We start from the raw sequence: 141,479 nt of genomic DNA, 5'->3' as shown, positions 1-141,479 counted from the left end.
TCACACTCGGGCATCCTGGTGGTGGCTCCCTCCTCCCCGGCCTCCTTCCCACACCTCTCTGACTCCAGCCAGGGCTGCAGTCGGGACAGGCTGGACCTCTGTCCCAGGGTCCTACCAGGAAGATGAGGAAGAAGTAGAGGAGAAGGGGAGAGGGGTGGACTGCTCCTCCCCCTGCCCTGAGTCAGCCTCCACTGCTGCCTCCAGGTCCTCTGGCCCAGCCCTGCACTTTAGCGGGACCCTAGGAGGCAGTCTGCATTCCTGGCCAGCTAGGTAGGGGTATTCAGTGACCTTTGTGTCCCCAGATGTCCAACCCACCTGGTCTTGCACCCCGAGGCTTGCTGCCCAGGAAGGGCATGATTCCGCCTTCAGAGGACTTTGGAGCCACAGAGCCCTTGGCAGTGGTGAGGAAACACAGGGGACCAATCCGGTGCAGAGCCATGGGTCTCGTGCACATCAGCCTCAGGTCTGGGTCATGGTACAGGTGCTGTGGGCAGGTCCCCTGTGCACACTGGGCCCTCTCAGGAGGGAGGCCTGTGTGCCTGGTGCACCTGTCCTCCACCTACCCCTGGAGGAGTTCAAGCATTTCCATGTCCAACCCTCAGGGACAGTTGGGAACTTGGAGTCAAGAGAGGCAGGGACTGGCCCAGGACAAATCATGGGTGCAGAGGCCAAGAAGCAGGGTTATTCTCCAGTCCTAGGCCAGCCCCAACCCTCCTATGAGGTTCGCTTTGAGGGTGAGAACCCCTCAGATCCTCAGGGATAGCTACATACCCCAACCCATGTGGGGACATGACCTTGGGCATTCCCAGAGAAGTAGGTGTGCCTACACACACACACCACTCTGACTGCCCAGCTCAGAACCAGAAAGGGCAGACACCCTGGGAGCAAGGTGGGTGACAAGGAGGAAAGAAGAGGTCGGAGACAGCTGGGCCATGGGGCAGGGGCATCAGGACCCCTGGCAAGAACCCAGATCCATAGCATGGGGATGGGAGACAGGCCAGGATGATGGTCAGGGGATTCCCAAAAGACCCAGGGGGGTTGCCAGGGCACTGGGAGATAACAGGGTCTGGGGTCTGGTATCCATCACCATCCTGGGCTTCTGGAAGTAGAAAGAGGTAGCCCCCCAAGTCCAGATGGGGTTACAGCACAAAAGGCCTCAGCTACTCTTCTGTCAATTGGGCCAGAGATGGGGTGTCCCTGGGGTCCCACAGGCTTGTAGAAGAGCCTGTTGGTCTCGGATCTCCATCCCTGACCCACTGTGCTCCCAGTCCTGGGAAAATGCTTTTTACTCCCTCAAGTTCCTTCTGAGCAGAGGACAGCCTGTGGGCTTGGAGGCCTGAGGACTTGGGTTTACAGAACATGGCAGAGCACTAGACCACTGGTCTGGGGACTAAAATCAGGACCCTCCTTGTTGCAGCCTCAGGGTCCCTATTTGGAAGAGGTTCAAGAGTCAGTGCTCTGGTAAGGACAGGAGGTCTTAGGAGGGAGCCAAGCCCCAGGACAGGAGAGGGAAATAGGGACAAGGGAGGCTTCTGAGGTTTCTCCCATAGCCCCAGAACCCCCAGGTCCTGCTCCTGTGAGACAGAGACACACCAAGAAGGAGACAGAGATTGAACACAGGAGAGGGGGACCCAGGAAGTCACAGACTTCCCTCAATCAAATTGGAAATGATACCTCATCATTTTGTTCCATTCTCTTCTTGAGAGCACAGTCACACAAGCCATCCACCCTGGAGGAGAGGAGAAATCCACACGGATTTGTGACCAGGATTTGGAGATGCCAGGAACCACTGTGGGGACTGGCCAGCACATGGGTGCAGATGAGCCCCTGGAAGTCTGTGTCACAAGGGACAAGGTCAGAATCCATTCACTGCAACCCTCCCACGGGGGCTGGGAGACAGGCAGGAGGAGAGTGGCTTTGCCTAGACCTCAGAGCAGGTCTAGGCCCCTCAGAGATGTGTTCCATGCCCTTCCAAGCCCCCCACTCATCCTTGCATTGCCACATGCATGTCCCAGCCTCCTGTGATAGCAGAGACCAAACGTACGTAGAGGTCCTACCCCTGATGGTGTCCCTAGAAGTAGAAGCCAGAAGACACCACTGTGCAGATGGGGAGCCTGGGGAGGCCCTGAGAGGCACAGGAGAGACCAGGGTCACAGTCTGAACCCAGCTCTGTGCCCTCACAGTGGGGACACTGTCTGCACCCAGGCCTCGCGGGGGCTGTGGGTAGGCTGTGTGGGTGTTGTTAGGGTCTGTGATCAAAGGAGCGAGGCTGATGCAAAGCGAAACGTCAAAGCTTTATTTCACACCAAGCGTCAGAAACCAAACCGGCCGGTAGGGGCCGTCTCTTAGGAAGAGGCGACGATGAGGACGACCCCGACGAGGCTGCTCCAGCGAGACCGCTCCCCGGACGAGGCCGCTACCGATGATGCCGCTCTGGCGAGGCCGCTGCCCAGATGACGCCGCTCCCATGACAAGGCCACTCTGGACACGGCCGCTCGCCGACGAGGCCACTCCCCAGATGAGGCCGCTCCGGACGAGGCCACATGCCGACGAGGCTGCTCCCCGGAATGACGCCGCTCTGGCGAGGCCACTCGTGGTGGCGCTGCTCCCGACAACTATTACTCCCACGACTACCCCAAGGGCTATCCCAATGGCTACTCAAGGGCTAACCCAGTGGCTACTACAACTCCTCCCACTACTCCCCCCCCCGCACCCCAGCCTCACAGACCAACCTTTATAGGGGTGGCTGAGCCCGGCCCACACACAGGTGGCCAATGGGATTTCAACACACCACAGTAAATACATGCGCGCCCCACTGATTGGATGTCTCCATCCGGCCTGGCCCGCCCCTATATCCAGGGTTTGCAATCATGTTCCTCTGGCTAAACAGGCCCTCATATAGGCCCTCACACTCCCCCCTTTTCCTTGAAGATTAGTCAAATCCTTGACTTTTCACCCAGTTCTATGTTCTCCTGTTGTAAAGAGTTCTATTGAGCACGTAAGACTGACATTTTTATCGCACTAATTTTCTTTGGTACAAATGACATTAGGGCGTATATAATGCAAGGGCCAGAAAGTAACATTAGTGCACAGTCGGCTGATAAGTTAGCCACTCAACACTTTGTATAACCTTTTCCATTTTTCCTAATTCCGTTCATCTAATTTCCCACCTATACATTATATAAAACAGGTAACAATAGGAGCAACAATAAACTCACAGTTTTTTTAGTCTTAGCTTTAGTCCATGGTCAGTGGGGTCCGTCGGCTGCAGCTTCCACCTCTGGGGGACGTCCTCATCCTTGGCTTGTTTGACGTGACCCGCGTGAATCCAGGCCCTGATGCCGTCTACTTTTACTGCCATGGGGGTGGTCAGGTAACAGTAAACGGTCCCTTCCAGTGAGGCTCCAGGTTCCCCACTCGATAGCGACGTATCCAAACCAAGTCCCCAGGTTGGTAAGGATGTGGTTCCACCTCTGTATTCCGTCCCAGTGTGGGCAGTCTGGGTCCCTGTGTGAGCTTTTTTTTAAGACAGACTGTAATGCCTGCAGTGACTGGAGTACAGACTGATCTGTCATTTCTACTAGGGCAACCTCTTGTAGCCGAGGACAGAGCGGTGGGGGGGAGGGGTATCCCAAAGATTATTTCAAATGGGATCACCTTGTTTAAACAGGGTGTACATCGTGCCCTGAGGAGGGCGAAGGAAGGAGATCCACCCATCCTCTGCCAGTCTCCAGAATTAGTTCTGTCAACGTCTCTTTAAGAGTCCGGTTCATTCTCTCTGCTTGTCCGGAACTCTGGGGCCGATAGGCACAATGTAGTTTCCAATCAGTGCCCACGGCCGTGGCCAGTGCCTGTGAGACTGAACTCACAAATGCAGGGCCGTTGTCTGACCCGATCGTGAGAGGCAGCCCAAACCTAGGAATTATTTCTTCTAGTAGCTTTTTGGCCACCACTCCTGCCGTCTCGTGCTTGGCAGAAAAAGCCTCTACCCAGCCTGAAAAGGTATCCACAAAAACTAACATATACTTGTGCCCATATTTTCCGGGTTTCATTTCTGTAAAATCTATTTCTCAATAAGTTCCTGGTTCCTTACCTCTTTCTCCTTTCCCTCTCCCCACTCTAGTTCCTCCCGCATTAACTGCCTGGCATTGAGCACATCTGTCAACTACATCCTGAACCATACGCCCTAATTTAGAAACCTGGAACTGCTTGCCGATAAGCTCGAGTTTGTGTATCCCCAAATGAGTACCCTGATGTATCTGGTGTACTAACTTCTTACCTAGACTTCGAGGAAGAATTATTTTTCCTGCTTTAGTCTTAGCCCAGTCCCCTTCATAGTCCAATTTAGCCCATTTCTGTAAATACTTTAAATCTTCCTCTGAATAGTCCGGTTTTTCTGGTAGGGCTGGAGCCGGAAGTGTCACTGTTTCTCGGGCTGCTTGCTTTGCGGCTTGATCTGCTTGATCTGCTAAGTGGTTTCCTTTTGAAATCAGATCAGTTTCCGTTGGGTGTCCCGGGCAATGCATAACGGCCACCTCTTTTGGGTCCCAAATAGCCTGGAGAAGAGCCAATATTTCTCCTCTGTTTTAATTCCTTTTCCTTCTGCTGTTAATAGGCCCCTTTCTTTATAAATAGCCCCATGTATATGGAGAGTAGCAAAGGCATACCTGCTGTCCGTATAGATGTTGATGGTTGTACCTTTGGCCATCTGCAGTGCCTTAGCGAGTGCAATAATTTCCGCTCTTTGTACCGAAGTTCCGTGTGGCAGGGCTGCCGTCCAGAATTTCTGCTCAGGAGAAACCAGCACAGCCCCCCGCATACCTCTTTCCATTGACCATGTAACTACTCCCATCTGTGAACAGAGTCATCTCGGCATCTGGGAAGGGAATGTCTCTGAGATCCGGCCTTATTCCTGCAACTTGGGTTAGGACCTCCCCACAGTCGTGTGGGTGGTCAGCCAGCTCCTCTGGCAGCAACATGGCTGGATTTAGCACCGCCAAGGGCCAGAAGGTCACTCTTGATTCATTGAGGAGGGCCTGATACCCTGTCTCTTGGGCATTCATCATCCATCGGTCTGGTGGAGTCCGGAGAAGGCCCTCAATAGCGTGTGTGGTGGTTATGATGAGATTTTGACCCAAAGTCAATTTACTTGCATCCTTGACCAGGAGGGCTATGACAGCCAATTATGCAGAAGCAAGAGGAGAACCCAACTACTACTGGATCTAGTTTCTTGCTAAGACAGGCTCCTGGCCCTCGCCAAGGCCCCAGATTCTGAGTCAAAACTCCTTTGGCCACCCCTGCTTTTTCATCCACATACAAGAGGAAGGGCTTGGTAACATCTGGGATGGCCAATGCTGGGGCACGCAGTAAGGCTGTTTGTAATTCCCAAAATGCTCCTTCTGCCTCATCTGTCCACTCTATCATAGTGAGCCCTCCTTTTGCCAGTTCGTAGAGAGGTCAGGCAATCTCCGCAAACCGCGGTATCCACAGCCTACAGTAGCCCATCATCCCAAGAAACTCCCTCACTTGTCGGGACGTGGTGGGGCGGGGGTATCAGGTGATCACCTGTTCCCTGGACTCAGACAGTGAATGCACTCCCTCATGGAGAACAAAGCCTAGGTAAGTAGCATGGCTCTGACAGAGCCGTGCTCTCTTCGGACACCCGATACCCTTTTTCCTGCAGAGTCTGTAAGAGAGCTCTCATCCCCGGCAAACATGACTCATAGTCCTCAGCGGCTACTAGCAAGTCATCAACGTACCGTAACAGAGTGACTTCTGGGTTGGAGGTTCTGTACTCACACAAATCCTCATGTAGGACCTCGTGGAAGATAGTGGGAGAATTCTTGAACCCTTGGGGAAGTCTTGCCTAGGTGAGCTGGACTTGGAAAACTTCCTGTGGGTTGGACCACTCAAAAGCAAAAAAGGGTTGAGATTCCCTTGCTAAAGATATGCAGAAAAATGCATCCTTGAGATCTAAGATGGTATACACAGTTTTGCTGAGGACCAGGAGGGAGAGGAGGGTATGGTAGCCCCGTTGGGTGGATATCTTCAATCCGTTTATTAACTTCCCTCAAGTCCTGAACAGGTCGGTACTCCCCAATCTTGGCCTTTTTGATGGGCAGCAAAGGTGTGTTCCATGGAGATTAGCAAGGAACTAGGATCCTGTCTCCTCGGAAGCGGTTCATGTGTTTTCTGATCCCTTCCTTTGCTTCCTGGGGAAGGGGTACTGCCAGGTGCAAACACCCATGGCCATCGCCTTTAACTGCACCACCACTGGAGGTTGTTCCCTGGCCAAGCCAGGGGGGGGTTCCCTTTTGCCCAGACCTGGGGAAACTAGTCCTGTAGGATTTGGAGAAGGCTCTCCCCCCAACTTTGTTTCCTCTGGTTTTGAGACCGGCTCATAAAGGAGGTATTCATCTACTGCTGCCATAAGCACCTGCACAGTGGGTTGTCTCAAGGTTACAGTCCTGTCTCCTTCTGACAACTGAATGCCAGCTCTTAACTTGAGAAGATCTCTTCCCATCAAGTCATATGGGGCATTAAGGAGGACCAAAAATCAATGTTTAACTACTCCCGAGGCCAAATTTAAAGTCCTTTCTGTTGTCCATTTATGTCTCTCTGTGCCATTTGCTCCTTATACCCAGACTTCCTCTCCAGATAGTTTTCCCATAGGTTTAAGTAATGATGAAAATTGGGCTCCCACGTCCACCAAAAAATCAACTGGTTTCCCTTCCACTTCAATTTTTACCCGAGGTCCGGGGAGGAGCTCCAAACCACGGCCCCTTTGGTCTCTGGTGGCCAGCATTGCCGTCTTCCTTTTGGGGCACTCCCTGGCCCAGTGTCCTTTTTCCTTACAGTAAGCGCACTGATCTGATCTAAGTCTTCCCGCCTGCCCTCTCTGTGCTTAGGCTTGTCCTTCCATTTACTATCCCCTACCTGTCTCACGTAATGCCAAAACCTTAACCAGCTTTTGTCTGTTTTTATATCCTCCTGTGCATCCCTGTTGTTAAACACCTTTTCTGGATTCCCACTAACTCAGATTCTTCCCTTCAAATCCTTCAATTTTCTGAAGTTTCCTCCCTATATCTGGAGCTGACTGACTGGCAAAAGCAAGATTCACTGCCCCCTGATTTTGGGGTGCCTCAGGGTCGATTGGGCTATGCATTTTGTAGGCCTGAATTAGCCTTTCTAGAAAGCTCCCGGAGACTCATGCTTACCTCGAGTCACTGCACTAATTCTGGTTTAGTCTGAGTCCAGCTTCCACTTCTGGAAATTCTTACCCATTTCAGCTCCAGGACTTCAACACCTTCAAGACATGTTTCTGTTCTGAAAGTCTCCCATATGAATTTCCTTTAAGACGAAATTCATCTTATGAGAGAATTTAAACAATTACAAATGACAAAAACTCAGAATAGATTTGGTTAAATATCAAATGATGACCCTTATCAAAACACTGAAACTTTAGGAAATGTATAGAACCTCTGAAGTAGTTACAGCATTTACCCAAATGTTAACCCAAGGTTTATCATTGATTTAGCAGTACTTCCTGAGTAACTTAGCATATCAAGGAAAAGCCTTATGAGTCAAAGAGATCTCATTTACAATTCTGGGTGGACAAAGAAAACCATTTACATTTTCTTAGAAACATCTCAATCTCTAGTGAAGACTAAATATTAACCAATTGTGAACTGTTGCAAGAGCAGCTAAGCACAGAACATGTTCACAAACCCAGTTCCAGCAACCCGCGCCCTAGCACTTCATCCCATTTGTCATCCAAGCAAAACTTCAAAGCTTCAGGTTACCGAAGACTCTGAAAGCTACTTTAACAATTACCCATTAAAACCCTGAGACAGACAGTTAACCATCAGCCGAGTCAACCCTCCGCCAACAGACCTCATGTTCCACCTGGGCCCATTCCACTTCAGATGCCATGCTTTCCCCGCCAGCAAGGGGGAGGGGCCAGGCAGTCCACGTCGGGCCAGAGAAGGCAAGGAATTCCCCGAAACAAAGGGAGTTTCGGCAGCTGCTTGGGAATATTCCTTAAAGTCTCTGTCTCCAGGTCGGTTCATCCTGCAGCGCCAGTTCTGCTTACCAAAAGTGGCCCACTTGGCACTCCTATTCCGCCCGGCTCCCATGAGCATCAGCATTGGGCACCTTACCCTGGCATTAGCCTAATCGCAGTTGGCTCCAGTTATAGCCCTTAACACACAAAATGAGTGAGGGAGAAGCCCCACATCTATTATGAGGAACGGAGAGACAAAGTCAGCGTCCCCTTACTCTCTGCTTGCCCATTCCTTCAATCATACAAACAACAGACAACAAAAAGACAACACAAAGACAACCGCAGACCCAGCTGTCCTGCTGCCAGTGGGCATTTTCTTGGTCCCCGGTGACTGCCTAGGGGGACTCTAACCCCCCGGCCACCCAGGGAGGACTCAAACCCCCCAGCCACCACCCAGGGGACCCCTGACCGCCCAGGGGTACTCAAACCCCCCGGCGACCACGTAAAGGGACTCGAACCCCCTGGCAATCTACCAGTGGAGGGAAGGGGCATCCACTCCAGCCCTGGGGAGCCGTTTGATCCTGGACGAGCCCCCAAGCATCCATGATCAAAGGAACAAGACTGATACAAAGTGAAAGTCAAGCAAAGCTTGATTTCACACCAAGCATCGAAAATCAAACCGACTAGTAGGGGCCGTCTCTTACAACGAGACAACAACGACGACCCCAACAAGGCCGCTCTGGATGAGGCCTCTCCCCGATGAGGCCACTCCCCAGAAGAGGCCACTCCCAGGATGAGGCCGCTCCCAGGACAAGGCCGCTCCCAGGACGAGGCCGCTCCAGATGAGGCCACTCGCCGAGGAGGCCGCTCCCCAGACAGGCCCCTCCCCAGACGAGGCCACTCTCAACATCAAAGAGATGATGATGACGAGGACGAGAGCCCTGATGACACAGTCTCTGCTCCCCATGACGCTGCTCCCAACGAGGCCGCTCTGGACGAGGCCACTCCCAAGACGAGGCCACTCCAGACGAGGCCGCTGCCAATGAGGCTGCTCCTCGGACAGGGCCGCTCCCTGGAATGAGGCTGCTCCAGTGAGGCCGCTCCCCAGATGGGGCCGCTCCCAAGAAAAGGCCACTCCGGATGAAGCCGCTCCCAGGACGAGGTTGCTGCTGATGAGGCCGCTCCCCGGACGGGGCTGCTCCCCAGAATGATGCCACTCCGGCGAGGCTACTCAGCAGCGAGGGTGCTGGCGGCAAGGCCGTTCACCGTGGCGCCACTGCCTAGAACTACGATGACCAGGACGACCACGACGCTCCCGAGGACCATGATGACCACGACGCTCCGACTCTCCCGAAGACTACCCTAACGGCTATCCCAAAGGCTATTCTAACTCCCCTACTACTGCTGTACTCCTCTCCAGCCTCACAGACTAACCTTTATCGAGGTGGTCGACCCGGCCCACACACAGGTAGCCAATGGGATTTCAACTCACCACAGTAAATATATGCGCGCCCCACTGATCCGATGTCTCCATCCGGCCTGGTCCACCCCTATATCCAGGACTTACAACTAAGTTCCTCTGACTAACCAGGCCCTCACACAGGCCCTCACAGGTGTCACTGTATGGACAGGGCATGGGGTAGAGGGTGAGCATTGAGCAACGGAGTGGGGGGACCCTCAGGGCTCTGGTGTGAGAAGGAAGTCAGGTAAGGAGCCCCCAGGCAGTGGTGACCTCCCTTCCCTGAAAACAGAGCCCAACTGAATTTAGAACCCAGGTAACCAGGCACCCACATTCTGGAGACAGCCCTCTGCCCAGCTCATTTCTTTGGAGATCCTCAAACAAACAAGATGTTCACGTGTTGCATCCCCAAGTCAGGAGACTGCAGGCAGAGGACAGCAAATACTTCCCCTCGCTCGGGAGATCATCTCAGGGCTGCCCAATGCCTCTGGCCATTTGGCTGGAAGGACAGAAAGGTGATGTAAGAGTGGGGCAGACTGAGTGGAGTCATCCAATCAGTAAGCCGTATGTATATCCACTGGGAAAATTGGAATTCAATTGGCCACCTGTGTAGGGGCGGGGCTTAACCACCCCCATAAAGGTTACTCTGCCAGGCTGTCAAAGGGGGGCTGCTGCAGGAGAGCGGCGGCTGCTGCAGGAGGGATAGAGTCTGCGGAGAGCGGTGACGTCGGCGGAGAGCGGTGAAGTCGGCAGAGAGCGGTGAAGCGGTGCGGAGAGCGGTGGAAGTCGGCGGAGAGCAGGGGAGTCAATGGCGAATAGAAGAGCTGTAACAGCTCTTGTAAGAGCTACAACCGCGTTTGCAGTCTCCAGCCTCCCGCCGGCCCCAAGCCACCACCTGCAGCCTCGAGCCGCCTGTAGCCTCCAGCCTCTGGCGGCCCCAAGCGCCGCCGCCTGCAGCCTCCAGCCTCCAGCGGCCTAGCAGTCCAGTTGTCAGCGGTCCCTCGACACCTGCGGTCCCGAGACGTCTGCGGTCCAGTTGTCAGCGGTCCCTCGATGCCTGCGGTCCTGAGACACCTGCAGCCCCTAGGTGCCAGCGGTCTCGAGGCGTAAGCAGCCCTGAGATGCCAACGGCCCCTAGACACCAGCAGCCTCGCTGCAAAATGCCTCGCCACCCCGAACCACAAGTGGCCTTGTCCGCAGTGGTGGCTTCCTCCGGGTGGAAGCCTGGTCAGAGTAGCATCGTGGGGAGCAGAGTCTGTGTCATCCGGGTTGTCCTCCTGGTCATTGTTGCTTCTTCGTCATTGGGAGTGGCCTCATCCAGGAAATGGTCTTGTCCAGAACAGCCTCTTCTTGGGAGCGGCCTTGTCCGGGGAGCAACTTCATTGAGCAGTGGCCTTGTCTTGGGAGTGGCCTCTTCTTGGGAGCGGCTCCAATCATGGAGCGGCCTCATCTGCGGAGCAGCGTCATCTAGAGCGGCCTCGTCCAGAGTGGCCTTCTTGGAAGTGACCTTGTTGGGTTCATCGTCACCGCCTTTTCGTAAGAGGTAGCTCTGACCGGTCGTTTGATTCCTGATGCTTGGCGCGAAATAAAGTTTTGCTTGACCTTCGCTTTGTATCAGTCTCGTTCCTTTGATCACGGACCCTAACAGGTGACACCATGAGTCCCAGGGCCAGCCACCAGTCCCATATGCTCTGATCAACCTGTGAAGCCCCAGGTCCCCTCCCCCACGCGTGTGTGTGCGTGTGTGTGTGTGTGTGTGTAAAGAAGGCTCACGCGGGGTACACCCACCCCATTCAAGAGCAGGTGGATGAGGGGTCAGATGACCAGTGGGCAGGTCATGTTCACACCCCAGGTCAAGGCTGGCTGGTGGAATGGGGTGTGGGGGGCTGTGAGCTTCTCCTCAGGGTTTATCCCAAGAGCCCCTCAGGTGTGGGTCCCTGTCCCAGGTGTGGGGCTCTATATGCACAGGCCTGTGTCTCATCTGGGAGCAGCAGGGGGACTGGGCAGGACAGTGAGGATGGCCAGACAGGGCTGTGATGCCTCCAGGCCGGCTACCAGTCCCTGTCTCTGCAGAAGGCCACAGATGACAAAAGCAGGCTGGCAGAGATGCCCTCCTCCTTGATGCAGGAGTCCCCAGTCCCGGGAAGGCCGCCTACAGCTCCCAGGCCACTGTCCCTGGTTGTAGAATGTCAGATAGCAAGCAGCCCAAAACCCAGAGCCCGCAGAGGCCGAGCCCAAGGGTGAGAAGGCTGGGGCTGGGTGCCTGAGGGTGTGTGGGGATGGGTTGGTACTGGGTCCCACAGGGAGGAGCCTGCAGAGGCTGCTGCTGGGCCAGGAGCAACGAATGGGCTCAGAGAACCCAGGGGGTGGACTGCAGTCAGGGAGACGTCCCAGTGAGGGTTCCTTCCTGGCTGCGGCTTCTCTGGGAGGCCCTAGGCTGTGCTCTGTCTCTGCAAATGCACAGGACTGTCTCTGCAGACACATGGGTGACCTCCTCTCCTCTCACAGCTGCTCCATCTGAGGAGCTTGGGCCAGCCCCAACTTTAGCAGCACCTAGAGACTGGGGGACGGTGCCTGCTGTGACCTCAGCAGGTGACCAGGAGCCAGCCAGGGACTCGGAACCAGGCTACAGGGAGACTAACACTGTCCTGGAAGAACTGGCCCCTGCTCCTGTCCCTTCCCCTGCCCCTGCCTGTGCTTGTTCCTGCCCCTGACCCCGCTCCTTCCCCTGCCAGAGCCACTGCCCTGTTCCTGCCCCTGACACAGACACTGCCCCTTACCCTTCCCCTGCTCCCGTTCTTGCCCCTGACCCAGATACTGCCCTTGCTCCTGCCCCTGCCTGTGCCCCTGTCCCTTCCCCTGCTCCTGCTCTTGCATCTGTCCCACTTCCTGTTCCTGCCCCTACCCCAACACTTGCCCTTACTGCTGCTGCTGCGGGGCTCCCAGAGCCCCATCCGGAGCCCACCACTCTGCGGGGAGAGCTCCCTGTACAATCACCCTCAGTTCCATCCCCCGACCCCGAGGCCCCGCCACGATGTTTCATCCCCTCCCCCTATGTTCTTTCTCTCTGGTCATAGTAACTCTTATCTTTCCATGTTCTGTGTACTGTTTGTTATTTGTTCTAAATAAAATTAATTGCTTTCACCTGAACATGTCACGAGCGCGAAGCACATTCCCAACGCTGTGCCACCACAGCACAGATCATCACCAAGGAGCATCTCCTTCCCCAAAGGAGACCCTGAGCCCAAGCCCTCCCTGCCCATTGCTCCTCCAGCCCGGCCCCTCACAACCCCTAAGCTGCTTTCTCTCTGTTCCTTCACTTGTTCTGGAGGTTTCTGTAAGTGGAGTCACCCAGTAGGTGCCTTGGTGTCTGCCCACCTGTTTTCAAAAGGGACTGGGTTTTTTTCTGTGTTTATGTGACACAGAATTTCCCTTATTCGATATTGAGACCCCCAATGGATTAGGGATGAGATGTAATCATAGAGGCCCCTTTAGTGAATATGGGCCCAATCTCAGGGCCGAGAACCCTGTTCCTGCTGGGACACCAAAACCTGACCCCAGACAGGACACCGCTGGTTCGTGCTGTGGCCCGCACACACACCAGGGACATGCAGAAAGCTGGAAGACACACCACAGAGGACAAAAGCATCACTCACAACCCAAAGCCAGAGAAAGGTTTCTCAGGTCTCTGTCCAAACCAGGCTCCAAGTCACTGGGTCCCCCAGGGACACATATGCAAGTCCAGGGGGAGGACAGGCACGCGGGGAGTGTCAGAGACCCAGGAGCTCCCGGGGAAGGACTCTGGCAAAGGAAACCCTATGGAGGCAGCACTGTCACCCTTAGAATGGCAGGTGTCGGGTCTGCGGACCGGCAGCCCTGGGGAGAATGTGAAGAGCCAGAGGGCTGACACAGGTCCCCAGAGAGAAGGAGGACGGGCGCCCCTGCCTGGGACAACAGTGAGCAGCGTCCATCCCAGGCTGCAGTGCTCGGCCTCCGACTCCGCCCCAGAAACTCGGGCGTGCGGTTTCACAGACGCACTGTCAGGAGTGTGCAGCACAGCGGCGGTGGAGAGCGCAGGGAATGGACCCACGCTCATGCCCAAGGAGCTGGATGGGATCCGTGGTCCCAGTCCTCGCGACAGAATGTCCCGTAGCTACTGTCCCAGTGTCTTCCGGGCACAGGATCCAGGAAGCCCCTCCTGAGACCCCCTCCTGCCATCCTGCTCCTGGGAACATTCAGAATTGTTTGAGGCGGCGGAGGGGACCCAGGGGACAGCGGTCCCAGGAGAAGGAAGGTCGGCACTGGGAGGACCGATCCATTTCTAGAGAAATCCCTTCAAATCAGCATAAGAAAAGTACAAACATCTCAGGAAAGCCTGTGCCGAGAGTATGGGAGGAGAAAAGTGCCAAGACCAAGAAAGAGTCATGAACCAGAAATGCACCTGGGGGCGCCTGGCTGGCTCAGTCGGAAGAGAGTGCACATCTCGACCCTGGGGTCATGGGTTTGAACCCCACACTGGGTGTGGAGAGTACTAAAAATGAACAAACTTGCCTGAAGCAGGTTACTGAAAGCTCCAGGTGACAGGATCCCCAGAGGGATCCAGGAAGACTGCATCCCAGGAGGCAGGACTGCCCTGAAGGTCAAGAGTCCCCGGCAGCTGGGAGGGGTGGGTCCCAGGAGGCCCCTCACACCATCTGCCCTGAGTCTCCCACCAGGTGCAGCCCCCCAGGACCTTCCCCCACACCAGAGAGGGTTCTGACTGGCTGACTTCTAGGACATCCTGCCCACGTGGTCATCATGCCTGGGCTCTTGGCAACACCCCTGATTTGTGGCCTCTGTGATCATCTGCAGCTCATGTCACTCGAAGAGTCTTATCTGTCCCCTCCCCTTGCCCTCCAGGACCACAGCCCAAGCCTCCCTGTCTTGGATGTGCTGACCAACGCCATCCTTGTCAAATGCCAAATCTAAGGGGGAGATGGTCTTTTACCATTAAATGTAAAAATGAAGGTGAAATATTCTCCAGCTAAATTAAAAATGATAATTTTTTGCCAGCAGACACCTATGACCACAAATAATAAGAGAGGATGCCAGTGTGGCTCAGTCGTGAAGCATCCAACTCCTGATCTCAGCTCAGGCCTTTTTTTTTTTTTTTTTTAAAGATTTTATTTATTTATTTGACAGAGAGAAATCACAAGTAGATGGAGAGGCAGGCAGAGAGAGAGAGGGAAGCAGGCTCCCTGCTGAGCAGAGAGCCCGATGCGGGACTCGATCCCAGGACCCTGAGATCATGACCTGAGCCGAAGGCAGCGGCTTAACCCACTGAGCCACCCAGGCGCCCCATCTCACAGTCTCTTTTGAGAGAGAACACACACACACACAAGCAGGGAGAGAGACAAGCAGGCTCCTCGCTGAGCAGAGAGCCCGATGCAGGGCTCCATCCCAGGACCCTGAGATCACGACCTGAGCCGAAGGCAGAGGCTTTAACCCACTGAGCCACCCAGGCGCCCTTCAGCTCAGGTCTTGATCTCACAGTTGTGCGTTCAAGACCGGTATCAGGGTCGATGCTGGGATCTTTAAAAAAGAGAGAAATAAAGAAGAAATTCTTCAATCTGAAATCAAGTGAGCCCAGATAATAAAATGAATATGCGTAAGAAGACAAAGAACACGAATAAGGGAAATTATATAAGATACTTTAAATGAATGTTTGTTCTCTTATCTTGATTTTATTTTTTTAAGGTCTTAGTTTTTAAATAACCTCTACACCCAAGGTGGGATTCAAACTTACAAGGCTGAGATCAAGAGCTGCACAGACCATCAACTGAGCCAGCCAGGCGCCCCCCGCAAATTGGCTTTTAAAGTAATTATAGAAATACCTATCAATAATTGTACCTTAGGGGACACAGAAATATAATGAAATCTGCAAATCAGCACCTGATGAATGACTAATGGGCCAGAGACCTGAACGGACACACACAACTACAAGCCATGTAGCAAGAGAACCCCGGGGAAGTGAGATCATCTGATCTCAAAAATTGCCATAATATGCAAAATATCCAATTTTCAACAAATTTAAAGCCTATGCAAATAAATACGAAAGTATGCTTCCTCTGTAAGACAAAGAAAAGGTAAAAGTTGCTTAAGCAGTCCAAGCTAGGCTTTAACATTTTTAAAGTAAGGGCCATCGACCTTCTCAAAAACCTAAAGGAAATCATTCCAGCGCACACCCACGGCGCTCTCCGAGGGAAAGGCAGGAGGGAAAGGCAGGCAGGCAGCTGGAGCAGAGGACGGCTGGAAACTGCGAATGTACGAAAGCCACGAACGGAAACATTCCAGAATCTCACGCACCCCAAGCAGGCTGCATCAGAGGGACGCACACCAAGACTGCCGAGATTAGGTCAGAGGTCAGGTCCTTCCCGTCAGAGGCCGTGCGGTCCGGGAGTCAGCAGGACTACAAAGCGAGGAAAGGAAGGAGCGGGCAAGCTGTCCGTCCGGACTAAGGAGGCAGTGCCGGCCCTAGAAACCTGGCGCGTCGGCCCCGTCCAGGGGCACCTGAGCTCCCCGCATCGCCATCGGGCTTCCTTCAGCTTAGAATGAAGGGACGCCAGACAGCAGCTCTCAGCCACATCACAAAATCACATCGGGAAAGAGAACTACGTGGAAAATATTTAAAAAGCAGCATTAAGGGCTTTCCGGTTTCTGGCTCTCTCTACTTTCCTTCCTAAGTTAAAACACGAGCGCACAGATCATGGTGGAGAGCTCGTGTGAGCAGGAAGCCGCCGAGGTCACCTTCCCCCACAGACACAGGGAGACGCGTGGAAGGACGCCCACTTCGGCAGGGACATCGAGCAGGAGGGACGTCCCAGACGCAGAGATCCTCTGTGCGGAGCAAGGCCATGAGGCCCCACATCGGATACCCCACTCCCGAGGACCTCCCCAGGAAGACGAGCCTGCACGATGCCTGGCTTGATCAGCCCGGCTTAGCACAGGGAGCACTGAGGGTTAGGGGGACAGCACCCTGGGAGAGCTGGAGGCTCCCCTCTTAGACGGCCGGCGTGGGGAGCTCAGCCCACCCGAGACCCAGCGTGGGGATCGTGGTTTGGAGATTTACTATCTAGCAGAGCGTCGGTGCTGGGGGGCCAGGATTGGTAGGACTTTCTCTGGGGACAGGACGCCTGGCCCTCAACACTCATCCCGCCCTCCTCAACAGCCACCCCAACGTTTGCAGGAGCCGATTCTCACGGCTCTCCACACCCTGCTGGTCCCGAGGACCCGCCTCCCCAGCACTCCCCGCCAGCAGGTGCCCCTACAGAGCGATCCTGCAGAGACTCCTGTCCAGTGAGGACAGGAGCCAATGCCACTGGAGCTGGGCCTCTCCGCTCACCGCGCTGGGAGGGCGTGCTCCTGTATCTGAGAAGGCCTCCCGGCCAGCAAACCTGCAGCAGCTATGGCCCGGCCTCCCTGCCAGCCGCACTCCTGCCTGCTGGCACCCCACTGTGCAGACCGGTCACTGCTGACAGCCTGAGGGCAAGCCCTGTCCCCCAGCACTCCTGCAAGGGACACGGGGGACACAAGGTATGGCGACGGGGGCAACGGTGCTGCTGAGCCCCACGGGACACCCTCTGTAGAAGGTCATGGCCTTCAAGACCAGGAGACACAGAATCAGATGCCGTCTCAGACAAAATGAGAAGACACAGAAAATGCAGGGGGTGTGAGGCTCAAAGCAGTAAGGGTCTGACTTGGTTTTGTCCAGGGGGTTAATGCCACGGCCCAGCAGAACTTACTGAACAACCCTTTCACCAGTAACTTCAAATCTAGTCTCAGAAAACACAGCTTTGTTGCTGGACTTGCTTCTCCGCATCGTGGTCTGTGCTCTCTGCTAAATCCCGTGGCTGTCCCTCTTCCAACCAGAGCCTCTAAACCCTAACGCACTCGGCACTGCCTTGGGGGTTCTGTTTACGGTCTTGTCTCCCACACTAGACTGTGGGTTCCTAAAGGGCAGGGGACCTTATTCTTGCTGGCATGTGGGCACACACGGGGCCAGGGGGAAGGAGGGGCACAGAAGCATCGAGGGACCCGAGCACGTTGGAGTTAGCAAAGGAAGGTAGTGGCCGCCCAGCCCCGTGAGAGTATCACAGAACAAGTCATGTTGTAGAAGCCTGTCCCGTGTAGTATCTGGAACATACCTACCCTAGAAAGTCGTTTGTTACCTGGCTGAGATTCTAAGCAGGGTCCTGTGTTCGAGGTGACAATCCTCCCCAGGCCAGCTGTCCAGAGGCCCGGCTCTAACACTGCTCCTGCCAGGGTCCCGCTGAGCCTCGGACAGGCCACGGGACCTCTGCAGACCCCAGAAGGCCACTGTGAAAGGGGGGGTGCTCCGTTCCAGACACATTCCAGACATGCGCCAGGCTAAGGCTGGGCTGCGGCAGAAGCTCAAGTCTGGGAGGCAGAACCTGGGGCTGGGATTCCAGGCCCCACCAGTAACAGGAGGCACGCGTCCACCCTGCACACCAGGACAGCCCCCGGGGGCACTCGCCCTCCTTGGGCCTCTGTGCTAGGGGCTCTGTGTGGGCAGAGAAGGAACTCGTGCTTTACAAGCCCCACCCCACACGGGCCAGGCAGGAACACTGCAGGTGGAGGTGGGGTGGGGACAGAGGCAGCTCCCAGGCCGGTGGGAGACCAGATCCCTGCTCGTCCTCCGAGTGGCCGCAGGGACCGTGACCTGAGCACAGCGAGGCCGACGTTGGGGGCTCCAGAGCAGACTGCCCTGTCCCCTGGACCCTTCCTTCAGGAGGGCAGGGAAAGCCGGCCTCCCCTCTCAGATGCCACCCAGCATCGCCAGCGGGCACTCGGCCACCCGGTCGGGCGCTCGGCCATCCGGTCGGGCGGTCTGTCTCCCCGCCGTTACTCTGCACGTGCTCCTTAAAGGAACCGTATTCGCACGTACACGAGCAAAAACCCACGGAGCCCACATGCTCGGCCCACTTGGCTCTAGTCCGCCAGCCGCAGGACCCCGCAGGACCCCGCAGGACCAGCCGCAGGGCTCGGATAACGAACAAAACGCAGCCTGGCCCTTGCCTCGTGGCACTCACCGTCCAGTGGGACAGATGGCCACGGGTCCCGGGATCGAGCCCAATTATTGGAAAAGCACAGGGAGGTACAAGAGCCAAAGCAGGGCACTGAACCCGGTGGGGTGGGCTCAGCCCCCCAACAAGGGGTATCGAGTTGAAAAGTCCACCTCTGAGTGGACCCACACCGTTCAGGCCTGAGTCCTTCAAGGCTCCAGCATAACTCGAGACAGAAACAAGACTGACTCAGAAAACGAAGCTCGCGTCTTGGGGAGGCAGCGGACACGGTTCTCACTCAGCAACCGACTCCAAAGGGTCTGTCGCTGGACTTCCTGGCGCACGGGCCACTTCCCCGGCGTGCACAGGCAGGATGGTCCGTCCCCACCGGGTCAGCGTGTGGAGTGGGAGCTCAGACAAGACAGACCCACGCCAACCCCACCCCCGTCCTTGGAATGCCGCTTCCACCGGCCTCTCCTGCTGCCAGTGAGGGGGACGTGGTGGTGAGAGCCAGGGCCGCAGACGCAGCAGGCCCAGGGCAGGTGCAAGACCCCCCCTCCCCGCCGCCTGCCGCCCTGGAAGACAAGCCCCAGGGGAAGCTCCCTCCACCGTGGGTAAACCTGAGGCCCACCGGGGCTCCTGGGGGCTTAGCCCCTGATGACTGCTGGTTTCAGTTCAGGCTGTGAGATGGAGCCCCGTGTTGGGCACCGCACTGGGTGTGGCGGCTGCTTGAGGCTCGCTCTCTCCCTCTGCCTCTGCACCTGCTCATGCACATGCCCCCTGCCTCCTGCTCCGAGGGGTTTCAGATCACACCTGGGAAGCTGGCAGAGAGAAACCAACCAGAGAGTGCGGACCCCTGAGCCGGGCTGTACTCACAGCTGTGCCGGGGGGAGCCCCCAGGGCCACCAGCTCCCACCTCCTGCATCCCGGTCACCCCGAAGCCACCCACACCAGTCCTCTGTGCTCCCAAGACCAGCCCTGCCATGACCTGACCATTTCAGTCCCCCGGATGTGACAGTGTGTCGCACTAGCCTGGTCAGGAAACCACAGGAAGGACAGCTTGGCTGGGCCTCAGGGATGCCTGGGCCGGGGGTCGTCCACACAGTCCGGGTCTCCGCCTCAGGCTGCGATTCAGCCTCATTCTCTCGGAGCCCACTCCTCCAACGGGGCTCGGGTATCTTCCTGGCTCTGCACCCCCAAGAAAGGACACGCCTCTCTCCATGAGTTCCTCTTCGGAGAAACGGGAGGTACGCTTTCGGGCCTGGGGGGTCCAGCTGGGGCTGCGTGGCCGGTCTGGCAGCGTGGCCAGCCCCCCAGGGTCGTACGGGTAGAGCGCAGGCGCATCGGCCCGCAGGGCTCCCACGGTTCTGGAGGCCAGCAAGGGAGGGTTCACACGAAGCCTCGCCCCGGGCTTACAGGCCACCCTACTGTGCGCTCACATCACCGCTGCGTCTCTGCGGGGCGGACAGGGGAGAGCGCGCACACGTGAGCCCTGCAGTCTCTTTATAAGGAGGCTAACCCGGGTCACCTGGGCGGCTCTGTCGGTTAAGCGTCTGACTCCTCATCCCAACTCTGATCTTCATCTCAGGGTCCTGAGTTCAAGCCCCATCTTGGGCTCCATGCTGGGGTGTGGGGTGTACCTTAAAAAAGAAAAAGAGAGTTATAAGGACACTGATCCTGACAAGGCCCCAAACTAATGACCTCCTTTCACCTCAATTCCTTCCTTAGAAGCCACACCTGCAGACACAGCCGTACTGGGGCTTAGAGCTTCCACTGGGCGGATTTGGGGAGGGACATGAACAGTCCGTAACAGGAAGCAAACGATGCACCCGCAGAAGGGGGTTCAGCCGCCAAGAAGGGGGCAGACAAAACTGAAGACGTGCCCACTGTCTCGAGGCCAGCCCCCAGCCCCACAGCCACACCGGCCGCTGAGCTGACCGCGGGGCTCTCTGAATGCTGACATGAACAGCTGCCCGGGCCGGCGTGCTGAGACCCCCCGGTGCCTGGCATCCCCCAGCACAGCCCAGCCCTGGATGAGCTCCCCGGTCGCACCGCTGTGTCCCCTCCCCGCAGGCCCTTCCCCCCGCCCCCAGCCACCTGTGAGGAGTCCAGGGCCTTGGTACCCCTGTCCTTGGAAGGAAAGGACGGGATTCCTCAGCAGCCATGAGCCGGCCTGTGGTCTCCCAGGATGAAGGACGTAGCTCTCCAGAGGAAAGGGCTCCACGAACTCCTCAGCCCCGTGAAGCAGACAGACTTAAAGCACGCCAGTGGGAAATCCCAGAAATTCGAGGATAGAAAATCCTGAAATGTTTCAGAAAGAAAAACAGGTCCCATATGAAGAACCAAGACCCAGTGTGACACAGCCTTCTCCAGGACAGCAATGAGTAAACATGGAGGTGGGGGGCAGTGGCCTCCGACGGTCACCGGGGGCGGCAACGGCATTCCCCAATGTCATGTCATTGGATTGACTGACCTTCCATGTGCTTTCCTGGGAAGTCACTGGAAGAGGAGTTCTAACCAAACGGGAGGATGACGCAGAGACAGAGGACCCAGGGTCCAGGGTGTAAGCGATCCACGGAGCAGGGCACGCCGGAAACTCAGGGCGGCAGCTCAGCCCAAGGCGGAGGGAGCAGCCAGTCCGGCCTGGAGCCAGAGGACGGAGGGGCGGAGGGAGGCTCTGAGAGACCCATGGGGCTGGGAGAGAACCCACCGCATCTCAGTGTTTGGACTCTTATGGGGACGACTATTATGATCTCTCACTTGAGCGATCGGTTGGAGCATTTGGAAAACATATGATAACATACAAGGAAAGCTAAGCACGCGAAGCGGGAGGAATCCAAGGAAATTTTTAGTTCTAGAGAGGAACCGACGACCATGCAGTGCTCGGGTAAGGAGGGAGCCCCGCAGCGGCTGCAAGACAAAAATGCCACGTTTCCCCAAGACTGGGATTCAGCAGGACCGGCAGGAGGGAAGCAAGAAAACTGATAAGAGCCTGTAAGGGAGTAAGTCCTGTCAAAGAAGTATCAAAAACAAAAACAAAAAAACTAGGCACCGGATGGTTTAGTTGGTGAACTGTCTGCCTTCAGCTCAGGTCAGGATCTCAGGGTCCTGGGATCGAGCCCCGCATCGGGCTCCCTGCTCAGCGGAGAGCCTGCTTCCCCGTCTGCCGCCCCTCCTCCTTGTGCTTCTCGCTCACACGCTCTCTCAAATAAACCAATAAAATATCTAAAAAAATTAAATATTGCAACAAACAGAAATTAGTTCTAATTTTTTAGAAATAAGCTCATGCATTCCAGAGCAAAGAGCAAGCTGAGTTAAAGGATGGCCTCTCGGGATTTGGAGAAGAACGGAGGAAAGGCTGTTTGATGTCAGCTTTGATTGTGCTGGATTTTTAAAAGTCTGCGAATGTGTTACCTTGATCAGACTTAAATATATTAAAGCAAAAAACAACTGCCAAACCTAAAGAAAATCACAAATCTATCCAGACCAGTCTTTTTCAGATGAGGTCACCAGCGATCAGAGAGGTAAATGGACTTGCCCAACCTCCACAGCAAATCCCTGGTGTAACTTGACCTAAAATCCAAAGCTAAGTGGTTTTCTAGGCCCTCCAGGCTCTCCAGGCAATCCCCCGCCCCCAGAACCCTGTCTTGGGAACTGGTACCGGCTGCAGAGACAACTTAAGAGGACATGCATGAGCACCCCACTTAGCCCGACACCCACAATCCCAGGAAGCTGGGAGAACCCGTCCTAGGTCTGAGAGTACCTGCCCGCCCCTGTTCCTTTCTCCTTCCGCATCCCGTCACCACCACCTCAGTGGAAGGTCTGGGAAGAGAAGGGAATCTGAGGTGCTTCTCACTAAGGTGCAAATGACTGATGTTCAACCCCAGTAAGATTTTTATTTGATCGAAACATAAATGCAAAAAGCTTGGTGGACCGGATGCCAGGGAGGAGGAGGAAGATAAGGGGAACCTACCCAGGGGGCAGGAAGGAAGTGGGGGCTGTGAGAAGGGTAGATTTTGCTCAGCAAACAAACTGCTTTCAAAGTCCTGCCGCATCCGTTTCCTGGGCGCTTCCCCGGGTCCGGAGTCCGTCCCTGCAGAGCCGAGCCCAGCCCTACGGAGATGCTGCTTGCGGCTCAGCCCCAGCGCGGAGCAGCGCGAGACGCCGGGCGCACACACAGCTCGGTCGACGCGCGAGGAGGGCACCGGGTCCTGGCTGGGGCCAAGAGCGCGCCCCTCGGGCCTGCGGCGCGACCACCCGCTTCCCCGCGCGCGCGAGGCTGGAGACGTGCGGAGCGGCCTCCGCGCCCGGCGCACGGTCGGAGCTTGGGGGCTTCCTTTCCCGTCCCTCCTCGCTCTCCCAAGGCTCTTGTCAGGGCAGGGGCGGGGAGCGGGGAGCGGGGAGTGGTGTGCGGAGGTCCCGCACCTGCTCCCTAGCCCCCCCCCAGCCCGCCCAGCCCCCCCCCAGCCCCCTCCCCCTTGAAGGGCGAGCGCGGCGGCCGGGGCCTGTTCCCCAGACGGCCGGCAGGTGGCAGCAGAGCCGCGCGGCCGCGGAGGGACCGGCGGAGCCTGCGCGGGCCGGGGCGGGGGTAGGGGCGGCCTCGGACGCCGCTCTGGGCCGGGTGGGGGTCCGGGGGGCCCGCGGCGCGTCCACACACACACACACACCGCGCCGCCCCACACGGCTGCTCGGGCCAGAGGCTTCTGGGCGGCGGGTGACCCCGAGACCCGGGGTGACGGGGCCCGGCTCCCCACGCCCCGCCCGCGAACCCGAAGTCCGTCCCGCGCGCGAGTCCGGCCTGCTGGTCCCGCCGCACCGCTTCAGCCGCGCAGAGCTCGGCCCGCACGACGGGGTCCAGCCCCCGGGCAGGGTCGCCGTCTCCCCGACAGCAGCGGCCTCCCCTCCCGCAGGCTGCGGTGCCTCCCGCCGCTGCCCCGGCGCGTCCTGGTTCACGGACCTGCGGGCAGGCGAGCCCCGTCCAGCGCCTTCCGACAGGTGCGAGCTCGTCCCGCTGCTCTGCTCCGCCCCGCACCGGCCCCGCACCAGCCCCGCACCAGCCGCTGACCCTGCCCCTGGCCTCGGAGACACTGACCCGCCGCCGAAAGGGCTCGGACTTTGCCCACGTGCAGTGTCGGTGCACCCGCCGGCGTCCAAGTGACGGGGGCCATCTGGGGCACTGCCAGTGACCATCGCGCCCCGAAACGCGTTCTCACGGTCGGGTTCTGCCAGTCAGTAACCGACGCGGCCGCACCCCTCACACCCGCCGCAAAGGCTATGAACTTCAGTCCTAATCTGAGACCTAACTGAGACGTTTGGGTTTATCTGAATGAAGCAGATGAGTGAGAAATAAAATTGCTCCCACTGGAACTTTTCTCACTAAGAGTCTCCTGGTCACAAATATCTGCGTTGCAAGAGGAAAGCCGGGCCTTGAACATACAAAATCCTAAACTGTCATTTCTAGTGACTAGTGACAAGACTGTCCACGCGACGTGTACCTGACGGGGAGGCACACGTGTCTCGAGTGTCCAACCTGGCGGCTTCTTCTGTGTGTGGACCCGTGCAGAGTCCACGCAGGTCACCATATGGAACGTTCCCATCACCCCGGAAGGCCCCTTCATGCCCCCTAACTAATATCCTGACCTCCAGCACCAGAGATTAGTTTTACCTTTTTTTTTTTTTTTTTTTTTTAGAGTGAGACAGTGTATGCCCTTGGGAAGGGCAGGGAGCTAGACCCCAGGACACTGGGATCATGACCTGAGCCGAAGGCAGACGCTTCGCTGACGGAGCCACGCAGGCACGGGGTTTTACCTGTTTGTGAAATACACAGGCACTTTTGGAAGGAAGGCCGGCAGAGTGATTATACATACCTCTGACCTGCCTGAAGACAGAGTTCCTTCTGGGGGCTTTTGGGGCCCCTGGGGTCCGGCTGACAAACACAGTACAAAGATTCAGGAGTGGAGGTCCGTGCTCCCATGCTGGCGCTACACCAAGTTGCTGTGTGACGACAGCCCACTCACTCAACCTCTCTGAACCTGTTTCCTCATCTGTAAACTGGGGAGAACGCCACCATCGCTCCTGGGCTTGGAGGAGGGGGATCCGAAAGTTCAACTTCACATAAGCCCTTGTCAGTGTTCCACTTACAGTCTCTCTGTCCCCCGCCTGCCAGGGAGCAACTGGGGCCCAGACAGCAAAATCACAGGGCAGGGACAAGAGCCAGGGTTCTCAGGGATAGAGAAGCAGAACAGGAAGGAGGGAACAAAGGAAGGGAGAAGGGCAGAGCCTATTCCTTCGGCTCTCCTGAACGGAGCATGCCCCAGGCTCCCCGAGTCCGATCCACTGGAAATAGGGCCCCCCAGGGTGCACACTGCAGCAATCGTGCCCAGGCTTGGGGCATGGTGGGCTCCCCAAGACCAGCCACCGGCTCGGTCATTTGCTAGCACGGTTCAGAGGACTCAAAAAAGCTGTTTCAGCCCAGGTTGTGATCTATTACAGTGTAAGGGTGCAGATGAAAACCAGCGAAGGGGAAAGCAGCATGGGACAAGTTCCAGTCGCCAGGGCCCCTTCCTCCCAGGGCCATTGCGAGGACAAGAACCACCCTCCCAGCAGCGACCACAGCCACACATGCTAAGCGTTGTCCACAGCAACGCTCGCCCAACCTTGGGGCCGGGGTCCAGGGTTCAGACACGCACGAAGCTGCTGGGTGACCAACTTTGGCTACTCCTGCTCCAGCCCCAAGACAAGTCACACGGAGCCAGCAAGGCCCAGGACCCGAGCCGTACAAACTCCTAACAAGCAGGTCTTCCAAGGGCGCAGACACACGTGCCGGAAGCTGGCCAAGGGCCAGTCCTTTCTTTGGAACGTGCACAGTGTGAGCGGCCCAGGCCTGCTGAGCTCTGTGTCCGAAGGCCCTAGAGGGCAGGCAGAACGCTCAGTGCTCGGGCTGTGCCCAGACCACTAACTCTTAGCTGTGACTGACTGCCACCGACAGTCCCGGGCACCGAAGGAGGGAATAAGCTTATGCCAGGGGTTGTGAGGAGAAACGGGAGACCAGAGGGCCAGGGGTGGTGGGCTGAGGGCTGTAGGCACAAAGGCTGACCCGGGAGGAGAAGCAGCTGGAGAGGCCTGGCATCTGCAGAGCCAACGGAGTCACACAGGGGGCCTGGCAAGGACCAGGCAGGCCCGGGGGAGGCAGCATGGCCCTAGGAGGGGCAGGAAGGTCCAGGGGCCTCACCATCCCCTCACCCACCCTTCAAGCTCAGTCCTGCCTTGAGACTTGTCCTACAGAATCCGAAGGGGGTCTGTGAGGTGGCCCGGATTGTCCAGACTGCACAGCTCTGGTGCAGGGGACGGGATTCCCTGTGCGGGACCTCCTGGCTCTGCCCGTCTGTGGGGCAGCAGCCGAGATGGAATCCCCCACACAAAATTTCAACCTTCGGCAGTCTAAGCTCTGAAGATATTACAGTGCTCCTCCCCAGGGGGAAATTCAAAATAAACAACACAGCCATAAGCCGCAGAACACAACGTTTACACACGTGCTGGCCGTACAGTGGCTTCCTTCTCAATGTTCCAGCCAGCCAAGCCTGAGGGAGATTTGGAAGCTAAGCCTCTCTGCCGTGCTCCAGAGGCTGTACTGGCTGCGTGAGTCTCAACCCGCCTGGGCTCACCCACACACTGGGTGGCCCAGCCCCATGCACACGCAGGCCCTGCACGTGCAGGGGTGGGCTGCTCTCCCTGGAACACCCCAGAACCCCCAGGTCACCCAGCACCTCCCCGCCCCCCGCGCCGAGGGCTCCGCAGGCTCTCCCTCCCGGAAGGACATCCACGCATCGCTGGGGGGTCGCCGGCCCTGCCCTCAGCGGAGCAGAAGGCACCCCGCCGAAGCCCCCAAGCCGGGACTGGAAGCAGGGAAGGGGAGGCCCTCCCTGACAGCAGTCTGGTGGCTGGCGAGCCCTGGGCTCTCGGACGCGTCCAGCAAACGTCCTGGCAGAGGAGGACTCGGGCTAAGAAAGCCAGAGCAGCCCGAGCCAAGGGCCCCAGACGCGGACCACAACATCTGGGGGTAGCGAGGGCCGTGAGGGGCATCCGGGGCAGGCCCGTACCTGGCACGCGGGAAGAGATGAGAACGAACAGTAGAACTGAGTTCTGACCAGCAGAGCCCGTCCCTGGTCCCTGAATCCTCCTGCTACGCGGAGACTAAAGACTGAATCCAACACACAGACAAGCCGCTAGCCACCCTCTCCAGCCTGCTCCCTCCTGCCACCTCCAGGAAGCCCTTGGGGGTCACGTCATGTGGGCAACTGTCCTGGGTAGACCCCAGCAGGCCCCAAAGGCCAGCTCGGCCGGGGAAGCCGCTTGCCTGGGTTCTGACCGTGGGTCTCAGGACAGCAATGCTACTCGATGACCACTTGGTCTTGGGCCCAGCTGCTTAATCCCGTGGAGCCAGGACTTCGTCATGCATCAGAGGGGGACTGAGCAAAGCACCTTCCGTTAGAGCACAGAGAGCCCCTTTGAGGTTCTGCCGAGCAGGGAAGTGCCTGGCCTATGTAGAGCACGAAGTAGGCACTGACTGGATGCTGAGGGGCCTTCCTATGCAGAGCCTTAGGCCTGTGGGGAACATCTCCTGCTTCCTCTCCAGAAGGCTCTGCTCCCTCCCCACCGCTCACCAGAGGAGCCGGAGGCCTTGGGGGCAGCGGGAGGCGAGGGGACCACCTCCAGGCCGGCTGGCACCAGGCAGGCGCAGAGCCAGCCGGAAGAGGGCGGCAGGCGGAGCAGGCCCAGCACGGAGTGAGTCCCTCGAGACGGAGCGCAGGCGCCCAGTGTTCATGGCTCCTTTCAGAAGGACTGGGAACATTTTTGGTGTCACCAGATGATTTAGCCACGAAGACACAGAGACAAGAATTAACGTGAGTCTCTGGTCGAGATGTGCCGCCCTCCGAATGGCCCCAGTCCCCGGGGGTGCAGGATGCTCTGCCTGGATCTCCCAGACCCCGCCCCGGAGGGTCCCCACCCCCCGCACCCCTTCCAAAAGCCGTGCTCCCAGGGCTCCGGGGGTACAAGCAGCTGGCTGGGGGACACTGGGGGATCTCACTCCCGCGGTGGGGCCCGGCACCTGTCTGCTTACAGGAGGACCAGGCAGAGGCCCAGGGGGTTGGCCCACGGGGTCGGCCCAGGGGCCGTTATTTGCCACCCCTGCCCGGTGGCTCCCAGTCCCTCAGCTGCAAGTCGGGGACGTTCACTGTCCCCCGAGAGGCTGACACCTAACAAGCAGCCAGCGTCGGCTCTCATCTGTGTCATGGCTGTGGAGAGAGGTGCTGACCGCGGGACAGCGGGCAGGACGTGGGCAGCTCTCGCACACAGCAGGGCAAGACACTGCTCTGTGACTTTCATTAGTTACTTAACAGAACTACCTCCTGCTGGCAGAGTCTGTGCCTTGGGCCCATTACCTCATCTCATCGTCACGGTCACTCTCCGGGGCGAGGTTTCCAGATCCAGAAGCCAGGCCAGACATGCTGGAAGGCTTGGCCATCTTCTATTTTTATTTAATTGTATTACGTTAGTTACCATAAAATACATCATTAGTTTTTGATGCAGTGTTCCAAGATTCCTTGTTTATGCACCACACCCAGTGCTCCATGCAATCTGTGCCCTCCTAAGTACCCACCACCAGGCTCCCCCGACCCCCACCCCCTCCCCTCTAAACCCCTCAGTTTGTTTCTGAGTCCACAGTCTCTCATGGTTCATCCCCCCTTCCCTCTGGTTTCCCCCAATTCACTTTTCCTTTCTTTCTCCTAATGTCCTCCATGTTACTCCTTATGCTCCACAAGTAAGTGAAACCATATGATAACTGACTCTCTCTGCTTGACTTATTTCACTCAGCATAATCTCCTCCAGTCCCGTCCATGTTGCTACAAAAGTTGGGTATTCATCCTTTCTGATGGAGGCATAATACTCCATAGTGTATATGGACCACATCTTCCTTATCCATTCGTCCGTTGAAGGGCATCTTGGTTCTTTCCACAGTTTGGTGACCGTGGCCATTGCTGCTATGAACACTGGGGTACAGATGGCCCTTCTTTTCACTAAATCTGTACCTTTGGGGTAAATACCCAGGAGTGCAATTGCAGGGTTATAGGGAACTTCTATTTTTAATTTCCTGAGGAATCTCCACACTGTTCTCCAAAGAGGCTGCACCAACTTGCATTCCCACCAACAGTGGAAGAGGGTTCCCCTTTCTCCACATCCTCTCCAACACACATTGTTTCCTGTCTTGCTAATTTTGGCCATTGTAACTGGCATAAGGTGGTAATGCAACATGGTTTTGATCTGAATTTCTCTGATGGCTAATGATGATGAACATTTTTTCATAATTAAGATCAGAGTAGAGATCAATGAGATAGGAACTCTTGACACAGTAGAACGCATCAGCGAAACTAGAAGCTGGTTCTTTGAAAAAAATCAGTAAGATCGATAAACCACTGGCCAAACTAATTCAAAAGAAAAGAGAAAGGACCCAAATTAATAAAATTATGAATGAAAAGGGAGAGGTCACAACTAACACCAAGGAAGTAGAAACAACCATCAGAAATTATCATCAACAGTCATATGCCAATAAGTTAAGCAACCTAGATGAAATGGATGCATTCCTGGAAAACTACAAACTTCCAAGGCTGAACCAGGAAGAAACTGACAACCTGAATAGACCGATATCTCGTAACAAGATTGAAGCAGTGATCAAAAACCTCCCAAAAAACAAGAGTCTGAGACCCCACAGATTCCCTGGGGAATTCTACCAAACATTCAAAGAAGAAATACCTCCTATTCTCCTAAAGCTGTTTCAGAAAATGGAAACAGAAGGAAACTTCCAGACTTTCTATGAAGCTAGAATTACCCTGATCCCCAAACCGGGCAAAGGGCCCAACCAAAAAGGAGAATTTTAGACCCATATCCCTGAGGAATATGGATGCCAAGATTCTCAACAAGATCCTAGCCAACAGGATCCAACAGTACATTAGAAAGTTCGGGTCATCTTCTTCCAAAAGCCTGTTCTCAACCAGGCACTGCCTATCCCTCCTCCAGACCCACCCCCACCGCACCCGGGAGACGTGGACAGGTCTGCGGGTGCTCAGGGGTGATATTACGGGGTGGACAGGCACGAGCAGGGTTCGGGGTCCTGAGGCGGGCAGGGCAGCCGATAAAACAAAAACAATGATCCAATCCCAATACCAGTAGCTCCCCCTGGAACCAGGGAGCTCTACGTCCGGCCTCCCAGACGGGCCCCAATCCTGTGGGGAGCCGACAGGGAGACTGCGTCACCAGCAGCACGGAGGGATCAGCCGCAGTGCAGGGGAGTGGCAGGCGGCCAGGCGGCAGGGGTGCATTCTGATCTTGGGATGGGGGGCAGAAGGCAGGTGGTAAGCACTGTTCAGTTTTCAGTCGGGTGCCTCCTTAAGCTTCGTCTAAATGTGCGGAGCGCAGCAATGAGTAGTGGAAAGAGTGTGTGCCTGTCCGGGGCTGACCGCTGACCAGCTGTGCACTCGGGATACAATGGCTGCACCTCTCTGTGTTCTGCTGTCCTCGGTGCGTCCGTCCCCTTGCAGGGGCTACAGATGGGACCAGATGAATGACAGAGGGAATGTGCCAAGGGAAAGCATTAATTAAGGGGAATCATAAAGCAACTATCAACAGAATTCAACTCTTCCCCCTTGAAACCCTGAATCTGGCCTCCAAAGGCTATGGGGGTAGGGGCGAGTCTGTCTGACAGCCCAGGTGGGGGGCCGCTACCAGCTGCCCAACAAACTGAGACTTAACTCTGATCACATCTCCAGCAGAACGAGCCGGCGTGAAAAATGAGCCCCGGAAAGACGGACAATGCTCCCCACTGCCGCCACTCCCAGAGTCGTGGAGAAGCCATCCACACCCAGCCACATGTGGAGCCAGAGGAGGACGGCCTGCTGGGGCCACCTGCCCGGCAGGGTCCACAAGCTGTTTCCCCGGGGGCGGGGGGCAGTTAATAGTCCCTCTGGTCAAAATGTCAAGTTCGAGTTAATCTATGTAAATGCCAGCGTGCTTGGAGAGCAACAGCGAGGAGGTTCATCGTGGCAGAAAGCCCATCCCTGTGACCTTCCATCGACAAAGCTCAGACCCCAGCTGGAGCCCTGTCTGTTGAGATGCTGTCAGGCCCGGTCCTGGGGTCCGCCCTGCCTTGCCCGCGCTGGCTGCCCGGTCCGCCGGTCTCGTCTCGCGGCCTCGCCTCCTAAGGCCCAGCTCCTCTTTGGGTTTGGTCAACTCAGCGGAGAAACTCAACTCCTCTACTTCCAGAAAACAACAAAACAAAAACCCAGGCCCAGAAGGATCCCAGAGAGAAAATTTTAGGACATTTTCCTTGTCAGCCCAGGCATCAACCTTTTTTTTTTTTTTGCAGAAAACAGATTTTGGTATAGAACTTCTTGGGCTAGAACCCATGCTTCCTCAGTTACTAAGGGGGTGACCCTCGGGAGCCCCTCAGGCACTGGCTTCATCATGTCATCTATAAAATGGGACTACCATTCTGCACATTAAAGGTTCAGTGTGAGCACTAGGTCACATATATGACAGGCACAAGTCACCTGCCCATTTCAGTTAGAACTTTTTGTCTATAAATTGGTTTAAATAGAAGGAATGCGAAGGCTGGCAAAACTGCAAAGTCTTGCAACTGGTTAGGCTTCAGGCAGAGTTTGATCAGGGCGCTGGCTCTGTCTCTTGGCATTTCTTGGGCTCTGCTCTCATCTGAAGAATTTCCTTTCCTGTCCAGGTTCCCTCTAGGTATAAAATGACTGCCATTGGTCCGGATCTCACAGCTACCCTCTGCAGCCTCCAGAACAAGAACGCTCCTACATTTTACTCTGATTCTAACACTGATGACCACGCATCCCCTTCCAACCAAGGTGGCTGGGGGCTACGCCCTGACAGGTTCAGGCCAAGGTGGACGAGTCCTGGGATTCCCACCAGTACCCCAAGGCCGGGGCTCATCTATGCGGGATCCTGCCTTCTTCCTACCCAGGTGCCCAAGGCCTGGGACGTTTGTCACAGGGAGTGCGCAGTAAGAGCTTGTGGATAAACGGCGACAGCTGAGCGAGGAGACGCGGTGTGCGGTGCAAACGGGTTAGCCTTCTGGGAACCCTTGCCCCCGCCGCCCCCGCCCCGCCCCCCCCCAAGCCCGCGCGCAGCTCGGTTCTGCAGGGCGCAGGAACACCACTGTCAAACCCTGGATTCAATACCCAACATTAAATTTAGCTTTGCGTGGCTCTCGTTTTGTTTTTTTAACGAAAATGAGGGGGAAGGGCGCCTGGGTGGCTCAGTGGGTTAAGCCGCTGCCTTCGGCTCAGGTCATGATCTCAGGGTCCTGGAATCGAGTCCCGCATCGGGCTCTCTGCTCAGCGGGGAGCCTGCTTCCTCCTCTCTCTCTCTCTGCCTACTTGTGATCTCTCTCTGTCAAATAAATAAATAAAATCTTTAAAAAAAAAAATGAGGGGGAAATTGGGACTTGAAAGGGCAGGGATTTTTATTAATTTTTTTTATCTTCATGAGCGCGTGGGCCCCGCCCCGCTCTCCGCAGCACCGGGGACGCCGGCAGGGGCGCCGCTGGAGATGTGGGGGGGGGGGCCCGAGCCGGGGGCTGGGGGCGACGGAGCCGGACGGGAGGGCGCCGGGTTCGAGCCCCGTCCCTGTACCCGCCGAGCCCCGCACCGCACCCCGCAGCCAGCAGGCCCGGCAGGAGCCCGAGTCCAGCGGGGGTGGGGTGGGGGACGCGCTCCTTGCGCCTCAGGGGCTTTGACTACCGGCCCGAGGGAGACGCGGCTCCAACTCGCCGCCAGGCCCGCGCCCACCAGGCTCCCGCACCGCCGCTGGGACCGCCCGGCTGGGACCGGCCCGCACCGCCTCCTGGAGCCGCCGCGCCCCCGCGGACCCCCCTGCCTGCTCACCGCGGGGCCCACACCCAACCCGCGCCGCCCGCCGGGCCCACCCCCCAACCCCACACCCACCCCCCCAACCCCACACCCACCCCCATCCCAGCCAGCGCCCTGGGCTCCGACCCATCCCGGCCCAGCCTCCCGCGCACTGCAGCCCGGGCTCTTGACCCCGACCCCCGAACCCGGCCCCTCTCCCGTCCCTGTCCCACCCGGACCGCCATCCTGGCTCTCCCGCCCCCCAGCTTCTCTCTCCACCCCCGCGCCCTCTGCTTCCACCTCCTGGAAAGCCTTCCGCTGCCCCCACCTACTACTACATACAAACCCATTCCCCGGACCCCAGACCCCCCACTCGCGGGCTCTTCCTCCTGACTCTGGTCCCGGCTGCTCTGCTCGGCTTCTTCTTCCCTGGGGACCCCTGCAGGTGTCTCCACTGTCCTAGGCAGGGAGGTAGGATGCGGCCGCCCACACCTAGTAGGGGTTTAGGCTGGCCCCAGGCCCCTGCTGCAGCCACAGGGTCTCAGCCCGCACAGCCAGGGGAGGAGGACACACAGCTCTCTGTCCGCGTCCTAATCCAGAACCTGCCCAGGCAGGTGGCAGGACATCCCGATTTCCTGCCCCACCTCCCTGGCTGGAGGCACCTGTCCTGCTTGCACATAAAGGGCCAGTGGGCAGAGCCAGTGATCTAGTCCCGTCTGTCCACCCTCCCAGTCAGGGCCCCGGGCCTGGGGGGCGAGCAGGTCTGCACGGTTTCCTGATGTCACCAGAGACATCTGTCGCCCCTCTGGCTCCCTGAAGTGCCCCCAGGGAGGCTCTGAGCTGTCTGGCCGGGGCCCGCTGTGAAATCCCATCACCCCTTTCAGCTAATTGGCTTCAAAGCAACGAAGTAATTAGGAAGGGGGACCCCAGCCTGGGTCCTCAGCACGCAAGGCCGACGTCCCCATCTCGTTTCCCACTGGGAGCTCATCTCCCTCTAAATGCTGCCCTGCCTCCCGCGGCCTCCACTGCCTTGCTGAGGCAGAAGGTCGTACAGACAACTGCAGTGGGAGCACGTTTCCAGATGTTCACACCTGTTTTTGTCTCCCCGACTTCCCCCATCCGGGCCGGTTGCCAGCTTTGGGCCTGCCGCCTGGGGTCTGGAGAAGGGTCTGGCAGAGTGGGGAGCCCCCAGGCCTCTTCTGTGCCACTTGCCGCCACCAGCAGCAGAGGGAACAGCCCCGGGGTATGTCCAGGCCCACGCCAGCCCGGCTCAGACACAAACAATGGACAAAAGAGTCTCAGCGGAGACCCGGTGGAAGGGTCAGGACAAGGCATCCCCCACGCCCAAGCCCCGACTTGGCACACGGCCACACAGCAGGGGCGTAGTAGCCAACCCCACGGGAAAGGCGCAGGGGGGCGGCAGGAAGTCAAAGGTGGCATTTCAGACGATAAAGTCCGGGGGTCCCTCTGGTGCACGTGGGATCGGGGCTGGGCCGGCACCCCAGGACAGGGCTGTGTGTGAAGCACACTGCCCCATTCTCTGAGAGCGCCAGCAGCCCCCGTGGCAGGCAGGTCAGAAGCCACAGCGAGGCCACAGCGAGGCCACAGCGAGGCGATGGGGAGGAAGGAGAAGCAGGCACGGGCAGGCTCAGGCTGGGCCTGGCCAACACCCCATGCTGTGGACCTCCCTCCCTCCTCTGAGGGCTGGACCAACCGGCCCCCAGGAAGCCTGCCCTGGCCAAGGCAGGCTCGAAGAGGGGACACACAGCCCCAGATGCTCCCTCAGTGCTGCAGCATTTCTGGAAACTTCCCGACGGAGGAACTCTTTGTGCCAAGTGCTTCCACCCCACTGAGCCCGCCGTCCTTCCCCGGCTGGAACACGGCAACCGTCTCGCGGGCTTGGACGATCAGGCCCACTCTCCAGTTAGGGTTAGTGCAAGGCAGACGCAAGGCAGACGGGAGAAGGTGCAGGAGCCCGGCCCCGAGGGGCCCGAGGGAGAGTGAGGGGCCGGCGAGGGACTTGAGAGCCTCGGTCCTCGGCATCGGGTTGGGACCTGATCTCAAACACCACCCTCTGCGGGGCCACCCGGGCAGGAGACCCCAGCGTCAGGGAACAGAGCCACAGCCACAGAAGTGATCCCAGAGCCTCCCGATGCACTGACAATGTGGGCACAGCCACCCGCAGACTGGGGACCCCGAGATTCAGCGAATGGAGCAGAGACAAATCCCAATGAAGACGCCCGTCCGTGAGTGACTCAGACGCAGCCAGCCCCACACATGACTTAAGAACAGATGCAAATCTCCAAAGGCCCCACAACGGGACCTTAAGACGTCAGTGGTTTCTCTAGGCTGCGGAGGAGGGGCTCGCGCAGCACAGGACCAATGTCCCCAGGCCTCCCCCAGACACTTGTCCCCACACTGCCTCCCTCCAGTCCTTGCCCTATCTGTTACGTCTTTTCTTGCTCCCTCTAGGCCCTGAAGTGGAACTCTGTCTTTCTGCACCCGCCCCTCCCCCGGAAGCCCCCTCCACCCCACTGGGCTTCTCCGTCTCTCCACAAGTCTGCTCGGCCCCCCTTAGCTTCTCCAAGTCTGTCTCTCAACCCTTCTCCCTTCAACACACTGTCGTTCCCAGGAGGACCCTCCCTTCAGAGAAGGGTGGACGGAGGGGACAAGAGATGTGACGCGGCTTCCACAGGCGGCACGGAGCCCCTCCCAGCCCAGCGGCACAGATCCAGGACCAGCTCCCGTGAGGAGCTTGGGAACAAGCAAGCACGGCCAGGGAACCTTCCATGAGGCCCTTGGCAGCCCCCCTGCAGCCCTCCCGTGCGCTGACCCCTGAGCCTCCCCGTTCCCCCACAGGCCTCCTGCCCAGGCTGTCACTGCTGGAGGTCCCTGGACGCTCACCCCAGAGCAGGCCTTACAAGGGGCCCAGCCGGGGTTTGGGACCAGCCGGGAAGCTAACGTGGATGAGGCAGGCTCTGGGGTGAGCGGTGGGCCGGCACTGGGGTCTGGAGCCCTCAGAAGTGACCTCTCCCCACCCCGGCTTCCTCCTGGTGTCTACCCTCTGGCGTTGGCCCCAGATCCCCCCTGCATGGGCTGGGAACCTGCGGAGCATGAGTGGAGCCCCACGCCTGTGCCCCAGGGATGGAGACGATGGGGCCCCAACGGCGTCAAGAAGTCTCAAGGTCACAGAGCTTCTGAAAGAAGGGCCTGGACCCAGGTCTCAGGATGGCCAGGCCTGTGGTCTCCCCGGAGCCAAAGGGATGACGTGATGTCCACGCTACGGACAGGGGTGGCGGGCCGGTGTGTTGCAGTGAAGGGAACTGAAAATGCCATCACTTGTTTGCCTTTTAAGTGGGAGCCCAGGATCCCTGACTTAGCGGCAAATACGCTGAGACGGGCTCATGATGCCAGTATCTCAGGGCAGACGGCGGCCACAGACCCCACAGACATACTCAGTGCCCCAAGTTGCACGGTGCACGGGGGCTACAATGGTGCCTTTCCTGTCGCATGTACTTCACTACGATTAACGAGGATTCTGCTCAGCGGCAGTAAACAGAACCTGGAGGAAGGACAGGCCGGAGTCTGTTCAGCATCTTCCCTTCACCCGCGGGGGCCGGGGAGGGGGCGGCTACTGCAGAAGGACAGACAGAGTGTGTCTCCACGGACGGCCACGTGGGGACCACCGGCTCCGTGTGTGGACAACAAACCCTTCCTCACAGCTCCGGGGAGCAGGCCACCTCGCCCCTCACCCTCCCCTGCTCTCCTCTGCACGTCCCAGCCACCACCCCCCACCACTGCCACAGGCTGCCCTCCCGGCCTCCCGGCTTCCTCCTCTGCCCTCAGCAGCCCCACGGGGAGAGACACCAGGCGAGAACAGCCTGCCCTGCGCCCACTGACCCTCAGCTGAGCTTTCCCAGCCCTTTCCCGCAGGTTTACGGGCTCATTTCAGTCTCTGTGCAGGGCTGGAGAGGGGCTCCGGGGGGCAGAGACCTCCAGTTACTCCAAGCCCATGACCTCAGGGATGCTCCGGAAGTACCTCAGAGATAGGATCCCATCGGGAAAAGGGGGGACACAGGGTGGCAGCTCAATCCTTCCGCCCTGACCACCGGCTCTGCAGACCTGGGCCCTGACGCAGTGGGCAGGGCAATGGGGGGGCAGGGGGAGGGAGTGTCCACATCACCCCAAAAGCAGCTCCTGGCTTCGCCAAATCCTGGCCTCAAAGGCATTGACCCCCCCCCAGGGGCATCTCTCCCTGAGACTCGGAGACATGCTCTGGTCCAGAGAGTGGAGGGAGCAGGCCACAGCCCCCACATGGGGGTGCCTGGCCCCCCAAGGCCTCTAAGCCTGAGCCCCGGGTGCGGCAGGTTTCTGGGGTGCTGAGCCACAGACCCCCCACTTCCCTGCGGTGACCCCCGTGAGCCAGCTACCATGGCCCAGGGACCCCGCCACCAACACACAGCTCAGGGGACTGGATGAGGTCCCCAAAACTGCGGTCACAGACACTGCAAACCCGATGGCTGGAAACCACAGAAATGAGCGCACATCCCAGAGGCCGAAGCCTGACATGGCAGTGTCAGCACGGCTACGTTCCCTGCCGCTAGACCGCGGGAAAAACCTCTGCCCCTGGTTCCCGACACAGGGCCTCCGAAACCTTTGTCACTTTCTAGGTGACAGGAGTGTCCCTTGTTCTAATGAGGTGACCCCAGGTGGGCTCCTGGAAGGGGGCTGATGATGAGAAAGACCCGGGAGCCACGACCCCCTCCCCATCCTCCTGAGAAGGGAGAGAGCCTGGAATGGAGTTACTCGTTCATCGTGCCGACGTGGGGAAGCCACCATCAAAGTCCCTCATGTATGAGGTTTGGGGAGCTTTCGGGTCGGTGAACACATCCACATGCCGGGAGGGGGACGCGCCCCACGTCCACGGGGACAGAAGCTCCTGCCTGCGCTCGGGACCCTCCCAGAGCTGGCTCTGTCCCCCTTTGTGATGCTGTTCACCGCATCCCGTGTCCTGTCCTTTAATGAACAGGTACAAGCATGTCCCTGAGCTCTGTGAGCCGCCAGGCAGATCCGAGGGGAGGACGTGGCGCTGAGCTGCTCTGACCCGTGGCCATGCGGTCTGGAGGACAGAGGCCCCGGCCCGCAGGTGCAGTGCCGTCTCCAGGGGCTGGGGGGAGGGGTCAGAGGTGAGGGACCCCGCAGGACACCCAGCGTGTGCCGCAGAGACGCGCTAGCGAGGAACCCCCACACCTGGTGACCAGACAAGTGTTCCGCCTGGAAGTTCCGGAGACGCGTGGGACAGAGCGCTCCCTACCTCCCACCATGCTGTGCGCTGCCAAGGCCTGCCGGTCCAGGCCCAGCCAGCTCAAGCCAGGGCCAAATTCTGAGCTGGGGTCAGAGAAAAGCCACCATCCTACTTGTCTCCACAGTGTGGGAAGCACGGGCCCTCTCTGACCCTCTGGGAGCTGGGCTCCCCGGTTAGGGACTCTTTCATGAAAAGAAAAAGGCTCTGAGGTTCGCAGCCACTGAAACTTAAGACAAGGCCAACAGCGCAGGCAGGGCGCCCTGTCCCCCCCATCCCACCTACAGCCTTCCCCCGAGCTGCCCCTAGAGAGCACGCGTGACCTTTGCACGCCCCACCCTTCTGGACCCCAATCCCACCTCCCCAGAGCGACCCCCCCATGCACGACGGCCCCCACCTGTCCTAGGGCCTGCCTGCCGCTCACGGGCTCCTTTTGGATCCTCCCCCACCCTCCCGGCTGAAACCCCTCTCCCTTCCACCCCTTAAAACACTCATTTTGCTGTTGTCACATTGCCGTGAAATTCTGGCTTGTGTGTCTCTCCAGCCCTCCCCCGTCTGCCTTCCGGTTTCCCTAAGTGCACCTCCATGTCCGCGTCTCTCCTGGCCTCCCTCTCTGACCCCATCCCTGGCGGTCAGGGTCCTCCGAGCCCCACACCGTGCCCTGCCCTCCCAGCCAGAGTCCCCCCTTCCAGGCCCTTGGCTTGGCCCTTCCCAGCCTTATTTCTGGGAAGCCAGATTGAATTAGCGGCTGGACCCATCTGGCCGGCCCTCAGCCTAATACCATCTGGCAGCTCATGCCTCAATGCCAACCCCAGCCCCGTGGCCTCACGGCCAGAAATCCAATTTGCCACCGCTTAATTGAGCCCTGGACTCCCGGGGGCACTGGCCCTCGGGCCCTCCCGCCCGGCCAGCAGCAGATTTCCCGGTGATTAGAAGGAGGGAAAAAATGGCAGGAGCCAAGTTAATTTCAATTACCCTCGATTTCTCCCTGGAGCAGCCCGCGCCCCCGCTAAGTGCATCTCGGTGTCAGCTGCAGGGGACACTGAGAAGTATCCAGTATTCTGAGCGCTCGGGGTGCCCCAGACGCCCTGCACCGGCTGCTCCCTCTGCTGGGAGAGCGGACTGCGCCCCCCCCCCCCCGCCATGTTGGTCCTCAGGCTTAGGCCTCTTTAGAGCCAGAGAGGGAGCTCTGAGATGCCCCCTCCCCCGCCCCCGCCGCCCCAGCCCCGCCTGCCACTGCTGGAACCTTAGACAGGGCTCCAGGAAGACTTTATGACTGATGAGAATCATGCCACTCCCCCTCCTCCACCCCATCTTCCTGGGAGCTCCCCGGGGGCTGCCGCCTTCGCCGAGATCTCCTGGAGAGGGACCAGCTTTGCTGGGGGTGGTCACCTGTCCTCTGCCTGGATACACCTCGGTCCACATGTGTGTCCAGGACAGCGGTCCACAGTTGCACTCTGTTGGTCCTTAGGGATGATGAGGCCCGACCCTGAGGCCCAGAGACTGGAGGCCACATGCCCAAGGTCGCACAGCAAGTCTGTGTGGTTCCAGTCCTCCTCTCCATCGGCCTGGGGAAGCAGGCTCTGCCCGCAGAGCCTGTTCCCTCGAACACCTCTGGAAGGGGTGGGTCCTCCGCCCTGGGGATGGGGAGGCAGCCTGGGGGAAACGGGGCTCAGTCAGCATCTGGTCCAAGGCCAGGAACAGGAAGTAGAAACTGAGACTGACATCAGGCCACCTGACTCCTTCCCCTGTGAGCACTGGCAGAAGGCTGAGGAAGGTCAGGACCCCGACCTGCGTTTGAACCCGCCCCAGGCCCAGCTGCATCAGGCCGCCCCTCACGGAACAAAGGGAGCCTCGGGGCAGATCTTCCAGCACAGGTGGGCCTGGCTGGAATGACGGCCCCCACCCCCAGGGGTCTCCTGACTGCCGACTTGGGGAGACCCCTGAAGCCGCCCACGCCAGACAAGCAGAGGTGGAGCTGTGGGGCTCGAAGGGGCGGGGGCAGGGCAGGGAGACACCAGTCGAAGGGGACAGACCTCCGGCAGGAGATTACAACATTCTGCGCATCTAGCGCGCAGCCGATACCGCCGCACCAGGTAGGAAGCGTTGCTAAGGCGGAGATCCGAGATGCTCTCCCACAAGAAACACGTGGTAGCTACGCGACACAGCGGAGACAGTGGCCAACGCTGGAGTGATCACCCGTTTGTAACCTACAGACGCATCAGGGCGCCTGGGGGGCTTATTTGCTGGGCATCTGCCTCGGCTCAGGTCGTGGTCCCGGGGTCCAGGGACCCCCGATCCCCTGCATCGGGCTCCTTGCTCAGCAGGGAGCCTGCTTCTCCCTCTGCTTGTGCTCGCTCTCTCTGACAAATAAATACATAAAATATTTTTTTAAACCTGCAAATGCATCAAGTCAGCACACTGTAAATTCACACAGTATCACGCACGAGTCCCACCTCAGCGTGGCTGTGAGAAAACGATCAATGCCGCAGAGCCTGGGTTTCTAAGGTTTACCTACTGACTGACCATATCAGATATTAAAACAGGTATTTTAAGGTATTTATTTCAAGATAACAAAAAACCACTGCATGTTAACACGTCTTATGGAAGCACGTTTTCCAAAGCAAAAAGAGCGTAGAGGGAAGAGCGGCGTTTCCCGCCCGGCAACCCTCGCCTCCTGTCGGGCTTGACCTGCAGAAGCCCAGACGCCCGACCCCGGGTCTGCATTCCGTCCGTCCTAAGGTGGAGCTTTGGCTGAAGCAGATGAAGAGAAGACGGTCTCAGGGTTTTAGTAAGAAACAGGAGAGATGTTTTCATAGCTTTTCAGAGAGTCACGCGTATTCTTCTCAAGTACTACCTAAAAATCAACGAGTGGGACTTCTTAAAGGCCAGCTGCCACATGAAATCTGAAACCACATGAAAATCTGGTACCCTAACATCAAGATCCGCCAGTCTAACTTTGGATGAATCCTTAATCCACGCATCATTTGTGACATCACGCACTGGTCCTTCGGAAAATGCCAGTTTCCTGAGTTCTACACATCTTCCAAACGATGACACATTTTGTTATACAATATGCAAAAAATAATCACTTCATTAATACTATCACAGAGCTCACGGGACAGTTTTGAAAAGATCTCAGCTTGTGGCAGCGGATACAAGTTTTCCCAAATTCTCATCTTCGCTTGAAGATTTTATCGTTGCCAACAAGGACTGTCCATTGTTTTCCTAGAACACAGCAGGGGCCACGGCACACGGAGACACAGGGCGCTTTGCCCGGCCCGTGGCAGACCCGTGCCTCCCACAGCCCCCGCGCTGTCCCACACGCGCCCTGCTCCGTGTTCAGGGTGTTTCCTTTTAAACACGTCCACACAAACGAGCTCTCGGGGTCTCTCTGCAAGGCACTGGGTAATTCTGGGGGTCACAGAGGAGGACAGGGACAGTCACAGGGAGATCGCAGAGTCTGCTCCTCTGGTGACAGGACTGCAGGCATCTGGAGTCTTGGGGACAAAGGCCAGTGAGGGAGGGTGGTATGAGGCACCTGCTAGCAGGTGTCCCTTGGCCAAGAGCGGGAAAGCGGGGAGCCGAGAGGAGGCAGGACCCACCAGCTGCTGGGGACGGGCAAGGTTGCCTCCGTGGCGAATGGCACAGGATGCGGGTCAGGATGCCCACCCGCCGGGAAGGGGTTAACATGGGCCTAAGCGTGCTCTGCCCTGTCCGTCTGCAGGGCCTCTCTGGGGGGAGCAGGCTGTGGGCCCAGGAAACGGCGACACTGTGCACAGATAGTCTAGGCCAGGCGCTGGGGAACTTTTCTGAACCACGGCTCAGAACCTCCCTCGAGTCGTTCATGTGGCCATTAACAAAGGAGAAGACCGTGCACGCTGTGCTAAGTGTCCGGCGATTACAAAGACCGAGGAGGGACCTACCTCAGCCTGGTGGGCGCCATGGGCTTTCTGGAAGAGGCAACCCGAGGGGCCGGGGACGCTAGAGGAGGACATAGCAGTCCCTCCGCACGGAGCAAGCACAAGAGGGCATATGAGCGTCCCTCCCCCGCAGATGAACTTCAACCACCTGGGGATAAACGGCCGGAAGGCAGATGCGCCAGCTTGGCTCCCCGAGAAGCTGCACGGAGGCTGGAGACACAGGCGGAGCCCCGCTCACAGCAGGCCTTGAAGGTCATGCTCAGGAGCGCGGATGGGACCCCGCTGGCTCTGAAGGTCGGCTGAGGAGTTCAAGCGGGGAAGCACCTCGTTCAGATCCCTTTCGGAAGGTCGCTCTGGCTGTGGCGGCGTGTCCTGGGGGGCGGGGGGGCTAGAGGGCAGAGCAGCGAGGCTGAGACAGGGCAGCAGCTAGGGAGGACGACGGGGAGAACCCCCCCCCCGGGTGTGCAGACTGTGTCCTCATGGAGTGGCCTGGGGACCGGGTACTCAGGGGATCCAAGCTCCCATCCCATGGCAACGGGACAGGCAGTGAGTAAGGTCCCAGGACCAGCGGAGTCCAGTTCAGGACAGGAAGTCAGCCTCTCGGCCTCGGAAGCGAGCCCCACTGCCACGAGGAGGCGGGGAAGGGACCGGAGCCGACGCAGGATCCCAGCTTCCGGAAGGAGGAAGGGAGGAGGGGCCTTTGGGACGGATTCCAGGGAGCAGAACCTCAGAGACCAGCGTCGCAGAGGGCAAAGTGAGAAGCCGGCCGGGTCTGGTGGAACCCACGGTGCTCCCAGCGTGGGGCTGATGCCCTTTCCCCAGTGCATGGTCACGCCAGGCCCTCAGCCCAGGAAGACACCCAGAGCTTCCTCTCCACGGGCAATCGAATCAGCCGCCCGCTGGGAGAGGATATGGGCGCTCTTGACCGAGGCCCCCGTGCTCTAGCGTTTTGGACGCCCATCTGTTCACTGCACACCGCCCGCACACCCTGCACCCCAGGTCTGCCGGTGCCAACACACGCACTTGACGAGAGCTCCCAATGGGGAGCCGCAAGTAACAGCGGTCCTCAGAGAGCACAGAGAACAAAAGGTCACCTGAACGGGGCGCCTGGGGGGCTCAGTGGGGGAAGCCTCTGGCTTCAGCTCAGGTCACGATCTCAGGGTCCTGGGATCGAGCCCCACGTCGGGCTCTCAGCTCAGCAAGGAGCCTGCTTCCCCCTCCCCCCCACTGCCTGCCTCTCTGCCTGCTTGTGATCTCTGTCTGTCAAATAAATAAACAAAATCTTTTTTAAAAAGATTTTTTTAAAAAAGATCACCTGGAAAAGGCAGGCAGGCATATCCTGGAGTCACTGCAGGTCCAGGCCCAGACGCCTGCCAAGACTGCAACTACCATAGTAAGTGAAAAAAAAAAAAAAAAAAGAGAGAGACTCAGTATCCTCAGGAGAGCTCAAGGAGAAATGGTGTCTTAGCAAAAACAGGCGGTTAAGAAAAGAGGGAGCAGCTAGAGAAAGAAACGACTGTTTAACAAGCGTTTACGTGATCGGTCACTTACCATTTTAACTTCTTCTAAGCGCACAGTCCAGCGGTGTTAATATACCACCTGCTGTCCAGCCACCACCACCGGCCACCGCCAGGACTCATCTCACCTGGGGAAGGGCAGGTCTGCACCCACAGGACACCTGCCCCCCCCCCAGCCCCAGCCGCCAGCTGCTGCTTCTGTCTCTAGGGGCCCCACAACAACAGGGACCTCCTGCAGGGAGAGTCGTGCAGCGTGGTCCTGTTGTGACAGCTTGTTTCTCTAGCATATGTGCTGCCGAAGCGAGCACTTGTTTCTCTAGCACGATGTCCTCAAGGCTTGTCCTTCTTGAAACAGGGGTCAGAATGTCCTTTTCTTTTTTTAAAGTTTTTATTTATTTGACAGACAAGGATCTCAAGTAGGCAGAGAGGCAGGCAGAGAGAGAGGAAGGGACGCAGGCTCCCTGCTGATGTGGGGCTGGATCCCAGGACCCTGGCATCATGACCTGGGGTGAAGGCAGAGGCTTCACCCACTGAGCCACCCAGGCGCCCCAGAATGTCCTTTTTTAATGCTGAAAAATATTCCATTGTGTGTGTGTGCCACATCTGTTGATGAGCACTTGAGTTCTCTCTCCCTTTTGGCAAATGTGCATAATGCTGCTAGGAACACGGGGTATGCAAATACAAAAGAAATCATTTTTGAAATTAAAAAATATACTTGCCACCATAAAACTTCAAATAGATGATTTGGAAAATAAAGCTGGTGAGATGTCCAGAATGTGGAACGCAACATCCAAAAGAAAAATAAACAAGAGGAAAGGTGATACGGAGAAGAGTAACTCAGGAAGTTCCACATCCAATCAGCGGATATCCCAGAAAGAGAGCAGAGAAACATGAAGGAGAAAGACTCATCCAGGAACTGATAAAAGCAACATTCCCAGAGCCACGGTTGGCCACACCGAGGCCCCACATACATCACGCACCACATGGACCCTGGCATTAATATGGGCGCAGTCCTGCCTCGTCCTTAAAAACCTGGGGGGAAAAAAATAAAAATAAAAACCTGGGGGAAAGAGAGAGAGAGAAGCAAGCAGTTGCATAAACTCATGTACAGCTGAACTCCGGAATGCACACCCCAAAGGAGGCCATGGAAACCGAGGGCAGGGCAGGGCTTCTGAGACGGGGACACCTGAGCTCAGGGAAGCAGGCAGGAGGGATGGAGGGCTCAGGGGCGAAGCCACGGGGAGCGCACAGAGTCTGAGGATCTACAAGGCCGCGTTCTGGCCTGGACCCTACGGGGCCTCTGCTTCACGAAGCCGTTCCTCTCGGGGGCGGACACATACCTGGCTTCTCTAACACAGACAAGACTCTCATCCCAAATGGAAGAACAAGGTCAAGTCAGGGCGAGAGGTCTAAGAGAAACAGACAGAATAATACGCCTGGCGCCGGATAGTTTCTAAAGATTTTATTTATTTGAGAAAGAGAGAGCACAGAGAAGAGTAAGAGGAAGAAGCAGGCTCCCCACTGGGCAGGGAGCTGGACGTGGGGCTCGGTCCCAGCACCCTGCGATCGCGACCTGAGCAGAAGGCAGACACTTAGCCAACTGAGCCCCTCAGGTGCCCCACTGAAGCAGAATTTAAAGCAGAAATACAAGGATATTCACTGGGCTCGAGAAAAGAAGAGAACACATTGGGGCACCTGAGTGGCTCAGATGGCTGGGTGCCTGCCTTCAGCTCAGGTCATGATCCTGAGGTCCTGGGATCAAGCCCCACATCAGGCTCCCTGCCCAGTGGTGTGTCTGTTTCTCCCTTTGCCTCTACCTGTCTTTGCTTCTCATGAGTAAATAAATATAACATTTTTTTTAAAAGAATAGATGACATTGGTGAGACCCTTATCACAGAGATGAAAGAGTTAAGAAACAATCACTCAATAATGAAAAATGCAGTAAGTGAGATTTGAAACCGACTGGATGCAATGAACTCAAAGAAGGAAGAATCAGAGGAAAAAACCAGTGATATAGATGATACTGAGTGGAAAATAATGGCAATAATGGAAAATAATGAAGTTGAGCAAAAGAGAGAAAGAAGAATTATGGGTCACAAGAACAGACACAGGGCACTCTGTGACTGCGTCAAAGATCATAACATTTGAATCACAGGGGTCTCAGAAGAAGAAGAGAAAAGGGGGCAGGAAAATTATTTGAGGAAATTATAGCCAAAAACTTTCCTAATCTGGGGGAAAGAAACACATATCCAGATCCAGGAGGCACAGAGAACTCCCACTAAAATCAACAAAAACAGGCCAACACCAAGACATACTGTAATTAAATTTGCAAAATATATCAATAAAGAAGAGGTCCTAAGAGCAGCAAGACAACAGTCCCTAACTTACAAGGGAAGACCCATCAGGCCAGTGGCAGATCCCCCCACAGACACTTGACAGACCAGAAAGCAGGGGCACGATACAGTCAATGTGCTGAAAGGGACAAAGTGCAGCAAGATGCTCTCCTGTAAGGCTGTCACTCAGACTAGAAGGAGAGATAAAGAGCTTTCCAGACAAGCAAAAAAGGAAGGAGTTCATGACCACCAAACCAGCTGTGCAAGACATATTACAGAGGACTCTCCGAGTGAAAAGGAGAGACCAAACTGACAAAAACTAGCAAGGACAGCAAATCTCCAGAAACAACGACAAAATAAGTAACAAAAAAACACAACATTCCTATCTTTCTGAATCATCACTCTCAATGTATGTGGACTAAATGCTCCAATCCAAAGACACAGGGTATCAGGATGAATTTAAAAAATACAGGACCCGTCCATATGCTGCCTACAAGAGACCCATCTTAGACCTAAAGATACCTGCAGATTTAAAGTCGGGGCATGGAGAAACCCTGGGCATCAAAAGAAAGCTGGAGTAGCCATACTTGTATCAGACAAACCAGATGATGAAAACGGGCACTGTATCATAATAAAGCAGACTTTCCAACAAGAAGACCTAACAACTGTAAACACTTATATCCCTAACTCCACAGCACCAAAATACAGAAATCGATTAATAACAAACACAGAAACTCACTGATAACGATACAGTAATAGCGGGGGACTTGAACACCCAACTTAGAGCAATGACCAGATCATGTAAACGGAAATCGACAAGGAAACAAGGGCCTTGAATGACACATTGGACCAGACGGACCTCACAGATAGGCTCAGAGCATCCCATCTTAAAGCAACGGAATATGCATTCTTCTCGAGTGCACATGGAAACTTCTCCAGAACAGATCCCACAGTGGGTCACAGATCAGGATTCAACAAGTACAAAAAGACTGATGTCATTTCATGCATATTCTCAGACCACACCACCATGAAACTCAAAGTCAACCACAAGAAAAAACTGGGAAGGACCCCAAATACATAGACGTCAAAGAATATCCTACTAAAGAATGAATGGGTTAACCAAGACATTGAAGAAGAAATTTTAAAAATACATGGAAACAAATGAAAATTGAAATGAAAGTACAACAGTCCAAAACCTTCGGGACGCAGCAGAGGCAGTCCTAAGAGGGAAGGACATAGCAACACGAGCCTTGCTCAAAAAACAAGAAAAGTCTCAAATACACAACCTAACCTTACGCCTCGAGGAGCTGGAAAAGGAGCAGCATATAAAGCCTGAAGCCAGCAGAGGAAGGGAAATAGTGAAGATTTCAACAGAAATCAATGATACAGAAACAAAGAACCCAGTGAAACAGATCAATGAAACCAGGAGCTGGTTCTTTGAAAAAATTAATAAATTTGATAAACCCCCAGCCAGACATACCGAAAAGAAAGGACCCAAATAAGAAAATCATAAATGAGAGAGGACAGATCACAACCAACACTACAGAAATGCAAACTGTGAAAGAATATTATGAAAAAGTATATGCCAACAAACTGGGCAACCTGGAAGAAATGGACAAATTCCTAGAAACATAGAAAACTGAAACAGGAAGAAATAGAAAACCTTAACACACCCACAACCAGCAAAGAAATTGAATCAGTAATCAAAAAATCTCCCAAGAACAGAAGGGCAGGCCAGATGGCTTCCCAGGGGAATTCTACAGACATTTAAATGAGAATTACTACCTAATCTTTGCAAACTATACCAAAGAACAGAAATGGAAGGGAAATTCTCAAATGCATTTAATGAGAGCGGCATTGCCCTGAGACCAAAACCAAACAAAGACTCCACTAAAAAAGAGAATTACAGGCCAGGGTCTCTGATGAACATGGAAGAAAAATTCTCAGTAAGATGCCAGCAAATTGACTCCAACAGTGCATTAAAAGATCATTCACCTTTTTGACATCGACCACAGCAGCTGCCTTCTAGACACATCTCCTGAGGCAAGGGCAACAAAAGCAAAAACAAACTATCAGAACTTTATCAAAATAAAAAGTTTCTGCACAGCAAATGGAACAGTCAACAAAATCAAAAGACAACCAACAGAATGGGAGAAAATATTTTTGCAAATGACATACATGAAAAAGGGCTAGCATCAAAATCTATAAAGAACTTATCAAACTCAACACCCAAAACACCAATAATCCAGTTAACAAATGGGCAGAAGACAAAAACAGATATTTTTCCAAAGACATCCAGATGGCTAAGAGACAAATGAAAAGTTCTCTACATCTCTCAGCATCAGGGAAATACAGATCAAAACCACAGTGAGAAACCACCTCACACCAGTCAGAACGGCTAAAATCAACAAGTCCGGAAATGACAGGTGTCGGCGAGGATGCGGAGAAAGGGGAACCCTCCTACACTGTTGGTGGGAATGCAGGCTGGTGCAGCCACTCTGGGAAACAGCATGGAGGTTCCTCAAAAAGCTAACAATAGAGCCACTCTATGACCCAGCAATCGCAGTACTGGGTATTTACCCCAAAGGATACAAAAATAGTAATTCGAAGGGTTACATGCACCCCAATGTTTGTAGCAGCAGTGTCCACAACAGCCAAACTGTGGAAAGCGCCCAGATGTCCGTCGACGGACGACTGGATAATGAAGATGTGGTGGATATATACACAATGGAACACTATGCAGCCATCAAAAAGAATGAAATCTTGCCATTTGCGATGACGTGGATGGAGCGAGAATATTACGCTGAGTGAAATTAGTCCAAGAAGGACAAATACTGTATGATTTCACTCATATGTGGAATTTAAGAAAGAAAAAAAATGAACATGGAGGTGGAGGAAGAGAGGAAAACCAAGAAATAGACTCTTAACTGCAGAGAAGACACTGATGATTACCAGGGGGAGGGGAGACACAGGTGATGGGGAGTCAGGAGGGCACCGTGATGAGTGCCGGGTGTTACGTGGATAGGTTCAATCACTAAGTTCTACCCTGAAACTAATATTACATGGAATTCAAATTGAAATTTAAATAAAAACAACAAAAAAGAGAAAGGATTATAAATAGTTTCAATGAGTTAAGTACAGTGGTACTCCCGATGCTTCTATTAGTAGGTACCACTAGTAGGTTCACAACTACTTGTATCTTAACAAAACAAGAGGTTACTTGAAAACCACGTGCGTACGTACGTACGTGCATGCGTAGGTATGACACATGGAGGAAGGCAGGCAGGAAGGGCAGGAAAGGAGGGAGGAAGGCCGGCCTGTGTGGCTGGAGCTACCCAGCAGCCTCACGGGGGTGTGGGGGGTGAGTGGTGAGCAGACCTCATGGGCTCCGAGGGTCCAAGGGCAGCAGGAGGCCAGGTCCCAGAAAGAAAGCAAGTCCCTAGGGAGACAGGAAATGCTTTCCAATCCTTCTGGACACCAGCACCACGAGAGAAAGTGCCTGCCCGCTGGCTCGGGTCCTGGTGGGGACACCCTGCTCCAAGGGAAAGAGCTAATTTGGCCCACGGTGCTGGGAGCGGCCCCCGAGGGAAGCACAGCCTGAGCCCTCACAGCCTGCGCACAGGCGGTGGGGACATCCGGGCAGGTGTGGCCCCCGTTCAGTCGGCTGTCACGCCCCGCCCGAGGTACAACGGACCCCCGTGTTCATTCTGCACACGCAGCCATTCCTTTGGGGTCCGTTTCTAGAAAGGGGATTTCTGGTGCAGAGATGGGAAGTTTTTAGGACTCCCGCCCAACACACAGCTGTACATTTCTGGCCCCAGAGGCAGCGTGTGGGCGTCTGTGCCCACCGGCCGGCCGGCTGTCGCTCCGGCAGGTGCCGGTCGACAAGCCCACCCCGGCGCTGTGGGCTGCATTCCCTCCCCCCACCGCTGTGCCGGTCCCGGCACTAACTGCCCCTGCATTTGCTCGGCCACGCCTGCTGGGGGACGAGTTTCCTTTGTCGGATACACACTGGCCCCGCCCAGTTACCCTTTGTTTAGTGACGTCACGCCGTTTTCCACGCACGCAACCTTTCGCTGTCACATTTTGCTGGTTTCTGCTCTCAATGTTAAGCTTAGGAACTTACAGTTATAGAAGTATTTTCTCCTACTTTATTACCTTTCCGGTATCACCTATTACATTTAACTCTTCATCCCATTTGGAATTTGTGTTAGTATGTGCATCGGGAAAAAGAAAACCCTTCATTTTCCAGCAGCATTTATGCACTTCTTACCCCTTCTGAAGTACCCCATGTGTCCTATTCTAAATGAAGTATCTTGGGGACCTCGGAATATCACAGCCTCCTCCGTATTCTTTTTCTTTCTTCCAATATTTATTTGACTGTTCTCCCCCGGTTACTCGTAAGGTTTAGAATGAATTAATCAAGTTCACTGCTACTCTGCTCCCCTCAAACAAGGCCTTCACATACCGACTGGAACTCACGAATTGACTTGGAGATAACGTCCCACGCACACGTTGTTCTCTGTCCAGCTCCGACACCCCACATGAGAGCATGTTAAAAAGAACCAAGGTTGGGGTGCCTGGGCGGCTCAGTCATTAGGCGTCTGCCCTCCGCTCAGGTCATACCCAGGATCCCGGGATCAAGTCCCGCATCGGGCTCCCAGCTCTGCAGGAAGCCTGCTTCTCCCTCTCCTACCCCCCTGCTCGTGTTCCCTCCCTCGCTGTGTCTCACTCTGCCAAAGAAAGAAATAAAATCTTAAAAAAAATTAACTAAAGACAAAAGAACCAAGGTCAAAGCTGGTGGGTCTGGTAGGCTCCTGCGAGCCCTGTCTCCCTCGTCCCACCCCAGCCTTGAAAGCCGTGTGGGGAGGAAGCAGTCCCTCCCTCCATCTTCATGACCCCTGTGCCCTCTGGGCCAGGTCAGACAGCAGAAGGGCCTCTGCTCAGCTCCCCACCGTGCCACCGGCCGCCGCCTCCGGCCCCCAAGCAACGGACAGCTGCAGACCCCGCACATCTGGGGCTGTGGGGAGAGGGAGGGAGCGTGCCTGCCAGCACCCTGCGGTCCTGACGGCAGGGGTGGGCTTCCCTGCATAGGCAAGAACACAGAGGTCTTTATGTCATTGGCAGGACAGAGAGAACGAGATTAAGAAAGGTCTCGAAACACAATTAGAAGCTGAGGGAGAGGGTCTTTCCCCCGAAGACGCCACACCCCAGCCGCCCGGACCTCAACCCCTCCATTTCGCTCCTCACTGCCCAGCCCGCTCCGGCCCCACGGCCAAGGCTCTCCTGAAAGCATGGCGGGCGGACCAGCAGCAGCCACCTCCCCAGAAACCGGTTAGAAACCCCCGGGGCTCACGCCTTCCCGAGCGCCCTGTGGGTGGGTGGGGGGCGGCGCTGAGGTGCTGGGAGCGGACTCCTCCCCAGGGTGTCACCTCTACAAAGACTCTGTGTCCGAAAAGCGTCCCTCTCAGAGGTCCCAGGTGGAGTCAAACGCGAGGCGGACACCGGCTGCAGCGGGGAACAGGCTCCTCGGTGAGAACCACGGCGACGGCGAACGGCTCCCCAGGTCACCGCCAAGCTGCGGGGGTCGCCAGGCATTCCCGGGCCGTGGAGGGGCGAGCTGGGCTCCAGCAGAGAGCAGACTGGCTCGCTGGAGAGGCCAGGAGAAGCCAGCCTCCGCGAGACAGGAGGTCGGTGCCCACAGCAAGGTGCACACGGGCACAGGGAGAGCGGGGTCATTGCCCTGAACGTCTGCGAGCCCGCGGCACGGCTCCCAAGCCCCGGAGAGGGGGTACTGGGAAGCGGAAGACGCACCAAAGGGGCAGAGAGGATTTGGGTCTGCAAGCTTTCCAGAGTAACTGCCCGCCCAGGAGCAGGGGGCTCGCGGTCTGTCCAGCACCAGGTTCTGGCTGGAACACACTGGAATTCCCCTGGCCGCTGGGGGCTTTCCCTGGCTGGTACTGTACACAGGGCCGGGGTCACCCCGAGATGTGGCCTTCACGGCTAGAAACTCCACGGTTGTTCAGGTCTTTCCCTGTGGGGGCCAGGGGTGGGCAAAATCCTCTGTGCTGAGAGTCTGCAGGCCGGATAGGGCGAAGTGGAGGCCCAGACGGAAAGAGGAGTCTGTCGGGGAACCTACGTTTGGGAGAGACACCATCCGACCCCAAGGCCCCTCACTTTCCCACCTCACTACCGACCCATCATTCACCCGGTGACCCAAGTCCACGCCCAGGAGCCATCCTTGACCTGCCCTGCCCCCCACCCTCCCACACGGCCAGCCTCCAGCAGAGCCTCCCCGCAGCTCCACGCCCGGCCAGTATGTTTCTCCCCCCCTCGGCCTCTCCCGCCCAGGTCTGAGCCACCAGCCACTCTAGCCTGGGCTCCCAGGAGCCTCCTGACTGGTCCCCTGCCGCCACTTGGGATCCTTAGCAGGATCGTGAAAACGATGACATCATGTCACGACCCAGCGTCCGGCCATCCCGATGGAGCCCTAACCCTCCCGCGGGACCGCGAGGCCTTCCGTGAGCGGCGCTGCGGTCGCGGGTCCGTCTCCCCACGCTGCGCGCTGCCCCTGGTTCACGCCGGACTCCACGCTTAAGCCACATGTGCCGCTCCACCCACTGGAGCCCCGGGCCCGGCCCTGCCCCCGCGGCCTGGAACACTCTCCCCCAGCTCCACCGACGCGGCCCCCGCGGGGCACGGGGTCTCCGTGCCGACGCCACCCGCAGAGCCTCCCCCTGCTCCCCACCCCCCCCCCGCTCCTGTTCGACCCGTCTCAGGCCACCTGCCGCCACCGCCGTCCCGTCCTCTTCATTTACTCCTTATTGCTCCCCATCCCCGAGGACGCGCCAGAGACCATCGTGTCCTTCCTCCGACCCCAACGCTCGGCCGGGTCTGGGACAATGACCGAGGCAGAGCAGAAGAGCACGTGCCGACCGAGAAGAGACCCAGGCTTGCTTCTGCCCCGTGAGGTGCTGTCCCCAAGGCCCCCCAGACCGTCCCTAAGACGGGCTGCTCACCACAGCCGCCCAAAGCAGTGGGTCAAGATCGCCGTCAGCTCCAGACGAACGGACCTGACTGTCCGGGGCAGGGCCACTGCTTACAGGGCCAAGGCCGGGCGCGAGCCAGGCCCCAGAGGAAGCACCCCCAGTCTGTGGCTAACCACGGGCGCTCTCGGGAGGAGAGTAACGGCCTCCCCGGGTCCCGAGTCATCCGGCATCGTGCCTCGCGTGCAGGGAGCCCTTCCGGCCGTTAGGTAGGAGGAGAACGAGGAGGTTCGTCTGTGGCAGACACAGTTTTCCCGGTGCGACGGGGGGAGGGGTGCCACCGGTCTGTCTCGGAACCTGGAGCACTAGGTTTGTACCCCAGTTTTGCTGCTTCCTAACCAAGCAGCCCCCGACCTGCTTCACCCACTGTAGACAGACAGTGACCGGACTCGGACCACGGTTAGTCATACCCTAGTGGTACTTTCAGCACCCCAGGACCAGCAAGGGGACCGGAACCTGAGAAGGCAGCAGCCACCGCGGGGAAACATGATGCCTGTGTCCCCGACACCAGAAATGCCCCAGCCTGCCGCTGCCGGCCGCTGCGGTCTCCGCGAGGCCCCAGAGTGACGCAGGGGGACCCGCTCGGGCACGCAGCCCTCCGCCGACCTCCCTTCCGTCCTGACGCCTCGGGCTTTATGGGAACAGCCCTGGGACTTCCACGCCGGTTCGGACCAGGCCGCCTCCCTCAGAGCGGGCACAGGGGCAGACCGCGGGCCGGACCGCACGCCTTCGCCCCCACGGCCACACAACGCCTTCGCCCCCACGGCCACACAACGCGCGCGCCCACACGGCCACACAACGCCTTCGCCCACACGGCCACACAACGCGCGCGCCCACACGGCCACACAACGCCTTCGCCCACACGGCCACACAACGCCTTCGCCCACACGGCCACACAACGCCTTCGCCCACACGGCCACACAACGCGTGCGCGTTGGGCAGTCTCCCGCTACTCCTCTCGCGAGCCAGAAAGGAAACCAGGGCGACGAACCCGCGCTGCAGGGAGGCTGGGAGTTCGGTCCTGCAGGAGCTGCTGCTTGGAGGGGCCTGTGGGCGTGTGGGCCTGCGGCCAGGGGAGCACTCCAGGGGCGCTGGAGTCTTGGGCAGGGGCTCCCAGGGAGGCCGAGAGGACCCGTGAAGACGCAAACCACGAGCCACGGGAGGCAGCAGCAAACAGCATCCTGGTAGCTCAAGGCATCGGGACGGCCATCCCGCCGGGGAAGAGACACCCCTGCACCCGCCGGGCCGCCTCACAGTGTGGCTGGAAGAGGAGGTCCTGGCTCAGCCCCTAAGCCCACGTAGCCCACCCTGGCCCAGGTGCCCAGGGAAAGCTGGACAGGCTGTGTGCGGTCAGGTATAAACGTTCAAATACGGATAGGGGACGTATTTCAAGAGCTGAGACCGTACACACTGGGAGTAATGGGGGCAGGCTTCCGGGAGGGCACATGGGAGGTGACCCCTGAATGCCCACGCGCGTGTGACACACAGGGACAGAGAAGGCGTTCGGGACACCGTAGGGCAGACACTTGGGACGGACTTAAAGCCGGGTTAGGAGAGTCTGAGCCACAGACGCTGAGAGCTGAGACAGCAGGAGTCAGCGTCCCCTCGTGGAAGGGAAACCCTCCTGGGAGCACCATCTGCACGCCTGCACACCAAGCGGGACGCAAAGAGACGGAAGAGGTGACCGGCCGTCTTCGGAGCTCCTCGCGCCCATCACGGCCCCAGCCCCGGGTTCCCAGCCTCTTCTCTCACGTGGCGATTCCGTGGTAACTTGCCCAGCACAGGGCCGAAGTTACAAGGACCTGAATCCAAGTCCTCGCGCTGTCCCTGCACCACGGCTGCCCTAGGGGCATCGTCCAAGCACCTGCGGAGGCCCCCGGGACTATTCTTCACCTGAGCCCCTCTCTGCCCTCAGGATGGCCCCACACACAGGGACGGGGGCAGGGAGCAGTCTGGAAGCCACAGAGGGCTGGGACGATGATGGAGAAACACCCCCCCCCCGCCGCCGCTACGAGACAGGGGAGGGCACCCGGTGTCCAGCCAGCAGCAGGGACTGACCAGGGCCCGGGCCAGATGGAGCCCTCGGACACACCTGGGTGGGGGCTGGCCAGAGCCGGAGGGACGCGCCGCTTCTTGTCTCACGGCCCTTGGCCCTCGGGTGGGCGGCTGCATACACAAGGTCTCGGGTCTGAGTCCATGTCCCCAGGCCTGATCCGCATCCCCAAGCCCCAGCACAGAGCCTCAGCTGTGCCCACACGGAGCCCACAGGGGAGAGGGAGCAGGTGCAGGGAGTGGGAAGCGGGGAGGGGCAGGGTCAGAGCAAGGGCCACAGATCCAACAGCGGCCACCTGGAGCCCCCGCAGCAGCAGGCTGGCGGGTGGAGGGGCCGCGGGCACAGTGCCTGGTCATCCTGGGGCCAAAGAGCAGCTCCACAAACCCCCACCCCCGACTTTGCTGTAAAATGTGCCAACAAAGACTTGTGAGGACAAAACGCAAGAATGAACCCTAATGTATCCAGCGCCTGGTAGAGGCAGACCACTGCGGCTTCCTCCTCATCTGCCCTAAGAAAGGAGGGTCTCAGACTGCATCCTGCCCCTGAGGCCCCTGCATATGGGCAGGGGGCAGACTGAGAGCTGCCAAGGGGCAGAGAGGAGGGGGAGGACATGTCCTGGCCCAGGGCTGGCCATGAAAGCCCTCCCGCCCGGAGGGAAGCGTCAGCGTGCAACTTGGCAAGAAAAAGACCCCCTAGATTTATTTGAGGAAGTAGAAGGCACACGGCTGGGCCAGGCCAGGGGACACAGAGGGCTGAGAAGTCGGAGAAGAGACCACCAAGAGGTCAGTCTGCGAAGCCACGGCCAGCCTGCCACGCGGGACGGCCAAGGGAAGCACCAGGGAGCTCTGTGGGCAGCTGTGACTCCCCGGGTCTGCCCTCAAGCACCGGGTGCCGGGCAGGGCCAGAGCTGGTCAGCAGGGTCAGCAGGCCGGAGGAAGAGCCAAGCCCAAGGCACTGCTCCAGCCATCAATGAACACGGACCGGGGGCGGCCTTCAGATAGAAACGACGGCCTCCTCTCCCTCCCGGGTGGCCTGCAAGTTCCCCTCTCGGCCCACTCTGCCCCAGAAGCAAACAGAGAAGAGGGTTCTGGAAACCAGAGTTCCCCGTGAGTACACGGGCTGGGAGGAGCCCGCACAAAGATGAGTTCTCCAGTGTGTGACCGGCACCTGCTCCGATCCCCGGACTCCACGCCCTGGAGGAAGCCCCGCTCAGCCGCGGGTCCCGGTGGAGGCTCTGAGTAAAGAGACCATCCAGGAGGGGTCCCGGGTTTGGGGTCCGAGTCTTTTCTATGGGCCGTTACTCCGACCGCTGCTCCTTTACAGTCCAAAGGAGAGGGTTCGAAATGGCACTCTTCAAAGGACGAGTTTAACTCTTCAGCCCCAAGTCTTTCCCCCTCGAATTCGAGGAGGAGGAGACGAGGCTGCCTTCTTACAAAACAGGGAGAGAAGGTCGGCGACCTGTCCTGAGACAGGTGGTCACCTCGAGTCCACGACACGGTCAGATCTGCGTGTCAAGTGAACATGAGGACACATTCGGTCTAAGTATGTCCCGCGTGATACCTGGGTCACACTTTTGCCAAATCCGACGACCTCCATGCGGGTTGTTCGGAGGAGCGCGGGAGACACCGGAAAGGACAGTACTGGTGGTGGGGGGGGGCAGAGTGGAGCGACGGAGCCTGGGGCGTGTGCCCTGGGCAGCACCCCTGCCCTGTGCCAAGAGTGGCCCCGCAGCAGCCGCCAGCCTGCCCCTGTCCCCAGCCCGGCACCGCAGAGAGGTCCCCGGCGGGAGAGCCCTGCAAGGCCCCAGGGCGCTGACCCCCTCCTGCTTCCCTTGAGGCTCTCCCTGCAGCGCTGTCCGCGCTGTCGTCCTGCACAACGCCCCACGGAGAAGTTCCACGGGGAGACCGCACCTGTCCGCGTCCTCCCACACGCGCCGCTGAATCCCCAAAGAGGGGCCCCTGGGAGGGGGACACGCGTGGGACCGGTCGGGACCCGGATGTTCGTTCCTGCGCGACACACGCCCAGGCAGAGCGCGCGAGGCCAGCCACCCGCAGACAAGACCCGCACCGAGGGCCTGACCGCACCCTGCCCCCCCGCGGGGACGCGCGGCCCAGCGGACCCACGGACTGTTGCCCTCCGCACACCCTCCAGACGTGGCCTCAGCCCGCCCCCAACAAAGGCCTCTCTCCCGGGGCACCCGCGCCCTCAACCAGGCTGTCCGCGGGGTCCCCGAGGAGGAGGACAAGCCCCCCCCAGCCCCGCCGGACCGGACACCTCGCCGTCCCCCGCACTCAGCACCGAGACAAAACCGCGAGTCCCAGAACCACACGCGCGCACGTCCAGGACCCGCCTCAGGCCTCGTCGTTACAGAAACCCGGACACCGACACGCGGCGACAGCGCTTCCGCCGGGGGGGGGGGACGCAGGGACAGGGACGTCGGACGTTCCCCGGCGAGCATCGGGCCTGCACGACCACCTGACACCGAGCCTACCTTCCTGCCCCCGGGCCGTCTGTCCGCCCTTCGGCGCGACCGTCCCAACCTGAGCCCGCGGCGCCACGCGCTCTCCCTGGAGTCGGATCAGGTCCGGACAGGGGCCCCGCGGCTGCGTGCGCATACGTGCCCGTCTCACGCACACGTCAGTACGTGTGCGTGCGTACGTCTGTGGGCGCGCGAGTACGTTTCGGTGCCCGTGAGTACGTGTGCGTGTGCGTCCGTATGTCTATGTGCGTGTGTCCGTGCGCGCGAGTACGAGCCTTTGTGCGTGCGTCCGCGTGCGTGAGTACGTGTCTGTGCGTGTGCGCGCGAGTACGTGGGCGTGCGTGCGTGTCCACGTGCGTGAGCCCATATCCGCGTGCGTGCGTTCATACGTATGTGTCCGCGTGCGTGCGTTCGTGCGTATGTGTCCGCGTGCGTGCGTCCAGCGCGTCCGCGAGCGGCCGTGGGCATGCGCGTGGGCGTGCGGCCGTGGGCGCGCAGGCGCTGTCCGCGTCCCCGCAGGGGCGCGTGCACAGGAAAGGCCTCCGCACCGGGGGTAGAAGCCGGGTTCGGAGCGCGGCCAGCCCAGCGCTGTGACCGCGGAAGAGGCCTCGGCCTCGGACCCTCCCCGGCCCCCGCAGACCCGGCCCGACCGCGCGGACCGCAGAGTCCGCCGTGTCCGCGCGCACGAGAAAGCAGCCCCGGGCGCCGCTGTCCGGCTGCGGCACATCCCAGGCGGCCTGTCGGCCTGGCCCGCGGACCAGCACCGGCACCGGCCTCGGCCGGCTCCGCCCGCGCACGTTCCCCGCCCGCCCGCGCCACGCGCTGACCACGGCTTGTCCTGGAGCCTCCGGCGGACGGATCTGCAGGACATCGCAGGAACCTCCGGCTTCCCCAGGGCCGTATTGGCCTTCGGTCTCTCCTTGGTTGAAGAGATAAAGCACTTCTTTCCTTTTTTGCATTTTTTAAAAATTTAACTGCACTGGGGACGCCTGGGGGGCTCCATGGGTTAAGCCGCTGCCTTCGGCTCAGGTCATGATCTCAGGGTCCTGGGATCGAGCCCCGCATCGGGCTCTCTGCTCAGCGGGGAGCCTGCTTCCTCCTCTCTCTCTGCCTGCCTCTCTGCCTACTTGTGATCTCTCTGTCAAATAAATAAATAAAATCTTTAAAAAAAAATTTAACTACTGGCGTCACTGTACTGTTGTGCGAGTGTCCGGTGTCCCTCCGGCAGTTCGGGATCTGTCATCACAGCCCGCGCCCTCCTCATCCCCACGCCCGGCTTCCCACCCCCACGGCCCGGGGACAACTGGGGACAAGGAAAGCCCCAGAACCGCTCTCCAAGCTCAAGCTTCCTCCTGCCCCCCGGCGGCAACTGCTGTGAATTTAGAGTTGATCACTCCTGCGCAGTCTTGACTCTTCTGCGACTTTAGTCTCTATCTTGAAACATGGTTTTATTTTTTATTTTATTTTATTTATTTGACAGACAGAGATCACAAGCAGGCAGAGAGAGAGAGGAGGAAGCAGGCTTCCCGCGAAACAGAGAGCCCGATGCAGGGCTCGATCCCAGGACCCTAGGATCATGACCCAAGCCGAAGGCAGAGGCTTTAACCCCCTGAGCCACCCAGGCGCCCCCTGGTTTTACTTTTTTAATATTTTATTTTATTCGCAGAAAGAAAGTACAACCGGGGAGCGGGGCAGAGGGAGAAGCAGACTCCCGGCTGATCAGGGAGCCCAGTGCAGGCCTCCATCCCAGGACTATAGGATCGTGACCTGAGCCAGTCAGACACTTAATCAACTGACGTCTTCCGTCTTAAATACTTAAATACACCGTGCATATGCCCACGTAACGTGCACAAGACTTGTACAGAGTATTCAAAAATCACTCCTTCCTCTCACACCATGTGGCAGAAAGAACTTGTGTTACTAACGTAATTCTAGATCAGGGATCAGCAAACCTGCTTTGTAAAAAGGCAGCTAGGAATGAGTTCAGGCTTTGCGGGCCACATTCGATCTCTGTCGCACATTGTTTGCTGGCTGCTGTTGTGATTTTATGGTCCCTTCCTGATGCAGAAACCTTCTTCCTCGCTCCACCCCGTATGAACACAGGCGTGCCACACTGAGCTCCACGTCCTACTGGAGTGTATGAATCTCCCACAGATCATTCCTCTGGGTTCCCACAGGTGGAGATCCCAGGGGGTCCAGACGGGATCACACACAGGATTGCGCACATCACTGTCTGAGTGCGTGAACACACATCCAGAGGTGGAAGGGCTGGGCACCGAACACAGTTGTCTTCGACGTCACGAAACGGCACCAGTTTCCCCACAGACGGGCAGCACCCATTTCCCCCCAATCCTGTGAATTACCCGTGTATGGCACTTGCCCATTTTTCTTTTTGGTTCATTGACTTTAAAAAATATTAATGCGCAGGGGCACTTGCTGGCTGTGTCAGTTGGGCGTTCGACTCTTGACTTCAGCTCAGCTCATGATCTTGGGGTCGTGGGATCGAACCCTGTATATGGCTCTGGGCTCTGTGGGGAGTCTACTTCTCTCCCTCTGCCCTTCCCCCCACTGGGAGGCTCTTGCTCTCTCTCAAATAAGTAAATGAAATCTTTAAGATATTAATGTGTATAGGAATTCCTTAAGTATTCTGCAGTGTATCCTCTGTTGACTATATGAGTTGCTAAGATCTTCTCCCAGTCTGGGCTTTTCTCGAAACTGAATTTGTAGGATGTTTGGTTGGAGAGAAGTTCAAATACTTGCGTGAAGTCAAATCTATCATTTTTCTCTGGGGCTTCTGTTTTTAGCATTTTGTGCTAGATACTGCTTTCTGCCTATTATCTCCTGAAAGTTTGTGTCCTCCTAAAATTCATGTGTGAAGCCCCAGCCTCCAACGTGGTGGTGTTAGGAGGGGTATTCTGGGAGGTGACAGGTCAGGAGGGCGGGGCCACTGGGACTGGGACCAGTGTCCATATGAGAAGAGACAAGAGAGCACTTGCTCCCTCCCTTTCTCTGCTCTCCACCATGTGAGGACACAGAGAGAGGGGGCTTCCCTAGAGAGAGCCCAGAAGCCACCGGGCTGGCTCCCTGACCTCAGACTTGCAGCCTCTGTCACTGCGAAGAAACAGTTTATCAATAAACAGTGTTTTATCGAAGCCACTCAGTCCTCTCACAGCTGCCAAGTCTGAGACCCCTCCTCAGCCACACCGATGCCCTCTTCCATGTCCTTCTCAAAGGTTTTCATGTTTTTCCATTTCACAACTAGCTATTTAATCAGCCTGGACTTTATCTCTGATAAGAAGTGGATCTACTTTCCCTAAGGAGAAGCCCCCATCCCAGCGCCCCACACAGAATATTCTGCCCTTTTCCACTGATCTACAACCTCTGTCTCGTTTCAAGGTTCCAGGAGCTGTGGGTCTATTTGCTAACCCTCTCAACGGCACTCCCCTGTCTTAACTTCTATGGCATTGTGTCCGAGTAATAAACCCCTCTTAGTGAGTTCCATGGAGAATTCCACTGGGATTTGTGTGGGAGATGCATCACATGTATAAATGTGGTGAGAAGTGATGTGTTTGTAATTTGAGTCCCCCATTCAGAAATTTGTACACTTCCGGTTAGATCTTCCTGCGAGTCCCTGAGTGATTTTTATCCCATTCTTCATGAATGCTCTTCTTGATCCTTTCTCAGACATACTCTTGGGGTATTTTGCTATTTCGAATAGAATCTTTTTTTCTGTTACATTTTCTAATTTGGTAATACTCCTGTATATGAATGCTAGTAATTTTTTTACAGTCGACCTTGAATTCAGCAACCCTACTCTCCTACTAACCCTAACAATTTATCTCTTGGATTTTCTATATTCCCTTGGATTTTCTACACAATCATATCATCTGCAAATAGGGGTAATTTTCCTTTCCAATTCTTAGGGTTTACTTCTTTTCTTTCTTTCTTTTACAGATTGGATCTATAAATTGCTGATGTGAAGAAGTCTGTGACCTAAAATAACATTAATATAATTTAACCTACATTCCCTAAAAACATTCCCAAGCTAGTATAATTTAACCTACCTTCCCTAGGACCTTCAGTGCAATGCTGACTAGAAACCATGCTAGGAAACACCTTTGTCTAAGTCCTGACTTCACCAAAAACTGCTTCTGAAGTTCTACCATTAAGTACGATCACTGCTACACGTTTACTGGGTCAAGGAAGCTAGCCGGCTAATAGTTTACACTGAATGAGTCATCTGTTAGGGTAAGCATATCCCATTAGTGAGTATCTGATGTTGACTCACTCTTGCATCCTTGGAATAAACCCTACTTTATCGTGATGCGGTATTTTTTTGTGTACACTGTCGATTCAATTTGGTATTAGCTTATTAGAATTTTTGATTCTTAATAGCTAATAGCAGCTCACATATATCCGGTGATTTGTATGTTCGAGGCACCATTAAGGCGTTTCCATTAATTGTTTCATTTCAATCTAGAAAGCTTAGCGTGAAGGCTATTTCCTCCTTTGAAATATGAGAGAATAGGGGCACGGAAAAGTCAAGTCACTTCCCCAAGGTCGCAGAGAATGTCAATAGCGACACCGATACAAATCCAAACCGCCTGACTCAGAAGCCCTATGAGCTAACCACTACTCTGCCCCCTCCAATGCCCCCCAGGGCAAAGACGGGCATTCAGAGTCTGCTCTTTTCTTGGGTGCTCTACTTCTCGATTAGTTTCCTCAGCAAATAGGTTCCACGGTGTTTCCTCTTTTTCTTTTCTTTTTAAGAAATATTTATCAGACTTCTATCAAAATTGTTTTCGCCTGCAGCGAGTGAACTCTTTTCTTCATTCTGCTGGCTACCTTTTCCCGGTCCTAAGGCAAGTCTTGGTTTGAATGCTCATTCTGCCTTTTTTTAAAGCTCAAATTTGGAGAAAAGCTGCAAGTACCCTAGAAAGTCCTCTTTCTCGCTGCATCATCTGGCTGTGCTTACAACACATCGCGTCCCATCATCTCTGGTACTTTCGTGTACGTTACCGGCAAGATATTCTCCGGTAACACGAAAATACAGCCCTCAAAGCAGAAACGAACACCCATGTATTACTACCGTCCACCCCTTGGGCCCCGTTCAAGTTTGGCCGGTTGTCCCAACAATGTCCCAACAGCAAAAGGACCCACTGCAGGACCACGTGGGATGTCTCTTCAGTCTGCTTGACTTTCATAACCTTGATGGTTTTGAAGACAACAGTTATTCTGTAGAATATCCGTAATTCTGGTGTATCCAACGTACCCTCATGGCTCAGTTCGAGTCCTACATCTTTGGCAGGACTATCCCAGAAGAATCCGAGTTCTTCCTGCCACGTCCCACCAGCGCTACTGTTAGGGTCCGTGATCAAAGGAACGAGACTGATACAAGCGAAGGTCCAGCAAAACTTTATTTCACGCCAAGCATCAGGAATCAAACGACCGGTCACAGCTACCTCTTACGAAAAGGCGGTGACGATGATCCCAACAAGGTCACTTCCAAGAAGGCCACTCTGGACGAGGCCGCTCTAGATGACGCTGCTCCGCAGATGAGGCCGCTCCATGATTGGAGCCGCTCCCAAGAAGAGGCCACTCCCAAGACAAGACCACTGCTCAATGAAGTTGCTCCCCGGACAAGGCCACTGCTCAATGAAGTTGCTCCCCGGACAAGGCCACTCCCAAGAAGAGGCCGTTCTAGACAAGACCACTTCCTGGATGAGGCCACTCCCAACAACGAAGAAGCAACAATGACAAGGAGGACAACCCGGATGACACAGACTCTGCTCCCCACGATGCTACTCTGACCAGGCTTGCACCCGGAGGAAGCCACCACTGCGGACAAGGCCACTTGTGGTTCGGGGTGGCGAGGCATTTTGCGGCGAGGCTGCTGGTGTCTATGAGCCGTTGGCATCTCAGGGCTGCTTGCGCCTCGGGACCGCTGGCGTCTAGGGGCTACAGGTGTCAGGACCGCCGACCGCTGGCATCCAGGGGATGTAGGCATCGGGACCGCTGACCGCTGGACCGCTGGGGTCTTGGAAGCTCGCGGGGCTGCAGGCTGCAGGCGGCGGCTCGCGGGGAGGCGGGGCCTCAGGCGGCTCGAGGCTGCCGGAGGCTGGAGGCTGCGGGCAGCGGGCAGTGGCTCGGGGCCGCCGGAGGCTGGACCGCCAAACGCGGCTATAGCTCTTACAAGAGCTGTTACAGCTCTTCTATTCACCGTGGACTCCCCTGCTGTCCGCCGACTTCACCGCTCTCTGCCGACTTCACTGTCCCACTCTCCGCTGATTCCACCGCTCTCCACACCGCTCTCCCGCTCTCCGCCTCCGCTGCAGCAGCCCCCGACAGCCTGGCAGAGCAACCTTTATGGGGGTGGTTGAGCCCCGCCCCCACACAGGCGGCCAATGGAATTCCAACTTCCCCAGTGGATATACATACGCCTCACTGATTGGATGTCTCCACCCAGTCTGCCCCACCCTTACATTCAGGGTCCACAAGCAAGTTCCTCTGGGAGGGGCCGACCCTTCCATTACTTGGATCTCCCCCATTCCTGATGGAGTTACTGTCGACCTCGTGGTTAAGGCGGTCTACTAGCTTCCTACTTAGGCTGTAACAATGACTACACACGGAGTGGCTTGAAACAACACAACGTAAGTCTCCGTCTCTCACAGGTCTAGAGATCAGAAGTCTGACATTGGTGTGATATGGATGAAACCAAGGTTATCGGCAGCACTAGTTTCTGCTGAAGGTTCAGAAAGACAATCCATTCCCTGCCTCTTCCGGCTTCCGGAGGCTGCTTCACTCCAACCTCTGCCTCCCTTTTCATATCACCCTGCCCCACCAGGACCCCTGCCCCCCTTAGGCAAGGACCCAGGACCCCGTGACTGCAGCATGCCCACCAGAACAACCTACCCATGCTAACTGCCCTCATTTAATCGCGACTGCGAAGTCCCTTTCACTACATAGGATAACACTGAGAGGCTCCGACAGGAGGGTGTGGACACCCTTGGGGGTCATGCTTCAGCCTACTGTGGGTGGCACCTGCCAGGCTTCACCCCTGGAGAGTTAACTCTTTTTCCCCTTGTAATTAATAACTATTTTGTGGGAAGGTACTTTGAAACTCTGTAGGTAACCCTTTTCTTACCAAACTTCCAATCATGTATTTACTCTGATACATGCTTAGTTTATTGTATTCAGTGAGGGCTCATCACTGATGGGCTGTACTTTAATGCTCAAATTGCCCCAGATGTGCTTGGTGGTGCCCCTTCAAGATGGCCCGCGTGTCCCTCTGTCCTGTCCCCATCATCCTCCGAGCCCGTCCCGTCCTTTCTGGCACAGCTGTAGGCTGTTTTGAACGGGTGTTGTATTATCTCCTGCCCTCGCACCTGTGCTCACCTAACTTACAGTTTGGTGGCTGCTTCTGGGAGGGCATTTTTAAGCTCCATCCTCTGGTTTATCAGGGAAAACATGCACCCCATAAAGCTAGGACTCCAGACAGCAGACTGGCAGCAGGCCTCCCCTGCCAGCTTCCTTTCAGGGACCAAGGTCCATGCAAATGCCCAGCTCCTCGTGGAGTTTAGTCCCCCTTTATCCCAAAGGACCTGCCCCTGCCTTTGGCTTCCAGAGCCCAGCAGGCTCCAAAGTTCAGCCCCCCCCCCCCGCACTTGGGATTTCTTCTCTGACTCTGATTCATGGAGATTTTGTTTTTCAGCATGGCTATAACTTTAATTTACTATATGTATTCCCCCTTTTTATTGTTGCAGTTTGGAGAAGAGGGGACCCCCTGGAACCTAACTTCTCCAAACCATCCTAAAACGAAAGTCAACAGAGTTCTTTTTAAAAAAAGATCTACGCAGACATATCAGATTGCAGCAAAAAGATGCTAAGGGAGGCGATATGAGAGCGAGACTGAGAATCCTGGGAAGAAGGTGGTCACTCCCCCGGATCCCGCTTCGTTTCTCCAGGAGGAGTGGAGATGGAGGGACAGGATCTGGCCAGATCCCCAACAGGGATGCCCTGCCCCGTGCTGATACCTGTCCAGCGAGGTCCCCAGCCCCCAGGGAAATAGTACGGACCCAGCACCTGGGTAGGTCTACCGGGCTGGAGGAGGGCCCGCGTGCCCCCTTGAGTCACCTGAGCTGCCCCCCGCCACCGTCCGCCCAGGTAGCAAGGCCCTGGCGGGGAAGGGGAGAGGAGGGTACAGGCAGCCTACTCCAGGCCCCACCCAATCCCTTCCACTCTGCTGGCTCCCCCAGTTCCCCAAGCTGGGTCAGGAGACCCTGAGCTGTCACCGCCCCCAGGGCCACCTTGTCTGCCGAGGGCCCAGCCCCACTCCTCTGTCTCGGGTCCTACTCCCGGCGACGCCCCTTTCATTCGGCAAACCCCGGGGTACGGACCCTCCCCGGGGCACAGCTACGGCCCGACCAGTGCGGGGACCCTGCGCCAGCGCCTCCGCGTGCCCCCATCCGAGGGCGGGGCGGGCGCCGCGCGTGCAGGTGGGAGCCGGGTGGGGGCGACAGCCCGCGGCCCCGGGTCCCCGAGCCAGCCGGCCCCGCCCCTCCCCGAGTGGGCGGGGCTCAGGACGGCCGCCCCCGCCGGGCCCTCCCGCGGGGCCCTAGCGCCCGTCCGCGCCGCGGTCAGACTCCGAGGGCGGCGCCCGCGCTCCCCGCCCGCTCGCTGCTCGCCGGCACCGGCTGCTCCGACCGCTGGGCTCGCCGCGGCTGCCTCTGCGGCCCCCGCCCGCCATGAGGACTGCGCAGCCCCTGGTCCTTTTCTCCCTGGTTGCCCTTTGCCGGCGCGGTGAGTTCTTTTCGGGACACGAGGGAGGGGCTCCTGGCCGGCGCCGGGCAGCAGCGGCCACAGGTGGGGGGGGGGGCGCGCCCCGGGGATGGCCGGAGCGTGTCCCGGCCGGACGGGCGTGGGCAGGGGGCGTCCACTGGCCGAGGCCCCGGGGGCGGGCCGGGGCGGCGGGACTCCGGGGTTTGGGGTGGGGACGGCCTCTCCTCCCTGCGCACCTGCCCGGGCAGCCTCGACCTCTGGGCTCCGCACCGGCGCGAAGGGAGTCTGCGGGACACCGACGTCAGGAGCCTCCAGGCTCCTCACCTGCCAGGTGTGGACGCCCGGGAGCACCCCCGCCGCTCGGCCTGGGAGAGAGGGCTCGGGCTGCTGGAGCTCGGGGATCGCAGCCGGGAAGGGAAGGGGCTGGCCCAAATCGCCAGCCTGGGGTGGTTTGCGGTGTGGGGCGGTCCCCTAAGAAACACTCTCAGACACCGCTGTCTCCGGTCAGCCACCGCTGGGGCCGGGCTGGCTGGGACAGACAGCGTGGCTGCGGGTCAGGCCACGGAGATGAAGCGCCGGTCCCTGACTCCTGGAAGGGAGACCCCATTGGCCCTTCCCAGGCAGAGTCCTGACGCCATGAGGAGGGCCTTCTCTGGGCCTCAGTTCCACCCCAAGTTCCAAGGACTATTAGCTCCCACCGTCTGGCCCAAGCTTGTCCTCTGAGCCCTGCTTGGCGCAGAAGACCGGGCAGGACTACATCTTCCTCGGAGGGGACACACCACTGGGAGGTGCCAGAGGCAGGATTTCGAGGACACACAAGTTCCTGGAGGGAAAGGACTCTCTCACCAAAGACAGTGTTCCCACACCGTGTACGTCCTGGCTCTGTCACCACTTGCCCGGTGGCCCCCACCACTTCTCTCCTCTCTCGGGCCTCAGTTTCCCCGTCTGTTCTATAGAAACAGTATGTCCTGCCTACGTCCCTGGGGACTCAGATGTGAGTCCGCTGCAGTGTTTCTTAAGTGTGGTCCCCGGCCGCCTGCATCGGGGGTCAGGGTTACCCCGCACAAAATCTCAGCCTCATGGGACCAGACTCTCCGGAAACAGAGCCTGGGCACCTGCATTTACCCAAGTACAGGGGTGATTCTTACACATGACTGGCAACCTGTGGGGAGCTTTTTGTAAAAAGTAAAAAATCTCAACCTTAAAAAAATCCAGAGCTGCCTTTAATAAACACAAATGCCCTGTCCCTTTCCTCAGTTAAGGACACTGGCCCCAAACCGACAATCACTCTGCCTTCCGGAAGCCGCCCTGCAGGGCATTCTGTCGTCTTTACCTTCCGCGGTTTGTGTTCCAAACCAGAGCGAACACCTCTTCACTTTTCCAACACCACATTTTCAGATCACACTTTGCCGACCTGGACACACAGCACAGGGGAGGCCTCGAGCTGTGGCTTCCTGTCAGGTGTGAACCCCTTTCTGCCCCGGAGCTTGTTTTCCAGAGAAGACTTAGGAAGGTCTGCCCAGGCCTGGACAGAGGAGGCGCAGACCCACAACTCCTCAGAGTCACTGGGTCACGAGTGACCCCTAGCGGTGGCCTCTCTGTTGGACTGTGTTGACCCCAGGGCTGGGACAGAACCGAAAGGCCCGCAGGAGGCTCCTCCCATTCTGGGCCACCCTCGACATGGAGAGGTGACAGGCCCTTATCTTTGGAACCCAGCCGGCCTCACAGGCAGAAAGCAACCACTGTGCCTTATTCTGGGCTCCCGCTGCCTTTTCGGCGGGGACGGGAGACCATCCAGCCCACAGCAGCAGGGCGGGCCAGTCCCACCTCCCAGCCCCCCTCCCCCACACATACACATACAAGCGCGAGCAGGCAACAGTGGGGACACACTTGGCTTTGGTAACGGTACGGACTCTGCAGGACAGTCTCCTTTTGGGGACATTAGCAAGGGCAGGACAGAAAGCACTGGGGTCCGGGAGGGCCTGTCTCTGACCTACTGGGGCTCCTCGAGTAAGTTCCTTCCCTCTTGGGTCTTAGTTTCCCGGGTGAGAAACAGGGAACGCGCAAAACGGTCTGAGGTTTTCAGGACCCCTAACTCTGGAGCCCAGAGCCTGTCCTCAGCACGGGGAGGGTCCCTCGGGCCGGCTGAATGCCCAGGAGGCAGGACAGCTGAAAGGTGAGCAGCCTGAGTGTCACGGACAGGGCTGCAGGGATGAGGGCTCCGGGCTTCCCCTGTCCGAGAGCACCAGGAGGCGCCCCGGCCTCGGAAATGCCAGAGGGGCTGGGTTGAGGGACGTGACCCACTTTCTGCCGAAATACCTGCGCTGGAGAGGGGCTGTGGGAGGGACCCGGCTCTAGTCCGGAGCCATGGACTGGCTTCCAGAGAATTCTAACAGCTGGCCTCTGGGAGGGGTCGAGGGACAGAGGAAGAACTCAGAATCTAGGACAGGCATCCAGAGGACCCCTGTGGGCAGCCCCAGGCGGTTGGGGGAGGGGCAGCGGGCAGCAGGTGCGCGGCCTCGTGTGCAAGGCACTCAGGATCGCATCTGCTCCAGATAGGCAGCGAGTTGGAAAGTGCAGGGAGCTGGCGTGGCGGCGCCCCTGTGGCCGTGTGCCCAGCCCAGCACCCACACAGGGGCCACCTCAGACCCCCTTCAGGGCCATTCGGGACTCTCTGGCCCCACCCAGAGGGTGGGATTTGGCAAAAAGCCATGCACAGGCCCATTGGGGAAGGACCCCTGGGGAGGGATATCGCGGGAACCCCATGCCCCACGAGGCCCAGCCCCTCCCCCGCAGCCCCACCCCCAGCCCCTTGGCAGCCTTGGCCTCTGCTCTGGTCCTATCTGCTCTTCGCCCTGCTCTCCTGCCCCACACCCGCTGCCCTAAACTCCCTCCCCCGCTGCTGGGCTTTCCTGCCAAGCAACGACCTTGACCTTCTCCAGAGTCTCTTTCCCAGACGCCACCCCACCTCGGCCCTCAGCAGACTCCTTCTCCCAAGACACCAGCTAAAGAAGCCCAGGTCCCTGCACCTCACGGTCACTCCCAGACGTGTGAAGGGGATGGGGCCAAGACCCACACCCCGCTGGGCAAGATGGCCAGGCCTGTGGGAGCTCAGGAGGCCGGTGCTCATCGCGGCCCGGAGCCCACCCCTCTCCTCTAAGCTCCGCACCCGGAGCCACCTGTCAGCTGGACCCCAGCATTGGGGGTCCCAAAGGCCCTTCGCAACTCAGGAAACTCCCCGTGGCCAGTCTGTTCTCTCCCCGTGAACACATCACCCTCCACCTCACTCTGCCCACGAAACCCACGGTGACGGTCCTCCGCCATCACACCGGTCGGACACGGAGGCAGGGGTCCCTTCTGGGGTTCTGCTGGCTGTCATCCCTGAGACCTAACACAGCACCTGGCACCAGGCAGATGGCCCTCTGACGGCTGGTGGCCGTGAGGCAATGCTGGCAGGAGAGAGTGCTCTCAGAGACTCAGAAGAAAGACAGGAAAGACGGGGCGCGGAGAGGGTTCAGGAGCAGAGCGCTGACCGTCTGCGGGACCGGAAGCTTCAGCTTGAGGAGAGCAGGCTGGTGCCGGGGCCCAAGGGCTCTCTCCCCCGCCGGCTCTGAAAGCTGCAGGCAGGGAAGGCCCCGCTGAGGCCACGGCCACTGTTGCACTGTGTGGCACATGGTGGCTGGGCAGAGCCGGGCGGGGCGCCACGACGAGGGCTGCGGGGGTGGGTGGGAGGTCGGTCGGACGGACTCGGAGCACAGACCGGCAGGCACCCCACTTCTGGACGCAGTGTCTGCGTGGGGGCTGCCCTTCAGCCTAGCGGGCACAGGGGAGGGGTAAGAAGAGGGGTAAGAAGGGGCAGCGTGGGGCAGGACGGAGCTCAGCTCTGCCTCGGTCACACAGAGCGGGCCCAGTCCCCCTCCGCTACTCCCGCCGCCCCCCGCCCTGTGTGCCGCGCCCCACTTGCCCCTTCGCGGCCGGCAGTGAGGGCCCAGCGGGTCTGCCTGTGTCTCCCCAGGGGACTGCCGCGTGGCCAATGCAGAGGAGAGGCTCATGGACGACCTTCTGAACAGGACGCGCTACAATAACCTCATCCGGCCGGCCGCCAGCTCGGCCCAGCTCGTCTCCATCCAGCTGCAGCTGTCCCTGGCCCAGCTCATCAGCGTGGTAGGTGCTGGCGGCCCATCTGGGCCACGGGGCTGGGCGCACCTCTGGCTTGGACCGGGCTTCTGGACACGGTCAGGCCGCTCGCCTACTCCTTTCCCATGTGCGTACGTCCACGAGTTGCTGAAACTGGGGGCCCGACCGCCTCTGTGCCGTGACCCTTTGGTCCCAGAACACAGTCTGCGCCTCGCGCCCCCTCCTCGCTGGGCAAGCCCTGCCTGCTGTGTGCCCACCGGTCCCACCGGTCGGGGCACCGCGGGGGACGGACGGACAGGACTGAGACACAGGAAGGTTCCTAAGTGATAGATCCTGAACAGGGGGGCCGTGGGGTAACGGGTTTGCTCCAGGAGATCAAACTGTTCGCTTAAGACCTATGTGTCTGTGTGTAAATTTTACCACAACTTAAAAAAAAAGTTTCTACGGACACATGCAGGCCCTCCGCACTGCCGATTAGCTTTTCTGTGAGAACAATCAGAAAAGCGGGAACAAAACGCCCCTGCCCCGGGAATGTCCGACCGTCTCGGAGAGCTCAGCCGGGACTCAAGGGACCAGGCTCTGGGAGCGGACCCTCTGTCTATGGCATCTTTCCCCAAATGCGATGGCGGGTGCACGGGAAGAGATGGAGGGGCCAAGGACCTGGGGCTGGCGTGCTGGTGCGAGCGGGGGTCCCGCCGAGCGTCGGGCACTGGCGCAGGGCTGGGGACACGCACCAGCATTCGAGCCCCACGGGATGGGGGAGCCTGAAAAGACCACCCATCAAAGTAGAAATGAGTCAAGAAAAACAGCCAGCTCATGGCCTAGATGAAGGGGGTCTTCTGCCCCCCTCTAACTGCCTGTCACTCTCGGGGGGCTCGTGGAGGCAGACAGGAGGCCCTGGGTGCACAGTAAGACAGGGTGAGGCGAGAACAGCAAACAATGGAGCAGACGCACAGAGGGTCTCCACACAGGATGATGGAAGATTCCACACCAAGCGCCATTAACGTGGCCCATTTTATGTTATGGGCCCTTTAGCACGATTAAAAAGACATCATAAAGAATTTTAACAATAAGTTTTTCTGAATAAATAAATTTTCTTAAAAGGAAAGTATCAGCCATCTGTACGTTCGAGACAATTACGATGATGGAAAATTTGAAGTTCATTGGATGGGGCTAACAGCAGATTAGTAACAGCAGAAGAGAAGGTTAACGGTCTGGAAGAGAGGTCAACAGAAAATGTCCACACGGACGACAGGAAAGAGGGTGGGAAATGCAGAGGAGACTGTAATATGGTCCATGACGGATGAGGGGTCTGAGAGCTGACGGGGAGGGCGGAGGAGGGATGCTGGGACGCAGGGAAGGCGCGGGGGGGGGGGGTTGCAGAGAGCAGCACAGTCTGGGAGTTGAGAACAGCCTTTGAAAGGATCGCCTGGCTGCGGAGAAGACAGTGGGGGCAGGGATGAGGAGGCCTGGGGCAGAGAAGAGGACCAGGACCCGCAGGGAGGAGGCCGCCCAGGGAGGAGGAGGACCAGAGGGGAGGCGCCTGCGGTCGTTCAGCTGGCAGATGGCGAGACAGGAGCAGCGAGTGGGAGATGCACGCGGGGGGTGGGCGTGGGGGGTCCACCTGCAGGACTCCCAGGGGGCTCAGAGAACGGCCCCCAGGTCTCCGGCCAGTGGAGCTGCATGGCGGGGGAGGGAATGCCAGCAGAGGGCCGCATCTGGGCGACAAGCACAAGCTTTGTCCCAGGCACGCGGGGAGGGAAAGAGCTCTGAGCCATCCCGGAAATGATGGGTCAGTGGCTGGGCACGGGGTCTGAGCCCCCAGCCTTCTGTGTGACTCAGGGGGGTCTGTGCCCAAAGCGCCTCCCACCCGGTGAGCGGATATCCCCGTCTCCCTCCCCAGAATGAACGGGAACAGATCATGACCACCAACGTCTGGCTGAAACAGGTAAGTGCCCCCGGGGTCCCGTCAGAGAGGCATCTTTGGGGCCGCCCCCTCCCCTGGGTGGCTGCGGGCCCCCGAGTGACCAGGCCATGCCTGTCCGCCCAGGAGTGGACCGACTACCGCCTGGCCTGGAACAGCTCCCGCTACGAGGGTGTGAACATCCTGAGGATCCCGGCCAAGCGCATCTGGCTCCCAGACATCGTGCTTTACAACAAGTGAGTGGGGAGCAGGAGGGAGGGCTGGCTGGGCAGCAGGCCTGGCCACTGCAGGTGCTCGGCCCGGAGCCCAGCCCTGGGTCTCATCCGCGTGTCACTCCAGGCAGTCAGGCTGGCAGGGGAGGTGGGCAGAGCCGCACCTCCATGGCGGAGGCGGGGGAGGTACTGAGTCCGGAGAATGCAGGAGAGCGTCACCTGCTCATTTGGGCACAGCAGGGACCAGGGCCACCATCCTAACCCCGAATCTGGTGCTCCTTCTGGCCTCACCCCTGTCTTGCTGGCCTTGATGCTCTCATCGCTACTTGGGGGGTGGAGGGAGCTCGAGGGTCCCGTGGGGTCGCAGTGCTCCCGGCAGAAGCACGAACCAAGTTCAGGTCCTCACCGGGACTGTTCCCTGGTTTTCTGACCTTGAAGAAATCACTTAACTTCTCTGAGCCTCAGTTTCCCCGTCTGTAAAATGGGGATCGTGATAAAGCCCACGTCCAGCGACGGTGCGGCCCACGGGAGCTCGTCCATGTGAGGGGCGCCCTGTGCCTCACGGCTGCCACGGGAAGTGGGCCTTCCCAGGGAGGGCGCCGGGGGCGGGAGGAGGGCCGGCGGGCCAGCTCGCCACGTCCTCCCGTCTGTGCCCCCAGCGCCGACGGGACCTACGAGGTGTCCCTCTACACCAATGTGGTGGTGCGCGCCAACGGCAGCATCTTCTGGCTGCCGCCCGCCATCTACAAGAGCGCCTGCAAGATCGAGGTGAAGCACTTCCCGTTCGACCAGCAGAACTGCACCCTCAAGTTCCGCTCCTGGACCTACGACCACACGGAGATCGACATGGTGCTCCGGTCGCCCACGGCCAGCATGGACGACTTCACCCCCAGCGGCGAGTGGGACATCGTGGCGCTGCCGGGCCGGCGGACCGTGAACCCGCAGGACCCCAGCTACGTGGACGTGACCTACGACTTCGTCATCCGCCGCAAGCCGCTCTTCTACACCATCAACCTCATCATCCCGTGCGTGCTCATCACCTCGCTGGCCGTCCTCGTCTTCTACCTGCCGTCCGACTGCGGCGAGAAGATGACGCTGTGCATCTCCGTGCTGCTGGCGCTCACCGTCTTCCTGCTGCTCATCTCCAAGATCGTGCCGCCCACCTCCCTGGACGTGCCGCTCATCGGCAAGTACCTCATGTTCACCATGGTGCTCGTCACCTTCTCCATCGTCACCAGCGTGTGCGTGCTCAACGTGCACCACCGCTCGCCCGGCACGCACACCATGGCGCCCTGGGTCCGCCGCTGCTTCCTGCACCGGCTGCCCGCCTTCCTCTTCATGAAGCGCCCGGACGGCGGCCCCTCGAGGGCGCCCCCGCCCGGCCGGCCTCGCCGGACCCAGCCCGACGCCGCCGGCGCCCCCCACCTCTACGGGGCCTCCATGTACTTCGTGAACCCCGCCTCTGCGGACCCCAAGTCCCCGGCGGGCTCGGGCTCGGCCTCTGGCTCCAGCTCGGATGCAGCGGGCCCGGCCCGGGGTTCCCGGCTGAGGTCCTTGGGGAGGGGCCGGCAGGACGTGCAGGAGGCTCTGGAGGGCGTCAGCTTCATTGCCCAGCACATGCGGAGTGACGACCAAGACCAGAGCGTAAGTCCCCTTGTCCCCGTACCCCCAATGCCCGTGCCCCTACCCACAGCTCACTCCCAGCGACACAGCACCCAGACCCTGGGGTGGAGTGTGAAGCCCAAAACTGAGCCGAGTCTCTACGCAGCTCCAGACATTAGGGAGGAGGATGGAGGTACAAGGAGCCCTTTGGGTTTGTCTTGGGGACCCCAAAAGCAGCCCTGAGGCAAGGCCCAGGCACAAGCTGGTCACCTGTGGAGCGAGCTCAGGGAGGATGCAGGGACACCAGGAAGGCAGAGCAGGCAGCCTGTGACTGCCTCGGGCTCTGGGGGCTCTGAGGGTCTAGGGGAGCCCACAGCCCTCGGCTCCCACCCCCAGGGCAGCAGGAATCCAGGCGGTCACTCCCCAGCACATCCAGCCGCTTCATGGGACAGAGGAGGGAGGGGCCCAGGCACCCCTAGCCAGCGGCTGTCACTGGGCAGGAAGATGACCCCAGTCTTGGGGACAAGGCTGGGGAAGGTACTTAGGGCATCTGCCCCTCAGCTCCCCCGGCTCAGAACAGGACAGCTTTGGGGAGTACGGACCGGCAGTTAGATCGTCTTTGCTCGCAGGGTCATGACGTGGAGTGGGATGGCGCGGACAGGTCTGTAAACAGAGGTGACGTTTACTGTCAGGGACAAAGCCAGGGGCGCGAACGTGGACAGTCTCCTGGGTCTCGCAGGCCGGCTGGGGGTCACGGCACGCAGAGCAGGAAGGCCCAGCCTGGACACGTCCCCGCACGCGTCCACACTGGCCAGGATGGCTGTGTCACGGGGTCACGCGTGCTCTCCCTCCAGCCCCTCACAGACCAGGTCTGTCCCATGGCGGCCTGCCGGGAGGCAAGGAGGGCCCAGTCTGCGCTCGCCCTCGTTTCGGTGCTTGGACTGGAGGAACGGGAGGGCGTGGAAGCTCCGCCTCACCCTCAGAGGGAGAGCACGCGACCGACGGGGGGCGGGGCCGGGGCTCCTGGGGGGCCACACGCCTGCCTGCCGGTGGCCCTGCAGCCCTGCCTGGCCCCGCAGGACTCAGGGTCTGCGTCTGCAGCAGACTCCAGGACACGCTCCAGCTCCAGGAGCGGGGAGCACGGCTCTCGGGGACGCTCCGATTCCGCCTTCTCCAAGACGCTCAGGGCTGTGCTTGCCGCTCGGCTCAGCTCCACCACCGGGTCCCAGATGCTGATATGCCCTGCGGGGCCCCAGGGCTCCAGGGAATCTCTCGGTGACCGTTCCTGGTCCGGCTCTGGGGCCACCAGGGCCACGTTGGAGCACACCCAGGGCACTCTGGGAGGCCCCCCCAAGCCCACACTGAAACCCGGACCCCCCAGGCTGCACGCGCACGTGCCACGGAGAAGCCTGCTGTCCGTGCTCCTGGCCGAGCGGCCCCTGCCCCGAGCGCCCTCCTCTAAAGGCCCCGCTTGGGCACTCACAGGCCTCTCCCCGCTTCTGATGCAATGAAATATAAGCCAGGCGGGGTCCCCCGTTATTGTGATCACCATTTCCCAGAACTCCAAGCACACACCAGGTGCTCTGCCAGGTCCAGGCCTACATCCCGGCCAAGACCCCGGGAACTGCGGCAAGAGGCACCGCCCTATGCAAACCCCACTGCACGGGGAGCCGAGGCTCAGAGACGGTGCTGCCTGGCCCCAGGCCAAGCCACGCGTGTCCACACTGCCTCGCCTGTCCCCGGCACTTGCCAGCCGCCCTCCTCGAGCCCCGGGAGTCCCCGTCGGAGCGCAGCTACCCTCCGCCAGCCCAGGCTGCGGCTCAGCCCCAATACCTGCACTCCCCTCCCCCACCGCGGGATTAAACGGTAAAGAGCACACAAGTATACAAAGAGGGGGAAAGACACACACACCAAAGATACGGTCCTCTGAAGCGAAACCCCAGAGAGCCGAGCAGAGGCCGCATGGGGCATGCTGCTAGGGGCCTGCCGATCCTGGTGCCAGGAGCAGGGGGCTTGACACATGATCGCTCTGGAGGGTCCCGACAAACTGGGTCACTGACGTCAGCTTGTCGGCCGCTGCCCAAATTTGCAAGCCCAGAGCCTCTGCTGAGTTTGGGTCGGCCACTGTCCAGCGGGGAGCACAGAGAGAGAGGTCACAGGGGCCTGGGGTGGAGCTGAGTGGGGGATGACACAGTGGCTCTGGGCAGCAGGGGGCCAGGGAGGCTGGTCTCTGCCCACAGTGTTAGGAAACCAAGCAGACTCTGCAGCTGGGGATGTCCTGCCCCCCACCACAGCGAGGTGGACCCCGGATCTTCCTTCCGGCAGAGCTCAGGCAGGAGGCTGGGGCTGAAAATGAGAGAAGGGGCCTCGCTGTGGCATGGTTCAGCCACACTGCCCAGAGTTCTGGTGTTGCTGTTACCAGCGTCCTGTCCTGCCTGGTGCCCACGGAGGGGGGGCGGGGTGTCCTATGACTCTGTGGGTGGGGCGGGGTGGGGCAACAATGCTGGGGTCCAGAACTATAGGGCAGGGGTCCTATAATGCTGCGGGTGGGGGCGGGGGTCCACACCAGCCTGGGGGCGCCCTGGCCCCACAGCGACAGCCCCGCACGGGGGAAGAAAGAGAGCAGGGAGCTCGGGCATCCGTGACGGCTGCTGTCTGCCCACAGGTCATCGAGGACTGGAAGTACGTGGCCATGGTGGTGGACAGGCTGTTCCTATGGGTGTTCGTGGTCGTGTGTGTGCTCGGGACCGTGGGGCTCTTCCTGCCTCCCCTCTTCCAGACCCACACGCCTTCTGAGGGGCCCTAGGCTGCTCTGTGTGCCCCAGGGCCACGGGGTCGTGCAGTGAGAGGACCTGAGTCCCTCGGCCGTCCACCTGTCAAACAGCCACAGCCAGGGGAGAGCAGGACAGGAGCCGGGGCTGCCCTCACTTAAGGCCTCAGAGGACCTACAGGGAGCCTCAGTGTGACTTCAGTGTGACTCTGGCCAGTCTCCTTCCCTGCACCGGGACAAGGACGTGCCAGGAATCTTGCCCCCCCCCAGCCCCACTGTCACCCCATCGCCCTCTGCTACCCTGCCCACAGGCCCCCCGGTCTTCTCTGAGACCCTCACACACTGCAGGATCCTTTCCAGCTCAAAGCCTCTGCACTGGCCGTACCTTCCTCCCCCAGGGCCCCCACACTCCTGGTGGCTGCAGCACCCCATCCACGCTCCGTCCGTGTCATCTCCCCGCGAGGCCTTCCCCAGTCACCCTGCCTTCCTCCAGCCCTCCTGGGGACCGGAATTCTCACTGGCTGGTGTGTCTGTTGTCCACCTCTCACCCACTCCGGTGTGAGCTCTGGGAAAGCAGGAACCCAGTCCTTCAAGTTCACTGCACTGCCCCCAGGGCCTGGGACAGCGCTTGGCACACACCAGGTGCTTAATAAATGTTGAATGAATGATTGACTCCTGTTCTTTCTTCAAGCTCACACGCCCCCACCCCAGCAGCTATCCCCGGCTCCCCTTCTGACGAAGGACTCTTGGCCACACTCCCCAGCCAGGACACATGCTCCAGATCAAGGCCAGACTGAGCTGTCTCCCTCGCTGACGCTCTGACTGGTCCTCCCACTGGTTCGCCCAGTGCCGGGCACATGACAAGCTCGTAAAATACTCGTGCGATACAGGATGTTTTTTTAATTCCATTGTTTTCAATTATACAATAAAATTGGCTTTTTGCGTATTGTTCTCTGAACATTAACACATGTGTAGATCCGTGTCGTGAGGACCCGGGAGAGCTCCATCCCCCAACGCCTCCCTCCCAGCCAGTCCCTGGCGACCACTGACTGGGTCCCCACCCCAGGGTCTGGTCTCAAGAACGCCACGCCCACAACCACACAGCCCACGGCGGGAGAGAGGGCAGCTTTCGTCCCTCAGCATAAGGCCCTTGAGATCCCTGGGGTCGCTGCATGCGCTACCCCCGGCTGAGCAGTGAGAAGTCCGGCCGGTGAAGGACACATTCAGGCAGTGACCGGTCTGGGGCAGCTGTGATCGGAGCCGCCGTAAAGCACTCAGGTGCTTGGGGTTCTGTGTGATTCTGTGTGATCGAGAGTTTTCACTCCCCTAGAGAGGCGCCCGGGAGTGGAGTCACCGGGCTGCGTGGGGAATGGCTGCTGGACCTCCAGGACCCAGCCAGACGGGGCTGTGGAGCGGCCGGGCCGCCCTGCGTCCCCACCAGCAAGCAGCGAGAGCCACTCGGGGCCCTGTCCGCTCGGGCTATGGGTTTATCTCCGCCATCCCCGTAGGTGCCGAGCGCTGAATTAGCTCTGAAGTTGCTTTCCCTGACAGCCAACATTGTGGAACATCTTTTCATGTGATTTTGGGGTTTTTGCCTACGTACATCTTATTTGGGGAAGTGTCTGTTTAACTCCTCTGCTCACTCTTTAAATTGGGTTTTAGTTTTCTTACTGTTGAGATTTTTAAAACTTCATTAAGGTATAACACACCTATGACAACACTCGCCCACTTACGTGTACAGTTCAATGAGTTTTAGTAAGTTTATCGCCATAAACACTGGCGTCACCCGCACAAGACCCTCACACTCTGACTTCTGAGTTTTGAGGCTTCTGTATATCTTCCGGATACAAGTCCTTGGTTGTGTGCCCGACTTGCGGTATCTTCCAAATCCTGGAGCTTTTGCCTAGAGAATGAGAACGCCCTAAATGGGCACCTGAGACATTGGCCCCAATTCTTACATTTCCGGGGTCCTGCAAAATGCCTCCTTTCGTCTGGGGTTAAGGCGACGCATTCTGAAAGTAATAAAGTCAACTCCCTTGCGGGTGCAGCCCGCACCGCGAGCAGGTCGTCAGAGGAGCTGGACGCTGGGGCGAGGGGTGCCGCCGTGGGGCGCCCCCGGTGCAGATGCGGCAGCCCCACTTCCAAGCCTCATTCCTTAGTTTCTTTTTCCCTGTTAATCAGGGAGCACTTCAAACCCACGGAGAGGAGCGCGGCCTGGCAAACACGCAGGTCCCCCTCCCGCCTCGACAAGCACCCAGCGGCGGCGGGCCCCGTTTCCGCCTCCCAAACTATACGGAAAACACGAACCCCGCGATCGCGGCACCACACCTGCGACCCTTCGCACTTACTCAGCGGCGTCAGGATCCCGCGCTTCGGAGAGTGTGTGGGAGCCTCTCCCGCCGCCCAGCCGCCCCGAGGTCCCCAGCGCCGGGCCCGCTGGACCAGCCCCTCTTCGCCATCCCCGCGCGCTCCGGGGCGCTCGACCCCCGCGGCCGGGAGGCCGCGCACGCCCCGCACGCCCCGCCCCGCCCCGCCCCGCCGAGCGCCGCCCCCGCCCAGCCTCCGGCGCCCCGCGGGCGGGAGGGGCCAGCGTCCCGCTCCGCGCCCTGCGCCGGGGCGTCCGGCTCTGCGCGGGCGGGCTGCGTGGGGAGCCGCCGCGGAGTCCGCCTGCGCCTCGGCCGCGCGCTCCCCGCGAGCATGGGCGCCCACCCGCGTCGAGCCGGGGTCGCGGGGCCCCCGCTGCTGCTGCTGCTGCCCCTGCTGCTGCTGCCGCCAGGTACGGGCGCGGGACCGGAGGGACGGGCGGGGGGCGCAGAGAAGGGGCGCCGGCCGCGTCGGGGAGCCCGGGTGCCCCTCCGGCCACCCCTCCACCCCGAGTCGTCTGAGCGCGAGCCGGGAGGGCCGGGGTTCGGGCGTCGGCGCCCTGGTCGTCGGTTCCATTGTCTGCCTCCCGCCTACCCCTTCCTTCTAGGAATAGATTAGGAAACTGAGGCCGGTGCCACCTACGGGAGGGGGCCATCGCGGGAGGCTGGGGCCGGCGCGTCCTCCGCTCCCCGCGCGCTCGCCTCTCCGCGACCCGGGCCGCGCCTCGCGCCTGGTGCCGGGTCTCCGGGAGGAGGCCGCTGGCCAGAGCCGCACGGAGGAGCGCGCCGCGCTGGAGGGCCTGCGGGCGGCGGGGAGGGCAGGCAGATGCCCGGGCCGGGGATTCGTCAGGGCTACACCGGGAGTCGGTCAGGGGGGCGCCGTTTCTGTCCCCTTGATACTGGGGACCCCAGCACTCCGAGTCCCTGCGCTCCTCAGCAGCCCCTGCCTGCGGTCTCTGATGTGTTTGGGAGGGGGCAGCAGGCAAGACCCCATTTCAGGATGCGGGCAAGTTGGGTTAGACTTCCCCAAGGATGCCCCTCCTGCCCTGGCCGCGCTGTCCTCAGACCTCTAAGTGAGAAGGACAGAGGCTGACTCAAGTCGCCTAGGGTGTGGCCTGGGAACAAAGGGGATCCCCCTACCCCTTTCAGGGAGGTAACTTTGACCACGCTGGGAAAAGATTGAGATTGGCCATGGGTCTCACTCCGAGATCATGGGAGCCACACAGAGCTTCTTGGAGGTTTGGTGGGGAAACCCCTAGGGAGTCCTGGGCGGCTGCAGCCTCCTACAGGCTGGGAGGCAGAAGGGGGAGGGGGTGGGGCGCTCCCTGAAAAGGCACAGGCCATCTGTCCATCCTGGGAGTGGCGGTAGAGGCGGACAGGACTTGCACTGCCCCCGCCCCATGTGGACACTAGAGTGAGGCCCCCGCCCCGTGTGAACACTGGAGGTAGGGTCGTTGGTGAGCCCTTCTCTGTGCTACCCTGAGCCCTTCACTTGCTGCAACCCTGGGGTGGATGCAGATAAAAAGATGTTTTCTGCGTAAAGGAGGTCAGGTTCAGAAAGGTTGAACCCCTTGCCCAAGCTAACACAGCTCCCAAGGACTTGCACCAGATCTTTCCAAACTCCAGCCCAGGCTTGTGATCATGCTGTCTCCCTGGATGTGTGTGACCTCCTGTGTCTGGTGGGCCTCAGTTTCCCAGTCTGTAACTTGAGGCGCTGCAGGGTCCCCGCAGCAGGCGATGAGGGTGCCGGGGGGGGGGTCCCTGGCGCAGGGAAACGTGGCACGTCCTTCCCTCAGTGGCCGTGGCCTCCGAGGCCGAGCACCGTCTGTTTGAGCGGCTGTTCGAGGATTACAATGAGATCATCCGGCCAGTGGCCAATGTGTCCGACCCAGTCATCATCCAGTTCGAGGTGTCCATGTCCCAGCTGGTGAAGGTGGTGAGTGCAGGGGCCGCGACTGGGGCGTGGGGTGCGGGGCTTGGCAGAGCCTCTCCCAGAACCAGCCCGGTGTCTGTGTTCAGGCGTCCGCTCGGTCTCTCCTTCTAGGACGAAGTCAACCAGATCATGGAGACCAACCTGTGGCTCAAACAAGTGAGTGAGCTGACCTCGGGCACTGCTGCCCCCTGGTGGTGTCTGCGGTCTCTGCAGCGCCACCCAGAAAAGCCCCAAAATAGGGGTCTCTTCCAGGGCTTGGGGTCACCTGCGCTGCTGCATGGGCCCCCCAGAAGTTGGCCCCTCGCGTCACACATGACAGGTTGTCACACAGTCACACAGAGACAGACCTGGGCCCGGAGCCGGCCCCTGACTCCAGGCTAGTGTCTGAGCCCACCTCCTTCCCTTCTTGCCAAAAATCGGTCCTTCGGTAAAATCAGATGTTGCTGTTTTCTCTGGTAAAACAGAAACAAGGGCTCTGGATTTTCCTCTTTAGACTGAGGCCAAGGACACAGGCTTCCACAGGCCCCAGGAGGCCTTGTCCAGCTCTGGACAGATAACTCTGGGTTAATGTGGCCTGGGTTAATGTGGGTTAATGTGGCCGTTTGCACGCCCACACAGGCTTCCCGTGCCCCAGAGCCTGGGGAGGCAGGAGGGTCTGGTGCCCACTGGACACCTGTTCACAGCCTCACCCATCATCCCGTCCCCAGCCTGTGTTCCTGAATGCTCCTTGGGCCCCCGGGGTGTCCTGGCTCCTTCCCCAGAACCTTCAGACACCAACCCTGCTTAACCTGGAGTTGGCGGAGGGTTGTGGGTCATCAGCTCCCTGTTCTTGGGCTGGGGCGGTGCAGACGGGTGTGGAGAAGCTCCTGGAGAGCCATTTCAGGATGTAAACAGCAGGCACTTGCGGCATGCAGCTGGCCTGCACTAGCGGCCACCCCCGGCGGTCGGTTTGGGGCCGGACGGAGGCGGCCTGCGCACGCAGCCGGCACGGGCGCCAGAACGGGCTCAGGGACGTGCCTCGGAGGTGCAGTGGAGGGAGGAGACCGTGCGCGTCCTTCCGCTGCCCACCCCCGCTCGTGCCCCCAGATCTGGAATGACTACAAGCTGAAGTGGGACCCCTCCGACTACGACGGCGCAGAGTTCATGCGCGTCCCCGCGCAGAAGATCTGGAAGCCGGACATCGTGCTCTACAACAAGTAAGCGCGGGGCGGCCGTGTGCCCGAGCCTGGGCCCTGCCCGGGACCGTGCCTGGGGGCTTCACGGGTGGGAGAACTCCACAGGGATTTACTGAGCACCTGCTGTATGCCCGGTGCTGGAGCTACCCACCCTGGCCCCAGCCCCTTACTGCACCCCGGGGATGGGTGCAGGAATCACCCGTCACGTCCAGGTGTGCAGCTGCCCACCGGAGAGGCCGCCAGGGAGGGGACGCAGCCACCGAGGCCCTTGCTAGGACGGGACCTTCCAAAGGTCAGGACCCAGGGGAGCTTCACCCTCCCCCCTGACTCCGGGCCCACGGGTTCTCCACCTGCCCCTTGTGGCACCTGCAACACCCGCCTCTTTCCCCAAACCTGATGCTCCCGCAGCGAAGCTGTTACTGGGCAAACGTATGGGCTCCCGCGGTGTGTCCTAGTTCGTTCTCTGTGTGTGGAAGGCAGCGTTTCTGCTTCTGTGCTTTCTCTCTGAAGTCACCACGTTTCAGCCACGAAGCATTTTTCAGAAAAGCACTTGGTACAGAGTTCACCTAATCTTAACGATTCAAAGCATTCTGCATTTAGGTTTTTGTGCCAGATTAGGAGAAACTAATATGCTTTAACTACTAGGACTGAAGAAGCTGAGTTTTGGCTGAGTCCCATTTTGTGATCTGTGGTGAAGCGAGTTGTCATTGCTTGTTTGTTTGTTCTGTTTTCCCAAGGGAATATATCCATAAATGTTCCTTTCATGCAACTTCTATTTGTAAATTTAGTCTGCACGGAACTGGAACACAAGGTAAACTCAGCCGGTTTGCAAAGTCTGAGCACCGAGAGAGGGTCCTGGGGCGCTGGCCAGGGTGCGGAGAGTTTGTGCTGAGCTGGAATTAAGAAAGTCTGCAGAAATTTTCACCCCATGGCGCGAATGTCACGGCTGCTTTCCTGCCGGCCGTCTCGGGTGAGCAGCCGGAGGACGGAGGCCGTGAGTCTAACAAGCCTGGTCACCGTGAGCTGCTTCCCGTCAGACGTGGTGAGGAGCAGGTAGCGTCAGGAATTCTCCTGGGATCTGGAACTGAAAACAGGTCTAGAGGAACCCAGACAGCTCTGCTCTCTGGGTCACGGCTGGAGTTTCCCAGAACTGGTCCCTCTGTGGAGTTTCTCTTCATTTTGACACACAAGCAATGTCTTCGGCAAGTTGAGGCCAGAGTTCCCCTGGGGTTTCCTTGTTTTCTGAAGTTCCTTCTCTAGCAGGACCCTCAGCACTTGAGGGCACGAGACACCCCACATTCTCACACGTTCCTAACACACGGTAGCCTTTTTGCGTAAAGCTTAACTGGAGGTAAAACCCTTGCCTGCGACCTTCCTCACATCAGTCTTAAAAACGCTGAGAAGCGTCTCTGTGGGAATCCCACGCCTGTCTAAGGGGCGAAATCGGGTGATCTCGGGTAGACAGCGGGGGCCACTGCCACGCACAACAGGACCACGACCTGAACCGGGACCGTCCCGGGCGACCGGGGAGCACAGGCCTTGCAGGAGGCCGTTCCCCCGGCTCAGGCCCGGACACTTCCTCCCTTTGTCTGTGAAGTCCTGTTGGGGAGGCGCATGGGAAAGTCTCGACTTTCCAAGTCCTGGACGTGAGGTGTGTCCGCTGCTTGATTTTTCACTCCAGGAACTCCGTTTGCACGTGCATCGGAAGTCCACCCGTGCTCTGGATGCTTCTCTGGGGTTCCCGTTTCTGTCAGACGTCGACCTCAGTCCTGTCCGGGTTCACTCCCGCGACCGCACTTTCGACGCCGTCTTGTTGCTTTTAGGCTTTGCCCCGAAGGCGGTTTTTCTTCTCGTGATTCTTTCTTCAGCTGCCAACTCTGGACACACCTGCTGCTGCCCGGCCGGGTTATTTAACTTCTTCCTGTTACGCCACTCCTTCCGCTTCCGGAGCTCCCGTCCCGCCTCTTGCTGGGCACACCGGACCGTCCACCTCCCCGGCCCCGGGGCCGTCCTTCCGGATGTGCCTTCTCTGCTTGTGACCTGGTCATTCACATTACTCTGTCTCGCACTCCCCTCCCTGTGGCCGTTGTGGAGGTAGTGGCTTTGCTGAACTTTGAGGACAGGGTGGGTGGGCGCCTCCTTTCGCCGGCTCGAGAGCGTCTGTGCCGGCAGGCCCCTGGGTCGGAGCGTGGCCCCCGCTGGGCACCTGCTTCTCCGACCTGTAAACTGTCTTCTCTTCTCCACCTGTTTCTGACCCCATTTAACTTAGGTCCTACCCTAAGCAGCATTTTTCTGGGTGGGTCTTTGTCTGCTCAGGAGGGAGTTTGGGGAATATCTGAGACTCGAGCCCACACCAGCTCCAATGGCCTTCCCTGCAGACCATCCATGGACCCTGTCCCTCCTTGCTTCTCCCCATAATCGAAGCCACAGGCCCCCTGTTTCACTGCTCCCCTTGCAAAGGATTCAACAGAGAGCAGGGGCCTCTTTCTGGAGGGGCAGGTGCTTCTTGTTGGTTTCTGTGTCTGGGGCCCCTGGGACATGAGAACTCCTCTCCCCCGGCCATCACTGCCCCCCAGCTCACCTTAGGGCACGTGGGTGGTTTAGCGACCCCTCACTCGTGCCCCAGGTTCCGGTGGGTCAAGGCCCTGCCGCTGACACTCCACGGGAGCCCGCAGTCTGACTGTCAGCGTCCTCTTCACAAAGGCGCTGGACTACAGCAGTGGCTAGGGAGGGCTGGCCAGTGACTGTTCTAGACCTGGGGGGGGGCGGGTGTCCCAGCTGTGGTCCCTCTGCCCTCATCACCCAAAAGCAGCCCCAGCCACGAACAGTAGACCGCGTGGCTGTCTGCCACTGGACACGTTCACAGAGAAGGGAGTGGGCCTACACGCCGTGATCCGGAGGCCCCTTTCTGTCCCCATGTTTTGTGGCCCTAGGACGCGGCAAGGAGGTTCTTCTGGGGTCTTTTCAGCCCCCCTGAGCAGGCCCCATGGGTTCTTTGGGAGAATCAGAGTCAGGGCCACGCGGACACCGCTCACTCTTCCTGCCTCCCATCCGTGTGGAGCTGGAGCAAGGAGGAGCGTGTGAGAACAGGGTGCGCGGCGGGTGACCTGGGGCTGAGCAGGAATAGAGCCAGCAGGGCACCTGTGGGGCAGACCGGCCGACCAGAGGACAGGGAGGCAGTGGCCTGTGTCCTCCAGAAGCGATGCCGTCACAGGCCTTCATGGAGGCAAGGAAGGTGGGACAGAGACCAGCAAGACACGTCCCTTCTGTGTCCACATGGTCTCACTAAATAACGGAACACAGCTGTCCCCAGGCGTTCAAGTGTGTCCTGTTTGCGGCCCTCAGGGTGGACGGGTGTGGCAGCCTCTCCTTCTAGAGGGTATGGATTCCTCTAGCGCAGAACTCAGAACTCGAGGAGACCAGTAGGGCCCCCGGGCGAGGCCGCGGCTGTGACTCTCAGATGCAGGACTCAAGCCCCTGGGGCTCTGTGCGGACAGGTGGGGAGTGCGGAGGTGAAAGGAGAGAGCCGGGGGGGCCGGATAGCAGGAAGGTAAAGGAATCTGAGCACAGGGTCTGAAAGACAAGGCATCAGAACCCGTGACTGGTCGAGCGGAGTGGGGCTGGACGTGTGGGGAGAGCAGGGTCGCAGGCTGCGTCTGGTGTGAGCCCAGCTGTCAGGGCTCCGGCTGGGAGGAGGGGGCCCTGCCGTCTCACGGCCCCACTGCCTGGCCCTACACACCCACGTACACTTAGCAGGTGCGCACCAGAGAATGAGTGCGGGGCTGACGGGTCTAAACCAGAATGAGGGGCAGACACGCCCACAGGTGTCCCGCCTCAGGGACAACCTTCACCCCATTTCTTTAGAGGGGAAACAGTCTCTTTCGGGCCTTTGGAAGCATCTTAGTAAATATCAAGGCAGACTCACAGTTGTGGAGCGAACTAGGGACGTGTCCTGGAGTTGGGGGGATGCAGGCTTGGACCGCGGTGTCCTGTCGGTCAGCGGGTGGTGGCCTGGGCGACCTTCTCCGGCGTGCGCTCCTGCCGCGTGGTCTCGTAAGCAGATCCCAGCACCCGCTGCCTGCGGTGTGAGAAGCAGCCCCAGGTGAGCGTGTGGTCGTGACCCTGGACCGCCCTCCTGTCTCCGCAGTGCTGTCGGGGACTTCCAGGTGGACGACAAGACCAAAGCTCTCGTCAAGTACACAGGGGAGGTGACTTGGATCCCGCCCGCCATCTTCAAGAGCTCGTGCAGGATCGACGTGACCTACTTCCCGTTTGACTACCAGAACTGCACCATGAAGTTCGGCTCCTGGTCCTACGACAAGGCCAAGATCGACCTGGTCCTCATCGGCTCCTCCATGAACCTCAAGGACTACTGGGAGAGCGGCGAGTGGGCCGTGGTGCAAGCCCCCGGCTACAAGCACGACATCAAGTACAACTGCTGTGAAGAGATCTACCCCGACGTCACGTACTCGCTCTACATCCGCCGCCTGCCGCTCTTCTACACCATCAACCTCATCGTGCCCTGCCTGCTCATCTCCTGCCTCACCGTGCTGGTCTTCTACCTGCCGTCCGACTGCGGCGAGAAGGTCACGCTCTGCATCTCCGTGCTGCTCTCCCTGACCGTGTTCCTCCTGGTCATCACCGAGACCATCCCGTCCACCTCGCTGGTCATCCCGCTCATCGGCGAGTACCTGCTGTTCACGATGATCTTCGTCACGCTGTCCATCGTCATCACTGTCTTCGTGCTCAACGTGCACTACCGAACACCCACCACGCACACCATGCCCGCCTGGGTGAAGACCATCTTCCTGCACCTGCTCCCCAAAGTCATGTTCATGACCAGGCCGGCAGGCGGCGAGGGCCCCGGCCAGAACCCGAGGCCGGCCTGCAACGCCGAGCTCTCCAATCTCAACTGCTTCCGCCGCGTGGAGCCCAGAGGCGGCAAGGAAGGCTGTCCCTGCCAGGACGGGACGTGTGGCCAGTGCCACCACCGCAGGATAAAAATCTCGAATTTCAGCGCCAACCTTCCGAGAAGCTCCAGTTCGGAGTCCGTGCACGCCGTGCTGGCCCTTTCGACGCTGTCACCGGAAGTCAGAGAAGCCGTCCAGAGCGTCAGGTACATTGCCGAAAACATGAAAGCACAAAATGACGCTAAAGAGGTAAGAAGCCGTTACTCCCTGGGGCGGATGGGCAGGGTGGGCCTGAGTTTGGCCCGGGGTCGGCGGCCGAGCTCAGACCAGCTCCTCCATGGACCAGGCGGTTGTCCCGGATGAGTGGCGTCACTGCTCCCAGCAGGGGAGCGGCCCCAGAGACGGGCGGTTGGTGCAGAGAAGAGCCGGAAGCTGGCTTGTGAGCACGTGGCCCCCACGTGGCCCCAGCAGCCGAGCTCACACTCGCTTCCCTTTCCGACCGCGTGCTTGCCCCATTTAGGTGTCAGGTGCACACGAGTCTGCATCGCGTGGACACCCGTGTGACCCCGAGCTGAGTAAGGATGTGGGGTGTTCCTGGCGCCCCCTCCCAGGGACCCCCGACCTCCTGATGTCCGTCAGCTTTACCTTCCCTTGGCCTTCATCTAGATGGATTTCCGTGGCACGCACCCTTCCACAGCTGACCTCTTTCATTCAACAAAATGTCCTGGAGGTTTGCTTCCCGTGTCACCGGTGCTGCCAACGCAGCTTGTCTGGTTCGGGGCTGCTGGGAAGGAAGGCACCACGCGTGCCCTCATGCACGGCTTCTCGTGGACACGCGCGCCCGCCGCTCTCGCTGAGCTCCGCAGGGAGGCATTTTAACTTCCTTGGTGGGCACCGCGAGGTCCCCCAGGCATTCGGCCAGGGTCATCCCCCCGCCAGGCGGCGTCTGTGCGTTTCCGTGGCTGCACGCCCCTCCCCCAGTGCGTGTGAACCAGAGCCTTGTTGCCCTTTTCATGAGCTTTTCCCTGCTGAGAAGCGAGTGGGGATCTTTCCCGTCTGCCTGTCTTCTCCTGTGAGGGACCCAGGCGACCCGCTCGTGGTTTCTCATCGGCTGAGCTCCTGTCTCTTCCGCAGATCTCACACTACAAGTGACGTGAGCGTTAGCGGACGTTTTACACTTAGCGACAGCACGTGTGTGCTGCTCCCCGACCCTGCGTTTACCCCCAGGGTTGTCAGCATCACACACAATGCTTTTGTAAGAAACTCTGCTTTCACGGGAACGGGCTGTGCCTTGACTTGCTGAGTCGCAGGAAGCTGTCGAACGGGTGGTTCCAGCCCCGGACGCATGGCGAGCAGTTAACACGGGTGGGGAGCGGCTAGAGCCTCTCGTGTTCCGCTCCGAACGCCCGGGACAGGGGAGGAGACAGGAGGGAGCCCGCAGCCGCCGGCTGTCCTGCGCCCCACCCGCCCGCACAGCGGTGAGCTCGCCACGGCCACGGCCACCGCGGGGCCTCCTGCTCACCCGTCGTTGAGCCACAAAGTCAAGCTCCCCTTTAACTTCAGCTGAAGCAGCTGCTAGAGCGGAAGTACCTGATCCGTGACAGCCTGTGGCCCCAACACTGACAACCCAGGCAGGCGCACTCTACCCTTCCCGCATCCGCCTGACACAGCTTCCGTTAGCAGAGACCTCATAAAGACTGAAATCTGAGTACTCGTACTCAAGCCTCTGTCGAGCTAGCAGACTAACTCTCGGGGCGCCCAGGGGGCTCCGTCTGTGAAGCGTCTGCCTTCAACTCAGGGCAGGATCTCAGGGTCCTGGGATTGAGTCCGCATCGGCCTCTCTGCTCCGCAGGAAGTCTGCTTCTCCCTCTCTCTCCTGCTCCCCCTGCTTGTGCTCTATCTCTAAAACAGATAAAATCTTCAAAAAAAGAAAAAGAAAGAAAGGAATTAACTCGATTCCAAAATTATTAGGCACCATACAAAGTGTTAGAGTGTCACAAGCATCTTTTCTAAAAAAGGTCTCTGTTAAAAATTGTTACTAAAAGGGAAATTGCCACTGAAATGCCCAGAAGATAAATTAGCGGCCAGTGGGAGGCACATGCAAGGGGCAACCATGGCTCAGCTCTGCTCATCCGTTGCCACAGGGGCTGTAGGCCAGCTGTTGGCTCTCCTGTTTCTCCAGAAATGGCAGTAATCTGGCCCACAGGCCACTGGACAGCAGCCTATGAGCGGGCAGTGGGAGCCGGGATGCCCGCCCCGTGCTGAGGACACAAGAGCTGCCTGGAGGGGCCCTCCCTCCCCGGGTGGTGATCCACAGTTTTCCAGAGAGGCTCCCACTCCCCGGGTCCGTGGATTGGCCTCACCAGTTCTGGGTGCACTCGGCCCCCTCAGAAGCTCACCACAGGGCTGGGCTTCCAGTCTCGGCCGTGCTGGCCCCCAGGGAACAGGAAGACCTGGTGACCCTGGCAAGGCGGCTCCCTTCTCCGGGCCGCTCACGGGGGTCACCGTGTGCCCCCGCTTGTAAGAGGGGGGGTTGTAGTCATCCTCGAGCCTGGGGTCCCTCGGAGGTGTCTTTGCTGACGGCACAGTTCGCAGCCGGTGGTTGCCTGCTCTCGATCTGGGAGGCGCGCCCGGGCCAGGATCCTCCGAGCTGCCAGTCCGCAGACAGCTTGGCTTCTGCCGGCTGGAGACAGATGCACCGTGTGCGTGATGTCATGGCGCAGTGTGGACGGACACTCCCGCCTTCCAGCATCTCCCTTCTGAGCCGTGCCTTATTCATTCCCGTGTTGTGGGTACTGTCATGTCAAGGCTCAGTTCTGTCCTCTTATTGTATGTTTTCCATTTATTTTCTTTTTCCCGGAGTTTGTGCTGTGCGCTGTGAAGTCTGAATCGTGGCTGCTTGGACAGCCGCGTCTTCAGTTTTCCTTCGCTTCGGGGAAGCTGTGCGTCTGAGTCGGATCCGCAGCATCGCCTGGCGTCCGTGTCTCGCCCCCAACTGCTCCCTGCTCCCCTCAGCCCTTCCTGGCTGCCCAGCCGCCCTGGATGTTACCGGGGCTGCTGCTGGGTGGGGGAGGCACAGGGGTGGATGCAGCGGCTTCCCGCACCAGGCTCTCACCCCAGGTGCATCCTGGGGCGTCCTCCTGTCCCTCTCTCCCTGCACCACGTGCCTTCTCCAGGGCTGACGGTGGAAACTTCAGAGGCCTGGAGGCTTCAAAATGTTAAAACTCTCATTTTCAAGGGAGTTTAGCTGGATCGAAAATTCTCAAGTTGAAGTTCTTTTCCTGAAACACTTAGAAGGTACTACTGGTTCAGTGTCACTGGTGAGCAGTTCTGTGAGCCTGCCCCCGTTAGTCTGACTGGCGGATTGCGTGCAGAAGCCTCTGGAATCTGTACGCCAGGACCGGGGTGTGTGTGCGGGCCTCTCCTAGACCGACATTCTCACCAACCGCTTGCCCCGAACGTCCCACCTCCCGTTCTCAGGGGCTCCAAGTTCTCTGTGTCGATTTCTCCCTGGGCCTCTTTCCCTGAACTGCATGCCTGTGCTTCCAGCCCCCACCTGTCCCCTCCTGCCCTCCGCCCCCCACCCAGCTCACCAGTTCCTTCCTGCCTGCACCCCCCACCCCTCCTCGCAGGTCCCCTCCTGCTCACTGTCCCATCTCGTGGGTCTTTTCCTTGACTTGTCCGTCTCGCTTGTTTCTTCTGGGGCCCTGCTGCCTCTACTTCACATTTCCAATACTCTGTCATCTCTGCGGATCTCCTGTTTAGTTTAAATCCTTAACCTGTCATGTGAATTTCCTTTCGAATCGCTAAGTCTGCATATTGCGGTCTGAAAACTCACTTTCTATGGGTCAGCCATCCTTGCAGCTTGTTGGGCAAGTGCCCACGTGACCACAGGCCGGGTGGACTGGACCACCCTTCAAAGGTGCCTCTTTCCCTCTGCATGACCTCGTCACTTAAGAGACATCTCGACCTCTGGCTTTTCACCTCCACCAGGCTCTCGTCCGCTCCCAAGGAGCCTGCATCTCTGGGCAGGGAGTGGACAGTCTGAGAAGAGGCAGAGCATTCAGGGAGAAAAGAACACGGCGCAAAGCTGTGCCCGGCCCACTGTCCTCTGCCCGCCCACCCCAGCGCACCCGGGCCAGCCCCTAACCTACAAGCCCCCCTGGCTTCGGGGACGTCCCAGGGCCGGGCCGGCAGAACAGGCCAAGAGCTTGTGCCAGTTCCCCGTTCTGTCTGACGCCTCTTTGTTGTCAGTAGTTCCAAAGTTTCCACGAACCCCCCCGCGTCATCGTGCCTTCCAGACTTTAACAGACCTAACGCCAGTTTTCACCCCACTCTTTGTGTGGCCCATGTGTGTTCCTGGGTGAGACCCACGTCCCCTCCTCCTGCACCAGGCTAAGCCCGCAAAGACTTTAGAGGAACACGTGTAGTTGGAGAAGGGTTGGCTGTCTGTTCGGCCTGAATCCCAGCAAGTGTTGTCCACAAAGGACTGTGTGCCCTGGAAGGACCACGCGCCCCACCTCATCTCACCCCGCAAGTCATGGCACTCGCCCCCGAGGGGAGCCCTGTCCTTTTTTATTATTTAAATGCAGTGGATTAACAGAGTGTGTTACTAGTTTCAGAGTTCAGTCTCTTTAACACCCAGCACTCGTAGAAAAGAGGGGCCCTACAACCAGCAATCACACTACTGGGCATTTACCCCAAAACCACAGATGTAGTGATCCGAAGGGGCACCTGCACCCCAGTGTTTACAGCAGCGACGTCCACAATAGTCAAAGTATGTAAGAGCCCAGATGTCCACGACCGATGAAAGAATGAACACAACGGAACTTTCCTCAGCCATCGGAAAGGATGAACACTTACATGTGCGTGGACAGGGATGGAACGGGAAGGGATTATGCCAAGCAAAACAAGTCAGTCAGAAGAGTTACAGGATCTCACTGATATGTGGAATTTAAGGAGCAAAACAGATCATAGTGGAATAGAGGAAAAAATGAAACAAGATCAAACCAGAGAAGGGGACAAACTGTAAGAGGTTCTTGAACAGGAAACAAACTGAGGGGCGGGGGAGGGGCGGGGGGTGGCGGGAGTCAAGAGGGTGAGTACTGCTCTTACCTGCATGTCACAGACGGAGAAACCAACGTAAACCGAGGTCACGTAATTGACCCAGATTCTCAGACTCTGGGATTGAAACCAAAGTGTTTCCAAGTCTGTGTTTCCGGCCTCTGCCTGTGACAGCCTTTGGGGGCGTTCGGCTGGCCGAGGGACCAGAGGAATCCCGGGTCTGTTCTGTATTTGAGGCGCTTACAAACCACAGCCTGGGTCCCGGGAATGCAAACAGGGCATTACGTCTAATTGTAGCTGAGCCTGACGTCTTCAAGAGCACCCCCCGCGCAGCTCACGATGGGAGCGACAGTTCTCGTGCCCCAGCCCATTTCCGTGCACTTAATTCGGTTACTGAATCCCATGCTGCTTCTTGATTACGCGATTATTTCTTCAAAATCCACTGATTCATGGGTTCTCTCTCCCTCAATTCAATTACGGCTTCCTTGCTTGCGGAGCCGTCTAGGACTGTAATTAACATGTGGCCTCCTTCCTGTTTCAAGCCTGAACCGAAGCTGTGTTATATGCAATTAGTCTTGCTCTTTCTTCCGCCTCTTACTTTATTGTCAGCAATTACGTCTGATTTCCAGCCTGTCCCTGTCCGTGGTGCTCGGGCCTTACGGTGGAAGAGGATCTTTGGTTAGCTGGGCCCCGGGGAGGGGCCGCGGGGATGACGCCGGCCTGGCCCTGATGTGCTGGTTTCATGGGCGGAACAGATGCTGAAAGGAAATTAGTATCTAAAACGGGGTAAGAACAGTACTTGGAAGCAATGGTAAATGATGGTTGGATTGTGTCAGCTTTTCTAACAAGGTCCAGGAGCCCTTCCACAGGCACAGGTCAAAGAACTGGTTTTACCAACTTTATAAATTAGAAGTCAGTTTAGGAAAAAATAGATTATGGGGCATCTAGTGGCTCTGTCAGTGAAGCGTCTGCCTTCGGCTCAGGTCATGATCCCGGGGTCCTGGGATGGAGCCCCACATTGGGCTCCCTGCTCAGCGGGGAGCCTGCTTCTTCCTCTTCCTCTGCCCCTCCCCTTGCTTATGCTCAGTCTCTCTCTTAAATAAATAAATAAAATCTAAAAAAGAAGAAATAGATTATGTGTACATTAAGAAATTTGTGGGGTTTTTTGTTTTGTTTGTTTAAATGAGCTCTACACCAAACATGGGGCTTGAACTCACAACCCTGAGATCAAGAGTCCCACGCTCTACTGACTGAGCCGGCCGGGTGCCCCAAGAAGTTCCTGATTTAAAACAGACTCCACATGAGTGTTTCATGCCCGTTTCTTGCAGGGCGTGGAGAGAGACTTGGGACTGGTGGACGTCTGCAGACGGTGTTAGGAGCACGAGCTTTCTTGTGTTGGGAGGCCAGATGGCTTCAGCCCTGCAACGTGTTGACTCGATGTTCCCACTGGATGTGGGTTCCCTCCACGGCCCTTTGGGCTTTATTTTTTCTGCTTTCCTGACGTGTGTTTCTATTTTTCAGATTCAGGATGACTGGAAGTACGTGGCCATGGTCATTGATCGCATCTTCCTGTGGGTTTTCATCTTGGTGTGCATCCTGGGGACGGCGGGGCTGTTCCTGCAGCCTCTGCTGGCGAGGGACGAGGCATGAGGCCAGCTGACCAGCCTGGGCATGGGGCGCGTTTGCTCCTTCTGGTGGGAAACGTCGCTCCCCTAGGATGCGGCCTGTGCCCATCATTGGGAGGCGCCCAATTCAGTGCAGGACCTCCAGCCGTCACCCCCACCTCCAGACCCTCCTCATCCCAGAAACCACGAGCCCCCCGCCCCCTTCCCCAGCACCCCCATGCCACTGTTTGTAGGATTTTGACTGAGGACCCCACATAAGTGAATTATGCAGTACTCGTCTTTTTGTGACTGCCTCCTTTCCCCGAGTGTAATGCCCTCCAGGCCCGTCCGCATGGTGGCAGGTGTCTGAATGTCCTTCCTGGTCACGGCTGAGCGACACTCTGGTGCATGAGCGGATGTTCTGCGTATCCATTCATCCATCGGTGGACGCCAGGGGCTTCCGCATTTTGGCCATTACAGACAACGCTGCTGTGAATGTGGGTGCCCAGGGATCTGTTGGGAGACCCTGCTTCCAGTTCTTTGGGGTAGAGGCCCCGAGGTGGAACTATTCTATTTTTAATTTTTTGAGGAAGCACTGGACGGCTCTCCACGGTGGCCACACCGTCTCCCACACCCCCGGGGCTCTGGCTGGTCTCCTCGCCATCAGGGCTCGTTCCCTGTGCTTTCGACAGCACCCGTCCTCCTGCGTGGGAGCCAGGGTCTCGCTGCCATTTTGATTCGCATTTACGTAATGATGAGGCCGAGCATCTCCTCCCGAGCCTCTCAGCCCTCTGTGCGGCACCTTCGGGAACGTGTCTGCTCTGGTCCTCTTCCACTTGGGGCAGGGTTGTTTGGGTGTTTCAGTCCTTAAGTTCGAGTTCTCTGTGTATCGTGGTTATTAAGCTCCTGTGTGGCATGTGATGTGCGAGATTTTCTCCCCGTCCGCGGGTTGACTTTTCACTCTGTCGATAACGTCTTGTAATGCATGGATTTAAATTTTCATGAATTCTACTTTGTCAGTTTTTTGTCACCTATGCTCTTTTGTGTGATATCCCAGAAGTCACATCAAATCTCGCATTGTAAAGAATTCGTCCTGTCGCCTCCAAGAAGTCTTACATTTAGGCTCTTTCTCATGGTTTCTGTCCTCGAGCTACCAGCGTTGGATCTCGCATTTCAAGGCTTACTTATCCCGTTGTCTTCATTTTGTCAGAGGGATTCGTGTAAGAAAAATGTCAAGAATATTTATTATAGATAAGTGAACATTTAAACTGGCTTTCTGGTAAAGAAACGTCAAAATAATCGGCGCCTGGGTGGCTCAGTGGGTTGGGGCCTCTGCCTTCAGCTCAGGTCATGACCCCAGGGTCCTGGGATCGAGCCCCGCATCGGGCTCTCTGCTCAGCGGGGAGCCTGCTTCCTCCTCTCTCTCTCTCTCTCTCTGCCTGATTGTGATCTCTGTGAAATAAATAAAATCTTCAAAAAAAATTTAAAAAGAAAGAAACATCAAAATACAGCTTTTCTGCAGTGTCGGGCGGTATGCTGTATCACAGACCGTGTGAAAATGGCCAAACTAGGAAGACTGTCTCCTGCTGGTGGTGGTGGAGGTGTAAGCGAGACCCCGGCATGTCTGTTTAGGTCGGTTCGCAGCAGATTTCCTGAGGCTTCCTTCCCTAGCCCGTGGCCCGCTCCAAGTGTTGTGCTCTCTCAGCAGCAGCCCTCCCGCCGCTGGCTTTGACCCTGCACCCTGCTCCCCCGCCACCCGGTTCCCAAAATTCTGAGGGTCGTAATTCCACCACGGAGCCCGCACATGTCCCAGAGCAGCCTGAGTGGCCACTGGGAGAGGTAGCGGCTGTTCCCACGGTCACAGTGGATGGACCTCAGCAGTAGCACTTCCCAGCCTTGGCACCAGTGACGTTCCGCGTCACTGCGCTGGGAGGAGTGTCCTGGACATTGTGGGATCTTTAGTGGCCCACCCCAGGGTCTGACCAGTAGATGCCAGTGACACACCCCCAGTCCCTTGCCGGTTAGGACAACCAAAACTGTCTCAAAAAATGAAGTGTCCCCTCAAGCACAAAACTACCCAATTGAGAACCACTGCTTGAGACAGGTTATTTAGAAGCGAGTCTCCTGGACCATAGGCCGGAGTCTGGGTGGCCACGGGTAGGAGACGAGGGTTCCCGGAGACCGTTTTGATCTTGCACTGGTCGTCTGGATGTTCAGGCTAGGCGAAATAAAAGCGACAGAACTGCAGCCCGCGCTGACTTGTGTTCCAGTAAGTCAAGTGAAGATCTCTCTAAGCTTGACTCATACAAGTTACAAGCAGCAGGAATGCAGACCAGAGAGGAATTCGGGAGTGAACGTGTTAAGCTAGCTAACGGGCAGTTCAAACTTGGCAAACCCAGTGTTCCCTTGCTGAGGGACACCGAATGTGTGTCCACCGTGAGGCAGGGAAGAGCCCATCCGCTCCCCCTCCAGGGAGCACCGACGCCCTAAACGGTTACTCACCGTAAACAAGGCATTTGTTCTCTGAGACCCTGGAGTCGTGCATCAAACCCAGGTTTCTGTCCTGCTCTCCCCGGTCAGTGAACTGCGACCCAGAGAGGGAATCTCACTGGTTTACTGGCGACGGCCCATGCGACACGAGAGAGCAGTGAAGGGCTAAGCCGCACGGCACCTCCCAGCCCTCTCACCTGCGGGGTCTAGCACTGTTCCTGCTGGGACGAGGGAGAAACCGGAACATTCCGGATGCGTAACGATGAGCTTCTGCCGGGTTAGAATCCACCTTTCCCTGCGGAAGATGGTTTCTACTACGATTTGGTATTATCCACAGCAGTTTGGTGTTTTTAAGTTTTAAAACTGAGATTCACTTCATTGTAGAGGACTGTTCTAAGGTGAAGGGTACAGAAATGCTGCAATTTATGCAGAAGGTGGTTATTGTGGGAAATGTGGACAAGGGGGTCGAAATTATTAAGGAGACACTCGTGCATGTCCATGGGAGTTGTCTATTGTATGATTTTACAATGGACGGTAAGCTACGAAAATAGTTAATACTGTAATTGTTCAGTTAAAGCATCTAAGAAATAAAGTAAGCCTTCAAGGAATTCCCGCTTTTCATTTTTTGAAACGTTGGTTCTAGAAAATCAGCATCGCACTTAATCGTCACGGCACCAAGTACCTGGCTCATTTACCACCACCGCAGGCCACCGTGCCAAAGATGAGATGCGGGTAGAGGACAGGGAGATTTAAAATGTGCGCCAAATGTTTACCAAATGCAGAAGTAGTTCTGAAATCCGTCTTCAGACACGGTCAAGCAGCGTGCACCCCTGTGATTGCAGCTGGTCTTACTTGCCAGGACCCAAAGGCCGGGTTCGCGCTAGTGCGGTTCAGATACAGGGTCACTATTTCTAGATCAGATGTTGAGCCCGTGCCTCACTCATGCGGGCGAAGTGTTCCAGTGGGCAATCTGGTAGGGTAAACCAGTGCTAGCTGCTGTTGGTCTGATCAAGCTGGCATCAAATTTCAAGCACAATTTACATTTTCTACGGTGATAGGTACAGAGCTATGCGTGCCTTTCATAACTAAGTTCCTACCAGGGGGAGGCATCACTTGCTTGCCTGTCCGATGTGAACCGGGACTGTTATGTTTGCCCACTTGTGAATAACAGGAACAAAAAGCCCAAGAGATCCAACAACTGAAACCAGAAGAAAAGTCCACAGAAACATCCGGTCCAGCACCTGGGCTATGAATTTCCAGTCTTCAACAACCTGTTGCAGAAGAAGAAAAAACACACATACGTTTAACACGTGACTAAAAGTTGCATAATCAAGATATTACACACTGAGTTAGAGGCCAGACCAGCTTCTGCCGCCCACCCCCACCACGTGACAGTGAAGGACCCTGTGCTCAGAGCTCGGGACGCGTACAGTCTGCGAGCTTGCAGGACCGCTGCACACGCTATTAAATTACAAGTTGATCGGTAATATACTCAAGTGGCATATTTTGACAGATGTTTAGTAAAGTCAGGATATACTACTTGAATATTTATTATAAGATAAACTAAAAAAACCTCTCTGATTCTTTTTCTATAGTTCTTTCTGTTACTTACTCTTGCCCAGCAGTGCTTACTTACTTTAATTTGTGAAGAGAGCCCAGCCTGAGGTTAATTAATTTCAAGCCAAGTTAAAAGTTGGTTCAGAATAATATCTATTGGGCAGTCCCAAATCTTCTGCCCTGCCCCACAACCTGCATTATTTGGTTTTGGATTCTCTGGGGGCCATTTTAATCCGAGCTCGTGAATTCAGCTCTGCTGGCCTGGACCTCAGTTCATCCCATTTCGCAGCCTAAGTGGGGAGGGAGCTCAGCATCTCTCAGTGACCTCAGAGGAAGGGCAAGGGGAGACCGGCCCCTGAGCACCAGAAGTTGCCCCTTCCTTCGTGAGGCACGAGGTCCCCTACAGGAGCTCTGCCCCCAGGTGTGGGACAATGTGGATTTCAGGGGACTATAAACACTCTACTGGTTGTCTGAGTCTCCCCGAAAATAAAATCCATTTACTGACTCCAGGGGATGAGTGCTGGTCCTTTCACACAGCCCTTTGCAGACATCAATTAAATTCCGTCTCTACTCCAATCATCACTTAACATTTATATGTTTTAAGACTCCATCGATTGCTTCAGACCTCATAAACTCATCATACTAATCATGAAATAGAAACCTTACAAATCCACAAGCATTACATGTTTTTCCGAAATCTATGTCCTATGCTCCTTCCAGGGGGAGGGCTGTGATTTTACCAGATTCACTTTGATGCTTCTTCCCACACCTGCTAGACATTTTTCCATTTAAAGAAGCTTTAGAAATGAGAATTCATATAATTTTAATGGGACTGTCCCAAGTAAATTCAACTATGAAAATGCTATATTCCTAGCTTTACAAATATTATACACGAGTAAGAATGGAGCGGCGCCTGGGTGGCTCAGTGGGTTAAGCTTCTGCCTTCGGCTCAGGTCATGACCCCAGGGTCGTGGGATCGAGTCCCACATCGGGCTCCTTGCTCAGCAGGGAGCCTGCTTCTCCCTCTGCCTCTGCCTGCCACTCTCCCTGCTTGTGCTCGCTCTCTCTGACAAACAAACAAAATCTTTAAAAAAAGAGTAAGAATGGTGACATTGAAATTTGATGTTTTGAAAGTTCAATCTAATATCACATTAGTAGAATTCTTACTTTAAATATTAACCTTAAATAAGAAGCCAGTGAGAGTTATTTTCCCTAATAAAGTTTGACATGAATTTTTTTTAAAAGATTTTATTTATTTATTTGAGAGAGAGAGACAGTGAGAGAGAGCATGAGCGAGGAGAAGGTCAGAGAGCGAAGCAGACTCCCCATGGAGCTGGGAGCCCGATGTGGGACTCGATCCCGGGACTCCAGGATCACGCCCTGAGCCGAAGGCAGTCGTCCAACCAACTGCGCCACCCAGGCGTCCCGACATGAATTTTTATTTTTAAACAGGCGTCCCGACATGAATTTTTATTTTTAAACAAATCAAGCATATTATTAAGCACTATTACTATACTCCACATGAACACTTTGGCATATGTGACACCCAAGAATACCTTACTGCTTTTAATTTCACTGATATTCTCTTGTAAATGAACAACAAAAGGACATATTCTAGAAGAAACATCTTGGCTATATTTATAAAGCCTCCATTAGGCTCATTGGTTAAAAAATGAAACAAATTCTGATCAATGATCATGCCGAGTTGTGCCAACAGATCAGCACAGAATTCAGACACAAAGTTATAGAAGATAGAATTAAAATAATCATGGCAGGATTGTCACTCTTGAGAATGACGGAGTGGCCAGGGGGACAGAGAAGCAAGGGGGGCAGAGGTGGCCTGATGCTGATATATTGATGAAGCCAGTTCCAATAAAGACCTTCTAAGGACAGTGCCTCAACATTTGTGGCCCTCGACATCGGGGTCCCCTTGAGGTCCTGCCATTTACTCCACCGCACTCAGAACAGAAGCAGCCGTGTATCGCAAACACCACCCGGCACAGACCTCACGGACGTCGTTCTCCCTCATGACGTGTCTGGTGATGTAGCGGATGGAATCCAGCGCGGCCTCCAGTGGGTTCTGAGAAGACTCTGGTCTCCCAGCGCCCTCGGCCCCCTCTTTCGGAGCAAAGTACCGGTCCACATGGCTTCTCATGCAGAGCAGTTTGGGAAGCTTGTGCAGAAAGACCCTGCGGACCCAGGGCGCCATGGCGTCGTGTGTTGAGGAGGAGCGGTGGTGGATGTTGATGGCGAAGACAGTGACCATGATGGAGAGCGTCACAAAAATCATGGTGAACACCAGGTACTCTCCGATCAGAGGGATCACTTTGGAAGACGAGGGGATGATCTCCTCGATAACCAGCAGGAAGACCGTCAAAGAGACCAGTACAGACGTGCAGAGACAGATCTTCTCCCCTTCGTGGGAAGGGAGATAGAAGACGAGCACGGTTAGGAAGGAGAGGCCGATACAGGGAATGATAAGGAACAAGGTGTAGAAGAGAGGCAGGCGCTTGATTACGAAGGAGTACGTGATGTGCGGGTACCAACAGGAGCTGTCCGTCCTGTTCCCTTTGCTCCCCGTGGCACTGACAATCTCCCATTCTCCGTTGTCGAAGAAGTCTCTCTTGTCTACGTCTTGGTCCTCCAAAATGATATCAACCTGTGATCCGTCATAAGTCCAAGAACCAAACTTCATGGAACAGTTTTGGAGATCGAATGGGAAAAACGTGACATCGATGGTACAAGAACTCTTGTAGTTTGCAGGTGGCGTCCAGGTCACCGTGCCGTCATGCTTGACGACAGCTTTTGTGCTGGCCCCCTCGAAGCGCCCGTCTGCGCTGAAACACACACACGTACAGGACAGTGAAAGATGAGACAGCCCAAACCCGCACTTCACGAGCCTTCTGTGAAAGAAAGCCTGTGCCAAAACACGAGACACTTTGTAGATGAGTGGGCCAGAGACACAGGGACTCTGTCCCTCTTCCTCAAACACGGGACCCTCCGGGAGCCAAACTCCTTCCATATCCTCTCCAAGACTGGCGAGCCAGCTCAACTTCCCAGCATCCTGACTCTTGAGAGGCTGAAAGATCTCACCTGACCTGTGAACTACAACTGGGCTATTTAAACAATCAGAGAGCAGCCAGAGCCCAACTCCACGCGCCTAGACTCCCCCACAGTGCTCTTCCCTCTGTGACAAACACTGGACGCCAGCCTGTGGGCCTCTCGGGCTCGGCCACCCCAGGAACTCACATCCTGGAGAAGTCAACCGACATCAGCTTTCTTTGAAATACTAGTTTCTTGTATCTTAAAACTCAAGTGACTTTTGTTACACTCATGCCTATGCAAACGTGTTTTCAGCAGCCCGGAGTACAGGACACTCCAGGGAGCTGTGTCCTGAGAAGGTACACCTTGTTCCCTCTTCACCTGCGGAGAAGCGAGCAAGGAAAGGGTGTCTAAAGACTGGTATTTTTGCATAGCGTTTGCTCTGACTTCGGGCCAAACGCCTTCTTGCATATACCACAAAGTGTTTTAGGAGAAGCACGAATTCCCAGATTTGCCATGGGTGGTCCTAGAAAACCAAAACTCGATCCCAGAATTATCCTTTCCCCCAGTGAGAACCATCCTGAAGACACAGTGAGGTAGAACGCCCGTGGAGATGAATGGACTCAACGCCCCTCATCAAGGGATAATTCCAATGCAGTATTTAAGAAAATTAGAAGTAAAATTTATTTGAGCATGAAGTAGAACTTCAACTATTTTTTGAAAAAATACCCCCCAAATCTGGAAGGTAATCTGGCAGATACGTAGTCTATTGAATCAGAGGGTAAGTCTGACGTCAGGCTGCCTCGTGGGAAGCCCACTCGGACACAGGCAAACTGTGGGGTCATGGCCGAGGTTGTAACGCCGGTCCCCGTTCGTCCGTCAACAATGCCACCCGAATGACAGTCGGGATCGATAAAGCACAGCGGCTCAGAGCACGCAGCTGGACACGGAGTGAGTCCGCTGTACGTGTCGGCTACTGTGAATGTTGCCTCCAAGTGCAGGGATGATGGGGCGACCCCCCACTTCCTTACACCTCCCTGGACTTCCCAGAAGCTCTACAAGTCTTAAAAACCAAAGAACACGTTCACGATCAGGAAACAATATACCAAGAAAAGGAATGGACACACAGAACCTACATGCAGGTTCACAAAAAACATAGGATCAAGTCATTTGATCTTAGAGCTAAACAATGTTCCAAGAGAAGAAAAGTTACTAGTGCCTCATAAAAATACAAGTGTTTCCTTTTAAAAACACAAAGCGGTATTTAGAATATAACTTACTTATCAAACAAAACAATGTCTGGAGTCCAGAGAGAGTCTGAAGGGACGCGTATAACTTTTATTCCTCCGTACTCCTCAGGATGCCATCTTAATTTCACGTCCGTCCACTCCTTCAGAACAAAGACAATGACCTCAGTTGCCAATTCCAATGACATCGATGGTCAAGAGTAGTAAAAGCTATACTTTTTACCAAATCCAGAAGTTCTAGACACAGAAAGCATCTCTGCTCGTCACAGAGAACACTCAGCTCCACATCTTACTTGAGAGCATGGGAGCACAGCCCCTGGTCCTCATGCAACACAGGTGAGGCCCGTGCTCTGCTCGGCACCTCCTCCCCTGCCAGCGACCATGCCCAGGGCTGCAGCCATGGGCATGTAAGGACCAGATTTAGGCAGACTTTCTCTTTTCCAGCTCTATTGTCATTGGTTGGACTGGTCCCTGCAGGGGGACTGGATTTATTACACACTCCACAGATATAAAAACCTGTCCAACCTCCACAAAGTGACATTCTGGGATCATGTTAAGACTTGCACCCCCAAAAAAGGAGGCATGCCTTTTAGGAATTAGGGCCAGGGAACTGGTAGTCGGTGTTATAATTAGGGATAATAAAGAAAGACCAAAGGAAAGCACACAGCAGCAGCTGAGGACGTAAGTCTGATGGCCCAGAAGACAGAGAAGTCCTTTCTACAAAGGGCTCTGTCTATAAGAGTAACCCATCCCCCATTCCCATCTCACTCCAAGTAAATACCACCATCCCGACACCAGCCCAGGTGCCTACTAAACGCCTCCCACTGCTTCTCTGACCTCATCTATACACGCCTCCTACCCCATGGCTCACTCATCCCTACCCATACTGTCTGGCTTGCTCCTCCTGAAACACCCCAGGCACACTCCAGCCACAGGGCCTTTGCACGTGCTGGTTCCTCTCTGCCTGGGTCAGTTCTCCCCCAGATACTCATACGGCTTCTTTCTCCTCCTCCAAGTCTTGCTCAAACACTACATTCTTCTCAATGGTTTCCCTACCCATCCTATTTAAAAGTACATCACCGAAGATCCCCTGGCCCCCTGTGAAGCTTGTCAGCGTTCGAGGCACAATACAGCTTCCTTGTTTCTTTCCTCCGACCAGAAGGAAGCTTCCTGATGGCCAGGACTTCTGTCTGTGTTGTTCACTGCTGTTTCCCTAGTGCCCACAACGGTGCCTGGCAGACAGCAACCGATCCATGAGAACCCCGTCGACCCCCACCCTCCTGCATCCTGCCCTGCCCCCAGACACTCCCTGCTCGTGTTCCTCTGTGCTCGCAATCCTCTGGTCACAGTACCCAGGACCACTCAGGTGACCTTTTGCATTTCATACACACCTGTTTCAACCAGACATTTGTTGTCATTAACTGGTTTTTCTCATCCTAGAAAACAAAAATGTAAACAAGGCTGATTATTTCAAGTACAGAAACAATAATTCTAGAAATAAGAACTTTTACAGTTTTATACAAACACTCCTGTCTGTACAGTCCCTACATCCTGCTCATCGATGCCGTTCTCTGGAAGGGCAGGGTCCTTTTTCAGCCTAACTGCACGTCATTCCCCTCAGGGTGCTCTGTTCGTCAGGTACACCGCCGTGGCACACACCGGCATCTCAGACTGAACACATGGGCTCAACTACGCTGTGACCTCAAAGCTGAGACACAGTCCAAGGAACAGGCACAGCATGACTTTACGTCCTTAGCGCTAAGAAAGGAAGAAGCTGACTGCGAATTATTGATAAAGCACACGGTGACCTCGGAAGTGCCACGATGCAGGGAGAGTAGTTCTGTGTCTCCGCTGAGCACAGCTCTGAACCTCCGAGGCGCTGCCATGAAGACAAGACACTGTGCTCGCTGCCCTGCCTGCAACCTCATGAGCTCTCACCACCGGCTTTGCTAGAGAACTGAGTTCTTCAATACTTGCCACTTACACCTCCCTGATGTTGTTTCTTTGCTGAGACCAGCGTTTCACTGAATTCTCAAGGCCCAGCTAAAGTGACACTTCTTCCATTACATTTAAGGAAACATCATGGAGCCGAATGGGCCCCTACAAGACCACTGTGATCATCGGCCACAGTGTGTGGGATTTAACGCCAAGTGCAGAGACCCACATGGTAAGAGGCCATCCCTGGGCTCGGGAGAGGGGACAGGGTTTTAAATGGCTCAGGTGCCTGGAGGGCACGCATTCCAACAGCAGCTGAGCACCCGGGAGAGAGGAGGAGGTTGGAGGAGGCACCTCCCTTGGGACAAAGACAGGGGTGACGTCCCTCCCATGGGAGCAGCTACCAGGAAATACAGCAAGGCCATCCCTCCTGCACTCCTGTTCCAAAGGGCAGTTGTCCTTGATTAAAGCACTCGTGCGGGCAAGGACCTGGAGACTCCATCCTCCGTAACCATTCACTCTGCAAGTACAGAAACCAGCGCAGCGAGGCCACTTGCCTAAACACCACCGACCAGTGGGAGAACTGATGTTAGAATTCAAAGCTCCTGAGTTTAACCCTACCCTACCAGCTCCCCCGTGTGCCCCCGAGTCATACAGCATCCAGAGTAAGGGCTGGTCTCTGTGCCCAAAGTTCTAAACAGAAGCATTAACAATTGGGAAAGTTCTGGTAAACCTATTACCTATGACCCTATAAAGCAATAGGTCATCTTTGAGAATCTAATGAAAATTATAGAACTTTTCCCCAGAATATGTGAACACACATAAATTTTGCACCATGGGCTAGGACCCAATCAATACTTCATATCTTCAATACAGATAAAGGAATAATACCTAAGTTCACAACCAGCCCCAAATGCGGCTGTACAGCCCAACTTAAGGGGACCTAGTTGTCTCCCAAGCATCTGTCTTGCGTTCAGCACTATGCAGGATGTAAGAGACACAAACCCAAGCAAGGACAAGCACAGGTGTCCTTGTCACCAGGACACAAGTGCCCGTTAGCTACACATAAGTTGAACAGAAAAGTTTCAGGGGCAATAGTTTTTTGGTTGTTTTTTGTAAGATTTTCTTTATTTGACAGAGAGAGACCCAGCGAGAGAACACAAGGAGTGGGAGAGGGAGAAGCAGGCTTCCTGGCGAGCAGGGAGCCCAATGCGGGGCTCGATGCCAGGACCCTGGGATCATGACTTGAGCCGAAGGCAGACCTTAATGATTGAGCCCCCCAGGCGCCCCGCAGGGGCAATCGTGTCCTAACCTGACTGTAAAATTAGCAACTGACGAGCCAGCCAACACGGAGATTTCAGAAAGATGAGTGAGCGAGAACACATGGGGAAGAAGGCGGGAATCTGAGCGAACTTGTGGGAGGAGCCCCCAAACAGGACCACAGACTGAGGGCGGCAGAGCTCAGCGTCCATGTCCTCACCACACCTCCCCCAGCTCCTGTCCTCCTTCCGTCTTGTCATCGTCATCACTGACCTTATGTGTTCTGGGCTCTTCTCTCAGGAGACAGCCCTTCCCCAGCTTCCCTGCTTGGCTCATCCTTTCTTCCACCGCCTCCTCCAGATGCTCCTCAAGGACGGCCCCTCCAGCTTCCCCTACTCGCATGAACACGCATCAGTCCCACATTTTTGACACTCGGCCCTGGGCCAGGCCGTCCCTGCTGCCCCTGAGCCTCCTGTCTCCTCACAGAGCCGGGCTGGACTTCCCAAGGGCCTCGGGAACATTTTCTTTTGAACAAGCACAAGCACCTGGTATTGGAGTGGGACACGCCATCTCCTCTGCCTGCCGCAGAGCGACGTGTTCAACCTTTCAGACCTGTTCTCCTCGTCACCACATGGACCTCACAACCTGCCACCTCCGGCTCTGCTCAGTGCTCCAGTTCGGCGACTCCTGCCACCCGGCCTCCACGGGCCTCCCAAGCTTCTCGTCGCCTTCAGTCCTCAAGACCACATATTTAACCACCCTATGGCTCTTCCTAAAGCACAGCTTCGACCACACCTGTGGCCGTCACATCTGTCATCCGCGCAGCCCCTACTGTGCGCCAGGCACTGTGCTGGGCTCTGGGACGGACCCGAGGAATGAAGCTCATCGGGCTTTGAGGGCACCACCCAGAGTGCACGAGCGCCAGCCACCGTGATGGCCACTTGTCAAGAGCAGAGGGCAACGCCAGCAGAGGGGACTGTCTTAGGAACCCTGGAAAGATTCCACCACGGGTCAAATAAATTTGGCCTTGAAGGATGAGCGACTTGTTCCAAGAGGCAATAGAAAACTGGCAGGGGGCACAGCACTGTGGCATGTAGGCAACCCCGAGACCCATCAGGCCATCCCAGGGGGGCTCCCAGCATTAACCCTTTGATCTCAACAGCTGGACAAATAGGCTCCTGGTCGCTTCTGAGCCTGTGATCACACTGCTCCTTGTTACTTTCCTCTCTGCATGTGCAATCCCGCACTCACCACAAGGCCGGCCCCCGTGCCCCCTCCTCTATCCTGCTTTCTGTGACGATCTGATCAAAACCCGAGTTCCCAGATTTTTGTGGCCAGTAACGCTGTGTCCTATAGTGATTCCACTTACTTGCTCACAGTCCCAACGAGAGAGAAAGGTCTTTGAGAGCAAGCCCTGCTCACCCTCCTACTTCTCTGTTGTATTTATATTTAAAATCCCCAAGCAGAGGGCCAAGCACACAACACAGTCCATATTCACTGATCTTTCTGGAGGCAATTAAAGTGACATATATCAACAGACGTTTTTAAAAATATGTACTCTGTGGGGCACCTGGGTGGCTCAGTCAGGTAGATGTCTGCCTTCAGCTCAGGTCATGATCCGGGGGTCCTGGGATCGAGCCCTGCATGGGGCTCCCTGCTCAGCGGGGAGACTGCTTCTCCCTTTTTCTCCCCGGGCTTGTGTTCCCTCTCTCACTGTCTCTCTGTCAAATAAACAAACAAATCCTTAAAATAAATAAATAATAAAATTTTGAGGGGAAAAAAAACAGGAGGAAAAAAGGCCTTCCTTATGTCAAAATAGCCCAATTTTTAAACATACACACAAAATAGCCTAATTTTTAAAATAGCCCAATTTTAAAACTTGCAAGAAATACAGCAAAATGTTACCACTGGTCATCTCTGGGTCATAGAATCACAGTCAGTTTTTATTTCCTCATCTGTATTTGTTCACACTTTCCAAACTCTCAACAAAAATTATGCATTGCTTCTCTAATTAGGAAATAAAGGCACACCTATAAATGTTGGTGTACATTCTTTCTCTCATGCACACACACACACACACGGACTATTCTGGGAACACAGCAGGGAAATAATTATTGATTGACATGATCAGAACAAGAAGAAACTAATTTAAAAATTAGTGGGAATTTTGTCCTTTAAGTAGAAAGGATCTCCCGACAATAAAAACAAGTTACAATGGAACAGATACTCCCTGGGTGTCATATGGGAAAGTCTCGGATAGGTTTTAAGTGTGATACTGAAACAATGATCTGCTGAGAACCCCTCTGGTCCCCCAAATCTACAAATCTACTCTTGGACTTTCTCCTCTTTAAAATGTTGATTTTTTAAAATCATATTTTTAAACAAATGTAATGAGAATCTCCCATATAAAAGGTTTACTATCCTTGAACTTATTAAAAACAGGCCCATTAAAATGACCAATAAATGACTTCTAAACTATACTGTATTAGAGAAACAGTGCATTCTTAGGCCTCTCGCGTAGTAGTTCTTTCTCCCTGCTGTATTCCTTCAGGAGTATGACTGTCTCGTCCACCTTTGCCATCCCCGCGGCCTCACACGGTGTCTGGGCCCCCACAATGCCCTCAGGAAGCCCGTATGAAATGAAGTATGTCATGATATGCACACCTACCACATCCACTAACTGAGATATCGCAAGGCCAAACTTTATTTTTATTCTGTCATTCAGGTGCTCCACGGGACGGACCCATCTTTCGTAGTCTTGAAACAAATCCTTAAACAAATTGTCTTCATGTTTCGCAACAAAGGATGGTTCAGGTAATCCTGTATAAAAATGTTTAAAAGTTAGTGTATTCACCTGTCTCCCACCAAACACCCCTACTTCAAAGAACATTTGGCTTTTTCAAGGAACCAACCTATCATTTAGACTGTTAACAGAGCTTTTACAGGAAAATATTAATACAGATGTTTATGATCAATAAAGGACACTGTGGTTCAGATACATTTCTAGTTAAATCAGATTACTCACATGGAAATGTGCTGAGTTCCCTAGGAAACACTCACTACTTAATACAGAGTATTTTAACAAAACCTTTTAAGCTTTTAAATAAGTTACTGGAGCTAAAGGGGTTGCTTGTCATAAAATTCAAAACCTAGGAAATAGGGGCGCCTGGGTGGCTCAGTGGGTTAAGGCCTCTGCCTTCGGCTCAGGTCATGATCTCAGGGTCCTGGGATGGAGCCCTGCATCGGGCTCTCTGCTCAGCTGGGAGCCTGCTTCCCCCCCTCCTCTCTCTCTACCTGCCTCTCTGCCTACTTGTGATCTCTTTCAAATAAATAAAAATAAAAAATCTTAAAAAAAAAAAACCGAGGAAATAAATACTTTGAAGTTTATTTATATCAACTGTAAATGTAAAACAAACAAGTTTTAACTTACATTATTTTAATATAAAACATATAAACATTGAATAAATTATTCAGATTTGTCATACTTTGTTTGCTTTATGTTTATATAAAATTAGCTTACAGCCTAACACTTTAAAAAGAGAGAGAGAGGAAAGAGAGAAACAAAATTTTAAAGATTTTCAACACTGTAGCCACAGACTGGTTAGATGTACAGGTCACGGTCATGTTTCTATTTCTACTGAATTTACCTAAGCCTCTCTGAATAAATGAGAGATTTCGGTGTTATATAGGTCAGAGTCTCTGTTATGGATATGTCAGAGGTGTGAAATTCAAGCATGACATTTACTAGGACTCATGATTTTACAAAGAAAAAGCATTTACTTGAACCAAACCATCACTGGCTTATTTATCATTAAGCACGCACGCAGGGATTTGTAGTAGCTGGTGATGGTCCTTCTCCAACCTAAACGGTCTGACAGAAAATTAGAGCTTTCATGTTTAAAAGCCGTTAATTTCAGAGCTTCGTGTTAAAATAGCATTACTGAACTATTTCTCCTCTCCTAATCCTGTTTAAAATCTTAACCTCTGAAACACCAAGTTTGTTTAAAAAATAAAAATAACAAACAGAATGTATTTTAATAGCATCTAAGAACCTTTTGCCTTAGGGAAAAAGATACTAGCTTTCAAATCTTGTTTGAAAGAAAGTAGAGTATAAATAAGTTGATAAATTAATTCCAACATTCTACTTAATGATAATCCTGAAGGTACTGCCTTGTAGGAACGCCTGGGTGGCTCAGTCAGTTGAAGGTCTACCTTTGGCTCAGGTCATGATCCCAGGGTCCTGGGATTGAGCCCCAGCTTTGGGCTCCCTGCTTGGCAGGAAGTCTGCTTCCCCCTTACCCTCTGCCTGCCGCTCCCCCTGCTTGTGTTCCCTCTCTCACTGTCTCTCTCTCTGTCAAATAAATAAATAAAATCTTTTTAAAAATATATTTTAAAAAAAGATACTGCCTTGTAAATATCTTCATAGTACATCCAATATCAGAAATACCATTTCCTTGACACAATTTTATAGAAACAGGAGGTGCTAAAGTCAGTGCTATTTTTTAAAAGATTTTATTTATTTATTTATTTATTTATTTGACAGAGAGATTTATTTATTTATTTGACAGAGATCACAAGCAGGCAGAGAGGCAGGCAGAGAGAGAGAGAGGAGGAAGCAGGCTCCCTGCTAAGCAGAGAGCCCGATGCGGGGCTCGATCCCAGGACCCTGAGATCATGACCTGAGCCGAAGGCAGAGGATTTAACCCACTGAGCCACCCAGGGGCCCCTGTCAGCGCTATTTTAGCATAAAACCTTGATCATGTATTCAAATTCTACTTAGAGAATTTTTAGCTGGTTCTAAATGTGTCAAGTTTTTGCTGCTCATAAACCTCAGAATGTTTAGAGGGGAAGACCCAGTGCATTCCCCTCACTTCACAGTGAGGCTGTGGGACTGGCAAGGCCGCTGCTGCCGAGCTGGTTCGGGGAAGAGCCCTGAGGGGCACCAGGGCCCCTCCACCTCTTGCTCTTTCCACCCTAACACTGGCACCTGTGCCAGCTTCAGGGAAGGGCTCATTCGGTGCCGCACGCCCTGCGCCCTCCAGCCCTGCTGGCGTGTGCTCGTTCCTTCAACAAACGGTTCTGGCCGCATGCCCAGAACCGGGAGCACAGGGATAAACAGGGACGGTCCGCCAGGAAGACTGACCACGGTGTACGCGGTACTACGAAAATCTCTGGAAGCTGATCAAACCAGAATATTCTTTTTTAACGTTGCCCTGAATAGTTAACATTTGCTCATGTATTTCTACTCAAAATAAATAATTTAAATCAGCTGCTTTCAACCTCAGTTCCTTGGAATCCCAGAGCATTTATTTCTCATACTTTTTTTCATGCCATTTTTGACTGAGATTGTGTGCTATTTAACATGCGCTATTCTGTGTTGCTTTCCAGTTTTGTCACGTAAGTCTGGGGTCTCCAAAGAAACCTAAACCTCCAGAAGATAGAAATCATTTCTACGCTCTGGCAACTTCTACAGCCCTAACTAGGTATAATGCTGATCGTGATAGTTACTTAATATGTTTTAGTTTTCTTCCCTTCCTGACTTAAAAAAAGAGGGAACTGGGAGAAAACATTTGCAGACCATTTATCTGACAAGGGGTGTATTTCTAGAATACACCAATTACCTTTTCAAGTCGATCATAAAAAGACCCAATAACCCAATTTTAAAAATGGGTAAGGGATCTGAACATTTCTCTGAAGAAGAGCCAACGAGTGTCTGAAAACATATTCAACACCTTTGTCCATCAGAAAAACGCCAACCAAAACTACAATGAAGGCACCTGGCTGGCTGTCGGTGGGACGTGTGACCCTTGATCTTGGGGTCATGAATTCAAGCCCCAAGTTGACTGTAGAGACTACTTAAAAATAAATAAAATATTTTTTTTAAAAAACCTACAATGAGTTACCATTCCACACCCAGGGACATGCCTATAATCAAAATCAAAGATTAACTAGTGTTGGTAAGGATGTGGAGAAACTGGGACCCTCGTACACTCCTGGCGGGAATGGAAGGTGATGTGGCTGCCTTGGAAAACATCTGTCCGTTCCTCAGAGAGTTAACTACAGGGCTGTGATAGTCCTGGCAATTCCATTCTCGGTACACACCCAAGAGAAATGCAAACAGCCGTCCACACAAAACTTGCACACAAATGTTCACAGCAGCCAAAAGGTAGAAACCGCCCAGATGCCCATCACAGGATAAATGGAGAGATGAAATGTGGAATACCCAAAGGAATATTAATTCGCCACTAAAATGAATGAATGAATGAATGAATGAACGGTGCAGGCTGGAACGTGGGTGAACCTTTTCAATAACACGCTGTGTAAAGAAGCCAGTCCCAAAGACTGTGAATTATATGATTCCACTTCCGTGAACTCTCCAGAACAGGCAAATCTAGAGATAGAGTGAGGCAGATTGGTGATTGCCTAGGGAGAGAGCGGTATGGGGGAGGAGGGAGATAATGTTCAAATACCGTGTTCAGTGACAGCAGCACTAGCCTGAATATACTACAATTCTCGGGATCGTGCACTTTAAATAGGTGAGTCGTATGGTGTGTGAATGGCGTCTTGATAACGCTGTCACTAAAAGGAGAATGTCTTTATGATGGAGCTCACGCAAGGAGCTACGTGGGCAACACAGCTCTGATCACCGCTGAGAAAACGTGACAAACGGTGTGGATAAAACTGTAGAAAAATGTTATCTGAATAGTCACCCCACAAGTGTTCCCTTGCAAATAACAAAGATAAAACGAAGTAGGCAATGCTGGCACATTTATGTTCCTTGTTTCTTTGTAATGTTTTATATGTTTCCTAGTAACGGTCTTTTTTTTTAATTAAGACTTCATTCCTCACAACAAATACTAGTGAATTCTACCAATCATTCGAAGAATTATTACCAATCCTTCTCCAACTTTCAAGTTCTTCCAAAAATAGAAGAGGAAGAAACACTTCCGAACTCATTCTATGAGACCAACATTAGCCTGAAACCAAAACCAGACAAGGATGCCGCAGGAAAGAGAATCACAGGCCAACATCCCTGACAAACACAGAGGAGATAATCCTCAGCTACACAGCAGCAAACCAAATCACCAGCACACTAAAGGATCATTCAACATGATCAAGTGAGATTTACTCCAGGGATGCGAGGACAATCTAACACCCACCCAGCAGTCAGTGGGATACACCACATTAACAACGTGAAGGGTAAAAATCACATGATCATCTCCATGAATGCAGGAAAGCACTTGATGGACTTCAATATCCATTGATGACAAAGACTTCCAACAAAGTGGACACCGAGGAAATCCACCTCCACATCATGAAGGCCATGTATGACAAGCCCACAGCTAATGCCATACACAACAGTGAAAAGCTTTCCAGGACCAGGAATATGATGCAGATGCCCACTGTCACCACTTTAATTCAGCATAGTACTGGAAGTCCACGCCAGAGCAATGAAGCAAGAATAGGAAATAAAACATGTCTTGGGACACCTGAGTGAGTGGCTCAGTCAGGTAAGTATGTGACTCTTGATTTTGGCTCAAGTCATAATCTCAGGGTCCTGGGATCGAGCCCCCATGTAGAGCTCTGTGCTCAGTGGGGAGTCTGCTGGAGATTCTCTTTCCACCCCTCTCCCTGTCTCATGCTCACTCTCTATGTAATAAACACATCTTTAAAAAAAAAAAAAAGAAGAAGAAGAAAGAAAAAGTATCTAAATCAGAAAGGAAGACATAAAACTATCACTACTTACAGATGACCTGATGTTATATATAGGAAACCCTAAACACTCCATCAAAAAATGGTTAGAATAAACAAATTCAAAAAGTTGCAGAATACAAAGTCAATATACAAAAATCTGTTACATTTTGGTACACTAATAATGAACCATCAAAAAGAGAAAATAAGTAAATAATCTCATTTACAATTCCATTAACTTATAAGGTTATAAATTTAACCAAGGAAGTTAAAGACCTGCACACTGAAAACTGTCAGATATTATTGGGAGAAGTTGAAGATGAGGGATGCCTGGGTGGCTCAGTTGGTTGGACGACTGCCTTCAGCTCGGGTCATGATCCCAAAGTTCCAGAATCGAGTCCCGCATCGGGCTCCTAGCTCCACGGGGAGTCTGCTTCTCTCTCTGACCTTCTCCTCGCTCATGCTCTCTCTCATTGTCTCTCTCTCAAGTAAATAAATAAAATCTTTAAAAAAAAAAAAAGAAGTTGAGGATGATACAAATAAATGGGAAGATATTCCATGCCCATGGCTTATAAGAATCAGTATTGTTGAAATATCCAAATTACCCAAAGCGACCTACAGATTCAGTACAATCCCTATCAAAATTCCAAAGGCATTTTTCACAGAATTAGAATAAACAATCCTAAAACATGTGTGAAACCACAAAACATTCTGAATAGTCAAAGTAACCTTGAGAAAGAGCAAAAAAGTTGGAAATATTACACTACTTCATTTCAAATTGCATTACAAAACTATAGTAAAATATAATCAAAACAGAGTGGTATTGGTGTAAAAACAGAGATCAGTGGAACAGAAATACAGCACAGAAATAAATACATGCATATATGATCAATTAATTTATGACAAAGGAGCCAAGAATACACAATGGGGAAAGGACAGTCAGTCATAAATCACATGGAGAACTGGACAGCCACATGCAGAAGGAGGATGCTGGACCACTATCTTACACCACACGCAAACCTAACTCAGAACTGACTGAAGATATGAACAGAAGACCTGAAGCCATAACCTAAAAGAAGACACAGTAAACTCCTTGCCACTGATCTCAGTAATGATCTTGTGCATTCAACACCAAAACCAAAGGCAACAAAAGCAAAAATAAACAAATGGGACTATATCAAAGTAAAAAGCTCCTGCACAGCAACGGAAACCATCAACAAAATGAAAAGACAGGGGTGCCTGGTGGCTTAGCCGGTTAAGCATCTGACTCTTGGTTTTGGCTCAGATCATGATCTTGGAGTCGTGAGATCGAGCCCCAAAGTGGGGACCACACTCAGTGCAGAGCCTGCATGGGATTCTCTCTCTTCCTCTGCCCCTCCCCACTAAAATAAATAAATATATCTTTTTAAAAGAATAAAAAAATAACTACTGAATGGGAGAAAATATCTGCAAATCATATATCTGATAAGGGGTTAATATCCAAAATAGATAAGGAAGTCCTACAACTCACTAGCAAAACAATCCAGTTTTAAATGGACAGAGAATAGGAACAGACTTTTTCCCAAAGAAGACATACAGATGGCCAACAGGTACATGAAAAGATGCTCACCATCACTGATTATCAGGGAACTGCAAGTTGAAACCACACTGAGGCATTACCTCACACCCATCAGAATGGCTCTTATAAAAAGAAGTCAAGAAAAAACGAGTGTTGGCAAGGATGTGGAGGTAGGGGAACCTTGTGCACCATTGCAGCACTGTGGAAAAATTAGTGCAGCCACTGTGGGAAACAGCATGGGGGACCCTCAAGAAATGAAAAGTAGAAATACCCTAGAACTCCACTTCGGGCATTTATCTGAAGAAAATGAAAAACACTAACTCAACACTAACACAACTCAACTCAAAAGAAGGAAATCTTGCTGTTTGTGACCTGGAGGACCTGGAGGGAATTACAGCAAGTCAACGACAGACCATGAGTGATCTCACTTACATATGGAATATTTATTTTCAAAAGCTCGCAAACACAGGGAACAGGTAGCTGGTTGGCAGAGGCAAGAGGGGAACAGGTGGGCAAAGTGGGTAAAGAGGATCAAAAGGCCCAAAACTTCGGTTGTAAAATAGACATCATGGTGATGTAATACACGGTGAGTACAGGGTAATAGTGTGCTGATTATTTGAAAGTTGCTAAGAAAGTAGATCTTAAAATTTCTCATCAGAAGAAAAAGAATTTAAAGAAGAAGAAAACTATAAGTATATGTGGTAAAGATACTAACTAGACCTACTGTGATGATCACAAAAATAATGTAAAAACCACTTTGAAGAGACTATTTTGGAGAGCAATACAAGGTTCACAGCAAACTTGAGGGGAAGGTATAGAGATTTTCTATAGACTCCCTGTTCCCCATCAATAGCCCCGATGACAGTGGTACACTTGTGTCCACGGATGAACCCAGAGTCCATAATTTACACGATGTTTCACCCCCAGCGTAATGTATTCTCTGTATGGGCAAATGTGCAAGGACGTGTACCCACCAGCACGGGACCGTCCTCGGGGGTCTCGCTGCCCTCAGCATGCTGGCGCTGTGGCCCTTCGTGGCTCCCCGCCCACCACAGCCCCGGCAACCGCTCATCTGTCTACGGTCGCCACAGATGCGTCTTAAATAGTCTGTTTTTGAGAACTATCTTGATAAACAGAAAATGACATGGGCTACAGTGTAAATGTCGGTGCCCCCTAAAATCCATGCTGAGCTCCTAAGCTCCCTGGGTGATGGGATCCGTAGGAGGCCTCAGTCCTGAGCGCATGAGAGCGGGGCGTACACGCACGGAGCTAGCGCCTTATGAAGAAGCCTGCGGACAGAGCCCCCAGCTGCTTCTGCCATGTGGGCAGACCAGGCCAGGAAGAGGGACCCTTCCCAGCCACGGGGGACCCTCGTCTCAGACTTCCAGCCTCCCAAGAGTCTGTTGTTGCCAAGCCACCCTGGCGGCCGTAAGTTGTTCCGCAGCCCAAGCGACTGGAGACCACGTGTGAGGACTGAACAGTCGCCGCACCGCTCTGCGCGGGCATCTTTCACCAGCGAAGAGGCTAGAGTGTGAGAGGCTCTCATCGGCCCAGGATCACACAGCAAAGGGCTGGGCGGCCGACCTGGAACTCTTTGAAGCCAGATTAATCTCCAAACCCCGGGTTTTTCCTCCTCAACTGATTCCACCTCCGTAGGGTAAGCATGGCTTAGCAGAACTCTGCCACTCCGGTAGGCTTCTGGAGGTCATGGAAAGGGAGAGGAGGAGGTCTTTATGTGTTAAATGTTAAGCACTAACATACGTACTGATAGAGAGAGACCTCTCTTTTCCTTGTCACAGATACGATCCCACCAGGGAGAGGCCCTCCTGAAGCCTGCAGTCCCGGGATCTGATGAAGAAGGACCCTACTGCTCTCAAATGCGGGGAGTAGAGACGCAAAGTATTACTGCCTTTTTGAAATATACCCTTGTCATATTTTACCCTTGCAAAATTTATCAAAAAGTATATATTCCCTTGGTCCGGCAACCCCACACCCCACTCCCATAACAATATAGGCACCAACACGTTAGGGCACCCTGGTAAGGACGGTGGCCTCCGTACACACGCTAGGACATATCTGGGAACCACAGAGCCAAAGAGAGCGGGTCACATCCATGACACCCGTGACACAGTCACTCCATGGTGTACAGAGGTGCCAAGGCCAGTTTCTTCAACAAACAGTGTTGGGAAAACAGGATACCCACACACAAGAGAAGTTGACCCCTAACTGCCCTCCATGCCGTATACAAAAATCAACTCAAAAATGGATTTCAAATGTGAGAACTCAAACCGGACAGCCCCAGGAAGAAGACAGGGCAAAAGCTTCCTGACACTGTACTCTGTGATTTCTTGGTTTTATGACAACAAAAACATGAGCAACAAAATCAGAAATGGACAGATGGGAATACCTCTAACTCAAAAACTTGTCTGCATGGGTAGGGGGTAAGCCTGCTAGTGCCCAAGGGGACACGCTTGTAACAAGCCGTAAGTAAGCCATGCAGATCCGAAGCACAGTGTGAAGCTTAGAGAAAACAGCACTGCCCAGTAATTATGTAACGTGAGCATCACTGCTACAATGGCAGCCCCATTACCATACAGAAATGCCTCAAAGCATCATACTGCACACCTTCAACTTATGCAATGGTACATGTCAAATTCATTCAATAAAAATAAAGACCTTTTTAAATTTTAAAAATTAAACATCAGAGGACACAATCAACAGGAAGAAAAGGCAACCTAGGGAATGGGAGAAAATATGTACATATCATATGTCCCATAGGAGTTCATATCTAAAATAGAAAACAACAGCAACAAAAACCAAATAATCCAATTTTTTAAAAATAGGCAAATAGACATTTCTCCAAAGATGACATTAAAGGGGTACCTGGGTGGCTCAGTGGGTTAAAGCCTCTGACTTTGGCTCAGGTCATGATCCCAGGGTCCTGGGATTGAGCCCCGCATCGGGCTCTCTGCTCAGCAGGGAGGCTGCTTCCTCCTCTCCCTCTGCCTGCCTCTGCCTGTTTGTGATCTCTGTCTGTCAAATAAATAAATAATCTTTAAAAAAAAAAAAGATGACATTAAAATGGCAGCAAGCATGTGAGAAGAGGCTCACTGTCACTGCTCATCAGACAAATGCGAGTCAGAATCACCAGGTGTCACCCACACCCGGTAGGATGGCTACTAGTGAAAAGTAAACAACCCGAAAATGTGTTGCAGGGAATGTGGAGAAGTTGGAGCCCTTGTACCCTGTCAGGGGAAGGTGAAATGATGCAGCGATGTGGAAAACAGTATGGAGTTTTCTCAAAAAATTAAAAACAGAATTACGATATCGTCCACAAATCCCACTTCTGGGCATATACCCCAAAGAAGGGAAAGCAGGGTCTGGAGAGGTGTTTGCACACCCATGTGTGCAGCAGCATCATTCTCAACAGCCAAGACATGGAGGGACTCAGATGTCCCCCTGCAGATGAAGATGCACAGAACGGGGGATGCACGGCCTGGAATATCACTCAGCCTCGACCAGGAAGGACATTCCGACACCTGCGACGATGTGGACGAGGCCTGAGGACATTGTGCTCAGGGAAATAGGCCAGTCACATAAAGACAAACACTGCATGATTCTACTCAGACGAGGTCTCTTGAGTGGTCAACGCACAGAGACAGGAAGTAGAATGTGGTGATTGGGGCAAGGAGGGGGGCAGCGGGAGAGTTTCTGTTCCGCGGGTAGAGAGCTTCAGTGTAAGATAAAAAAAAAAAGTTCCGGGAGATGTGTGACACAACTATGTGAGCACACTTAACACTCACTACTGAACCACACACTTAAAAATGGTCATGATGGGGACGCCTGGTTGGCTCAGTCAGTCAAACAGCTGCCTTAGGCTCAGGTCATGATCTCAGGGTCCTGGGATCAAGGCCCACATTGGGCTCCCCACTCAGCAGGGAGCCTGCTTCTCCCTCTGTCCCTCTCCCAACCCCCTGCTTGTGCACTCTCTGTCCCTGAAATAAATAAATAAAGTCTTTTTAAGAAGTGGTCATAGGGAGCAGTGTGAAGAAGAGACGAGAATGACCCGCGGACCGGCCAAAGCCTGCGCGCCGCTGCATCCCCGCGCCCAGTGCTTACGTCCCGCCGCCGTCGCCACCATCCCAGGAGCAAGGCCGAGAGGGAGGCTAAAGGAGATAAAGCCAAGGTGAAGGACGAGCCACACAGAAGATCTGCAAAGTTGTCTGCTAAACCTGCTCCTCCAAGGCCAGAGCCCAAGTCTAAAAAGGCCCCAGCAAAGGGAGAGAAGGTACCCGAAGGGAAAAAGGGGAAAGCTGACGCCAGCAAGGATGGGAATAACCCTGCAGAAACCGGAGACGCCAAAACAGACCAGGCACGGAAAGCTGGAGGTGCTGGAGATGCCAAGTGAAGGGTGTGCATCTTTGATAACTGTGTACTTCCGGTGACTGTACAGTTTGAAATACCATCTTTATCAAGTTTTATAAAAATGCAGAGTTTTGTTTTACTTTTTTTTTTTTAAACTATGTTGTTAGCACACAGAACACTTCATTGTTCTTTTGGGGAAGGGCATATGTCACTAATAGAATGTTTCTGAAGCTAGATGGACACAAGGGGAAAAACACCTTTCCCTCCTAGTTTTGAGAAACTTCCTCTTGGCTCCCAGGAGGAGGGGTTCCTTGACGTTGACACACATGAGCCTGGGCACAAATCCCTTGCTGGTGTGGAAAAAACTAAAATTCAGTTTTTATGTCCTCCTCTCCCTCTCTGCCTTCAACATAGACTTGACTCCCTTAAACCCAGAGATCTGTTGAAACCTGACCCCCAAGACATGGTTCCCAGTATGTCAGGCAATCTGGACTTGACTAAGTGTCACCACTGAGATGGCGTCCCTCAAAAGAGTTCCTTTTTTAGCTCATGGATCTTCAGATGGATAATCCTGCCATTTTCATATCATTTCCTGAAAGTCAGGATCGGCTTGTGAAAAGTTGTTAAACAACATGCTAAATGTGAACTGTCTGCCCTCACTCTAAACCTCCCTGCTCCGAGCATCACATGAAGACTGCACTGGGTTTCAGAGTGGCTTTCTGATTGTGGTAGTCCATTGAAGAAGGGAGTTTGAAAGCTGTTGTATACTGTTAACGATCGTCTGCCCATGTCCTGCCTGAAATACCATGATTGTTTATGAAAAGTATCTTTAATAAAGCTGGATGCAGTTTGAAAAAAAAAATTGTTTATGGGGGCACCCGGGTGGCTCAGCAGGTTAAGCCTCTGCCTTCAGCTCAGGTCATGATCTCAGGGTCTTGGGATTGAGCCCTGCATCATGCTCTCTGCTCAGCAGGAAGCCTGCTTCCCCCCCTCTCTCTCTTCTTGCCTCTCTGCCTACTTGTGATCTCTCTCTGTCAAATAAATTAAAAAAATCTTTTAAGCAATTATTTTTTAAAACTCTAATTGAAACTATCACCTACACAAAAGACATCTAAACTTTCAAACAACAAAAAAAGAAGTTTATAATAAGTCACGTCAAATAAAAACCTGACGAGACACAACCAAACGCTTATAGGGATTTCCATGTGGTACTGGTAAAGGGAAAAAAGAAACTACAAAAATCCCTATTTTTGTAAAACAATCAAAGATTGAATTTATTTAGCTGTATGATTGTATGCGGCAAAGAAAAAAGCTGGATGTGCGAGATGATCCCGCCATAGCTCATTACTAAGGTCCAATTCTTCAGTAAAAACACTATTTCACTTTTATCCTAATAAATAATTTCTAACATTTACCGAAAATTTGCACTTGGCCTGCGTGGAGAGCACATATTAATTGTGGGCAAGTTTAAGAAACCTGTAGCTTGTCTGGAGAGTGTGGCTGCTTGAGAATTACTGTTTAAATTTGGTGTGTTTGCCCTCCCCATCACTTCTGTCTACCTCCTTTTCTGACCTTGACTCCTTTTTGTCAAGGGGGAAGAGCACATCCTGCCCTTCAAATGCCCAGCTCTGCCTATTCAAGATACGACTGGGTCAGTGCGCTCGGCTACCTGCAAACGCTTGAAGTCAGAAAATGGCATTGTCAGTATCACAGCGAAACCTCTCAAATCCCGCAAGTTGAAGGGCTGGGGTGAGCACCTGCCCCCTGGAACATCAGGGTGTCTCAGGGTGGAAAAGCACAGGGTAACCCCCACCCCCGTGCCCGTTTCGTCCTGAGGCGGCTGAGGGACACAGCCTGTACTCTGTCCCGCACTGACCCAGTCGGGAAGCACGTGGTCTCCACCAGCTGCTACCTGCGAGTGGGACAGTGTGTGGACGGGCACCCCAGGGCCACCCCAATTACTCGCCCAGCAATGCCCCCCCCACAGCCCGCAGAGCGGCTCTCAACAAACTCTTCCGATCCACGCCAGAGCTCACAAAACAATCCAAACTAAAACGAGCAGCTCTTCTTCCCAATAACAAATGTACCACGAAGAAGCTAGCAGACGATTCGTGCTATACGCTCATGGTTTTGTCGGACCAAAAAGCAAATGATCGGAACACACACGGGACAGTAACAGTCCCCACGTGGCGTGCTAGTGACATGACATCCAATGTGTCACTTGATGAAGGGGTTTTGTTATTGGTCACTTCTGTTTTCTCTTCACACAGAATAATTTTGTTCCTGGATTTGCGAATTCTTACCTGCAGCAGACCTTAAACCCAATCTTGTCACATAGAATTAATCCAACTTGGACTGATGTCTCTGGCATCTTGGTCTCTCTCTGACTTTGGTAACAAAATTTATAAATTTCATACTATGAAGTATTATGTTTATTCAAGGAAATAACTGGTTCACTATCTTTTGACAATGTCACAAGGGTGTTCTGGGCTGTCGTTGTTTGACGAAGTCTCACAATAAAATAACCCCAGGTGCTGGGGAAAGGATTCCTGAGAGGGTGAGACCTGATTTCCAGGTGATTGTGGTTTTGCTTTCCATCTTTGGGAGCACACGTGACGCCGCCGTATTAGCAGACTGATGGATCAGAACACATGCAGACTTAGACTGCATATGCGCACATATTTATGGCAAAATTCTGAATTGTACATTACTAGTCACTGTCACTCTTTTAGCACAGGTCTTTTTTATAGAATGGGATAAAAGCAACACGACAGTAATAAAAAAGTAAAATAAGCCAATGTCAATTAATCATTAAGTCATGTTATAATTATATCATTATTAAATATTAAATTAAATTTATTTAATTTCTATTACATCATATGACTAAATTATTAATCATTAAATTATTATTGTATATTAAATATATACTAAATATATATATTAAAGTAAGCAAGTATATTAAAGTATATTAAATCATGTAATTAAATCATTAAATCAATTAATTAAATCATGTGACAGCTAGCTGAACTTTGTAGCATTAACATGTCAGCTAAGACACTCGATTTATTCCGAGCACATTCCTTTGAAGGTAAATATTAAGAACACAATGGGACTTCCAAAGGGGATGAAAAACATAACTAATCTTACATTTCTAGTTTGCAAACAGTATGCAAAACAATGTAATTCCAGTGCTGGCCGCCTACAGATCTGAGAGACACCTGAAGTTTTCAGGACACATTTTCAGAAACACCAGTCCCACAGAGGGTCTTTCAAAACTGCTGGCATGGACACATTCAACCCCTGCTTTCACAGAGATTTTCTGTTTGAAGGCACCCAACAATCACTTTTAGAAATTTTTTAGGAGGCTTGTGAAAGGGCACTCAGCAATGGAGATCCTAGAAATTCTATTCTGGTTCTCCACATATTTATCCCAGAGAATCCCCAAAAGGTCATTTCCAAGGGCACTGGAACTAAAGTGAACCTAAGGAAAGACTGCTCATGGGGCATCCGAATCTCCCACACAGTCCCCGCCTCCTGTTCTACGCCCGAAGGTCCCATCTCTCAGCGACAAGGGACATTTCCCATTCAAGTCATTTAGTGCAACCACATGTAGTTCAAAGACATGTAGCCCTGCTCCTTAATTTCAGCACGGTGACGAGGGAGGACACTGCGAAGCTGAGAACCTTCCCCTGAGAGCTCGGCACCAATCACCAGATAACCTCTGTCGGCCACAATTACCTGGTCTCTGTGAAACACGGACATAGTAAAAGGGACCACAAACTCCACATGGACAAAACCAAACTCGTGACCTTCACCATAATGGTCCCTGACAGTACTGCCCGCTGCAGCCAGTGGGTCCACCATGTGCCTCCTTACAATTGTGAAACCTGAGTCATCTTGCGCATCCCTTCTCCCTCTCCCGCACGGACAATCCATCAGGAAAGTGTTGGGCTAACCTCTAAATATTTCCAAATCGATCCATTCCCTACCCCCAAGACTGGCACCAACCTAGCACAAGCTGTCTGCTTCTCTCATCAGGGTGAGAGCACGCCTACTGCCCTAAGCAGGCTCCTCGTCGCTTCTCAGTCCCCTCCAGTCGGTTCTCTGTGTGGATACCCAAGCGATCTCTCCAAACACAGATGCGGTGGTACCCCCTTGCTTAAAACTCCTCTATAGCTTTCCTTGTGGAAGACAGACCGAATCCTTAAGGTCAAATACTGCCCAGCTTCTTCTGGTGTGACTGTCCCCTTTGCTCTCTGCTCCAGCCATACTGATAGCTCAGCTTCTCAAGCCCACCGCACAGTTCCCTCCAACAAGGAGCGCTCCTCTACCCTGCCGGAGATGATCTCCCCTCCTCACCTCCCCTCCTCCTGCTCAGCCTCAGATCCCAGCTCAGGCATCATTCCTCAAGGCTCTTCCCCACTCCCCAAAGTCTCCACTGGGTTCCTCTGTATAAACCGTGTTCCTTACCTGCAGTGCAATGGTACAATCTTGGCTATATTTGATCCAGGTCTGTCTTCCCCACTGTGGTGTAGACCAAAGACAGGGGGTGTCTTGTTCACATGACCCCGGCACCTAACAACACGCTGGCACACAAGCGGCGCTCAGTGTGTGAAGCAGATGAAGGAATAAATGGGTCAGCACCCTGCGACAAGTCCCATTTATCTCTAATGATTCAGAATTTTGTCACCAGTTGTGAAGACACTGTCACGGGGCTGCAAGAGTTTACTCCTAAGGACTAAAGTCACCAGACACAGCCTCTTGAAGTTAGAGATCCCACAACCACTGCTTGCACATCGACTGGTTTTGACTAAAACTCCCCCAATAGCCCAACAAAGGTCATCGCCCTGCAGAGGACTCTGGGCGGTGGAACCCGGCAACAGCAGGTGGCGTGAGGGGTCGCATGGGATGCTCTCGACACAGCCACAGCGCGGTGACAGCTCAATGAGAAGCTTTCCTCAAGTCTGTACCCTCTAAAGCTAATAGTAATAATTAGAAAGTCAACCTGTGAAAAGTATCTCAGAAAAACAAAGGGAGCAAAGCAGTGGAACTTGTTCTAAAAATAGAGTAAGATCCAGACAAAACGCAAATGGGACAATCCTTCCAAAGTAAAGATACAACTAGCAAGGGGGAGACAAAACCGAATACCTAAAAGGTACAAATACGGATAATGGCATGAACACTTTGAAGGATTTAAATTTGGGTTTTACAAATTCCAATTTAACTCTGAATATCATGGCTCTAGAATTGTCTCACGTTGGGAGGAATTAGGAGAATGTGTTACGAAAAACCTTCACTTTCACAACAACTTCACTAAATAGTGAAACCACATACATTTTCCAAAAATGTAACCTTGCTCCTCAATTTTTAGAATGATGAATAGGACACAGAACTACAAAGCCGAGAGCCTTAATCTGAGGACTGGCACTAATTAGCTGTTAGCCTTCATACACCACAACTTCTAATCTATATGAATAAGGGTATCTGTTGGCAGATGTCTAAAATTGTGAAGTGTATGGCAAAAAAGACTCATCAACTCATTATTCTTAAATATTTTGTGTATATTTGAGTTTTTCCATTATAAAACATTAATAAAAGAATACCTTCAGCTTTGATGTCTTGCTGCTACACGGATAAAGTGAAACACAATGTATGTTATTTTACTAGGTCAGACAGTGCCAACAGTAGCTTAAAATGTTTTTTTAAGGGGCACCTGGCTGGCTCGGTCCATAGGGCATGTAACTCTTGATCTCAGGGTTGTGAGTTCAAGCCCCACGTTGGATGTGAGGATTATTTAAAAATAAATTTTAAATTTTAAAAATAAGTAAGATTTTTTTAAGGTCTTCTCCACTAAAGTCAGCACACAGCCAAAACGATAGCTAAGGATTTTAAAAACCTTATCTAGGAAGATAAGATGCAATAGGGCCCTTTACTGGCATTCCTCCAGGAAGAAACAGGATTCTCCTATCAAAAAGATAAGGATTTTCTTATCAAAAAGTGAACCAAAGGTGTTCTAAAATGAATGACAAGTATTAGCAGTCTTTTGTCAATTCTCATCTTAAGACAAATTAACAGACAACATCTGCCATAATTTTAGCTTTCATCTGCAAATTCTTAAATCTTCAGCATCTGCCCCAACCTGGGTGTATTAGAGCCTAACGTGGGGTATCTAGTTAAATTCCTTCACTCGCTCAGCCAACATTGAGCGTCCATGCTGGGCGCTAACAGTACAGGAGAAAGCACCAGTGCCTGCTTCCTGGGGTACACATGTCCACATTTACTTTCCCTTATATCACAATTGTGAGGTTTGTGGTGTGCGGAGAACACCTCACACTGAACAGCAGTCCCCAATACCATCAGGTGCACAACCTGCCTATTTGACCGTGACAGCAGTCCTGGAGTCTGACTCACGAGTTCCTGGCTCTGTGACATGGGCATTTGGGGCTCGGTCATTGTCATGGGGGCTGTCCTGTGCACTACAGGTTTGGCAGCCTCCCTGGCTTCTCCGCACAATGTGACAGCCAAAAATGTCTCCAGTTGTTGCCAAATGCCCCGCATTGGGGGTAGGAGGGGCGTTGCAAAACTACCCCAGGCTGAGAACCAGGGTCTAACCTGAGTAGCAGTGGTAGAACCAGGACCCAGGATCATTTTTGTTTTTTCTCAAAATAATACTTAAATTACAAAAGTAATACATGGGAGCGCCTGGGTGGCTCAGTGGGTTAAATCCTCTGCCTTCGGCTCAGGTCGTGGTCCCAGGATCCTGGGATCAAGCCCCTCTCGGGCTCTCTGCTCAGCAGGGAGCCTGCTTCCCCCACCCCCCGCCTGCCTCTGCCTACTTGTGATCTCTCTCTGTCAAATAAATGAATAAAATCTTTTTTTAAAAAAAGTTTCAAAAAGAAAAAAGTAATACATGATCATTGCCAGGATTCAAACCAGAAGCACATTACGAGTAGGAATTCTCCTTCCCCTCTCCCTTCCTCCAAAGGTAACCGCTGTGAAGTTCAATGTATAGACATTTTTAAATACACACACACAAAGAGCAAATGTCTTCCTCTTTGTAAGTTCTGTGACCGCTGTTTGCACGCCATCCTATGCGTCAGTATAAGCCTATCCTTCCCCACTCTTCCTTCACATGTGCGAAGTGGCCTGAGTTATGAGTCTATTATAGTTTAAGCTTTTACCGTTGACGGGCAGTGATACAGCCTTCAACCCCGGGTTATTTCTAACCAGGCTACCATGGGGAAAATGCTGTGTCAGCATCCTGCTACATCTATTTTCCATACTTATACAAGGATTTCTATGCCACTGACCTAGATCTGCTGAGTCAAGGGTATACATGTTTTAAATTTTGTTGGGTACTGCCTAGAGCCCCCCTTTCTTCGTCACCGGCTGCCAGAAGGATGAAATAAGAGAATGCCCCCAACGAGGCTTGCAGAAGTGACCTACAATGTGTTATGCATCCCCAGTCTGTGACTAAGGCATTACTGGGGCAGTCGATCCACTCTTCCAAGTCTCTTGGTATTGTTTAATTCAGCAGAAAGTGACTTATATTCCGTTTTTCAAAAGAATCTTCTCTGCAGCCATTCTCAGAGGGTTATTTTAAGCAACAGCAAGATCAAGCACTGAACGTAATCAATTATTTTGCAGAGGAGAAGAAATGTGTTCTGTATCCAACATTCCCAATGTGACAAATGAGTCTGCTTACCGATCACTATTTTAAAGGTTCCGGATAAAATGCAGGGGATTTTTTTCACTCCAGGATTTTCATTACATGTTCTATTGATTCTGAGAACAGAAGTATAGGACAACATTTCTCTGTAAGTGGTAAGCTTTAATAACCCTAACCTAACCTATTTCCGGGACTCTCAGAACACCTGTAGTAAGAAAACGACCTCCAGCCACGCTGAATTTAGGTCCAGTCAATAGTTCTCAAGGAGAAGGGGCACCTTCCCACACAAAAGACAGACTGAGCATCAGCAGATGAGAGCTCGCAGTCTGAATTTAATACCATTAACCTCTCAGCAGGCCAAGAGGGCTCTCTGGAGCTAGAACGTTCACAGCACCCTAACTCAAAACACCCAATGGGACACAAGGTTGCCTCCGTTCGCGACCATTGGGTGAACTTGGTAAGATTCTGGCAAACATCACCCTTAGAGTTGTTGGATTATAAATGAACACTAGGGCTGGAAGGACAGGCAGAAAAGGAAAGGAAGCTGTGATTTGTGGGGATGGAGGGACGGAACTTGTTCTCTGAGTTTCCATCGGTCTTACATTGTTGGGCTACAGTGCACTCAAAGTTCACTACTATTTCTGTAATTATTGCCATTGGCTCCTCTTGAAAATTCACCCAGCTGATATGAATGAGCGGACGTCTACAAGCGTGCGGTTCAGTGCGGAGCTCCGACAGCGGCATTCGCGTGCCTGAGCACCTGTTAGAAACTCGGAATCTCAAGCCGGCCTCCCGCTGCTGCACCAGCATCTGCGTCCTCACAACACCCCTGCGGGTTCCAGGGCACATGGTTTGGGAAGCTGCAGTCTGTAAGACTGACCGTAGTGACGCTCCAGGGGCAGGGGTGAGGGGAACAGCGCAGTCCCTTAAGGCACATCTGACTCTGTCTGGAGAGTGTTGGGTGGGTACTACAGGCATCATGGATAGAGGCCAGAAATGCTACCAAAAGATTCACAATCCACAGGACAGTGTCCCATAACAAAGATTTATCCAGCCCCAGTGGCAGGGGTTGAGAGACCCTAACTTGGAGAAAAAAGTTTTGCCCAATTCCATATAGACATTGTGGATCATAAAATAAAAAGAAATAAAAATAGTATCAAAAGTTTACACCGTGGGGTTCCAGCTCAAGGCAGTGATGCATGGGTGCCGGGTGGCTCAAGGTACTGATGGAGGAAGACCCGGAACTCAGCTCCTCCCACAAACACCGAGTCTACAACTACATACGGGACCATTTCCTCCTTCAAAAATCTAAAGGCTGGCAGAGTTAGGACTGCACATCAGGCAAATGAGAAAACACCACATCTGGCAGGCAGGACAGACCAGAAATCCCACCCCTGCAGAGCGACCTAAAACCAGGAGAAAACTCAAAACCCAGGGCTGCCCCTCAAGGAGCAAAGCGTTCAAACTCCTCAACCACCTTAACATTTAGAACCTGCAAGTAAGAAATGAGCCCCCAAAACATATCACTTTGAAAACCAAGAGGGCTCCCGTCCTGAGACCTGCGAGACTGTAACAATCTGGAAGCTCTTAACGGGGCTGAGGCACACACACTTACCTACCCCAGCTCAGAAGTAGCCCATCCCCGGGACTGAAAGTGAGGAAGCCTCACCAGCTGAAAACACTGGCCAAGGGGCAGGCAGCCGACGTAACCCGCACACTTGGCATCTACGGGAACTCTCTCCAGGGTGGGAGCCTGCTGGGCGCCAGCGTCGAGCTCTCCCGTTGCCATGACCCAGAGCCCCGGTACGTCCACGTGAACATGCATCTGGTCTCCTGATTTTTGTGGCCGCCTCCCGGGGGGATGCTTCTTGCCTGCCTGGCTCTAAAGACCGGTGGGGCTTGCGCTGGTTCCATGGGACTGTACCAGTTGGTGCCACGCGAAAAGGAGCTCACACCCCTGTCTTGTCGCCCTGACTTTTGTAGCTGCTGACAAGGGTCAGCTCTTCACCACCAAGTCCTGGTGGCCAGTGAGGCTTGTGCCAGTGGGTCCTACAGGACTGTATCCCCTGGAGAAAGAGTTTGCAAACAGCTACCACCCCCAGAGCACAGCAAGAGGCAACAGACCCAGGAGCTCCGTCTCTCTGCGAAGGAGGCCTACTGGCTCTGGCCCGCGGGGCAGATGTCTAGTTAAACTCTCATCGAGGGACTATGAACTTTTCCAGAGACCTAGAGAGTAGGCGCTCCCTTTGCTTTCTGCCTCTTTCACACTCCAGATGATCAGGGTCTTCTGGAAGGAGGCTTTACATGTGACTGGTGCCCTGTTTTTTTATATCTGGTTCCCCAGTTTTTGCAGCTGGGCCCAGAGGATGCCCCTTGGTGATACAGTTCTGGAGGTGGCTGGGGAGGGCTGGAGGGTGTTGCATTCCTGGGTCCCATGGGACTGCGGCAATTGAAGAGAGCTCTTGGCAGGCTGCCACCCCCACGGCACTGCCCAGAGAGAATACTGAGACAGACACACAGCCCCACCTCTCTGTGAAGTCTTCTTTGAAGGTGGCCTCTTTGCCTCTCCCAGAGCTTTGCCCTAAGGGCGGGCTTCAGGTCTGGCATGCACCTAGAGGACCACGGATGCTCTCAACAAACACAGGCTGTGGACGCCATCGTGGTGCTCTCCCTCTGCCCTGCTCCTATTGACCAGTATCTCCCAGGAAAGGGCTTATACACTGGTCTGGAGTCCCGTTTTTTTGCAACCGCTGCCCAGGGGATACTGCCAGATCACCTGGGCAGCAGGGCATTCTCTTGTGGCCCCACGGAACTGTGTATATTTAACACGCTTTTAGATTTTTAAGATTTATTGATTTATTTTAGAGAGAGAACAGGAGGAGGAGAGGAGCAGAGGGGAGAGAGAGACAGAATCTCTGGGGCCCAATCTCGTGACCCAAGATCATGACCTGAGTTGAAACCAAGAGTCAGATGCTCAGCCGGCTGAGCCACCCAGGCACTCCTATGTTAGCACGCTTTCAGTAGGATTCTTGATCTTGAGATTGTGAGTTCAGCCCCATGCTGAGCCTACTTTGAATGAATGAATGAATGAATGAAAGATAAAAGCTGCTACCTGAGGGTAGCTACCTGGCTACCAAACACCCTGAATCCAGGTACTAAATCCTCCCTTATGTATACTGGCAGGTCTTGGCACATCCTCACCTACCAGATGCTATTAAAAATATAACAGGCTACTTGGACATGCACAGAGGTTTGAGAGACAACAAAGAACTGGGACAGGGCTGAATGACCAGGTTTGCCTTCTATATAGGCCACTCCTTCAAGGCCAGAAGAGGCATATGTTTCAACTACAGAAACCAACACAGAGAGTCGAGCTAAATGAAGAAAGAGAGGGATATGTTCCAAAGGAAAGAATAAGATAAAACCTCAGGAAAAAACCTTCATGAAATGAAAATAAGTAATTTACCTGAAAACAAATTCAAAGTAACGGTCATAAAGATGCTCCCCAGACTGGGGAGAAGAATGAATGAACACAGCAAGAACTTCAGCAAAGATGTAGAAAACACATGAAGGTACCAAACAGAAGTCAGAATGAAGACCACAATAACCAAACTGAAAGAGACAGTTAGGAGTTCAACAGCTGATTAGATGAAGGAGAAGAGAGGATCTGTCAGCTTGAAGACAAGGCAATGGAACTCACCCAAACAGAGCAGCAAAAAGAAAAAAGAATTTTTAAAAGTGAAGATAAGTTAAGAGACCTATGGGACAACATCAAATGGACTAACACCCACATCACAGGGCTCCCAGACAGAGCAGAAAAAGCGAGAGATGTAGAAATCTTATTTTAAAAATAATGGCAGAGGAACATCTGGGTGGCAGAGTCAGTTAAACCTCCAGTTCTTGGTTTTGGCTCGGGTCATGATCTCTGTGATGTGGGATTGAACCCTGCCTCAGGTTCTGTGCTCAGTGTAGAGTCAGCTTAAGACTCTCTCTGTCCCAAAGGATGAATACCCAACTTTTGTAGCAACATGGATGGGACTGGAAGAGATTATGCTGAGTGAAATAAGTCAAGGAGAGAGAGTCAATTATCATATGGTTTCACTTATTTGTGGAGCGTAACAAATAACATGGAGGACATGAGGAGAAGGGAGTTGAGGGAAATTGGAAGGGGAAGTGAACCATGAGAGACTATGGACTCTGAAAAACAACCTGAGGGTTTTGAAGGGGCAGGGGTGGGAGGTTGGGGGAGCCAGGTGGTGGGTATTAAGGAGGGCACGTATTGCATGGAGCACTGGGTATGGTGCAAAAACAATGAATACTGTTACGCTGAAAAGAAATTTTTTTAAAAAGACTCTTTCTGTCCCTCCCCCCCTCTAAAATAAGTAAATAAATCTTTAAAAGTAAATAAATAAAGGCACCTGGGTGGCTCAGTAAATTAAGCATCTGACTTCAGCTCAGGTCATGATCTTGGGGTCCTGGGATTTCTCTCTTGAATACATAAATAATAAAATCTTTAATCAATTAATTAATTAATTAAAAGTGGTGGGAAAATTTCCTAACATGAGGAAGGAAACAGACATCCTGATCCAGGAAGCCCAGAAAGTCCCAAATAGGACCCAAAGAGATCCACACCAAAATACATTATAATTAAAACATCAGAAGTTAAAAATAAGAAGAAAATATGGAAAATGGCAAGAGAAAACAACTTACATACAAGTGAACCCCCATAAAGCTATCAGCAGCTTTTCTAGCAGAAACTTTGGCAGGCCAAAGAGAGTGATGTGATATATTCAAAGCGCTGAAGGGAACATTTTCCAACAAAGAAGACTCCACCCAGGAGAGTTAGCATTCAAAATTGAAGGAGAGATAAATGGTTTTCCTGACAACCAAATGCTGAAAGAGTTCATGACCACAATACCGGCCTTATAAGAAATGTTAAAGGGACTTCTTTAAGCTGAAAAGAAGGAGAACTAATTAATAACAAGAAAATATATGAAAGAATAAATCTCAATAAATCTACTGCAAAGGTAAATATATAGTAAAAGTAGTCAATCACTTACAAACCAGTATGAAAGCTAAAAGACAAAAGTTGTAAAAATAACTATGTTTACAATAATTAGTTAAGGGACACTGAAGACTAAAAAAATCAAAATGTGACATCAAAAGCATAAAACATGGGTCAGAGAAAGAGTAAAAATGTTAACCTTTTGAATGGGATCAAACTTAAGTTGTTACCAACTTAAAACAGATTGTTAAAGACATAGGTTGTTACATGTAAGCCTCATGGTACCCACAAAGCTAAAACCTATTATACACACAAGAAAGATGGAGAAAGGAATATAAATACACCACTAAAGAAAATCATTAAACTATGAAGGAAGAGAACAAGAGAGGAACTACAAAAATAGTAAGCAATTAACCAAACAACAATTAGTACGTACCTATCAATAACTATTTTAAATGTAAACTGATTAAATTCTCTAATCAAAAGGCAGAGTGGCTGAACGGTTTAGAAACAATGGACCCATCCATGTGCTGCCTGGGAGACACTCACTTTAGATGTAAGGACACACACAGATGGAAAGTGAGGACAGAAGAGATGCCATGAAGACAGAAACTAAAAACACACAGAGCAGCTATACTTCTCTCAGCCTTTAAACAAAGACTGTAATTAAAGACAAATATGGGGCTGCTTGACCGGCTCAGGTGGAGGGCCTGCAACTCTTGATCTCAGGGTTGTGAGTTCGAGCCCCACGATGGGCACAGCGTGTACTTTAAATAAATAAGTGAACAAAAAATTTTTAAAAGACAAACATGGTTGATACATAATGATAAAGAGGACAATCCAAAAAAAAAAAGTATGTGATATTTATTAAGATTCATTCACTCAACTTGGGAGGACCTAAATATACAAAGCAAATATTAACAGATCTAAAAGGAGACATAGATAACAATATAATGATAATAAGGGATTTGAATACCTCACTTACATAAATGGCTAGATCATCTAGACAGAAAAGCAACAAGAAAATGTCAGCATTAAAGGACACATTAGACCAGACGGACCTAGATATGTACAGAACATTCTGTCCAAGGCAAAAGAATATATATTCTTCCAGGACAGATCATATGGTAGGCCACAAACCAAGTCTTAATAAATTTAAGAGGATTAAAATTATGTCAAGAATCTTTTCTGACCACAACAGCATGAAACTAGAAATTAATTACAAGAGTAAAACTGGAAAATTCACAAGTACGTAGAGATTAAACAGCACGCTATCAAACAGCTAGTAGGTTGAAGAAGAATTCAAGAGAAATTTAAAAAATGCTGAGAAAAATGAAAATGGAAATATAAATACCAAAACTTGTGGGATGCAGCAAAAAGTTTTAAGAGGGAAATTCCTAGCTATAAATGTCTATATCAAGAAACAAGAAAAGTCTCAAATAAAAACATAACTTTACACTTCAAGGAGTCAGAAAAAGATGAACAAAGCCTAAAGTTAAAAGGAAGGAAATAATGAAGATCAGAGAAGAAATAAATAAAAAGAGACTAAAAAATAAAGATCAATGAAACAAAGAGCTGATTCCCTGAAAGATAAGCAAAACTGATAAACCTTTAGCTAGACTCATCAAGAAAAAAAGAGGACCCAAATAAATAAAATCAGAAATGAAACAGGAAATTTTACAAATGATACCACGGAAATACAAAGGCTCATAAAAGACTATTGAAAGCAGTTACATGCCAACAAACTAGACAACCTGGAACAGGTAAATTCCTAGGTACAAACAACCTACTGAGACTGAATCATGGTGACATAGAAAATGTGAACAGACTGATAATTAGTAAGAAGATTGAATCGGTAATTTAAAACTTCCAAGAAAAGAAAAATCTAGGACAGTCTCTTCCATAAATTCACTGAATTCTACCAATCATTCAAAGAATTATTACCAATCCTTCTCCAACTTTCAAGTTCTTCCAAATATAGAAGAGGAAGAAACATTTCCGAACTCATTCTATGAGACCAACATTAGCCTGAAACCAAAACCAGACAAGGATGCCACAGGAGAGAGAATCACAGGCCAACATCCCTGACAAACACAGATTCACTGAGATTGTGTGCTCTTTAACATGCACTGTTCTGTGTTGCTTTCCAGTTTTGTCACGTAAGTCTGGGGTCTCCAAAGAAACCTAAACCTCCAGAAGATAGAAATCATTTCTACGCTCTGGCAACTTCTACAGCCCTAACTATGTATAATGCTGATCGTGATAGTTACTTAATATGTTTTAGTTTTCTTCCCTTCCTGACTTAAAAAAAGAGGGAACTGGGAGAAAACATTTGCAGACCATTTATCTGACAAGGGGTGTATATCTAGAATACACCAATTACCTTTTCAAGTCGATCATAAAAAGACCCAATAACCCAATTTTAAAAATGGGTAAGGGATCTGAACATTTCTCTGAAGAAGAAGAGCCAACGAGTGTCTGAAAACATATTCAACACCTTTGTCCATCAGAAAAACGCCAACCAAAACTACAATGAAGGCACCTGGCTGGCTGTCGGTGGGACGTGTGACCCTTGATCTTGGGGTCATGAATTCAAGCCCCAAGTTGACTGTAGAGACTACTTAAAAATAAATAAAATATTTTTTTAAAAAAACCTACAATGAGTTACCATTCCACACCCAGGGACACGCCTATAATCAAAATCAAAGATTAACTAGTGTTGGTAAGGATGTGGAGAAACTGGGACCCTCGTACACTCCTGGCGGGAATGGAAGGTGATGTGGCTGCCTTGGAAAACATCTGTCCGTTCCTCAGAGAGTTAACTACAGGGCTGTGATAGTCCTGGCAATTCCATTCTCGGTACACACCCAAGAGAAATGCAAACAGCCGTCCACACAAAACTTGCACACAAATGTTCACAGCAGCCAAAAGGTAGAAACCGCCCAGATGCCCATCACAGGATAAATGGAGAGATGAAATGTGGAATATCCAAAGGAATATTAATTCGCCACTAAAATGAATGAATGAATGAATGAATGAACGGTGCAGGCTGGAACGTGGGTGAACCTTTTCAATAACACGCTGTGTAAAGAAGCCAGTCCCAAAGACTGTGAATTATATGATTCCACTTCCGTGAACTCTCCAGAACAGGCAAATCTAGAGATAGAGTGAGGCAGATTGGTGATTGCCTAGGGAGAGAGCGGTATGGGGGAGGAGGGAGATAATGTTCAAATACCGTGTTCAGTGACAGCAGCACTAGCCTGAATATACTACAATTCTCGGGATCGTGCACTTTAAATAGGTGAGTCGTATGGTGTGTGAATGGCGTCTTGATAACGCTGTCACTAAAAGGAGAATGTCTTTATGATGGAGCTCACGCAAGGAGCTACGTGGGCAACACAGCTCTGATCACCGCTGAGAAAACGTGACAAACGGTGTGGATAAAACTGTAGAAAAATGTTATCTGAATAGTCACCCCACAAGTGTTCCCTTGCAAATAACAAAGATAAAACGAAGTAGGCAATGCTGGCACATTTATGTTCCTTGTTTCTTTGTAATGTTTTATATGTTTCCTAGTAACAGTCTTTTTTTTTTAATTAAGACTTCATTCCTCACAACAAATACTAGTGAATTCTACCAATCATTCGAAGAATTATTACCAATCCTTCTCCAACTTTCAAGTTCTTCCAAAAATAGAAGAGGAAGAAACACTTCCGAACTCATTCTATGAGACCAACATTAGCCTGAAACCAAAACCAGACAAGGATGCCGCAGGAAAGAGAATCACAGGCCAACATCCCTGACAAACACAGAGGAGATAATCCTCAGCTACACAGCAGCAAACCAAATCACCAGCACACTAAAGGATCATTCAACATGATCAAGTGAGATTTACTCCAGGGATGCGAGGACAATCTAACACCCACCCAGCAGTCAGTGGGATACACCACATTAACAACGTGAAGGGTAAAAATCACATGATCATCTCCATGAATGCAGGAAAGCACTTGATGGACTTCAATATCCATTGATGACAAAGACTTCCAACAAAGTGGACACCGAGGAAATCCACCTCCACATCATGAAGGCCATGTATGACAAGCCCACAGCTAATGCCATACACAACAGTGAAAAGCTGAAAAGTTTTCCCAAGATTAGGAGCAGGACAAGGATGCCCACTGTCACCACTTTAATTCAGCATAGTACTGGAAGTCTTAGCCAGAGCAATGAAGCAAGAATAAGAAATAAAAGGTATTCACACTGGTAAAGAAGAAGGAATACTGTCATTATTTCCAGATGACATGATGTTATATATCGAAAACACTAAAGACTCCACCAAAAAGCTGTTAGAATGAACAAATTTAGTAAAACTGCAGAGTATAAAATCAACATACAAAAAAATCATTGCCTTTCTATAGCAGACTATCAGAAAGAGCAAGGTTTTTTAAACCTTCCATTTACAATTGCATAAAAAGAAAAAAATATGCTTAGGAATGAATTTAACCAAGGAGATGAAACACCTATATATTGAGAGCTACAAGACATTAAAGAAATGAAAGACAACAGTGTAAGAAATGGAAGAAACAAATGAAAGAAACAAATGGAAAGATATTCCACGCTCATGGATTGAAAGAACACTGTTAAAATGTCCATACTACCCCAAATGATGTGCAGATTCAATGCAATCCCTATCAAAATTCCAATGGCATTTCTCAAAGAAATAGAGCAAGTAATCCTAAAATTTGTACAGATCCATAAAAAGCCCGAATAGGCAATGCAACCTTGAGAAAGAACAAAGCTGGAAGCATCACGTTCCCGGGTTTCAAACTATATTACAAATCTGTAGTAATTAAAACAGTATATATCGCCATAAAACCAGACACACAAATCAGTGGAACAGAATAAAGAGCTCAGAAATAAACCCATGCTTCTGTGGTCAATTAACTTAGGACAAAGGAACCAAGAATATACAGGGAGGAAAGGATAGTCTCTTTGATAAATGGTGTTAGGACAACCAGACAGCCACATGCAAAAGAATGAAACCTGACCACTTTCTCACACCGGGCACAAAAATTAACTCAAGACGGTTTATAGACTTGAATGTCAGATCTGAAACCACAGAACTTGTAGAAGAAAACATTGGTGTAAGCTCCTTGGCAAAGGTCTTGGCGATAATTTTCTGAATCCGACACCAAAAGCAAAAGCAACAAAAGCAAAAATAAATAAGTTGGACCACATTATCCTAGAAAGCTTGCACACACCATAGAAAACCACACATGCACAGAGAACAATCTGGATGGACACTACACTACATTGTTAGCAGTGACCAGCTGCTGCTAGGTGTTTTGCATCAAACCTATAAACTCCTGTTAGAAAAAAATATATATTCTGTTCAGAAGGGAAGAAAGAGGTAATAGTGTGGACATGGCAGTCGAGAGCTAGTGTGCCCACATTCCAGGCTCTGCCGTACAGGACAGTATACAAGTAAGCAGAACTGGACAGGACGACAGAGGAACCTGTTTCCTTGAGCGAGAACCAGGCCTCTAAGGCCCAGAGGTGGAGGGAATGTTTTGTAGAGAACTGACCATGCTTTCCTGGCCGTTCTGTTATTCTGTCATGGTTCTATTAAAGCCCCTATCACACTTTGGTGTAAATATTTGTGTGACTGTCAAAACACAGTAGATGACATATTTCAAAAAAAAAAAGTTCATGCTATCTTTTTTGTCAGAATTCAAATATTTATATTTAATTGCTCTTTTTACTGGTAAAAGGGTTTTATAGGGCACCTGGGTGACATAGTTGGTTAAGTAACTGCCTTCGGCTCAGGTCATGATCCTGGAGTCCTGGGATTGAGTCTGACATCGGGCTCCCTGCTTGGCAGGGAGTCTGCTTCTCCCACTGATCTCTCTCATGTTTTCTCTCTCTCTCTCTCTCACTCAAATAAATAAATAAATAAATTTTTTTTCTAAGAAGGGGGTTTTATAATTCTACTTAAGGGGGAAAAGATAAGTTTTCTGAATTCAACACAGGAGAAACAATATCATGTATTCCCCAAAATGGAAAAAGATCCTTTAAATGAACATTTTAGCTGAAGAGCAGAAAAGGATCGCTAAAGTAATCTCTTCTATCCTACTGTCATTTTAAAACTATACCCATGCTGTTCTGGAGCATAGACTTCTAGGCAAACAAGTTATAAACTTTTTTCACAACTATTCCAAATTTGCCAGCTCACATTGTTAAGACATGCTTATTGAATGTTAACTTAAAATTACATCTGAGAAAAATAATTTCACTTCTTAAGGGAAAAGACTACTATTAGAAGAAAAATGTTCTGTACTGAAATTACTGTGCTAAAAAGTCATATCCTAATTATAAAAAATTACTTGCTAGATCTAATTTGTAGATTACAGGATGAAAAAAACTCTATTCTGAGGAATGACTGAAAACCTTTCAAAGTTGCTACATTATAAGTCGGGTTCACCGGGAAATGCACAGTGGGACCGGCCTGCCAGGTGCTCACAGGCGAGCTCACAGAGCGCGGCTGTGTTGAATGTGTAATTTCAAGTAATGCGGAAGGTCTGCCTGAGGACCTGAGGCACCCAGGGACTCTTGTGGACGCCGTCACAGGAGAGAGGACGGCCACTAGGTGCGTAGTCCGGTTAGCGTCTGAAAACGTGAGTGAGACAAACGAAAGGTGACAAGAAAGAGAAATCCTTTACAGCTCTTGTTTTCCCTGAAACAACTATTTTACTCCCCTTTTCATGACAGAACTTCCTACCAAATATACTAAAAATAAAGTTTCAACCACTTAAACTGTCCCACAGCCGAGAAGTATAACTGACCAAAGACTGACTCGCGTACGTCGCTGCCCCAGTCGCGGTCAGGTCAGTTAAAAAGGCTGGTATTATCTTCAGGTACTAATTATTCTCCTTTTTAAGTTCTTAATTTATTTTTCATAATCTCTATACCCCGGCTGTGGGTCTTGAACTCGTGACCCCGAGGTCAAGAGTCACCCGCTGTCCCGGCTGAGCCGGCCAGGCGCCCCGTTATCCTTTAGTGCGGACAAAGCTGCCTCGTGAGTCACAAACTGCAGTTTCCCGCCGGCCACCAGGTACGGCCGCCGGCGGACTAGACGCCCTTTCTTCCCCTGAGGGCTGGTCGCAGAAAACCATAAGAAACAAGTGAAAATCCTAAGATCGTATCGGGGACGCCCGGGCGCGTGGGTCCGCCACGCAGAGTCCCGGGGTCAGGTCCCCATCAGCCCACCAGCGGGATCACCCGGGCCGCTTCTCTCTCTCCCTCTGCCCCCTCCCCGCTGGCGCTCTCTCTAATCAACGAATAGGATCGTCTGTAAGGAAAATAAAACCGAGTTCCAACATAAATATGAAAACGACGAAATGTAATATCAAAGCAATGACGGCTGAAGGGACCGAAGCGTCCGCCGCCGCCGCCCTCTCAGTTAGGGTTAGGGTTAGGGTCAAGGGTCCAGCCGGCAGGCGGTGGGCGTGCTGGAGGCGGGGCCCAAGCCCCTGAGACAGTCGGGAGCCAGCGTGCACCCCCGTCGCGCACCCCCCGTCGCGCACCCCCGTCGCGCACCCCCCGTCGCGCACCCCCGGTCGCGCACAGTTTCACTCTGTTCTCGCGTGACCGCGCACCGCGAGCGCACACGGTCTCGGGGTGGTGGCGCCGCAGCGGGAAGCCACGCGACCCCTCGTTTCACGGTCGGTCCGGAGAGGCTACGGCTCCGGCGTCCTGCCCAGAGCCCTCCCCGACGCCCGCGACACGCCGGCTGCGAGCTCTTCCCTGCACGCCGGAGGACCGCGGGGTCGGCAGAGCAGGGGCCGGCGCTGGGGCCGCTGACGGGGTCACCCGAGCTCCGAGTCACCGTGCGGCACCCCTGACCCTCCGCGGACACGCGAACTGACACGAACCCCGAAAACGAGGCCCAGGTCCCGAGGAGCTCCCGTGGGCAAAGAGGAAACCAACGCGACAGAACGTGGCGGTGCTTCAAGCGCGGGCTTCGGGCCACCCTGGGCCAGCCTGGCTGCGCCACCGGCACCCTGCGCGCCACGCGGGGCACACGGCTGCCGCCGCCACCGAGCGCTCGCCTCCAGCGCGTCAGGGTGCGGGGCCTGTGGCCCTCGGGTCTGGCCGGCACCGCAGCGGCCTCGGGCGCACGACGGAGTCCGGAGACCGCGCGGAGGACAGCGACGGATCCCCGCGGTCCCCGAGGAGGCCGAGCACCGCGGACACGGCGGGGTCGTCGCGCGGCCCCGGGTCGCCGCCTGCCAGCGCCGCAGCGCCTTCGTCACGACAGTCCCGGCACGGGGTCCCCGCGGGGCCGCGAGCCGCCGTCCTTCCCGCGTCCCCACACGCGTCCCGCCTGCGCGGAGCCGCTCGAGCCTCGGGACCCGAAGCCACGGCTCACGGCGGGCGCGGCCAGGTCCCGCCGCCCCTCAGCACCGACTCCCGGGAGCCGCGCCCCGGCGCGAACCCGGCGCTCGTCCTCCCGCTCCTGCGCCGGGAGCGCGCCGCGGGGCTTCGGGATCCGAGAGAGCGGCCCGGGGTGTCCCCGCGCCCGGAACCTGGAGACGCGCTCTTTGGGCCGCTGCTTCTATCCCCGCCCCAGCGCGGCTCTCGGGGCCACCGGCGGGCAGCGGCCGGCACGGCCCAAGGAACGCCACCGGGTGCCGGACCGTGAGCGTCTGCCCCGCGGGGCGACGGCGGACGGGGCGGGCGAGCGGCCGGTGAGCACCGGAGCGACGTGGGCGCGGACGCAGGGCCCCGCGGGTCCCGGTGGCCTCTGGGAGCCCGCAAGGTGCAGGCCGCGTCCCCGGTGTCACCCAGCGGGTCACCCAGTGGGTCACGGGACACAGCCCCAAGCGGCCTCCCGGAGTCTGAGCCAACCAGCTGGGCGCGCGGCCTGAACCCCCGCCCGAGCCCGCGGAAGGTCCGAACCGACCTCGGCCCCGAGCCGCTCCGCGCGAGCCGCAGCTGGGGCCCCGCGCGACGCCGCCCCGCGCCCCGGCCGCCGCGCCCCCCGCCCCTTCTGCGCTCCCCCCGGCCCCCGCCGCCCCGCGCCCCTGGCCCTTCTGAGCCGCGCACCGCCGCCGCCCCGCAATCCCGGGAGCCCCGGCCGCCCAGCCTCACCTCCAGGCGCGCCGCCCGCCGCGCCGGCCGGACCCCAGCGCCCGGCGACCAGCTGAAGGAGGAGGACGAGGCGGAGCGGGCGGGACCCCCACGCAGACATGGCCCGGCCCCGCGCGGGAACGCCTGACGACGGCCGCGCGGGACAGGAACTCGGGCTCCGGCGGGCGGGAACCCGGCCGGGGAGGGGCAGCAGCCGGCGGAGAGCGGACGCCGCTGCGGGGGGCTGCTCCGCGAGCGCGCCTCAGTCCGGGGCCGGCGCCGCCACCTCAGAGTGCAGGGCTCCCGCCGGCTCGCGGCGCCTGAGGAGACTCCGCGCGCGTGAGGAGGTTCCGGGCGCTTGAGGGGGCTCGCGCGCAGGCCCCGCCCCCTTTCCCGCCCCTTCTCATTGGCCCCGCCCGCTCGCCCGTAGCTCCGCCTCCGTTTTTCCCCAGCCGGCCTTTGGCCTCTCGGCTTAGAAGTTAGCCTAGAGCCAGAGCTCCGCCTTTTCCGCGCCTGGCCCCGCCCCTTAGCGGGCCGGACTCCGCGCCCCAGGGCGGGCGGCTGCAGCCAAGCCCGCAATCCCGGGAAGGGGGAGGCCGGGCCTGGCGCCGCTGGCCGATCCCTCATCTGGCCTCCGGCGACGTGGGCAGGCCCCCGGCTACCTGTGGTCACCATCTGATTAACGTCCGCGCTGTGTGCGGCTCCGGGGGCGGCGGGCCCGCAGTCCGCGCCCCGCCGACAGGAGGACGTCCTTCCCGGTCCTCAGGACAACGGCCGAGGAACAGGGGCGCGGGCTGAAGCGCGAGGACGCGGTGGGAGGGACGCCTGTCCGCTCCCCAGTCCCTGAAGCCAAGCGTGGGGACCCGGGGGCGCCGTCCGGACCCTTCTTCAGGCGCCCGCAGATATGACAGGCAGCCGTCGTGGCGCCGGCCATGCCCCGCGTGTGCCGGACCATGA

At 54.5% G+C, this 141,479-nt stretch overlaps 4 protein-coding genes across 4 annotated transcripts; 3 read left to right on the top strand and 1 right to left on the bottom strand.

Annotated features, from left to right (window-relative positions):
* Window positions 1–65,845: 65,845 nt before the first annotated feature.
* Window positions 65,846–76,634, top strand: CHRNB4 (cholinergic receptor nicotinic beta 4 subunit). The gene is made up of 6 exons (XM_044229712.1): window positions 65,846–65,900; window positions 69,895–70,043; window positions 71,920–71,964; window positions 72,067–72,176; window positions 72,812–73,796; window positions 76,420–76,634. Exons 1-6 carry the CDS (start codon window positions 65,846–65,848, stop codon window positions 76,558–76,560), a joined length of 1,485 nt encoding a protein of 494 aa, XP_044085647.1. The 3' UTR covers window positions 76,561–76,634.
* A 2,504-nt stretch (window positions 76,635–79,138) lies between these two features.
* CHRNA3 (cholinergic receptor nicotinic alpha 3 subunit) lies at window positions 79,139–94,595 on the top strand. The gene is made up of 6 exons (XM_044230613.1): window positions 79,139–79,300; window positions 80,684–80,823; window positions 80,932–80,976; window positions 81,907–82,016; window positions 86,143–87,154; window positions 93,491–94,595. The coding sequence occupies exons 1-6, from the start codon at window positions 79,222–79,224 to the stop codon at window positions 93,617–93,619; spliced, it is 1,515 nt and encodes a 504-aa protein (XP_044086548.1). The 5' UTR covers window positions 79,139–79,221; the 3' UTR covers window positions 93,620–94,595.
* A 1,957-nt stretch (window positions 94,596–96,552) lies between these two features.
* On the bottom strand, window positions 96,553–140,753 carry CHRNA5 (cholinergic receptor nicotinic alpha 5 subunit). Its single transcript, XM_044230850.1, has 6 exons — window positions 140,544–140,753; window positions 107,773–107,924; window positions 103,301–103,345; window positions 101,943–102,052; window positions 99,626–100,457; window positions 96,553–97,334 (listed from the first exon to the last, which is right to left on the bottom strand). The coding sequence occupies exons 1-6, from the start codon at window positions 140,641–140,643 to the stop codon at window positions 97,173–97,175; spliced, it is 1,401 nt and encodes a 466-aa protein (XP_044086785.1). The 5' UTR covers window positions 140,644–140,753; the 3' UTR covers window positions 96,553–97,172.
* On the top strand, window positions 117,527–118,762 carry LOC122894030 (non-histone chromosomal protein HMG-17-like). The gene is made up of 2 exons (XM_044231378.1): window positions 117,527–117,543; window positions 118,501–118,762. Exons 1-2 carry the CDS (start codon window positions 117,527–117,529, stop codon window positions 118,760–118,762), a joined length of 279 nt encoding a protein of 92 aa, XP_044087313.1.
* Window positions 140,754–141,479: the final 726 nt, after the last annotated feature.

The sequence above is a fragment of the Neovison vison genome, chromosome 13 (assembly GCF_020171115.1).
Source record: "Neovison vison isolate M4711 chromosome 13, ASM_NN_V1, whole genome shotgun sequence".
NCBI classification, from domain to species: domain Eukaryota; kingdom Metazoa; phylum Chordata; class Mammalia; order Carnivora; family Mustelidae; genus Neogale; species Neogale vison.
This window is presented reverse-complemented; position numbering and strand designations above follow the sequence as displayed.

Bases quoted from the DNA above. Each gene is read 5' to 3' on its own strand.
- CHRNB4 (XM_044229712.1), top strand. From the start codon at position 65,846: ATGAGGACTGCGCAGCCCCTGGTCCTTTTCTCCCTGGTTGCCCTTTGC. The intron at 71,965-72,066 runs GTAAGTGCCCCC...CTGTCCGCCCAG, and splicing joins CCAACGTCTGGCTGAAACAG to GAGTGGACCGACTACCGCCT. The intron at 72,177-72,811 runs GTGAGTGGGGAG...CTGTGCCCCCAG, and splicing joins GACATCGTGCTTTACAACAA to CGCCGACGGGACCTACGAGG.
- CHRNA3 (XM_044230613.1), top strand. From the start codon at position 79,222: ATGGGCGCCCACCCGCGTCGAGCCGGGGTCGCGGGGCCCCCGCTGCTG. The intron at 80,824-80,931 runs GTGAGTGCAGGG...CTCTCCTTCTAG, and splicing joins TGTCCCAGCTGGTGAAGGTG to GACGAAGTCAACCAGATCAT. The intron at 82,017-86,142 runs GTAAGCGCGGGG...CTGTCTCCGCAG, and splicing joins GACATCGTGCTCTACAACAA to TGCTGTCGGGGACTTCCAGG.
- CHRNA5 (XM_044230850.1), bottom strand. From the start codon at position 140,643: ATGTCTGCGTGGGGGTCCCGCCCGCTCCGCCTCGTCCTCCTCCTTCAG. The intron at 107,925-140,543 runs GTGAGGCTGGGC...ATTTTTATACAG, and splicing joins GGCGGGCGGCGCGCCTGGAG to GATTACCTGAACCATCCTTT. The intron at 97,335-99,625 runs GTCTGTGCCGGG...CTTCTGCAACAG, and splicing joins GGGAGAACGACGTCCGTGAG to GTTGTTGAAGACTGGAAATT.